At 43.0% G+C, this 142,445-nt stretch overlaps 5 protein-coding genes and 1 long non-coding RNA gene across 8 annotated transcripts in view; 4 read left to right on the forward strand and 2 right to left on the reverse strand.

Moving 5' to 3' along the window:
* Window positions 1–13,139: 13,139 nt before the first annotated feature.
* GHITM (growth hormone inducible transmembrane protein) lies at window positions 13,140–24,514 on the forward strand. 3 transcript variants are annotated; one of them, XM_033065991.2, is made up of 9 exons: window positions 13,140–13,164; window positions 15,998–16,157; window positions 17,700–17,799; window positions 18,030–18,141; window positions 19,383–19,524; window positions 20,536–20,644; window positions 21,740–21,928; window positions 22,240–22,411; window positions 23,296–24,514. In XM_033065991.2, exons 2-9 carry the CDS (start codon window positions 16,029–16,031, stop codon window positions 23,381–23,383), a joined length of 1,041 nt encoding a protein of 346 aa, XP_032921882.1. In that variant the 5' UTR covers window positions 13,140–13,164; window positions 15,998–16,028; the 3' UTR covers window positions 23,384–24,514. The 3 variants fall into 3 exon arrangements, with proteins under 3 accessions (XP_032921882.1, XP_032921880.1, XP_032921881.1); XM_033065989.2 differs by lacking the exon at window positions 13,140–13,164 and adding an exon at window positions 14,540–14,593; XM_033065990.2 differs by lacking the exon at window positions 13,140–13,164 and adding an exon at window positions 14,571–14,612.
* Window positions 24,515–32,604: 8,090 nt separating this feature from the next.
* LOC116999153 lies at window positions 32,605–40,099 on the forward strand. The gene is made up of 3 exons (XR_004418526.1): window positions 32,605–32,994; window positions 35,044–35,103; window positions 37,563–40,099. It is a non-coding gene; the product is annotated as an uncharacterized LOC116999153 (long non-coding RNA).
* Window positions 40,100–50,944: 10,845 nt separating this feature from the next.
* On the forward strand, window positions 50,945–96,620 carry CDHR1 (cadherin related family member 1). The gene is made up of 17 exons (XM_033066286.1): window positions 50,945–51,058; window positions 51,816–51,911; window positions 60,029–60,174; window positions 60,955–61,005; window positions 61,835–61,924; window positions 62,406–62,492; window positions 64,200–64,316; window positions 65,876–66,019; window positions 68,301–68,379; window positions 71,193–71,293; window positions 72,980–73,183; window positions 76,204–76,356; window positions 80,350–80,514; window positions 82,409–82,476; window positions 84,967–85,195; window positions 86,086–86,340; window positions 93,859–96,620. Exons 1-17 carry the CDS (start codon window positions 50,998–51,000, stop codon window positions 94,408–94,410), a joined length of 2,598 nt encoding a protein of 865 aa, XP_032922177.1. The 5' UTR covers window positions 50,945–50,997; the 3' UTR covers window positions 94,411–96,620.
* A 1,934-nt stretch (window positions 96,621–98,554) lies between these two features.
* LRIT2 (leucine rich repeat, Ig-like and transmembrane domains 2) lies at window positions 98,555–102,011 on the reverse strand. Its single transcript, XM_033066114.1, has 3 exons — window positions 101,944–102,011; window positions 100,779–101,560; window positions 98,555–99,357 (listed from the first exon to the last, which is right to left on the reverse strand). Exons 2-3 carry the CDS (start codon window positions 101,545–101,547, stop codon window positions 98,555–98,557), a joined length of 1,572 nt encoding a protein of 523 aa, XP_032922005.1. The 5' UTR covers window positions 101,548–101,560; window positions 101,944–102,011.
* A 6,324-nt stretch (window positions 102,012–108,335) lies between these two features.
* Window positions 108,336–119,968, reverse strand: LRIT1 (leucine rich repeat, Ig-like and transmembrane domains 1). Its single transcript, XM_033066293.1, has 4 exons — window positions 119,847–119,968; window positions 116,927–117,393; window positions 113,410–113,715; window positions 108,336–111,049 (listed from the first exon to the last, which is right to left on the reverse strand). The coding sequence occupies exons 1-4, from the start codon at window positions 119,966–119,968 to the stop codon at window positions 110,064–110,066; spliced, it is 1,881 nt and encodes a 626-aa protein (XP_032922184.1). The 3' UTR covers window positions 108,336–110,063.
* A 10,363-nt stretch (window positions 119,969–130,331) lies between these two features.
* The window catches only part of RGR (retinal G protein coupled receptor), a 13,012-nt gene continuing 898 nt past the window's right edge, over window positions 130,332–142,445 (forward strand). The window contains exons 1-6 of the mRNA XM_033066441.1: window positions 130,332–130,467; window positions 133,218–133,374; window positions 134,088–134,209; window positions 140,152–140,305; window positions 140,873–140,990; window positions 142,017–142,130. Of these exons, the coding sequence (XP_032922332.1) occupies window positions 130,389–130,467; window positions 133,218–133,374; window positions 134,088–134,209; window positions 140,152–140,305; window positions 140,873–140,990; window positions 142,017–142,130 (744 nt within the window). The 5' untranslated portion in view covers window positions 130,332–130,388. The remainder of the gene's footprint in view (window positions 130,468–133,217; window positions 133,375–134,087; window positions 134,210–140,151; window positions 140,306–140,872; window positions 140,991–142,016; window positions 142,131–142,445) is intronic.

The following is a 142,445-nucleotide window of genomic DNA, read 5'->3' on the forward strand; positions in this document are numbered from 1 at the left end:
CTTCACATGTTAATGACCTAGTTTTTCTTAATTTACCCTCTAGTATATCTGTGTGTATAAAACTGAAACTGTAAACTCTAGGAATTTTATCTGTGGGTTTCATGTGGCATATATCACTTTTGTGCTATGAACTTGGAGCACTTGCCATACATCTCAATGAAAACCAATAAAGTATCTTTTGTATCTAAGGTAGGAAAAAATTATCTATGTCTGTAGTGCAGTGAGCTCTTCCAGCAAAAGAATGCTGGGATAGTTTTGACTGCAACAATGAGATTGTAAAATATGTTCTGAAGTAAAAACTTCTTACTGCCACACACTGCATGTTAAGGGCCAGGAGTGAACTCTGCTGCAGAATTCTGTCTTTGTACTGCACTGCCATTGAAATGTATTCTCATTAGAGGCAAAGTGATTCACCCAAAGTAGGATGTCGACAACTTTGCTCTTTCCCACACACTTTCTTTGAACTAAGGGTTTTTTTATTGTCAAGGTCCCTCAGGATCATAGTTTATGAGACACTTCATGCAAGTTCAAAACCTACTTGAGTCTTTTCTTGGTGCTGTACTTAAACAAGGCAGGTTTCTTCAATTATTTAATTTCTATTTTCTACCAGCAATGACTTCATTTTTTTCTTCAGCTGTTTGGTTTCATTGCACCACTGAAACCCTGGTATTGCAGGGTTTTGGTTTGGGGTAGTTGTTTGGGGATTTTTTCCTGAGGGTCACATCAAGGATAGCTCAGCATATTGAAAAGCAATGTACTTAGCAGCTGGCCTTCCCCCTCAGACACTGAAAGAACAAAAATAAATCTAGAAAGACATTTAATTCTGACACCTAATGGCATGCCAGTACCAGACATGCCCTACATACTTGATAAAGCAACAGCCACAATCAGGTGAAGAGGATGAGTCTCAAAATGAAGGTTCTTTTAATGTTGTTGTTGCAGAACATCACAAAATATTGACAGGGACTAGTAAAGAAACTGTATCACTTCCATCAGGAAAATGAAAACCAAGTTCATTGCACAGTCACATGATTCCCATGAAGGGCTTAATAGAGATTCCCTTTACTGCTGGATCATGCTATAAATAAGCAGATGGTGCTGATTTTGGGTCCAGATTGTTGGATTTACATACAAAATGTCTTTGGATAGCAGGAAGAAGGCTGAATAGCTTTAAATTACACAATAAAAGCATACTGTATTTTAAAAAAAAGAAAGAAAAAAGATGGAAGCAAGAGCAACAATACTATCAGTACGAAAAGCTCAAAGCCTGCAGGTTTGGCAATGTTTTAAAGCTGAGTGACATAATACATAGTTAAGATTACTCAAATACAGTAAATTGAAAAATCAGTGGAGTCTTGCTGATTTATAGCAATAGAGTTTTGATCCCATGCTCTTACAATTTTATTTTCAAGTTAAGATTTCAAATACATTAATTTAAAAATATTTAATAAGCTCTAGCCATAAGCCTATTTTGGATGGTTCTGGTTACACAGCTTGCATCTGAAGCTTTCTATAATATTGGGTCTTAACCTGCTTTTCAATCAAGCTGAGGGAAACCTGCCTGCCTTGATTTACACCTTCAGAAGGATTTGTGCCATAAGATCACTCCTGTCTGCTGTTGTAACATGATCCTGCCCCAGCTCTTACAGCTCTAAAAGCACACACAAATGGAAAAACTCATGACAGTGTTGCCTACCTGACTGACTGCAGTCCTGAGCAGCAGTGTCTACAGACAAAGAGCTGTATGCCAAAGAAAAAACATGTTATATTGATGCCTTTTGTTTCTCTGGATCAATTGTGTCTAGTGTGGATGTCTCCTGGATTCTTTTACATCTAGATACTGATTGCAGTATTTTGTAGAAGTATTCAGTATGCAGTATTTGAGAGCAGCATGGGCAAAACCACACAGAGCATTTGCCCTGGAGCTCATGGACCCGTTCAGCTGCCCTTGAAGGACAAAGTGATGCTCCAAGAGGGACACATCTGAGACAGGATAACCCTGCCCAGCACCCCTCTTCAGCTCATGGCTAAATACCACATTTTGCTGTAGAGGAAGGTTGCTTGCAGCAGATTATGTTCTCATAGAGAGGATAAAACTACCTTGCCTGCTGAAAATGTCCTCCCAAGCATGAGCCTTGTGACCTCATGAGAAGGGACAGTGTTCCCTACAACTGCTGTTTTCATTTGGGTAGTTAAATTCCAAATGAATGTAAACTGCTGGAGGGGAGCAGAGAAGCTGGAGTTAGTCCAGGAAAATATTGGCATGTAATAATTGCAAGTGAGCTTGTGTTTGCTTCTCTGGGAACGGTTCACGAAATCCATGCGCAGGCTTTGCCTTGGCCACAGCTTAAATGCAGCTGTCTCGGGGGAAATATGGAGGTTATTTAATAGTGCCCAGCAATGACACAAAACAACTCAGGGCAGGAAGAGAAGGCCCCATATTAAATTAAAACTGCACAAAGCAAAATTTAGGGAGACAGAATGTAATTACCCAGCTTGGACCCTGGCCAAGACACTGATGCTAACACCTTTATTATTAAAAAAAAGGAAAAAATGCCATGAGAGCCAGGAAAATCAAAAAGAGAGAAGACCTTGCTTTCAGTCTCTTTTCTGGAAGATGGCACCTCAGGTAGCACAGTGCCCATTAGCACTGTGCCAGGGTATTGATTCAGTAGCTACTAAGAAAGAAGGCCACCCACTGAAGAGCATGCATAATTAAAGATTAAAAAATGAGCTGCTTTCTGTGTGAGATACAGAGTTCTCATGGCAGTATTTCCCCAGGAATACACCATCAGGGGAAAAAAAATAGTTCACACTTCACCTCCAAGGAATTTTGCAAAGGTCAAGCACTAGAGCCAGCTGGATGCATTATTTAGTGACTTGGCCATTTTATTACCGAATATTTCATTGGGTTTGTTTTTACAATCAACTATTTCTGTTCATGTTAAAAGGAGTTGTCACTAAATCCCGTAATATTTTTTTTTTTGTGGTAGACAGTGAGATAGAGGCAGCCAAAGGAAACAAATATAACCAGTTGTTCTTGATGTACAGCAGCTTCCAGTCCTTTGGGTTCCACAAGCAACTCCCACCTTCCAGTGATTTTCTGAGTGTTATTCTAGAAGATTGCAACTGAAATCAGGATCCTTGTTGCTGCCCAGCAGTGTTCCACAGAATTACTCCAATTACCCTGTGAGGTCCTGAAGATACATCATCAAGTATTTGTGAGGTTCCATGGGCACATAGGAATAGGGAAAGGGAGAAAATGAGCAGAAGGCAGAGGTGCTGTGGTGGGAGCACAGTTTTCTGTTCTCTGTGCAAACTAGAGACACAGAGGCTGGAAGCGACCCCTACTTCTACCACAGTTATGATTTCAGCCATGGACTTGGATTCAATCTGGCTGTAGCCATTTGCCCTTTACAGACTGGGTGTCTTCCTAAAGGAAAATCCAGAGATACCTTAATCAGAAGTTCCACAGCTGATTGTGAAATCATTCGAGATTTTAGGGTCTGTGCTGTACATAAGTCCTTTTCAGGCTGAAATTCAGTAAACCTGTGTAAGATGGTTACTTAGACATGCGTTTGACCTTCACCAGACCATTGTGGCATTTTGCTGAATGGGTAGATCTCCAGTTTTAGGAAAACAGATGCAGAAGGTTTAGATAGCTTATGTAAAAATTGCACATTGGCATTTATTTCATGTTCAAAAATATGGGGACTATTTATCTCAATTCCGTGCATGTTTGTTCAGTTTGGGTTGGGTTTTTTTTGGCTACTAGGATATTTCAGCTTTCTTGGGTGCATGCTAAATTATTTGTAGGATTGAAACTGCAGAGCAGAGTCTGCCTTTTATGAATAAATACTGTTAAACACATTATCTAGTTATGCTAAGTCTTCACGGGCAGCGGCTTCTACTGTATAGCTTTTCTATATAATATGCCCTTCAGAGCCTGTGCATTTGCCAACATGATTTTATGGGTATCTGTAGTAAGCTGGAACATTTTAGATTAATAAATTACATAGCAGCATTATTATGTGCAGGTTGTGTTGCTCCAGCAAGTTGTTACAGTTGAGAATGACTTTCCACTGTAAACCCAAAAACCACAGCTGCCTTTATATAATCAGAAAAGCTCAATCCACTTCAAGTAAAAAGTCATGGGGCACAGGACAGGAGAATAAGAGGCTCTGTATTCCTTGGGACTCATCTTAAATGCAGAAGTCTACACTGAGTTGAAAGAATTTCAGAATATAACAAATACAGCAAGAAAATACCACAATACCTAAGGAGAAAAATCTGAAGTTAAAAGTATTTTTTGCAAACAGATTTGCATGGGTCCTGCATAAGCAGGTCCTTAATACCATTAAGAACTCTTGTTTGAAAAACCACTGCATGTTTTCAATATTTATGATTTATCATGGATGAAAGGTGTTTCGCTCCACAAGACAATTTCTCGACTTTTGGTAGCTCTTATTTTGATCAGTGCTCAGCACTTTTCAGAATCCTTACCTGTGATGTCTGCATGAAAAGAAACATAAACTTTTAATCAACCTTCTTTACATACAGAGTCTTCCTTTGTTAATGAGTAGAAAAGGCTAGAATGCTTTTCTCTTAATCATATAGTAATTTCACTAATTCCAGCCTTCTTAGTGATCATACTACAAGCCACAAAAATATGTACTTTAAATTTCTTATGAGACAAAGAGAATACTGTATGTGGTCTTCATTAAGATCCCAGGCACTACCCATTTTGATGAAGGATCATTAAAAAATGAGTGAATATGTTTGTAACCTTCTTGGCCAGTAGCACACAATTACTGCATGTGCATAAAAAGAAAAATAATGATCTGATGCTGTAGCCAGAGATATGGATGCACACAGTGAGTCAAGATCCACTTTGCAAGTTGTCATTGCTCTGGTTGGAGCTTGGATGTGCAGGGGTCTCTGACAGCAGAGACAGAAAGGAAACATTGGTTCACAGCTCTGGATTGGGACAAGAAGGAGGAATGGAGGGATATTTGGAATGATGGTGTTTGTCTTCCCAAGTAACTGCTGTGTGTGATGGAGCCCTGCTTCCCAGGGGGATAGCTGGTTACCTGCTTGCCCATGGAAGTGTTAAACTAATTCTGTGGTTTTTCCTTCCTGGCTTGTGCGGCTTTTACTTTCCCTATTAAATTGCCTACATCTCAATCCAGGAGTTTTCCAACTTTTACCCATCTGCTTGTTTCCCCAGTCCTGCCATTGCAGAAGTGAGCGAGTGGCTGTGCAGGGCTTGGCTCCTGGCTGAGGTAAAACCAGGAAAAGGTTACTCCCTACCCAAAGAATAGCCCTGATTCAGCTAAAATTGTCACTCCCATAAAAGAGGAAAATACTAGCTTTTCCCTGAGTCTTGGGATTTTGTTATTACTATTGATTTAATAATCACCTTTTCAGATACTGTGATGACAAGAAAAAGATGACAAAGGGGGTAGATAACAGATAGTATCCAGTCCAAGATTTTATCTGATTTTTCTTCTTTCTGTTGTAGAGTGATGCAGCAAGATAATAGTACTGACTTTAGTGCAACCCACTATAATAGGGTGGAGAGCCAGAGCCAGAAACCTTCTCATGGTAGCTTTAGTTAAGTATTCCAGTATTCACTAAAAGAGGAAATTCCTCCTTTTCTTTCTGGTATTTTGTATCTTTTAGTTATGAGCAAAAATGTAAAGGGTTTGGTTGTCTTATTTTCCCAAAAGGAATGATTCTACAGAAAACATCCATTAGTGCTTACTCTTTAACTAGATGTTATTCCCAAGTGCTGTGTAATCATTAAGTGAGCTTTAATTTAACAAGTGTGCTGCTCTTCGCACATTTTCACTTATGTAGTAGTAAATTAAGTATAACAGATTGTAACTGTTCTCCATCATTTAGCAATAAGTAAATCTTCCCATAAATATCTTTAAAACTAAACCAAGGTATTTTTATGGCATTTGCTCACCACTCGTTCTTATTTCTCATCAAAGCTTAAACAATATCCATCTCAAAGGAAAGGTTATTTTTCCTGCTGAGGTTCAAAATTTCAGTTCATTTGCTTTCTGGTTACTGGGAAGGAAACTGCACCACCTGAGGTACGTCTCACTTGGCCACCTCTGGTAGATGTGCAATGCTTCAATACCAGGGATGGGAGCACTTCAGTGGCCTAAGTGAATTCGCTGGATCAATGAGGCATCGCTGCATTCCCACAATGATTTCCTTCAGTGTCTCATAGTTTCACACATTTATATCACAGATTTTGCTTTGGTAGTAATCAGCAGCAAGTTTCTGAATTACTATAATGCTAAGGGCCAAATCCCAAAAACACAGTAATCAAACTAGAGCCTGACATTTAGAGGAGCTCTCACCTTTTTATCTGCATCTTTCTGAGTTTGTATGTTAAGTCAAGCCTCTATGCTTGTAAAGGGGGAACTCCTTCTGAAAGACTGTCCTCATGTGACACTTCTCTCTGTCTGCTGCTATACAGACAGGGAATGACCATGATTAATTAGAATAGCTACTGAAGTAATTTCTTGAGAACAATAATGATATTTAACTTGAATGTTGTTTTCTCCAGGGCTTTGCAATGATCCTTTAGGACTGTGCACTTCAAAGGCAAAAAATGGATCTGGTAGTTACATTTATGCTAGGCTGACATTGTTGGTTTGCTGCCAGAGAAGCGTATCACAGAGGCACCAGCTGAGGGATCTCAGCCACTGAACCTTGGTGCTAGCCTTACAAGAAATCACTTCAATGCTGACATGGAATATCTCTGTCCATTTAGTCCTTCAAGTCACAGAAATGCCATCCCAAGTTAAACAGGATCACAGCTTTCTCATATAGGTACATGACCCTTCAGAATCAAACATGACACCAGCTTTTCTCACATTTCACAGCCTCAAGCAAAGTCTTGCAGATGAAAATTTTGCTTAGAAAAATCCTGCTGTAGCCTTACCCTCTTATTGTCCCCTGCATATCACAGACCTCTTCACAGGACATTACCCTTTCTGTGTAGTTTTGGTTTTTTAAGGACAAAAACAAACACAGTTTTACTAAAAATAACTGTTACTCTTCTGACCTCAGGGAAAAAAAATGGGTCTGCATTTTTTAAATAATTGAATTTTTATCTGAAAGCTGTTTAACCATAATGGCCTCTTGTCAGTATTCTCACTCAGAAATGTTCTCATTCTTTGACACCTCTCTCAGTTCATGGGGATTTCAGTCTCTAGTAGAAACCAGCTAAAAGAGGCTAGTGGAATTTGAGTTGCACAGGGGTGTTACATTAATTATTTTTCCAGTGAAACCGTATGTTCTTCTAAATATACAGAATGATAGCATTAGATGGGTAATAATCAGTGATTTCTCTCAGTAGTTTTAGCTGAATTGTGAGATAGAATTGTTCCCTGGAAGCTTATTTTCACTTGGCAAAAGGAAATACATTCATCTAGTCATGCAACTGCAAAAGCAAAACAGAACCGGAATTTACCCAGCATTTTCAGCACTTCCATTTTTTAACATACAGAAACTTTTCTTTTATATGCATCATCAAAACAAAATCTTGCTTTTGGAATGTGGGAATTTTTTTGAGGGAAGGTGTTTTGGAAGTGGTCCAATGTCACAAAAAAAATGCAATAAATAGTGCTGTACTGAGAACCTGGATTTCTGTCCAGGTAATTTGTATGTACAACAGTACTGTGTCCACTCTTCTTAAGGATCTAACTTTGATCAATACATGTTATTTAGATTTTTATTATTTCAGGGTTTATGCTATTCTGAAAATTGAGAGAAATATTTGTAGAGCGTAATATTTTTTCAAATGTAAACATTTTTCACTTGTAAACAGTATTCCTTAGAATCTGCAGAGGAAGGCACGTGTGAGCAAGTCTAATACAAGTTATTTGACTCCTGCATCTCCATAAGGTAAGCTTGTTCTCAGTTCATGTGATGCCTCTGTTTGTCTTGTCCCAGTGTAAACTATGTCAGCAGAGGTTTGATCTGTGTGTATTATGTTTATGTTGTGGCTCTGCTTAAAGTTATGATGGGGCAAGTTCTTTAGGACAAACTTCTCTCAGTAGTGGTGCTTGTTTTACAGTATTTTGGGAGTGTGTGTTCCCCTCTCAGTCCTTTCATTGACAGCTATATGTCAGGGAGCACTGTAAGCAGATAGCCCAGTCCCTACAGGTGTCCTGGTGATAAGCCAGTGTTATCACTCTGATTGTAAAAATATTTGAAATTTTCATCAGATATGTAATATTAACGTGTGCTGTATAAATTATGAAAAGAAAAATGGAAAATAGCTGAGTTGTTTAACACCTTAAATAAAAGGAGAAAAAATAGGTGGATCAAAGAAGCCTAAAAAGCAAGTCTGTTTGCTCTTTTTCCCTCAGATGTTACTTGGATCCCGAGGGGTTTCATTATCCAGATGCAGAGTACAGGGCTTGTTTATCAGAGTGCCAAGGCTTGCACTGAAATGACAGCCTGGTCTGCAATCCCCTCGGGATGGTGTGGGCAGAGCCACGGGCAGAGGTGAGCTCAGTGATGCCTCACCTTTGGCAGGGATCCTTGGAAACCCTGGCAGCACAAGTTCAAAACTTCACACTGTGTTTCCTCAGCCCTTCATTGAGAACAGGGCCTTTGCCAGCCTTTGATTTCCTGTCTGCACCATGTGGCTGCTATCAGTTTAAAAATAAAGAAAAATTAAAATTGGTTTATGAACTGTTGTTATTATAACAGAGTTCTGCTATTAGCTAGGTCTAAATGTTTTCATATATTCCACACCTCTGTTGCCCTTTGAGATATTTAACTGTTGTTTTCTTGTACATTAATAATTTCCTTGTATAATTGTTCCCAAGAGAATGAGCTGAAAGAATTATGAATTAATTTGCATCTCTTAATGTACTAATAAACTCTGCAAGTAGAAAATTTCACTCCATCCAGGTGGAAACCAATCACTTTAAATCAAAGCTTACTGAATTTCAAATAGGTTTTTTTTCAAGAAGTTGCAGAAGAACAGTGCTCTGCATGTTAAAAGTAATTAGAAAGCACAAACAGCAATTTCAGACAAAACCCTGGGTCATTTTTTTGCTGCAGCATAGAGTTCACAGGCACTTAGGAAAATGAGTATTTGTTGTATTTAAACAAAATGAATAGCAATTTCTTGGAGGTTGAGAGGTCTCAGGCTGTAAATGTAGATTTCACTCTTTCATTGAAAAGTATTTTTAAACTGTTTCAGTGTTTTTTATTGTCTGATGTTAATAAATAATTCATGGTATAGTCTCTAAAACAGGGTTCAAGAAAGAGAAATGTCCTTTTATGTACAATTTATTCAAATATAATCTTGAGTGCAAAAAATGTTCTACCTCCTGTATTTATTTATAACCAAACAATGTCAGGTCCTTGCTCACCAAAGCATTCATCTTCATTTATCTCTGAGCACTTGAGAAACCAAAGCTCTTCTCCCAAGTAACTAAAGAAAGAAGTTCTGAGCATCTACTCTAAGTTTAATGCGTGAGACTGTTACTCACACAGTTACTCACAGGCTTAGACTATTTACTGAACTGGTGATTTGACATCCAAGTTTATTTACCTTCATGTATTGTAGCCTTGGTAAATCTGGGAATAGAACTGCATTCTCTAGCCCCCATTCTCCAAATGAGTCACAAAATATGTAATGAATGCAGAAGACAGGTCTTGATATCAAGCTTCTGATTTTAGAAGTTTATTTTAGTATTAACATTTGACAGGGCAAAACCCATTTGTTTAAATGGCTACAAACTATAGATGTCAGAATGAATCCCAGCTGGTATGGGAAACAAGGGACGGTGCAGAAGGGGGAAGGGACTGATGAAGGACAGAAAGCAAGGATAAAACATGGCAGGTTTGGAAGGGGCAGAAGAGTGGTGGAATTGTGACCAAGGGGAGGCCAAGGGAATGTCACAAGAGGTGAGAAAAGGCCTGGTGGGCACATGCTGGGGAAAGACCCAGAGCAAGAGGAAATGGAGGTGCCAGACCAAACAAGGGGTACTGCAAATAAGGCAAAGGGAGCTGCTCCCTGAGGGAGCAGATGCAGATTAGAGGCACAACTTCATCAGGATTATTGATACAGCCATAGACAATCAAACCTACAAAAATGTTTACTACAACCTGGGTGATGTTACCTCTCAGAAAACAGAAAAACAAAGCAATTTCTAAAAATATGGCCTAAATATGAACGATCAAAAAACTGAATGCAGGAATTTTTCAGTAAACCTGGAGTTTAGACTTTTTATCCCCCTTAGAGCTTTGGTTTCTTTAGCATGCCCAAGGAAAACATGGTGTTGACTGAAGAAACCCCCAACAGAAGCTGTTTCTCCCACAAAGCCACCAGGCATGCAGGTTTTCACACATTCTACCTGAAAGAGTTTATCTGTTGTAACTCTGAAGTTTGCAGAGTGATTGCAAAGCGAACTTGTATGTGTGCTCAGAGCACTGTCACGAAAAGTACTGACAACAGCAGAACACCCTAGCAGTATGAAAATACACATTTAAAACAGTTGCCATGTTTATCCTTTGAGATGGGTTGTTTGATTTTCAGTCTGTTGCAGAGATTGCAAAGATATATTGTTTGTTTTCTATTCTTAAAGGATTTTTATACAAATGTATATACAAATTAATTTTTAAATGTCATGGTAATTAAATAATGCTTTTCCTGTGCTCAAAAACAGCATTTCTACACACAAAAACATCCAGCTATCCCTTAAACAGTCCAGAAGACACTATTTGACACCAGAAGTGTCTGCCATGATGGATTCATTTTATTTTAACAAGAGATAAAACGTGTGAAATTCTTTATAGCTGGCAACCTTTCTCCAATTCCAGACTGGAATTACTTTTGCTCAGTGTAAACATACATGAAAGTCCTCAAAATATACAAGCTGCAGTACAAATTTCAGTGCAATGCTTTTTAAAATGAGCAAGGTGAAAACTTCGTAACAGAAAGAAGGGAACACACCTCAGAGCCAGCACAGTTCGGTACCACTGAAATGAGGCTGCTGTCTATTTGAGGTGTTTTGAGATGTGGCCAAATAATCCAAGACCCTGAAAATTATCCCACCTGTAGAAAACACAGACACTGCTTCACTCCTGGCACTGCTCTTGCTCTTGCTGCACAAATTCCTGCATGGAAGGACTTGTTCTTCCATAGTAAACTAACACTGTACTTAAAGGCATTTTTTTCTTACCAGGCTTCAAGAAAGTCATCATTACTGTCTCCCCAAATTCCCTCCACACTGCAGTGGTTAATGATATCTCATCTAAAGTAAGAACATGGTGCCTAATGAATATGCATTTGTCACATGAATACCAGGAACAGATTAAGACCAAAAGTCCCCTGTAATCTGCTGGGAGAGATATGTGGAGTGCTGGAGTCAGCACAGCCAGAAAACCTTCAAAATATTTTTCTTCAGCTCTAATTCGAAAACTTCAATGGCAAAGTTTACCCTAAGGAGAAATGGTGCTAAGCACAGATTTATTTATTTCCTGCTGATGAACACAGCCCTGTGAACGACTGAGATGTTTTTTTCTTGCAGGAGGATGCCAAGGCTGCCGAGTTAAAAGCTTAAGCTTCAGAATTGACATTGACCCTATTTATTAGCACAGTGATGGGCTTGTTGTGGCTCCTGTGCCTTTCCAGGATTGCAGAGCGCTGTTTTTAAGCGTGGTTTTGCTGTCCCAATGCACGTGGCTGGCAAGGCAGGGTGCCTGGTTGAAAACACACTGCACGGTGTCTCCTGGAAGATGACTCATGATCCTCAGTCTCAGGGCAAGGCAGCAAAATCCCTTCAGAAACCATTTATCTCTAGGAACAGGCTGAATTCATTTTTTGAAAACACCTGATGTTTCTCCTACAGGACTTGGGGATGAGAGCTTGGATGAGTTCTTATGGAATCAGGCAGTCAGATCAGCTTTCCCTTGGGCATGGCAGTGTGAGACCACCCTCCCCTAAGCCCTGGCATCAGGCATTTATGGAAATGTCACTGCTGGGAACTAGCAGGGCTGGGAAGCAGCTGAAGAGGGGTTGCTCCTCACCTTGTTCCTGCCTGCAAGACACGCAAGGCTTGGAGCCTGACTTCACACTTTCCTCAGGATACTCAAGTCCCCTCATAATGGCATTTGCTGATCTTGTAGAATTTCTAATTGGAAGTTAACCCTCTAATATCAAACTGTATTTGACCTTCTCTAGAGAAATGTAAGATTTCCAACACATGCAAAACATGTGTTTTGAAAAACAAAATTTTAAGAAATTTTTATGTACAAGTAAAAATTTTCAGTACAAGTTTTCCTGTTCACACTTTTGAATACTGAGGATGTGTTCACCTATTTTCAAAAAACAGTATCTTCATGAGATTTCCTTTTTATTACTATTATTTTTGTTGCTTTGAAAATAACTTTTTTTTACAACTTGTTACTGTTTTCCAAACATGTCTTATTGGTGTATATCAGTCCTAAAAAAGCCAAAAGTGCTTCAGATCCTTCAGGAATCATCAATACTTTGTAGACTCACAGAATAGTTGAGGTTGGCAGGGACCTCTGGAGATGATCTAGGCCAACCCTCCTGCACAAGCAGGCTGCTCAGGGCTATGTCCAGTCAGCTTTTGAAAATCTCCATCGAAGGACAGTACAATGCTCTGAGCAACCTGTCCCACTGTTCAACTACTCTTACAGTAAAAAAGAAAAAAAACCACACTAAAAAATTCTTACTTAAAAAATTCTTACTGCAGGGTGGCCCATGTAGATTTGGGTTGCTTCTTACAAAATTATCTATTTAAGAAACAGTTTGGAGAAAAGCTGGGATGAGTATCTTATTTGAAAATTTCAGGAGAGTTCTTTACATGATTATATGCTGTAGTAAAAGAGGTAAGTTTGATTCCTTGCATAAATTATTACTATTAATAACTTAATTATAAATTTAAATACTAATTATTATAATGAATCCTTTAGTACCTAACAATTAAAGAGTGTTACAAACTCTGAAATAAGCACTACAAGTCTCTATATAAACAATGTATTCATGGCCTGAAACTGACTTTATTTCCCCCTTGTGTTGTAGGAGATCTCAATACAATAGACACCAAAGCTCTGGATTTTCACTTATCCAACAGAAAGCAAACAAGTGTCAGAGTAAGTAAGAATCAGATCCCAAACCCCAGTAGGTCTGGCCTCCTCTGATGCAATTTTCACCCATCACATATTCTTCTGTCTCACTCTTCTAAATTCAAATTCTTCCTCAAGATCTTACATGCTGGTGCACTTTCAGACCTCCTCCGTATCTGATCTCTCTCACCTTGACTTTCATTTTGTGAACTAGCAGGTCACTGTATTTCTTTCCTTATAGTTTAAACAAGGAGGCTCTGAGATACAGAAAGGCTGATCTCACAATTCTCAAAAGTGGATCCGTAACTCTCACTCTATTTCTGATTTAATTCTATATTCAACGTATCTTTTTTATCATATTTGTCTGTGATCATGTTCAAGACTCTTCAGTCTTTAATTGGCAATGAAGAACCATGGCCATACGTAGTGTTAAGGTTGAAAGAAACTACAGAGCTGTAGCTGGAGTGGAACTGGAAAGAGGCTCCCAAAGCAAAATTTGGTAGCAGTTTGAGGATTTGATAGTCCAGGAAAGTGCTACTCTGTCCTTCCTAAGGCTCAGTTAGGATTAGAGTAAAACTTGAAATACAATCTCAGACATTTGGAGTGAGGCTGGAAGGAAGCTGCCAGCTGAGAAACAGTTTAGCCCAAAGGGAATGTTCAGCCCTGGGAAGGGCTGTGGAGCATCCCTGCAAGGCTGGAATTACAGCTTGCAGCATCCACGTTTGTAATTTATATACACAACCCCAGTTCTTCTGCTCATGGGGCATGTGAGCACCGGCCTTAAAGCATGTATGTATCCACAGGGAAGACAGCTTACTCCGAAGAGATTACAGAGGGGGAGATTTACCTCCCGCTTCTGCAGTGCTGTGCTGTAAGGAGAGGAAGAGCAAAGGTCCTGAACTTTCTGACACGCTGGGAGGACAAGACTGAAATGCGGCGGGGGTGGCACAGGCCGTGTGCGGGGTGCAGGCACCGCAGCGGCGGCCACTGGAACGCTGTGTTTATCCCAGCGTGCCGATACTTTGCTGTATCCCGTCTCATTAATCCCCGCCTATCCTCGCAGCACTGTTACGCTGTGCTCCTGAACACTGCCTATCCTACGGCACCGACACTATGCTTTATCCCCCCTCACTAATCCCCGTCCACTGCCGCGGCACCGAGCGCGCGCAGCCCCGCCTCAGGGCCGGCCCCGCGCGCGCCCCCTGCCGGCGCGCCCTCCCGCGCGCTTCCAGAACCGTCGCTGCCCCGGCCAAAGATGGCGGCCACGCACGCGTCACCGCCGCGCCGGCCAATGGCGCCCGCGGGCCTGGCGGTCACGTGGGGGGAGCGAGCCGGTCACCGGGGGCGCGCGCGGCTGCTTGGCGTCACTTCCGCTGCCGGGGCCGGGCCTGCTGCTGCGGAGTGGGGCGGAGCGGGGCGCGCAGGAGGCGGCGGGGACCGCGCGGGGCCGGGGCAGGTGCGAGGCCGGGGCCAGGGTGAGGCCAGAGCCGGTGTTGGGGTGGGACCGGTGTTGGGGCTGGGGCTGGGGCTGGGGCCGAAAGCGGGATCGGGCCCGACCCAGCCCGGGCCGAGGCGGGCGCTGGCCATCGCCCTGCCGGGGCTGGTGGGGGTCTGTCGTGCTGCGGTGCGGCAGTGACTCCCCAGCCTACGTTACGCTGCTGCCAGTTAATGTGTGGAAATGTTCTGTTTTTAGCTCTCGGCCCTCTGCCTTCCTTGCTCTTGATAAAGCGCTAGAAGTTATCTCGCTCTAAAGGCCAGTTTCCAAAAGGGAAAGTAAAAATCACCGAGTTGGCCGTGTCAGTTCCTGCAGAGCGTGTCCCCGTGGGAGGGCTGCGTTTAGTGGCGCAGGCAGGATGTACCTCGTAAAGTGCTTCCCGTTACAAAAGCTGCATTTCGTAACTGCGTTGCCGAGCAAAGCGACATTCTGGCAGCAGGGTTATCGTGTTCTCTGTCACTCCCCTGTGATTAATGCGAGCTGTCCAGTGCTGTGCGTGCTTGCTTCTCTGCCTTGTTTAAACCTACCTTTCTTTAGAATGCTCTCGCTTATATTGATCGCTGCACACATGAGGTATGACTGGTCATGTGAAAAAAGGCACTGATGAGGTGTTCAGGGATATCAGGTGTTGTGTGCAATTGTAATTAAAGCACGTTAAAGTGACTCCAGGGCCTTGGGGGATTTTGTATGATGGGCACCATTTGTGGCGGTGAGCTGGCAGTTTTCATGCTACCAGTGGAACTCACAGGCTGGTTCTGCTGGTGCTGTCGATTTATCTGTGAGTGGTGTCACTGTTTTCTGGTCAGAATTGCCCCTGAACCTGTGTTCTGGGCTGTGACCTTGAGTGAATACCGTGCCCATAAAGCTCACGGATTTTTTAAAGGATGGTTTAAAATCTCTTGAGTATTTTTCCATCATACATTTTGTGCTGTTTGCTCATTTGGGTTTATACTTAAATGGAGTTTTAAGAAAATCAGGAGAGCATGCAGTCACACAGTGTTGTGTCTCAAAACACAGGTTAGTTGGCAAAGTAACTCGAACATAAATACATAAAGGGTCTTGATTTAATTTATGCATATGAAAAGTGGTATGTGCTCCTGGTTTTGAGTAAACTGTGAGAGAGAAGTCTCTGATGGAACTGGGAGACAAATGCAGGTAAAGCAAAATTAAACTGTATTTAAGAAGCTTTTAACTCCTATTACTGTACTTCAGTGATAATACTGTTTTTACTACAGATTTTCTTTGGTTGTTTGGTTTGGGATTTTTTTATTAGTTCTGTTGTAGTTGTGCATAAGTAGCAAGTGTGCTTTGTCTGAAAACCATGTAGCAAAACAGCAAAATACATTTTTTTTTGTGCTTTTGCAGGAACACAGTGTGTTAATTTATCTCAGCAACCATGCTGGCTGCCAGGCTGGTGTGCCTGAGGGCCCTACCATGCCAGACCATCCGCCCCATCATCACTCAGACTTCCCCAGCCTTGAGGGGCTCCAGTATCAAAGCATACAGGCTGTGGCAGCCTAGCCAGGTAAGCTGATTCTCTTTCTGGTGGCCCTGACTGCACATGTTTTAAAGGGTTGAGTGTATTGCCAAAAGAATCACTTTGCATGGAGTACCTGATGTGATGAGCCTTCTGCTTTTTTGAGGTCCCTGCTCTAATTTACTGAAGGAAGAATGTTGTTCAGTCAAAACACAGGGCGTTTGGAGCAGTTGAAGTGAAATCTCCTGTTTCAATGACTGGCTTGTGTCTTGAAGGGGCAGAAGAGCTCAAAAGAGGTACTTAGGGATGGACAGCTCTTATTAGGTAAGGTGGGAGGAAGAGAAATTGTTGTCCTGTCTCCTTGTTTCCAAGTTAGTCTTAAATATAACATTAAATTAAACACTTTATTTTCAATTATTTTAGTCCCAATTTGTGTTTAGAGCTGTAGTCTAGGTTAGAACAATCTCTGAGCTATGGCAGGACAGTCACAGATCTAACCAGCATTTTTAAAAACCAGACTGTTATTATCCTGAGACACTGCTCTTCATTGAGAGGATGTTGCAGACCTGCAGCTCAGAGCCATTAGGGGCTGTTGTTGCTCTTCTGTCATCTTGATGAAAGTGCTAGTGGCATATTCTTCTGATGCAACAATTACTTAGGGAAGTAAGTCAGATATTTTTGCTAGAGGCTTGTAGGAGACGTGTATCTAGCCCATTAATATCTCATTACGTTGTTACCTCCTTTGTATTTTCCTCTTAAGCATTCTGAGTTTGTAGGTACATGGTGGGTTTTTTACGTGTGTGAGTTTTCTAGCATTAGGCTGGATTTCATTAGCTGCCAAACTCGACCAAACTGGAGGTCTCTGATAAACCCCTTGAATTGTAGTGCTCTAATGCCTGATGAGAGTGGTGCTTGTAGGTTTTGTATTTTAGTGTTGGAACAAATTCACAGCTTGATGTGAGTCCTTGACTGCTCAGATGCAATTTTGATTTAAAAATTCCTGTAAAAATCGTCAGAAAACTTTACAAATTGGTTTTGAACTTAAATAGGAGTGTGTTCTGTGTTGCTCTTGCAACATACTAAGACTTTGAGCACCATACTATAATCACTTGGAGCTTGTTGACCTTAAAAATCTTGAATTTCTAGGCCTTCATTCAAAGCTTGTTCTACAAATCAAGGTTAGACTTGAAAGCAAAAAATTTGTGCTGCTTTTTCAGCTTTAGTGTCTGTAAAATTAGAAAGCAAAATACTTTTTTACAAAAAAGTAACAATAATGTTCTTATATTTAGCAAAGAGGCTTGTGGCAGTCTTTAGTGCAGTGGTACTAGAGCAGAAGAAATGCAGTCTGAAAATGCCAGCTGCTGGAATTCACTGCATTGGTTCTATACTTCTAGAATATGTGAATGTTTCTCACAAAGGTTCCTAAACTTTAATGTTCACTTGTTTTCCTTGAGCACTGTTGCTTTGTGTGTATGAAGGTAAGCACAGATTAATAGGAGATTAATTAACATTTTTAAGTGTAGCAAGTAAGTTGACTGTCTTCTATATTATTTCATTAAATATTTATTATGTTATTTCTGAATATTTCAGAGTTATGCCACCAGAGCAAGAGTGGGTGCAAGGCGTGGAAAACTTGGCCAGGAAGTGAAAGAAGCAGCATTTGAGCCATCTGCAGAAGCTGCACTTAAAGGTAGAGGAGCTCTGCTTTAAATACTGAGAATCTTTGAGCCTTAACTTCCTTGAAAGAATACATTTGTCACTGCTGAAACTGGTGGTGAACTGACTTGAAATGAAGTGAAGCTTTAAGGAGGAGGGGTAAAATGGAGCAGCTATGGCAGATACATCAAAATTCATATAAGGATGTTGTTAACTGTCCAAGAAAAAGCATTAATGAGAGAATGTGTTTATTTGTTTACACAGCCGATCGCGTGGGGAAATTCATTGTTGCTGGAGGAGCTGCTGTTGGCCTGGGAGCCCTCTGCTACTATGGAATGGGCATGTCCAGTGACATTGGAGCTATCGAAAAGGCTGCGTAAGTAAGATGGTTCACTTCTTTAATGAAGCAAATCTCCTCCATCTGTCTCTTCTTTAGCTGCTGTCACCTAGTGTACACTCAGCTTATGTTTTTCTAAACTCTGAAGAGTAAACCCCTGCCTATGTCTCTGCAGGCTTTTAAAGCAAAATTAGAATTATTCGGCCTTAAATGGATAGAAACCTGAGTGAGTTTGTTTTGCTGAATCTAATGTGAAGAGTATATGAACCTGTCTTATGAAGTGTGCGTCAGATTACTTAGGAAGTGTGGTCTTCTGAAAAGCATTGCTATGACCAGTTTCTCTGGTGTTCTTATGAGACTGTTCTTTAAACTTTAATACAGCTGTTAAAAAAGTCTCCATTAAACAACGTATCTTGGCAAAAGCTTTGATCTAATAAATATGTTCTTAAAACTTTGAGTTGCTTCTTGATCAAAAAAATCCCCTGGCTGATGGGAAAACTGTATAGTTAGACTTTAAAAGATGGGTAGTAATAAGCATGGACTTGGGAGAAACGTGTGTTTGGGACATTTTGATTTATTTTGCAGTTGTATTTGGAAGTGGCAGACTGCAGTTATACTGAATGTTGTGCTGTTTGTGTCTGTGAGAAGTTTGTAGTAGATAGAACTGTCTAATTTTCTTCTGCACGAACTTTAAGTAACAGGTCAAAAGAGTGAATTGGGTAAAAAATGTGTGCACTGTGTTGAAGTTTAGTGTTAGCAGGGCAAGTTTTCTGCAGAGGATATTGCAGAAAGTCACATATGTCTAAGTCTGTTGCTATTGTTAGAGCTCTCAAAATGACGTTTGTGTCCTGTGGTGTCAGATAACCATGTGCACTGTGACTCAGCAATTTGTGAGCTGCTTAGTGCCAGTACACATTCTGTAGATCTTTTACCTGAAACCAGTTTGATATATACACACACCATTCTCTTAGATTTTTCTGTAGTTAAAAGCATTAATTACTCTGTTTTCCATGTATGCTTCCTGCTTAGAATTGGATTGTAGTTATCATTATTTGTAATTTTCAGTGTTTCTACTGAGTTAACATTAGATTAAATTACAAGATTGATGTGTTCAGTCCCCATTGTAAACTCATGGCAGAAGTTGCTAGACCACATCACTATTATGAAACCTCCCTTATATCCATGACTGTGAATGCAGTTAACAGCTTGATTGTGTTTTTAACTGCTCTCCATTCTGAACCTGGTAACTGCACAGCTCTGTATGATTGCTTATTTTTCAGTGTTTGGCCACAGTATGTGAAGGACAGAATTCAGTCTACGTACATGTACTTTGCGGGCAGCATTGGCATGACAGCTCTGTCTGCTGCAGCAGTGAGCAGATCTCCTGCACTCATGAACCTCATGACAAAGGGCTCCTGGCTGGTAAGCTTTGTTATAAAAATAAAAGTATTTGCTGAGAAATGCCCCCAAATAATGGTTGATATAAAAACAACTCCAAGAAATGTAAGCTACTTGGTGGAAAGTAAGGCAAAACTTAACCTACCTTAGTGTCCTTATCCATAAAGACTGTTCAGGTATCCTGATGATACTTTGTGATGTAAGATTGGTCATTCTAGTCATGTTCTAACATGCTTTTTTTATACTACTTTGATGGTTTGTTAAAGACAAACTAGGTGAGCAAAAAAATGCTATGGTATCCTTACAACCTGTACATATGCAAGTAAGAACCTCTTAGAAATAGCTACCTAAAGCTAATGGCTCAGTTTCTGTTGCTGTCTGTAAATAAACTGAGGTCCCTGTGCATTCTTACTCCTCCCTGTGCTCTCCCATGTAGCACTTTGAAAGCTGTCTCCTGTTTGCCAAGGCTGAAACGATTGCTGGTAGGCTTAGTAGGTATTGTGTGTTGAGTGGAGCGGAACAGTAACAGTTAAATGCCAACACCTGTAGAACTTAGGGAGATTAATTTGGTGATAAAAGTTATATACATCTCACCAGTCTGGTAGATGTTGAATGATTCTGCTTGGAACTATGAGTAAGAAGAGGCACTGAGGTTAAAAAATCATTGGTAGCAAAAGCCTGTAAAGTAAGTGTTGGTTTTGGGTGAAGAAATGTACAAGAAAAGGCTGACACATTTCAGGTACCTTAGCGAGAGTGAGGGGCAGAACCACGGGTTTTCCTTTTCTTACTTTACACAACCAAGAGAGTTGCCAACTTAACAGTTGTTTGGATTTCTAGAAAGCTGAGAAAATATAAATGAAAATCACTGCAAGCTAAGATCTGCAGAGATTTGACTATAACCTTGCAGGAGTAAAGTGAACGAATACTCCAGTTGTGAATTAGGTTGCTGTTTTCAGAATCAGTGTTGACTGTTAAACTAGGAGGTTAGAACACAGACCATATGCTAACCTGAGCTCTGTAATGCTGTTTCTTCAGGCAATTGGTGCAACTTTTGCAGCCATGATTGGTGCTGGAATGTTGGTCAGGTCCATATCCTATGAACATAGTCCAGTAGCTAAACATGCAGCGTGGATGATGCATTCAGGTATGTGGTTTTAGTGTTTGTTGTGGAGATGTCTGTGCTTCAGTGTGACCAGATGCTTACTTTAACAAAACTCAGGCTTTAAAGTAAATTTTTACCTACTGCTGTAGGGAAGTTGGGATTTTTCAGAGATCAGCAAGAACATCTGAATATCAGGGAAAGGTGTCTTAAGTATCCTTAACAGAACTCTATAGTCTTCTATAAGTCATGCTCAAGTTAAACTTGGGGTATATGTACTCCGCATTGAATAGAACTAGATGGTTTAATGGCTGCTTTGGTTTTGTGACTGCTTTCTAACACTACCACTTCTGTATGTGCACTTGCCTACACTAACCATTCTTCAGCTGTGCAGGATAGGAGGTATTTGAAAGCCTGACTAGAAAAAAAAAAAAGAGATTTTTAGTATTAGTTTACTTTTGAGATGTGTGTCCATCAGGTATTTAAGCTGTTAGTACAGATCAATTTCTCACTAATGATGCCTACTTCAAATAACAATGGCTCTCATTTTTCAAAACTGTTTTGCCAGAAATATGTTGTAGTTCAGAAAAGACATGTGGATGTTGGGCACTGAAATCGTATATGCTTCTCCAGAGCTAACATGTCTGCCAAGAAGTGTTGCAGTTTATTGTAGTGATTGTTATTAAGTGAAACAACCTAATGAGATATTAATGGGCTAGATACACGTTTCCTACAAGCCTCTAGCAAAAATATCTGACTTACTTCCCTAAGTAATTGTTGTATCAGAAATCTGTCCTGCTTTTCAGTGTTGCATGTTCCTAGTGCTATTATGTAGTTGATTAGTCCGTGCTAAATATCTATTCTTACCAGCTCTGTTATGAACCAATCAATATGTTGACTTTTGTTAGTCTTTTTTTCCCCAAGATGAGTTCCCTGAAGTATTCTAGTGCTAAATAAAAGTACATTGTGAATTCAAGGTTGCTAATTTTTTGTGCTCCCTTCTAGTACAATCAAGTACATTGGTGTTTTGGCAGGTGTGGATTCATTTGAGCCATGCCATCTGACTGGAGATGAAAAAAATCAAGTGGATTTGGCATGTGGTGTTCAAGCCTTACATGTGCTCTGTTTTGCTTTGCCTAGGTGTCTTGGGTGCCGTGGTGGCTCCTCTGGCCTTCCTTGGTGGTCCTCTGCTGATCAGAGCTGCCTGGTATACTGCTGGAATCGTCGGGGGGCTCTCAACTGTGGCCATGTGTGCTCCCAGTGAAAAATTCCTGAACATGGGAGCTCCGCTTGGCATAGGCTTAGGCTTTGTTATTGCTTCTTCAATCGGTAAGATACTGTTTCAATACTGTCCTATAAAGTAGGTTATGAACTTAAGTTAATGATGTGCAACTCACAGTTATCTTCAGGCTGGTCTGCCCAGTGAAGATTTGCCTTCAATATAGCCCTTGCAACTCCAGCACAGCAGAAAATATTCTGTCATATTTGTTGTTGAAAACAAACGTGAAGTGATGGTTCTGGTGGATGTTAGTCTGACAAACAGCCAGTAGGGGTGCCTTATATTTTAGATACTGCCAGTGAGTGGGAATGCAGTAAATGTGGTTTAGTTACCTCTAACACTGTTGTACATTCCTCTCCAGGATCCATGTTCTTGCCTCCCACCTCTGCTTTTGGCGCCGGCCTGTATTCAGTAGCGGTCTATGGTGGCCTGGTGCTGTTTGGCATGTTCCTGCTCTATGACACACAGCTGGTGGTCAAACGGGCCGAGACTCTGCCCGTCTATGGAGTGGTTAAATACGACCCCATCAACGCGTGAGTGTTCTCTGCTAGCACAGCTGTCTCATTGGCTGGCTGCAGTCACTTCCTAACTGAGAGATTTTCCTCTTTACCTAAAAACCAAGCTTTGTTAAACCACAGCACTGGCTAAGAGTTTGCCTCAAGTTAGATTGCTTTAAAAATAACTTCTGTTTATTGTTAAATGTGAAGAATTACAGGGTTTGAAAACAATAGTGAGAAAATAGCTATTGAAGTTAAAACTCTCACAATCATCATGATAATTTCAAACAGAATTGAGCATGTGGTGTCACATGCCTCCTGCAATACATTCTAAAATGTATTTTTGTTTTCTAAAGCATTGCTGGCAGAACTTAGAGTTGCTTTCTGAAAATAATTGTCAGTATCCATTGACACAAAAAAAGTTAAACTTCCCACAGTCGTTTAATATTTATTAGTCTTTGTCACTAAATAAAAAATCTGCAATGGTGTGATAGATAGGGAAGGAAGTATTGACTCTCAGTAAACACCAAGTCTGACTAACAAGTTACTTCCTTGTAAATGTCTGTCTGATCCTGGGTTAATTCTTACCTCTTTGGTTCTGTTTTATTCTAATTAGAGTAATACTGATTTTCTTGAAAATTCCTGTGGAGAAACAGATCAAAATTGAGTATAAAAGCAGAGGCTCCTGTATGAGTAGTTATACTGTCTCAGGATTTTTACAAGTAGTTCTTGCTGGCAGGAGATGGTAGAACAAAATACAAAATGCAGGTGTTTTTTGACATACAAAGCGCTGAGGACAGTCATAGCTGAGTTTTGTAAAGACAGTGTGTGCAGGTTTATAAAATCAAGTATGATAGTGCAAAATACCAAATAATTGTATGTCTGTTCAGCAGTAGTAACTGTGATTTCTTGTGTCCTAGGTGCATGGGTATCTACACCGATACACTGAACATCTTCATCCGAGTGGCCACCATGCTTGCGGGTGGTGGAGGTGGCAGGAAAAAGTAAACGGAGACTGACCTTTGCAACTGTCTGACAGCCTACCTAGTGCACATATGAAATAAACATTCATGGTTTAAGCAGTAATGCTCACAGTGAGAATCTTAAAGCATTTCAGCATATTGGTTCAGTGCAATGTGATTCAGTCCTAGTTTTCCTTCAAACACTTTCCAGTTCTGTGTTTAAAATAGTCTGAAGTGCTTCTAATTGCACATTATTTTGGGAAAGTAAATTATTTTTAATATATGAATAAAATAGTCCTACCTGCTTTTTAAGGGGTTTGATGGCAGTTCAACTCTTACTTTCTTTTTTTTTTTTTACTGTTGCATAGTGAAGGAAGTAATTTTTGAACTGGTATCCTATAGGCAGATAGGGATACAAGCTATTTCATGAAATGCTGCATAGATGCATCAATTTTCAGTTAAGTTTCATAAATTTTATTTTAGTGACATCTTCAGAAGAACTGAATAAATTGCATATGGCCCTAAATGCAATCATGACTGTGACCTGGGCAGAAGTCTCAGAAAAGTTTAAGCAGGATTTGACAGGTTAGCTGACCAAAAAGTATGAAGGAGACAAGATGTGGGAACTATGCAGCATTTGTCCTGTATGAACTTCAGTCTCCTGGAGTACACATGAGAATTCCTTGCTTTAATGTTGACTGGCTATAATAACTAGCTTATTTTGATACTAGATTTATAAAACTGTTGAATAGCAATATAGCTGTGTCTTTCTTCTGGTGGCTGAACTCCTGTACTGCAGATGAAGGTCTGTTCAGAAGAGCTGCTAATGGTCACCTCTTGGAAACTTGTGCAATTGGCACAGAAACTGGCAATTGAGAATGGCATGCTGTAAACACCAGGATCATGAATTTGCCATAGTGATATGTGCTTTAGTCTGTTTAATTCTTCCCCAAATTGATATGTTACTTGGTCTAAAAGGAATGTTCCCTAACAATGAATTTGATTTAACAGTAAGAAATTTATTCTTTCCAAATTCTGTTGCTATATGTTGGAATGAAAGGGCAGTTCTTGGGCCATGGAAATTTTGACCTAATGTCAGTAGCTTGTATTTTCAGTTTCTGGCAAATATGTTACGTTTATGTATTGACCTATGAACAATAAAATTCTAGCCTCACAAGTTGGCTACTCTCACTTTTCCCCATGTTAACAGAAATATTTTAGTACCCCTGCACTAATATTTTTTTTGTTATGGTTACACTTTCCTTTGTGAGAGAGTACATTCCTTTGTAAAAAGATCTGCAACCATGATTCACAGTTTCACTGGCCAGCACGTTTTTTGGGGGTGTTTCCCACCTGGAAGATACTGGCTGCCCTTTAAGTGGTTCTCTTGGTGTCATCTGTTGGCCACTTAATGCAGCCACTGCTGCTTTTATGTCTGTCACACACTGTAGTATTTTTTGACTCTTTAAACAGAGGGAAGAAAGAGAGTGGATTGTGAAGAACCTTGTTGCAGCTCCTTTGTGCCCAAAGATTATAAGGCACAGTCTAGATCTTGGCACTATTTCAGCTGGAGGGACATGTGTATTTCTTAGAAGGAAGAAATTTTTTGGATCATGTCAGTTGTAAGTAGCCTGTTCAGAGTTTTATCTTTTTAAGCAATTTGATGCCCTTAATTACTTCTACTGTAACCAAACACAGCAGTACGCTTGTCCTCAAAATCTGAAATGTACAGGGAGTAGTCCTAAATTTCTGACATTTGTGCTTGTTACAAAAACTTTGTCTAGATTCTGAAGCTGAAGTTTTAGAGGAGGGGTGAACCAAGGGAGGGATTCCAGACTGTTTGGAATAGTGAGGTGTAGAAATCAACACGCTGGTTAAGGGAGGTGTTTGCATGGAAAGTGAGACCCACAGGAAATCTAATAACCTTTTCAGAAATGGTGCCTGAAGAAACATGAGCTTCACTTGTGCTCAATCTTGTGGAAAGGTGTGACTTGGCTTCTGTGGATGAGACCACAGCGCTAGCAGTATTTTCCTAGTGTTGGTCTCCAAAAAGAAAAACAAAAATGGAGTTGTTCCTTTACATTTGAAGTCCTAAGTCAAAAATCAATATATTACCTTAAAACAACTCTGATTTGATTGGAGATGAAAATCTAAAGCCAGCAATTCTGTCAGTGTCACCTGGCAGAGCTACTTACAATCATAAAACTCTGTGGGATTCTTTGCAGGTCCAGGCATGACTCATCATTTCGTAAATTGAATTTAGTTAAAAGTTCCCCACCTTCTGCAGTAGTTCTTTATTATGTGTGCCAAAGGACATTAAAGATATAAATACTGTGTTTAGTCCACAATTTAATTAAATTCTGATCTTTGCTACTGATTGCAGCTGGTTTCTACAGCTTTTCAGATGTTTCAAGTAATTCTCCTTTTGAATCATGATCTAAGTAAGCAGCTACATAATGTTTAATCATTTACTTCAGTTTTATCAAGAATATAAACCAATTATTTTCCTAAGAACGTGTTCTTCACCATCAGCTAGTATAATTAAGGCCAGACTCAACTGACACACATTTTAAGTTTGCATAGCAGAATGCAACATGAAACTTAGATTTCACCCAATAAAATTATTGACTGCAATTACTTTTGCAATTTTCTTCCAGCTTGCCCCACCTCAAATGCTGCTGAAAGCTGTCAGGTAGTATGCACTTATCTTCATAAAATCTTTATAATAGTTCACCTATAACACAGTAACAGGCTGTGCCTGGTGTCTTAATGTAACTTGAATTGGCCCCAAGATAAAGATTATTCCTTCCTATTCCTGCTGTCATTAAAGAATAGAACTTTTTTTTCACTCTTCAATATTTGAAAATAATTTAGGAATACAGCATAATTTTCCTTGAAATGTAGTTTATAGCCAACTTGGAATTTAGAAATTGTTGCCGTAAGTTCACTTCAAATTTTGAAATAGACCATCTGCAAATAAAGAAGGGGAATACATTTAAATAATCCTTCAACAGAGAGTTTAGGAACTAGATTTTTATGTCAGTATTCAACCATCTCTGTGCCCTTTAGTCATCATGAGGAAAGTGAGCTGGAGAAAGTGAGCTGAAGAAAGCGAGACGCGTGCTCTTGCAACACAGGAACCGATCCATCAGTCGGTGGCAGCCGAGGTGGGGGTGGCTGTTCAGACCTGTCACCTGGCGCTGCAGGGGCAGCTGCTGCAAAGGCATGTGGCCTCATGGCACAAGGTGTGACATTCAGGCACGAGCCCAAGCATTTACCCGCCCTGTTTTACCTAATACCACACAGAACTGACACTATTGAAACACAAACCCAACATGTCTGAGTGATGGCTTTCAGATCTCTAACCACCTCCTTTGCCAATGATGAATAGGAATACCAGCTTTGCTAATTCCTTTGCTCCGTTTTGACACCATTTGGTGTGTTCCTGCAGACATCATTAAGCTTCTGAACAAATCTTGGGTACTGCTGTAAGGCATTTTTTTAATGAACTTGTGCACAGGAGCTAAATCTTTTCTGCAATGTAGTGGTGTTTGCTTTTCCTTGTATGAATGAGCAACCTTGTACTACATTATGTATTACATAGTTACATTGTGTATTCTTGCTAGTGAAGAACACCAAAAAGAACTACAGAAACTAGTTTTTAATTATTACAGTTTCCTTTAAGGAAAAAGCATGCCATCATATTGTTTTAAGCTTGGTCAACAAAAATGAAGTGGGATAGGGAAGAAAACAAAAAGCTTCTACCTACTATCTGAGAAAAAATTAGTCTTAACGACAAAAAGCTAAGATTAAATATAACTCCCAAGAAAAATACTGACTTTACACTTTTATAAATTGCATGGTGGTCTGGGTAGCTGTGGAAGTACCAGACTTCTTCCTGGACACTAACTCAGCACCACTGCAATGGTGAGAGAGCAGAGGCATGGTAATGTATCAAGGCAGTTAGTAGGCCTTGGAGTTACAGATCTTCCTTTACTGTGTGCAAGGGTAAAATCACTGCATCATCCCACCTAGACTGGACACAAGATGTTGCACACCTACTGATCCTATCAACTCACCACCTTCTTCCTGACTGTAGCAATGCCGATTCAGAGACAAATCTCTTTTTTCCTGCCTAAGCAGTGCAATACATACTCACCAATCCTCATCTTTTCTAAGAAAAATGATGCCACAAGTTAAAAAAACCCCAACAAACTGCAAAACCAGACACAAATTGCATGTCTTGTAGCACTACATTCCTTAAGGACTTCTGAAGAACTTGTAAGAGCAAGAGCCACTGATCAGATTCCACCTCCTCCCCAAGATAATGTAAGAAAACAAAATTCCACATGTGCTTACAAATTATATTTGAGTCCCAAGGGGATGAAAACAGCTACCAGCTAAGCTGAAATGCAAAAACCTCACTCTTCTGTTGTTTATGTCTCATAGACAGATGGATTCATATAGAGCTTGGGCTCCTAAAAGCTTCAGCAGAGTTTTCCTGTCTGATCAAACTTTCACCTAAAAGTAAAGCCACTGCTGCTGAAGTCTTTCTTCTTTTACTCCTTCCTAGTCCCAATAAATACAACTGAGGTGACCATAAATGCTTTGGTGGACAGACCGTGTTCAGTGCATTGAAATGGTGCTCAGTAAACTGGATTATGGGATTTTAGCAAGCTGACAGTAAATCAACAATGGAGCGTTCTCCTCAAATGTCCCTCTGTAGGAGGTGACAGGGAGAAAAGTTGAAATTCATACCATTATAGAAATGGAAATCTTTAGCCTCTAAATTCTTTAGTTTAAGTTCTGGACTTTATTACCAACTAATTTTGTTTGTATGAAGTGATTAGCGTATCTACAATGTACAGAATAACCAGAAAGAGGTGACAGTGGCCAAGTAACAGCATCAGGACAAAAACACTATCAGATAGCAGAGACAGGGCTTATTCATGTTTTTAAGAAAGATGAATATGCAGAACAATCTCAAAATCTTTCAAAATGCCTAGGGGCTGACATCTGCGCAGTATTTTCTGTTCTGGGGGCCTGCCAGCTGAAGTAAACATCTTATCTATTCAGGAAAGAGTGAGATGCCTGCCCAGACATCTGTCATTGTACCTCTCCACTTACCAAGTTTTCTGAAACTAAGCACTGCGCAGCCAGACTAGTTACTTTGTACAGAAGACCAGATAGACTTCATATTCTTCTATTATCTTTCTGAAAAACAAAGCAAAGAAAGAACTGAGTGAAACAAGGGCGAATCCTTTAGAGCCATGGTGAGTGGCGAGAGAGATAACCTTCCCTGCTTAGGTGCCTGCTCTTTCCCAACTTGGAGGGAAGTAACGTGCACTGGGAACGGATTTGCCTCCATAATGAGAAGGCTACACTCCATCATGAAGTTACACAGCTTCTCTCATCACTCCATCATGGAACTGTGAGCTCTGGCAGATTAATTGTCAAAAATTAAATCACATCTTGCCTGAACTAGAAGACTGGGCTACCCCAAGAAAGAAATGTTTCCATCACACATACACACTGAACACTGCACCCAATGTAAATGTTTCTAGCCTGAACCCTTGCCTCATTTCATTATGCTGTTTAGAAGCCTACAGCAACCAGATAAACCACATCTAAGGCCTTGAAAAACTAGAGAGAGAACACATTAACTAAGCAGGGGAAAGGGAAAATATCTGGTTTTTCACATTTGCCACATTGCCTGCAGGAGGAAAGTTAAAACCAAGCAAAATGAAAACAGCTGGAAGTTCCATTTTAATAGAACTATCCAGAAGAGTGACCTGTGAAGAGAATGGGGTGAACACACAGAGCCTGGACGTGCTGAACAGAACACATGAGACTCACAGACACCAGCTCACAGCTCTGCAGAGGCTTTACTTGCAGGCACAATGAGAGGAGTGGCATGACACTCATTGAAAAAGCTGTGTCAAAAAAGCTTTAAATCTGTTCCAGAACAGTCTTCAAACTGTTTATCAGCTCACCATAAACTGCTAGGAGAAATTATGACCTCAGTCTTGCTCTTCATTCTCACCTTTCTTAGTTACTTTACCCCAGATGTTGTCGTTCTGCCTGTCATACAGTGACTGCTACTGCAGCCTTCAGTTTCTACACCATGTTCCCTCCTTCAAAAACAGACCAGCACATGCTTCTGGATAACTACATTGGTTCCATCATAACTTGTCTATCTTGAATTAAATTAACTTTGAATCCTGAAAGTTCTTAATGTTTCCTGCCTTCTCACAGTTCAAAAGTTAGTTTCATTTAGCTCTAAATTTAACAAGACCATTTGCTCCAACTGTGTTATTCTCCTTATGTCACAAACAGCTGCTTCAACCTGCTTAGAAGAAATTTTCATATACAAAATTCAGATTCTTCTTAGAATGGCATGACCTTTAGAAATATTAATTAATCTTATATTAGCATACCACCTCCAAAAATAATGACTCTATGAAGATTGCAAATTTAGGAGTTTTGGCAAGCACAGAAGGAGACTCTGGATCATGCCTCAATTTAATGTTAAGAAATCAAACTACTTCCTTTAGGATTTTGAGAGCCATCCTATGTGGCTTTTGAACACTAGGTATTAATGCAAATCTCAGGATGCATCCCTTATTTCCCTGGATGACTGAGAAATACCTCTGCACTCAATTTCTTTCACAGGAATTTTTTTTCAACAGGAAAATGTACAGCAGCTGCTGCTCATTTCATAAAATTAATGTCTTACAGAAGACTATCATACAGATGTCTCAAACTTCCAGCTGACAGGCTCTAATGACACAGATTAACAGCCTATTTAGTAATCTGTGCTTTTATTTCATCTCCTGTCCCCAGCCACTCCCTTGACACAGTTCTGTTTTATTATTTTGCATGTTCTCCAGCCTTATTTGGTAAAGATTTATATCTCAGGACAAGCCTAAAGATTATGCTAGGTCATTGCTTCTAGTCTTCCATTTTCAGTTTGCTTAACATTTCCTGTAACATTGGCATTTATAGAAGCATATGAAACAGGGCATTAAGAATTACAGGATATAACCACAGCAATGATCAGATTTCACAGCATGAAATTTAAGATATAAAGCACCGAAATTTCTTCTGAAAGTATTCAGTTTAGTGGAGGAAAAAACTCTTCCTCAGTTATGTTTGTTCTCAAAACCGCTAAGCAAGACAGTGCATGGACCCCAATACCTGCTCAGCAGAATCTCAGGGTTTACAACTGGATCTCTCAATTGGTGAAAATAAACAAATAAATTGCTTACAATAATAAATTGCTCACCCCAGTAAGTTCTATTGATAAATTCATGCAGTATTTTAGTTTTAAAAAATTTTCCATTTTTCTGTTTGCGTTCCAAGAGCAGCCTGACAGTAAGACTCCTCAAAGCTGCTGTCCTTAAGAAAATGGCTGCCTGTTCTTGTTCAAACCCCTCTCTGGGGATTTTTGGGTGTGCAGCTGTGGAGGTTTGCCTCATTTCCCATCACAGTAGCTGGAAGGCTTGGATTGTTGTAACAGAGGAGACCAAGTAGCAGCCTGCCTCTTCCATGCAAAAAACAAGTGGGACATTCAGGCAGCACATGCTGTTTTCTTGCTTGGGGTGATTGGTAAAGTTACAGTGCACTGACGTATATTGAGAAAAACAAGTCTTTGTAAATACTTCTGTTGCCAATATTATGTTGTAAATACTTCAGAAGAAAGATAGGGGCTTTTGAGGTAGGTGTTGACAGCAATTTTATTTAAATGAGCAGAGGTGGAGATGTCAGTAGCCATCATGTCATGAGGTTCTGCTTTGTTAGTCATCTCCCATCTTACCTGGTTACTTTTCTGTATTCATTTTTTATTTCTTCTCATGCACACAGAAAGAGAAGGTGATGCTTCTAGTTAAGGCTAAAAAGACATGAAAAATTATTTGGATATAGTTGTGGTTTAACCCCAGCTGGCAACTAAGCCCCACAAAGCCATCCACTCATTTCCCCCAGTACATGAGCTTGCCTAGAACTTTCTCACAAAGTGTAATGGAGATAAAATACGGTAGTCATCAAATGAAGTCTTTGCTTCCGTGCTACCACTCCTCAGATAGCCTGATTGAATGTTGCAGGAAAATTATTCTCCTACCAACCCTTTCATGTGCCTTATTGACATCTCAGACCTTCTGCCAACCTTTGTGCAATGCTCCATTTTACATGCTCAGTTTATGTTGGGATTTATGTTATTTGATTCAGTCTTAACCAGCAAAAGTGTTGACTTTAAAAGCACAAAATGAGGAGTCACATCCATATGTTTCAATATTCAAAAGAAGCCTGAGATCATAACAACAGCATTGCTGCTCTGTTGTCATTCATCTTTCTCTGCATTGACTGAACTGTAAAAGTCCCTCCTGACATGCCAGCAGGGATGTGAACTAATGGCCTTACTACAGGCTCAACAAGGTGTGCCAGCGCGAGGCAGGCCTTTCGTAAAGCACTTGGAAGATACGATCTTGTAGCAAGATTTGTCTGTGATTTGATTCTTGAACCTTGGTAACGCCGGCCTAGGCAAACAAAAAAGGCTGTCAATCATTAGCAATCTTCACCATGTATGGATATTGCTAGGTAGGACTGCAGAAATAAGCTTTTGGGGCTAAATTGGTAGATAAAGGAATGACCCAATTTGGAAGGCTGCTGATGCAGTGCAAGAAACAAGTTAAATCCCAAATCTGAAATAGGAAACCTTTGAAACTGGGGCTGGGGGCAATATATGTGCACCAGAGTGAAGCCTTCTAACCTGCTGTAATTCCAAGTCTGGGTGGCTTGCAGATATTGCTCCCACCTTTTAAGACTACTTAGCTTATAACATATTCTGTTGTTAGAGACCCAAATCTTACCAGATAAAGCAAGGAGAATTGATTGCTGCCAAACCTGAACTTTTTGCCCTTTTTATGAGACACAGCTCTATAGCTGGTCCCTCCTTGAAGGACATTTTTTTTTTTTTTACAAATTACATTTGTGAACCTTGATACTTAGTTGAATTGGATGACTTCTTAAGCTGAACTGTTATCTGGAATCTCCATAACTTAATTATTCAGATCCAACAGAAACTGAGAAGTTAATAATAAACTCAGAAATCCGCTGCTTAACGAGCTGTCTTGTTATGTAATTATGGTAACAACACACTGGCAATTGCTTTGATTAAAACAGCCTGGGTTTAGTTTGCCTTTTCAAGCCCTGATTACTGTCCATACAGGTTTAGTTCTGCTGTGCTCTCTGCCTTTTCAAACAGAGGAGCACACCAGGTGCTCTGGAAAGGCTGCTGTGAAGCACAGGACAAGGACTCTGCCTCACAGCATCCCTGTGTATTTTAATACTCCAAGCTCCTGTGAAACTGGTAGGGAGCTCTCTGTGCTGCCTGATTCTGAGTAAATTGCTTCTTGAACTAGGAAGTGCTGTTCCTTTAATCTGTTGAGGTGTGATACAAAGGCCAAATCTCCACCCATTCTGAACATAACGTTCCTTTGGCTCTATCTTATAAAAAGCTGAGGTTGTGCTGGAGGAGACCAAGGCACTCCTTCAGCTTCCTCGGGATCATCTCGTGACTAGTTGGAAGGATGAAGCTCCTGACACTTTGTGGCTTTTTGCTTGTCTGTCTTTTGTGCTTCAATGCCTTTGCTGCAGAAGGTACAGTATTATAGTTTTCTTAGCACAGCTTTCTCTTTTCCTGTTCTTTCCTTTTTTGATATAGAATGCTTATTTACTATGTTGATTTTAATTAAAGGAAACAAACAGAGCTTGACAATGAGAAGGAGGATTGAATTTAGAAGAATATGGTAGCATATCAGTGCTTTGGTTTGTACAGTAGTGTTTTCCTATGTTATTGCCTGTTGCACAGCATGATTAACTTCTACCTTAATCTGTGTTCTGAAATCTGCTTTTCTGAAAATACTTCCCATTGGATTTTCCCAGTAGATAACCAACCATCCACCAATGTAAAAATAGTATCATTTTCTCAGTAGTGGGAAATGTGTTAATGGAAAAAGTTTCTACCCTTATGAAAGAAGGGAACATGAATCAGTCAGGTTAACAGAGTATATGAGAAATCCTTTATAGAAGAGTGAGACAAGTGAGAGTAACTCTTCAGACCTTCAATCAATCTAAACTTTTTTTCTCTTTGTTTTTTTGTTGGTTGCTTGGGTTTTTTTACCACTGATATTCCACACTTCAGTTGCAGTACCTTGAGACACTTAGTTAACCATTTTGCAGTGTTCCAAATTCATAGAGCAGTTAAAATCTTGAAAACAGAGGATTTTCCATCTGTCTATAGCCACATCTCTGCAGATGTCTTTGTACATTTGCAGAAGGACAGTTCAGTAGAGTTTTTTAATTGAGAGGTGCAGTCTAGAGTTACCTGTGCAGATTTGAAGTTTGATATTGTAGAGACTCACCATGATTCTTCAAAATGCATATTTTATACAAGATGTAGAGAGTAAATGGGAAAGAAGGAAAAACAAATAAGCTAAGTGTCCAAAGATCAGGAAGAGCAGACTTGCCATGCTTGGTATTTTCTAGAAACCTTCTAAGAATTGCTTTATGTGCAAATATGAGCATGGAGAAGCATATGGAAGCTGTTTTTCTAATTGGTTAAGTCAGCTGCCCAGTTTCCTTATTTACTGGAGTCTGTGCTGAATGGTAGAGCTATTTGCCAGAGCAGTGGTACTTGAAGCCTTTCTGCTCCCTTTACCTTTTCTACTTCTTTTAAGTCAGGTTTTTCCATGACCCTTGAGGAAAACCTAAGGAACAGTGCAAAGAGACTTGGAGAATTTCTACATGTGTCTTCAGGAGCATAAAGGAAGCCTGTCCAGGAAGGACAGGAGATGGCCCTATCAATAAAATACAAATTAATACCTCTCAGTTCCCTTTCTGTTGATGTGCATGGTACTTCTATGAGTCAGAAGGTGGGGAGGAAACGTGCAAAGGACACTGTTCCTTATCTGTAAGCACCCACGTGAAAGTGCTGGGTGTGCAAGATAAATGTACTCTGCATGTTAAACCTGTAACATCAGAACTAAACTGTGGTGATAAGATAGCTCAGCCTCCATCGCCAGCCTTGGCTGCAAACTGCAACTCAGTGATTTCCCAAGACATTGACCATGTGTTAAATTTTGTTGATGAGAAATCCTCTGCCTCTGTCCTTTCTGCTCCTCCTCAGCTCCAGAGTAAACCTTCTTTTTCCCCTTTATTGTGGTGAGCACATACTATGTCAACTGCAGTCAAAAGCTCATTTATTTAGGTGTGGTGGGGAGGGAATATTTCAGTGGCTTTACCTGTCCAAAGCAATTTATTCTACACTCCTGAGCATCTGAACACAGAGATGCTCTCTTTTCCTGTTGATAATTTTTTATATTTTCTTAAAGTGGTGTAAGTATAACTGTATTGCCTGCCAGTGTGACATTTCAAAGGACAAAGAAATCTTCACAATGTGTATCTGATGAATCTCTGAATAATGATGGAAAAGAGCAAATAAGTTTCTGTTCCACACTAGGGACAAAGCTGTGCAGGGATCTAAAAATCAGTCATGATAATCCTTTTTTTTTACAGATCTCTCCATATAAGGATGTCAGTGGTAAATACAGTGAGCAAAATGTCTGTGGACTCTGACACATTTACTGTATATGTACAGTTATTTGTATTACCTGTCTCCACTGATAATGTATTATTTTTCACCCTTAGGTCAGAAGAACAGACTCTGCTGCTTAAAAGCACCCAAACTCAAGCTAAAAATGCGTAAAGGTAAACAGGTTTACAGTTTCATTAGATGAATTAGATAATCATATCATTGAGAACTTGTTCTCTTTTTCTTAGGAAATTTACTGAGTATTTGGATCGGGAAGAAATAAGATTAGAAGAGATTAGAATCCAATTCGTGCCCACAGTATAAAACAATAAAGAGAAGTATGATCAAGCCTGATTAAAGGAGTATCAGTGTTCCTCACTGATAAGAGCAGTTGCAAAAGTGAAATATTATCCTGGCTTTGCCCTGCTGTATTACATCACCGTTCATCTGTGGCTGCGTTCATTTTCATGTTTTGAGAAATCAACCAAAGTGTGATTCTGTAAATACCCAAAAATACAATTTTTGGATGTACAGCTCTAGTAGGAACAAGAATTAACTGAGATTGAATCTGTCCTAAATACAGTATAAAGACTGTGCAAGTAAAAGTACATAATAGTCCCTGTTTTCAGTGAGGCCCCAGTGGAAGAAAAGCTAAACCATGAACAAGTCTAGGCTAAAAGGATTAGTATGCTCTTTAGAATCCTAGCATCTTAAATCTTAATGTTTCTAAATTCAATAAAATATCTACCTGATAACTTTTGTTAAACTCTAAAGATAAAGAATTCAATCTAAAATAGTTTATTTCCTATTTCTAATCTTTTAATCATAAAATTACTAATTTGAAGTTCCAAGCAAATTCACTCTAGCTGATAAAATATCTTAAATGCCTTATTACTTTTTATATTTAGATAACTTAGGTGTAAGTCATTGTGTTACTCTAGAGTTTTCCTTTAACTGGAGCCTTTCCTTCCTGTCCAACTTCCCAGGGCTGAATCATGGGCTCTGTTTTATAGGCAGAGTCCCATTGGTACCAGGAGCAGTGAACAAATTGGAGAATTATTATGGGTCAGGGGTTTATAGCTGTCTGAGGCTGCTCATTCAATCAGCAGGTGTAGCAGCAACTGAGGACTTGAGCAATAGCAGGTTCCCAGCTGGCCCACCAGGCCTGGGGAGTGCAGTGCCAGAGGCACAGAGGAGGCTTCTGCCACTTCTGCCTGAGCTGGATCACACGGGCTACTGCCTGCCTGACCCTGTACCCTTCCCACATTACCGAGATTGCTACTGTTCAGTGTGAGTACTTTATGCTATCTGCCAAAATAGGGGGGGTTTCAGGCTTTTCTACATGCAACAGGCACAAAAACTCTCTGATAAAAGTGCTTGCAAAGACAGTGCTCCTTTGAAAGCAGACTGCTGTTTCCTGGGGATGAAGTTCAGTGATGCTTGTCTCACAGAGCAATGGAAGGTACTGTGCTCACAGGGGGAGAAAGGAGTACAAAGGAAGCATTCCATTAAAACCTGTAAATTCGCCACGGAAATCTCCTACAGAGGGAATCTGAAATGCTTTCCTTGCTACAAACACAGAAATACTTTATGATCTTTGCTTGTCCCATTACACTCTGCCCTGGTTCTCTGAGCATTCAATATGCTTACTGTAATCATCTCCTGTCCTTACCTGCAGCCAAACCTTTTTTAGGTCAGTGATTGTTGTTTATTTGCTTCCGTATGGGGTACATCTTTGTGCTGCAAATCACTTCCTCATATCTGCTTGTATCAAAGTGGTGATCTGAACTGATTTCTGCTCTTACTGAGAGGCAGCTGTAAAAGCTTGGGCCTAACACAGCAACTGCCCAAAGCTGAATTATTCTGTTTAATGTGTGGCTCTTGACTGGAATTGTGCAGTATTGGTTTTATTTTGTATTGTTGCTATGAGATTTCTGGGTGACTTGTGCTGTCTTTTTTAGGGGGATATTACTTGCTTTATAGTCTTCAGGCAAAGCACAGGGACTGTTTTTCAGCATTGCTGTGCAGTGTTCTTTGTGCTGGGCGTGTGCCATGGGCAAGCTGCAAAGCCACTGGGGGACCAGCTCAGAGTGGCCTGAGGAGAGGGTTTTGTATAATCATATAAAACCACACTGGCTACTTCTTCTGAAGCAAAACCACTTGTTTCCTGGAATGTTGTCATTCCATGAGAACCAATTGCTGAGAAGCAATTGCTTCAAGCTAACATCAGTCTATGGCTTCTGACCAGGAAATAGGGAGAATGTGATGACAGTTAGGAGAAGATACTGTTTAATGTGTCAGTTGCAGAATTCAAGCTCTGGAGAGGCAGTAGCACCATCCTGTGTCTATGAAGACCTTCACCTATGGACTATGGAAACTCCAGCAGCAGCAAACTTTCAGTGATTGAGTACCCTCACTAAAGGGAAAACAGGCTGCTGGGAGGCAGTGACCTCCAGCAACCTAATGAAAACAAAAAAATTTCCATCACATCCCTGTTTATTTTCAGATCACTGCTAATCTAAGCCTGCCCATACAAACATGGCTGAACTTCAGACATTAGAGTTTTGTGCCATTCTCCATACTCCCAATTAAACAAATCCCTCTGTTTTCTCTCTTTTTCATGTTTGTTTTACAGGTATAAGTTCTAAAATGACTCAACTGGAAAAAAGGAAATACTGCAAGCCTTGTTCTCAGCGAGTCCCTCCAGTGATTTCTGGACCACTTCCACAGCTAAAATGAGCAGACTGAGAGGAGGGTGAAAAGCATCTGCCTACATGCACAACTGACAGTGCTTCACTATCTTGAGGACCCTCCTTTCACATTGCTTTTTATTTGGGGAAAGGCTTCGGTATTGTTTGTGTATGCCTTCACTCAGGCATCTTTGTTAGTATTAACCTGGCAGAAAGAGTCAGGCGAAGTTGTCTGGCTGCCACCAGACTTTGTGTCAGTTGAATGTTCCTCTGCTCCAAGCAGGGATTTAGCTCCTTAAGAGAATGAGGAGAACTGGTTGAGAGGTAGCTGGATTGCATTGGTTTGTATTTCTAAATTACTTAAAAGGTGGTGAAGGGTTGATGCTTTTGTTTCTAGTTACCAGTATACTTGCAAATTTAATATTTTCTTTTAATTATTTATTTTTTATTAACAAAGGTGTTTGTATGATCATCAATCATTGATGATTTTTCCTGCAGCCCTTGTGCTCAGTGCTTGCAATCCACTTGGAAATAGATTTCTACAAATGATAAAAATCTCATCATTTAGAAAGGGCTGAGAAACTAGATAAGCTGGTTGTTAAAATAGTGGTGATGGGCCAGATGCAAGTAAGATTTTCAATATGTTTTCCAAGGGGGCTAAATCTGACTTTAAAATCAAAGTGGCCTGGTTTTAACTTCCTTAAGAGTGTCATCAGGTGGTTATTAAAGAGCACACTGAAAAGATATTAAACCTAATCAGATTTCATCTGTTCCTCTGAAGCCAGAAGGCAGCTTTTCTTTCAAGACAACAGAGTTGTGTGATCACCTCAATAAACAAAGCTTACTGGAGCATGAAATAAATGCTAAGAATAATACCAAAGGGCTGAATAACAGAGAAACTAAAGCACCTGCTGATACTTTAGTCATGTGTCTTCTGTTCTTTCCTGACTGTCCTCTGCATTGCTGCTATTTCTCTGCCTGGGGGAGAGTCCTTAAAACTGAATTACTTGGTTATTCATAAATTCACTTTTTCTTCTAGTGAATATGAGGAGGAGTAGGAACCTTTTCTGCTGCTGGGCAAATTGCAGATTGCAAATAGTAATTTTTCTGTCAGTACTCATAGTACTACTCTTAACATAATTGTCAGTATGATAGAAATGGTTTTGGTGCCCTTCACAATCTGGGGGAGTTGAATGGGAACAGTCAGAGGTCTGTTGTAACTCACACAGGCAAATGCAATTCCAAAAGGTCAAGTTTATGGGCACTTACTCAGGGTCCTGCTCTTACTGAGAATGTTTCTATTGTACTGAGCAATTGAACCTACTTCTGGGTCTTCTGTGTGCTTGCTATTACTTTATTTTCATACTGGTTTTGAGAGCAGGTAGATCTGACACTCAGCTTTCTATTTTTGAAGACCTGACCATGCATAGCATTTTTTATATCAAGGATAAAAGAACTTCCAGTCCTCCTTGCAAGACATCTGAATCAGGAGGTTGGTGGAAGAACTGTGTTTCATTGTTCAGTTCTGGTCAGGGGGCCAACAGATTTTATTTCTATTGTTTTGTGGAGCTCACAGAAAGAATCTGTAGAATATAAATGACAAGTAAATGTAAAAAGCGTTTTTGGTATTGTTTGATGCAGGGTTGTCCCTGTAAAATATGGCCATGTGTTTACTGCTCTGTATAAAGCATCACTAACAGGTTGAAAGATTCTGTTCTCTAATGTGAGTTTAAGCCCTTTTCTTTTATAAGAAAAATGCTCTATGATTTTCTCTTTGCCTTACACCCTCCAAACAGCATGCTCCACACTCTCCAACCCTCCTTCAGGCAAAATGCTCCCTCTGATAAGAAAAGCATAAGCCCCAGAGACCATTAGCACAATTCTTACAGAAATACTCTAGATCTCTGGAGAGATCTGAGGGCATAATTCAATGCACTTAAGTATTTTTACTTAGTTTCCCATGCTGGCCTCAATCCCTGGTTGGGGGCTATTCCAGTTAAAGATGCTACTTGTCTAAAGTCCCAGCCTTGGCTAAGCAGACTAAAGCAAGAACCTCCAAATTATTTCAGCATGGACTGTGACTGCTGCCCAAATGCTTTGTTGCATCTTTTAGAAGTATCAGAATACTGTGTGTCTTCTTGAATGCAATTCCTCAGCAGAGTTGGACTCTTATGTACCAGGCCATTTCCCCATGTGGTAGAACAGAGCTACCATCTGATCATGGTTTCACTTACAGGCATCTGTTCCTCCTTTTGTTTTCCTTTCACTTCTACATGTATTTGTCTGGCATTACTGGAAGAGAAACATATTTGCTCAGTGGCTTTTCAAAATACACAAACTGTATGCTTATATAAAGTAGTAAATTTATCTTGTCCAAGCTGACAAATGCATTTTTTGTATCTTGTGGTTTTGTATGCATTCTGCTGTCAAGCAAGAAAATTGCACAGCCCTTAAGTTGCAATAAAGATGTTTCTGAAGTGTCTCCATGCCTGACAGAACAGCTGTTGAATCCTGGTCTGACCCTGTCAATTAAGTGAGCCAGGTGGCTCCTCACTTTGTTTACAGCTTAATAGCACCAGCTAACACCAAATCAGTCTGTTTTATTTGGCACTATGACTGTGAATTGTCAGAAGCACAGGAGAAATGAGCCCTGCTGCCAGAGACTGTTCATGTAGAGGCAAGTTTTGGGATCTCTTTTTCTAAGTGGGTAGTAGTAGAAACAAAAATGTGTATTCTTTATACAAAATATTATCCAAAAAGGTGTAACAAGGACTCTTGATGATGGCTTTTCAGCTCTCTAGACTGGCTCACAACTGATGCAAGGGACTAGGTATCCTCAAGGAATTCAGAATTTTGGCTCTGGAGGAGTTCTGTTTATCTAAAGTGTGGACTACAGGATCTACTTCTTGTGATTCCCTTTAAGGAAAACTACAGTCCTCTGTGAACAATGTCATCTCAAACAATAAACTTTCCTGAAATATAAAAGCAGAAGGATAACTATTTCCTGTGTAGATACACAGCTAACTCTTGCCAAAATTGAGTAGATGACTCATGGTGGCTTCAGTATTCATTGGATCTAGTCTGAGGACCTTTTGCCTGACTCTGTTTTGTCCAAAGTTATACTGCTAGCTAGTTTTAGGAAAGTATTGTCAGATTGTGGAGGCAGGTCAGATGCATGAGCACTTTTTACCAAATTTTTTTTCTGAGAATTTGTCCAAAGCTTTTCTATTTTGTCCCTCCTGTAGACTGAGGGGAAAACCCACTTACAGTCTTTTTTTACCTCACTCAGCCAGTTGTTATTAGATGTAAGCAGTTCTCTTCATCACAGTTAATTGCTCTGCAGGACTCTCTTTTTTTTTTTTTTTAATTGCTGTTGGGGAGCAAAGAGAGCTCTGTAATGGCAGAAGCAAGGGTGTTGGTTCCAATCCATGTGTGCCTGTGGTTCCAGTAGCCTTCAGTATTGTAAGACTTACAGCAGACACTGGACAATCTACCTTGGTTTTGAACACACAACTTCCATCATGCTTTGGTTTCTGATCTATCAGCACAGAAGGAATTTTCAGAAATTACTTCTGTTTTCAGTGTCTCAGTGGTGGGATCTCTGCTAGAAAAGTTCAGTATCTGAATATGAATTTGTTCACGTTGTCATTCAACCTTTGTGCCAACATCTGTTTGTGTGTTTCAGATGTACTGACTGTGAATGTCTTTAAGTGTGAGGGATTTAATTTCACATTTTAAGGCTGATGTTCCACAAGGGAGCTAAGGGCAGATTTCCTATAGGATAAGCACCTTACAGTCACAATGCCATCTGGTCAGGCTCTGAACACGTTCTCAGAGAAATCAGGTCACTATGTGCCAGATGAACGTGACTGGTCTGGCTTCTGCAGCCACAACCTCAGCTCTCCCAAGAAGCTCTCACCAAGCCCAGGGCTGATGATTCACCCCTGGTCTAGGAGGCATTGGAACCTGAGCATTCAAAGGTTCACCACACAAAAATTTGTTTAACTGCCCCCCAGGCCCCTGTACAATAATTAAACTCCATGCTGTGCACCCAGTTTGTGATGTGTGGTGCAGCCACAGCAATGGAAGCATCCTGGCTAAAGGGACTCTGAGTGCAAAAATCAAACAGGAGCAGGGTATCTTTTCTCTCAAGCATGTGACAAGCAAGATGCTGCTTAGGTCCATGAAGGGGAGTGCTTTTCTGCTGGGTTTTGTCATGTTGTTTGGTCTTCAGCACTGATGCCACCCTCAGGGAGAAATATGACATATTCCTGAGGCACCCTTTGGTGCTTGCCTGGTCTCTAAAAATCAAATCTCTGTAGCATGTGTTTCAAATTCTCTCCCAAAACTGAAGTGCACTGGAAAATGCTGTCTTTGCTAGGTGGGTCCCCCACAAAGCTTGCTGTTTGCATTGTCCCAGTCAGTGCCAGCTGTGTGGCAATGCTAAAGCCAAGCAATGCTAAAATCTATTTGCATCCCAGATTTCTGCACCAGGGATCAATATGCCTGTATAGGAAGACGCTGTCATAGGAAATAAAAAGTGTGAAAAAGTCCATCTGTTTACAAATGCTATCAGAGAAACAGTGGGGTGGTTAAAAACAGGATTCTGTATGAGCTGAGATAATGCAGCAGTGTCATCAAGTCCCTCTTTAAAGCATTCTTTTTGACTCAGTGGCTTTCCAGTTGTTAACTTGCATCACTTGGGAAACAATAAATGATGGCAATTGTCACTGAGCTCTTATCTTGATGTTGTTTGAGTGTACCAAGGTTAAACAATTCAGCAATTTCCTTTTACTTAATAAAATACATACCAATACTGCTGCTTTATTCTGCACACATCTTCAGGAGTGTGGTTGATGAAAAGAGAGAAAGCACTATGTGTGTCTTGACCTCAGCCTCATAAGCTCCACCTTTGATCGTCTTTGAAAGGAGCTCCTCCTAAATTTTCATTAAAGTCAAGACTCAGCAGTTTTTAAAACAGATCCTTGAGTCTGAGCAGTAAAGTCAACCTGCTCTTCATAATTTTATTATAAAATGTGCTTTGCACAGAAGACTGTCTTTCTATTTGCTTCCTCAACATTCTGTCCATGCTTTTTTTTGTTCCTAAACATTTCTAGTCTTCCTCCTTGTCAGTTCTCATTGAATAGGAAATTAATATTTTGCCTCTTGGCATGATGGTCCCCCACCCTTTCTTTGTATATGTGGGATCTCAAAGAAATTCTGCTGTCTGAATTTCCTCAAGGGCTGAACAACATTAATTTGTCTCCATGAATTTCTGTCCATGAGATTGACTGGAGTGTATATTTTCAAAAAATATGTTTTAAAATGGTATTGCATTGCCTTTTTTGTTTTCTGACATTAATTTTGTACCAAGGACACTTATAGAATTTGAACATCTCTGTTTCAAGGCCCCATATAATCACCTTACAGCCACAGTATGAGAAGGGATTTTTCTGTTATTTAATTTGTATTTCAGCATTCACTACAATAACTTTAGACTGTGTAATCTTAGTTAGCAGACGTGGAAGTCTTGCCTCAGATGTTTTATTCATTTCTCCACTTAGCATCTATTGTTGACATTCTTGCTATATAGTTGTCTTGCTTTTTCTTATTGATAGATTGTAAAAAAACAAACTAACAAAGCCAAGTAAGTACAGCATTTAGAGATAAAGTACTAGAAATTGTGGGAGGGGATGGTGAGAGCACAGTGCTCATAGGTGGAGCTGTTAGACAATCTTTGGGCTCTCACCAGGTTACACTACTTGATTTGAGAACCATCATACCCACACTGATTGTAGAAATCTCTCCAGGCAAAGAGTAGATAGCTGATGAAAATGTAAGTGGGAATAGAGCAATAGTCCCATGTTTTTTTCAAAGCTAAGTATTTAATATTCTTGTAATAGAAAATCTGTTGGCACATATCTTGTTTTTTAGGTTAACAACAAGCACTGCTTTGGTATAAGGCTGCTGGATACTCAGGTTTCCTCTGGACACAGCAGTACCCTGGCAGGTTGGATCTCAGTCCTAACAAGGTGAGTGCCTCATCACCTAGTCCAGTGTGAGAGTTTCTGAGTTGTGGGGTTCCCTTTTGAGAATGGTTTAAGGCACACCCCTGCATTCCCAGAAGAGATCATAGGAAGAACCACCCGCAGTCACAGTGTCATACATTTACCTGAGTAAAATGCAGGATCTGCATCAGCCCCTGTGGCCAAAGCACTGGTGTGGTTCAGAGCTGATCTCTAGCAAGGGTTTGGTTCACCTGTAGTCTTTGCATTCATGCCATTCCTGTACTGAACAGCTGAGTTTGGTCAGACATGGCAGTGAAAGGAGCATGTTTCATTTTCACACATCCCCTGGTGCAACAAGTCATGATACAGTTGTGTGAGCAGGGCATCCACACAGGGATGTCCACGGCATGCACAGCAGCCAGGAGGTTTATGGGGAGAACATAAACAGAAAAGGTGTTTCTTTGCTCTGCCTAAACAAGTCTCGTTATTTTTCTCAACCACACTGAGTAAAGTATAAAAACTTTATTTATTCATTATTCACACCCCAACTCTGAATTATATGTATAATTTTTACAGGCAAAACAATGAACAATACTATTTCTTTCATAAATAACTTGGACTGCCTGTCTGCTGCTAAATGGCATCCTTCACACAGATCTGTGTCATGCTCCACAGCACCACATCCATCACAGATCATGCTGCTGAAGTGAATGTAGGCTATCTAAATATATCTGGATATTCTAGGGACTATTTGTTCATTTTCCATCCCTGTCGAAAGAAAACGAGCAGAGTGATTCGTAGCTCCAAAGCAGCAAAGTTACTGAATTGTAAATGGATTTTGCAGTGGTCTTTAAAAACCTCTAAGCTAATAAAATGGATAGCAGGAATTTTAATTACATAGCAGCTGCAGAAAATGTTCCCTTTTCCTCAGTTACCTGCAGAACCTTTTTTTGCAAATATAAAACACTTTTTGGCAGACTAAAACCAGGAGGAGCTGTATCTGAGATGAAGTTACTTCTTTTTTTCCAGGAGTTCCCCAAACCTCTGCTGCCACCCACAGTGAATGACAATAACTCATGGTAAATCATGCTCTGGGATTTTTAAATGTAGATTAGCATTTTTTCTGATGGGATGAAAGTACCATCTCTTTCCCTGTGTGGAAAAAATGGCCACCACATTTTGCTGGGACAGCACTTAGTTGTCTGTTTTAAAGCCACTGTGGAAATGTTAAAACTGATAGATATCTGGTGTCTGCTCTCCCTCTGTTTTCCTGACATTGTAATTTCTTAATTCCTTCGGAGATAACATAATAGCTGAGCATTTCTGTTCTTGCTATCCGAAATAGGGGAGGGTTCAAACCCAAGGGGCTCAAGTTGTTAAAATGATTGTAGTCACATCTCTAAATCTTGGTTTTCCTTTCCATGAATGAGGAATGTTTTCTTTCTTCTGCTCTGTGGGTGTATCTTCCTGAATCATTTGAGTTACAAAGTCTTTTTCATGCTATGTGTTTTATCAGACTAATTTTTTTCTGATGAGGGTGGTGAAATACTGTGACAAGGGCTGTAGATTCCCTGTCCCTGGAAACATTCAGGAGCAACCTGATCTAATTGAAGATGTCCTTGTTCATTGATGAGCTTTAAAAGTCCCTTCCAACACAAACCAGTCCATGATACTACCCAGGTTTCACCATTCTCCTGCACAACGCTGAGGTTTAGCATAGCTGCTCAGTGGAGCTGCAAAACAAAAAAGATGTGTAGACAGCTGAGTTACAACTCATATTGTTCATTAAATTCCTTAAACCAAACAATACAGTGTCACTTCCAGCCTGGAATTACTGAGCTAAGAGAGGTTTATAAATTTAGCAAAGATCACTCACGAACCCATCAGTATCTTTTGATTACTTTTATGTGAATTTAATGATCTTGGACTGTTTATTTATAGACTGTCTGCTCTAGATATGAAAACTGAACTTAAACCCCCATGTGTCAGAACTATAACAATGAGCCATTTTCCTTTTAGAATGTTAAATTAATTCAATTAATAGCAAGAAAATAACAGAGAAAGAAAGAGGTGTTTATTTGTTTGCATTTTAATGTGTCATGACTACCAAAAATTCCCTGTCATTTAACAAATTTGCATATCCTAAGTGATGAGAGTCGCAGTGGAGAGATGCATAAACTCATTTAGGAGGTGGCATATTTGTTCTGGCAACAGGGAGGATCAGAGTTTAGTGATAATGGCCAAGGACTCAAGAACATGTCTCTGATTTGATTTAACCACCAAAACAGGACTGATTCTCTTTTTGGTCACTTCCTACTGAGCAATGTTTGACCTATTGCAAGTCTGTTTCTCTCTCACAGCTGATAATTCACAATGTAAATGTGGGCATTGAAGACTTCTGAGGTACTTCAGTCTTTTCTCTCCTGCCAACAAACTGGCCCAGGTTCTTGCAGATTCCCCAGCTCCTATGGTTTCTCCCAGCAATCAGATAGAAAATTTGGTGCTGTGCTGCAAAAATGTAAAATCTGAGATTCTTCACCACCAAAACCAGTCATCTGCAATGTCATCAACAGCTTTCCTGGATTTCCAGCATCATCTGCATTCTGTATTAGTGGGAATTGGTGGAGACTGATATGTCCCAGTACAAGTCACCTCTCAGTCCTTTGCAGGGAGATTTTTAGGAGGAATGATGTAGTTTGGGCAGGCAAGAGTGTTTTGTTTGGTTTGTGGTGGGAGCTGTCTGTTTAACTGTACCTCAGCTCTGGAGAAACAAAGAGTGCTCTGACACCTCCCAGGTGCCAGCCAGGCAGCAACACCCAGGCAACAAGTGTGATGGTTATATTTACATCACCTCAGCATGTCCTGCTGCCCTCATGGTGTTTGGTTCTTGCTCACACCATGCTCTGGGACTTGCTGCTTGCCTTTTGGTGTGCAAGGGACAGCCCAGCTGGGGCCACGGCTGTTGGGGTGTCTGTCTTACCAATAGTTTATGTTCAGGCCCCTTCCTTTGTTTTCAAGCTAAAAAAGAACTTCCCAGTAACTTTCAAAGATGTAAGAATAGAGAGTTACAAGAAGATTTGACTGAGGCTCCACTTCTCTCCTTTGCAGAATTGCATGAGGAATTCTGAGTGAACTGTGCTGTGCATAATGCCTCCAGGTATCAATGGTAACTCCCACAGCCCCTTTTAGCATGTGATTTACAAAGAGAAGGGCACAGTGTGATTTGGTGTCTTTCTGCACATGCTGAGGTTTATATAAAGTGTGTCGTGCTTTTTATGTTGAATTTATTTACATGCACACAAAAAATGCTGAATACTCCTCTCCAGGGTAATGCCTAATGTCATATACGGCCCAAATTCAAGGACAAGCATATAAAAACAAGTAGCTTGAACTGTTGTTATATGAGTTTGAACTTTATTACTTATCAATACTTGTCCAGAGCCTAGAAGAGAGGAAAATGGAAACATAAAATCTGAAGACAGTACATAGTTATTAAAAAGCAAAGCAGGACAGTGGAAAATAATACCTGTTATTTCTTTAATTTTATTTTCCTCATGATTTTTAAATTGCAAATGCATGTAAGCATCCAAAAGCTGATGGAAGTGCAACTCATGCAGAGGTCCCATTTACAGCAGGCATTGCCCAGGTGGGTGTGAGTAACTCCTCTCTGTGCCAGCTCACTCGGTGCCCTGTGCTCAGCCTGCCAGCACGGGTGGCAGCAGGTGCCAGCTGGGATTCCAGCGGCACAGCAGGGCTCTCCCTTCCCCTGCTGTGAAGAGGCTCCCACCATCCCCACCCTGAGCTCCTGGTGGCATTGCTGTGTAGTGTGAGGGGCTCTACTCCTGGGGAAGTTTAGGTGCTGTTCTGTGTTGGCATCTGCTGCCAGTTGTGGTCTGGCCAACATTTTCGGCTGTGCTTTGGGACTGGGCTCAAGAGCAGCTGTCTTTGTGGGACCCATGATTCCCCCATTCAGGGTTGTGTAAACTGCAGAAAAGTGCAGCTCTTGGCACTGGTGAAAGCTGCTTTCTTGTCAGACATATTTGATTAAGGAGGGTTACAAGTCTTGGGCTTAAGGTTTAGGGCTGAAAAAAAAGAACATGGTGGGGCCCAGGATTTTCCAAGATTCTCAAAGGCTCAAATAGATGAGCAATAGCAGGGCAGGAGCTGGCCTTGTGTGTGGCTGATTTTGTGGCTGACCCCTGTGCCCAGCAATGATTTAGTTTCTTGTTTGGAAGTAGCTTTGTCTTGAGGGAAGAAAATTTTCCATGGCTCAGGGCATCCCAGGGGGCTTCTCAGCGCACAGTCCAGCAGTTTTACAACCATGCTGCACACCCAGTACACCCAGCTGAGGTCAGAGGTGGGGAAGTCAAAAATATTCATTGCATTATTGTAGCATCCTCCAACATTTAAACTTCTATTGTATAAAAATTCAGGTTTTCTAAGAAACTCCAGTAGCGATTGCTAATCAGTGACCCAAGCTTCTGTTCTGAAGATATTGAATCTTTCCTGGATCTTTTTCCTTCTGAATACTAAACAAAACCCTGGGAAACCAGTTGGTCCAGATCTGGGGGGTATATTTGAGATCAGATGGGTATATTTCATTCTTCTTTTATATTTCTTGCTACTCGATATGCTAAAAGTGTATGGAATAGAGAGGGGGATCCTTCCATTCTCAAAAATGTTGGGACAGAAGGTACTTCTTTCCTGAAACCCCCTCCTGCCTCTTTTCTTCCAAAAGTGAAAATTTATCAAAATAAGCCTGGATCCATGAGCTGTGTTGGTTTTGATCAAAGTTCATTTTCTGACAGAAAAAACGACTCTGTGTAATGTTGCTGTGTTAGGTATGGATCTGACTGTGCACAGACATATTAGCTAGGTTTTCAAACTGTGAGGGGATTAAGAGCTCAAACTCATTGAAATTCAGGAGGGAGGCATTTTGCTTCCTTGGAGATGCAGGCCCTAGAGATTCAGATCCCTAGGGGATGCAACCAGGGGAACAGATAGCTATTAACTTTGACAAGAGCTCTCCATCACTTGTTCTAGGAAAATACTCTGCAGAAAAAAAAAGTATGTTGTTAGTTCTGGGTTGAGGAGGCAGATGAGAAGACATTTGGGTGCTATTTATGTTTTCTTTTGGGTGCCATGCAGGTCTATTTCTGTGATTTTATCAGTGGTTTAATACTATTTTTGACAGAGGTGGGATGATTAAATCTGCAACAGGGACTAAATTTATATCCATCTTCTATATGTGTATCTGCTCCCACACAGTTTTCAGCTTTGGATCCCCACATCATGAATTTAAATGCACTAAAAATACATTTGTTTTTCATAGTTGCCTCCTGCAGGTTTCCCTGAGCTTTACAAGCCACTGTGCAGTTGCAGATTGATTCAAAATGGAGCTTTTGTAAATAGTGCTCTGCAAATATACAGATTCAGAACAAGGGTCTGGTCCCATAGGAGATGGTCAGAAAGAGATCAAGATGTCAAAAAGCCTTCCCCTGGTTTAACTTCCAAGCTTCTGGCAGGTGATAATGTAGTGCTGTACTGAACCAGGGTTTGCATCTGTGTCATCACATTTGTTAGTCATCAGTGAACCCAGCCTTCATTAATTTGTCTGATCCATTTGCAGCCTTCTTTAGTCTTTTGCTCTCTGTACCATTCTCCAACAAACTCCATTATGGGTGATGAGTTTTGTTAATATTGGCCCAAGAGTTTTACTTTTCTCCTTCTGGGAGCCTTACAGTTGATTTGTTCTGCAGGCAGAGGTGTCCTGGCAGCAGCACTGTAGATCCCAGGGGATCTGCAGGAGCCCTGTCCACAGCATGGGAGCAGCACAGCACTGCCTGCAGCAAAGACCTCTCCCATGGCCCCCTCCAGCATTTGTTCCCCCTGCCAGGGTCAGGGTAAGGCACACCATGAATATGTGACAGGATCTAACTGCCAGCTCCTTCTCTAGGAAAAATGCATAGGAGCTGCCCAGCCTGTCTGTCCCCTCCATGAGGATGAAAGTTATCCCTAGAGCACTGCCCATCTTCAGCTCTGCACCCCACAGGCCAGGGCTGGGAGGGGAGACTGTGGGGTTATGTCTGGGGAACAAGAACCTGCTCCCTTCTGGAACTTCAGCAGACAGTGATTAAACATGTGGATGACTGATGCCCTGTGTGAAGCTGCTTCCTGGCTCTGCAGCTGCTTTCAGTGCCCACCTCACCTGTGCCTCAGCAAGGGTCACTGCCAGGCAGCATGGGCAGCTCCTGCTGCTTTTTAAAGCACTGTGATGGGGAACTCTTTGACTGATTAATTTCTTAGACCTTTCTTCTACTCTGGCTGTTAATTAAATAACCCCGAAAACTCCATTAAGGCATCCTTAAAGGTCAAGTGCTTTGCTGCAGGTCAGGTTTAACCAGCTCAGCCCCAATGTAAACATCTCCATGCTTGGCAGCCAGGCACTGCAGAATCACAGTCACAGAATGGTCTGAGCTGCAGGGGACCACAAGGCTCATTGAGCCACCTCCTGCCACTGATAGAGCTCCTTTCAAACAGGTTTATCCTCAGTGAGGCTGATTTTTAGCCACATTGTATATTGGAATACATATATTTTTTAGGTAGTGCAAACACCTTCTATCTGTCAAAACAAGCAATTAAAAAAGCCACTCTGTAAACTTTTTGATGTGTTGATGGTTAAACATACTTTATTGTGGTTGAAAATTGCCCACTGAAAGTAAAAGATGCTTTCAGCAATTCATGCAGTTTAAGAATTAAATGATCAGGCCAACTCATAAAAAGAACATTTTGATTGCTGCAGTTTTAATATGCAATGTTGTGTATTTTTTTGCTATCATAAGTGTTTGCTTTAAAATGGTAACAATAATTTCTATTGTTTATCTAACATTAGATTTTCTTCTTTTGTAGTTTCTCAATATCACCAGAGGTAAAATAAAAATAAACTTATTATAGCTCTTAAAAACAGATAACTGACTTAGAGAATTAAAGATAGAGTTCAGAAAGAAAACAAATTTCTACTTTACCTTCTCCCTGACTTGTGTGTTTGGACAGCACAAATACAGTACTGACAGCAAAACATGAGAGTTACACTGATTCCTCCAAATCTTCTCTCAGAGACGAGTCCCACAGCTCCCTGCAAAGTAATTGGTCTAATTAGGTGCTAGGAAGGAGCTTCTTTAAATTCCTCAGAAATTAAGACGTGTCATCCGCTTAACATCTTAGCATCTGTTACTGCCTCTTCCACATTTCCCTGCTACATCAGTCTGAAGGGCACTTTCCTGGACTTTTCAGAGATTTTTTAAAAAATAATTTATAAAACCAACGAAAGCCAAGCCCTTACAACACAGAAGTTGGCTCTTTCTGCAGTGGGATGAAGCATGTAAGGCATTTCACCCCCTCCTTATTTCTCAGTTTGGTGCATGTTTGCCTGGGTGAGTACAATAATCACTTTGTTAAGTAAAATATAGGAGAGTACAAGCACAACCTTATATCCTGTAGTTATCCTTACTGATGTGCTAATGTTGTTCTGAAATATTTTCCTTGGCAACTGGTCCTTGTGCAAATGTTACCCTTTGTGTTTATATACTTGCAGTTTTGTTTCAAATGGGCTATTTTGAATCTCTCAGTAGAATGACAACTAATTTGTTGTTTTTTGTTTTGTTTTTTTTTAACTTTGCTGTTGTCTGGCAGCAAGTAAGTATTTAATTATGGTTAATTGCTCATAGTAGGCATAATTTTAAGGCAGGATGTACTTAGAACACTGGGTAAGAATACTGAGTAAGGTACCAAGGCACTGGGAAAGTTTCAGGCTTGTATGTGTAGAGTAGAGGAGAGGTGTTCCATCATTGCAAGCTGAAAAAGTTAATTTTTCATTGAAGTTGTCTGGAATTGGTTGAGATTATTTTAGGGAGAACCTGCTATTTGTTTTGTTTCTGTCAGTTTGGAGGTTTTTTTATATCCTCTATTTCCTGCTGTGTAAATACTGGCACAGTTGCATGTAGATGTAATTTTATTAAAAATATCTGTACAGATACAGTTCTAAAAATCCATTGCAGCAAATGAGTGTGTTATGCACTCCTAGTATTCCCAAAACAGCTCCTGTTTACTGAGAGTCAGGTAACTGAGCCAGCCAAAAAACTGCCGCCTACAAAATGCTTTTGTTTGGCTTCTGTTTTGTTTTAATTGCAGTTCAGGCAAATTATGCCCCCTATTTCTTTGATAATGGAGCCAGAAGCACAAACGGGAACATGGCACTTCTCAGCCTTTCAGAGGACACGCCTGTTGGTCAGTATTAAAATTTGTATGTTTAAACTGGAGTTGCTTGCTCTTATGATTAACATTTATGTTTTCTTGTAGGTTGTTGTTATATGCTGTGATCTTACATGTTTTTTGCTCAAGCTTTTAATTGGCCTCAATTTAAAATGACATGTTAGAATTGTAGCTATAAAACATGATTTTAAAACATGAATTCCAGCTCCCTCTTTTTTGGTGCACCAATCTGTTCACAGCTTCTGACCTCTGGGGTCAGAAATAAATTCATGGTGAGAGGCTTCTTACCAGTTCTCTGAATGCTTATGAGATGAAAGCCTAGTTTCTAGTAATTTTATCAGCCTTGATAAAAGCAAGCTGTACATTGAAAAGTAAGGGGTGTGATTTTTTCCAAACACATTTTTAATGTTTATATACAAATGGTAGAAAATGTTTCCACTTGCAGTGAAAATTGCTTTGCCTAAATAACTGATTTATTTTGAGTTTTGTTTTATTGAAAATTCAAAAATTATACAGTTTTCAGATTTCAGCACTCTGATGCAGGTCTATTTAAGCTTCTTTTAGCTGTAGTTGCACTAAGAAAAGTTAAATAAGAACAAAAGGTTATTTATAATCAATATTTTCGTGGGCGAAAAATTATCTCCTAACACCTAAATAATTACATAAAAATATATTAAGTGATGAACATCACCTTTACTTCAAACTTTGCACTGAGATTTTATTTAGGATTTTCTTCTGTTCATCTGTTGCTTTCACAGGCTAAATCAGAAAAATATTTAGTTAATGCAAACTGGGTATGGAAGCACCCTTTACTTTGGCTGCACATGGGGTGCACCCAAACACCTTAGGGGCTTAGGCAGCTGGGGGAGGCCAGGATGAGGGAGGGATCAGAGAGCACAGCCTGCTCTGAAAGCCTGACATTGCCACCCACGCCTTCTTAAACCAGACCAAGGTCACTCTCTGCACTGGGAAGCAGCTGCCTGGGTCTGCTCAAAGTCTCCATTTCTCCAGTGGTGTTAATGCCATCCAAGACCCCTGCTGGGCCTGCTAGAGAGTGGGGAGAGGGGTGTTTGGGAGCAACAAATTCTCCTTTACCTGCTCAGCTTGAGAAGAGGAGGGGGAGAAGGCAGCACATGATGTAGACACATCTTGACAATGAACTTAAAAGGAGCCTGCTTATGATGCAGCAGGAATTTGTTATAAGCTTGGTCAAGCTTAAGTGGAAACCTCAGCTTGAAGGCCAACAGTAATGTAGTGATGTAGTGGCACTTGCAGAAGCCAGAGGAAGACCAAGGAGCTGCAATTTTTGGCTGTACTTCTGCCTGGATTCTCATGGAAACCACACTTAGGTCAGCCTTGGCAATCCCTACGGTTCTGCTGATCGCTGGAGTTAGATTAGCCAGTGGAATCACTTGTCCAAGAGTAGATAAGGCTTGTAATGCCAGACAGCCACAAACTGGGACCCCAACTCAGTTTGTTTGGGGTGGTGCCAACTGCACCACTGACACCACAGGCAGCACAACTCACTTTCCTGGTGTGCTTGCACTCCTGGTGTGCTGCCAGCCTGGACAGTGGCATTCACAGGGCACCAGCCTCTCCACTGGGAGCCTCCAGGCACCTGCGTGGGCATGAGGAGTAAAGATGGCACAGAGCCACAACATGGGCAGGAGTGTCCCTCCTGTCAGGACTGCAGTGCTACGTGGTCTCTCAAACAGCAGCACTCCCTGCAGCAGTGAAGTACAGCAGTAATTTCCACTGCATCTGATCTGCTGCTCTAGCAGCCAAAAAAGGGCAGTGTGCCTCAACAGCAAGACAGCAGTGTGAGGGATCCTAGCCTGTGTTTGTGCTCTCCTAATCAGCCTGAGTAAGAATAATGAGATATATGTGATGGGCTTCTGTATGTGCTTTTGTAACATTGGCAACCAGGCTAGGGACAGAGAGGTCTCCAGAGAGTTTGTGCTTTGCTTGCAGCAGTGATAAAGCTCAGGCTGCTCTGAGAGTTGCTATGCCTCCTGCCTGCTAGCTTCATCCAGGATGTGATACATGTGTTTAAACTGGCTGGCTTGTCCCTCTGATTTGATGTATAAATGTGCTTTAAAAGACAAGAGAGAAGCATCTTCTCTCTGAAAGCTCCAAAAGACCTGTAGAAACCCTGGGGAAAGAGAAATAAGACCTTACTTTTGGGAAGACCAAACGTTTGCTTTGTCACACAGCTTCCAGTGCTCTTTGGGCTAATTCCCAGAATACCTTGACAAACAGCTGTAAGTACTGCAAGGTCCTCTCTTCTGAAAGCACTGTCAGAAGTTCCATTGGAACACAGTTCCTTGGGATTTGCTTAATGCAAACTGCTGCTGCCCATATCAACATAGCCACTCCTCAGGGAGGGTTTGGCAGACACAGCCACAGACAGGGGCACAAACAGCACTGACACTTCAGTGCTGCAGTGCTGGGTGTGCTTTCAGCTTTGTACAGGGCAAGAGGATCAGAGTTCACATCAGACCACAGCCAGATCCTTGTGCCAGAGCTCAGTGCTAAATGCTACCAGGCTGGCCCTTTTCTCTGGCACTGCAGAGGAGACTGTTGCTCTTCATCACTTGTCTGATCTCCTCCAGAAGCAGGAGAAGGAATCTGGTCTCCCATGTCCACGTGCAGTCCCAAGCATCCACACTCCTGCAGTCATCTCTCAGGTTGAGCAGGATGATCAGTGACAAAACAGGGGAACTAAAACTTCCTTATGTTTAATTCTGGATGGCTTCACTCAGGTGCTGCAAAAATGGAGAGGTTGCCATTAGGTCTTCCCTGTCCTTCCAAAAAGTTTGGAGTCATGGGCAGGATGCTTCGCTTGGCAGCAGCTGGTATCTATCTGTGCAATACCACAGAGAGAAGCTTTAATAAACCTCCAAAAATTTTACAGTCTTTGGCCCTGCTGAGATTGCAAGTGGTTGGCAAAGTAGTATGTGTTAGTTATATTCCCAGACATCTGTAGGCAAGGGACATGCAACATTTGGGAACACTGAAAGGACATGATGGATTCTCTGTGTGGCTGTAGAAAGAGAAATTGCAGTTCTGCAGCTGTGGGAACACATCAAGTTCATTACCATTCTCATATCCTCTTTAATTTGACCTTCTTTTCCCTTGTCCAGTTTTGCTTATTTACAGATTGTTGTAACTTGTGTACCAAGTTATCATAAAACCAGCAAGTACTATTTCTGCATGAATGCTTCAAAGGACCTGCAGATTCCCAGATCCTACTTACTGCTGCAGGGCATGAGACCCCCTCAGGGTAAGAGGGGCCAGAACAGAAGCCCCTTTCAGTGCCAGATTTAAGAAGAATGGGAGAAGTTATAAACTGAAATAGCAGTTGGTGTTTGTGGTTTGGCAGGGCAGGTGGGTAATTAGCTCTTTGCATGTGTACATACAAAATGTGCGTGTGCTCCTAATCAAGGTCTTAAGGCAGGAGTGAGATGCTATTTCAGGTTGTTTGTTTCATCTTACCTCTTAATCCCTGTAAGCTCATCGTGGGGACAGAGTGGGGCTGGGAGCAGCTGCAGAGCAGGGGATTGAAGCACACTGAGATGGCCTAAGTTCATTACTCTCTCAAAGCCCAAACATCATCAGCGCTCTCTAGGTCTCTGCACCATCTCCTTGCTTTTCCCCTTCTGTTTTTTCCCTTGCCCCCAAGAAGGCCCTCCTCCCATTCTGCAGTGGCAGATCTTTGATCAAAGCTACAGCTGTCAGCTACTCACCCCTGGGTGACTGATCTCCTCAGATCCCTCCATCCTTCAAGTCTGCCCTGTTCCTACACGCTCCTGGTCTCCTTTCTTCCCATCATTCACAGCTGACTGTGGATAGCCTTCTTGTCCCCTGTGGTACCCATCATTCCTTCCTTGTTTCTGTCACCCTGATCCACCTCTAGGAAAGCTGGGAGCTACCAGAACAGAAATGTTAAACACAGCCTTCTGCAGCCCTGTGGCAGTGCCAGAAGTGCACGGAGCAAAGCCCCCTGCAAAGCTGAGCACTGCACAGAGATGCTCTGAGGACTCACAGGTGTTACAACCTTCAATTTTGTTCTGATTCTTCTGACAGAAACTGCAGACACATCAGAAAATTGCACTCAGATGGCTTCTCCTTGGAGTTGGTTGCTGTGGGTGCTGCAGGGAGGTATTGCTGCTGTCCTTGGGGTGACAGTCTGGATCCTGTGCTGAGCACTTGCTGCCGTGTCCCATCTCTCCAGGACAGCACTGGCAGCTGCAGGGTGTGTTTCAGCTGCTGCTGTAGCAGTCGTGGCTTTTGGGCTGCTGTTCCTGCCATATCTCTGCTCTGCCAGCTGGCTGGGGCACCATGGTGAGGGAGGGAGCAGGGAGGGAGCAGGAGTCCCTGGGCATGGTCCAGAAGAGCAGTAGCAGGCAGTGAATGGGAAAGGAGCTGGCTTTGGGGTAGTCATTGTGTGTGCTCATTACCCCCAGGAGCCTGAGCACCCCCTGTGCTTGGGGTGAGACTGGTGTGCAAACAGCTGTCTGTGTGAAAAGCTGTCTGTAGCTTTGTGTTTGCTGTCCATCTCCTTTTCTGCTGGGGAAATGGGCCCTTGCTGACACAGGGGGAGAGCAGGATGTGACCCCAGGCAAGGTGGTGTTTGCTGTGACATCAGGAACAGAGGTGTCTTGTGCTGGGAGCATGGCCATGCAGGTCCCTCTCAGCATCTTGTTAACAGATGTCAGCTGTGGTGGCAAAGGACAACGGCCGGACTGAGCATGAACCCAAAAGGTGCTTGGCTTGTCTAAGTGACAGGGAAGGGATCTGACTGCTGAGTGCTGCACAGCAGAGAGGGAGAGCACGTCTTCAATGAGAAAGCAAAACCAGCCCCAGAGCCCAGGGCAGAGATTGTGATTAATTTTGAGTCCAAAATGAAGTAAAATGGAGCAATAGCGTTATGAGACAGCCATTTAGCCCAAGTGGCAGAACAGAGAGCAAATTCCTTTTAAGATGGAATAGGAAAACAGAGTGGAAAAGCCTGGCATGGCTCCTGGGAGGAAGCCACAACAGGAAGCAGCAAGGAGCTCCCCAAGACTCCCCTGTGCCAGCCTGCTGCACCATCCCCGGGAACTCAGAGTATCCAGCCCTTCTAACTGTGGCATTTGCCATATCCTCAAGTAAAGGCTCTTCTATTCCCACATTTTTATGACAGGGAGAGGCTGTTTACTTGGTATCCTCTGGTAAGATTTTAGCTGTCTTTTTCATTTATTTCCTTTTCAGCAAGTAGAGGCAGCACACTGAGAACAGATTTTTAATTGGCATTAACACTGTGCTGAGAAGTGTTCCTGGGGGTGTTAATGATATGGAGAGTACTGTGCAGTGAAATTACAATTTGGAAAAAATAAGGAATTATAATGAGTTAGAAAATAAATTTTGATCCACAATCTAATTTAAAAGTCATGTGAGTATTTTTTATTATGAAAAATGAAGTATCAACTTTAGCTAAAAAGTAAACAGTCCAGTGTAAAAATCAATGAAGTCCATCATTACTTGCTCAGAAACTCAGTAATCTCAGTCTGTACCAATATCAATGTTTCTTCTCACATTTAGCAGCAAAAAAGTTCCTCTCTTCCTCATAAGAAAATTCTAAGAAATGTAGGAAAGGAAACTGTGAGATGTAAAGAACAAGCCCAGGTTCAAATGCATTCACATAAACTTTGTCTGTTGTTCTCCAGCCCTGTGCCCCCTAAGGAGTGGTTTGCATTTGTGTACTGCTGGTATTGGTATTTCAGGGCAGCCACAGCCACAGCAGAGACCTTGTGCCTGGTGGTTGATCCCAGGCTCCAGGAGAGCCCAGATGGGGTGCCCATCCTGTTTCTCCAGGGTACAGAGAGCTCAGCAGCTGCTGCAGACATCCACACAAGCTAGAAACAAGCAGGACAGCCAGCATTGCGCCAAGTGCAAGGGACAGGAAAACGTAGTAAGAAGTACAGAAAACAACTGAGATGTAGAGACAACCAATGACAAAAAAAAGGCTGCAGAAAAGCACTATATTTATATTTTATATATTTATATTTATATTTATATTATCTCACTCATATCAGTGAGATGATGACAATTGACACCTTAAATCTCCAATTGTACCCAGCCATGAAATCAAGGCAAAGCTTTTGAAACACAAGAATAAATCATCTGTGCTGGTGCTGCAGATCCCTCCACAGTTTTCAGATTTCTGTCTTTTGTATAGATAGTTGTATGAGGAAGCAGGCATCCTTTCAGCATACTATTTTGTATCAGTCCCAGTTAATTCCTCTCCTTTCATTTCCTTGTGTTTAGAGAGTTGTTACAGTCAGCAGTGTCTCATCATACTGCTCATTGTCTTCCCCTAATAATTTTCAGGGATCACAGTTATAGATGTGCTGTTATTTTCCATTCTGTTTTGTGGGAAAAGTACAAGAAAAATGTGGAAAAATGTGTGATATTTTTGTGAACTATTTTGCAAATCTTATTTGTTGTCTGGCTGAACCAGCTCATAACAGGATGTATTTGTTAGTGCTCTTGTGAGTGCATTGGTTTTTGCAGTGTAACATTTCCCTGTACAAAGGTGCCCAAATATTGCCTGATAATTATCACAAGCGAGTTGACTCATAAGTGAGCACAGATTCCACATGGTTTGGTATAATCTTTTTTAAGACAAGAAGACAGCCATGCTTTCCAAATATCACTACTGATGGCTGGATGTCCCATGTCCCTTAAGTCCTCTGAGGAACTTCACAGTTTGCATGCCAAGGAGGAAGCAAATGAGGTTCAAAAGGTTGCCTTGCAAAACTGAGGAAACCTTCAAGAAGCTGACCTGTCAGTGGTGTGGCCAAAGCTCTAGAATTAAACACAAGCTTGCACATCTGGTCAGTGACCTAAGCTACTGAAGAGAGGAGATGAGAAAAAAATTGTCACTTTTGAGAACTGAATTAAACATCTCTCAAACTCAGGGCCATAGTAGTTCAAAGCTGGAAGTCTTAATGTTCTTCCTTAACTTTATGCTAACTTTCTTAGCAGGGATCCTGCCATCCCATATTTGGGTTGCATGCACGAGCCAAACTCACTAGCAAGCAGTGAGTATTCCCAGTGCAGAGGACTTGGTTAGATATAGAGCACAGTTTCTGTGCTTAACCTCTACCACCTGAATATCTCAGGTAACTTACCCAAGGCACAGCAGATTGGAAGGAAACAACAGCGGTTTATATTTCAGGCTCAGTTAACTGGTGTTGGTAAACTACTTGAAGTTATTTGGATGAAAGTGTTAAAGCACAGTAGAATAACGGACATGTAAGTTTAAAAAATAATACTAATAAACACTCTCATCATGTTTTGAAGATATGGGTGTTACAACGCCCCCAGGAATTATCATTTATAGTACACAAAGTCAGTTTAGTGGAAAAACTGACACCAAATTCTCAATTTTAAAAAACAGAAATAACAATCTTTCTCCAGCTTCTGAAGGAAATACATAGATGAGTTTGAAAAATTTATTAATTAATATGAGCATGAGTGGGTGTGTCAAGTAAAGAACTTAATGAGAGAGAGCTGATGAGTGGGAGTGAAGCAGGAAAGAAGACTTTTGTATCGATTAATTCTGAAAGTGGGAAAATACAAAAATGTCCTTGAACCTCCCAAGTTCCAGAACTCGGATCCAGGCCTGCAGGAGCTCTCCCTGAAGGGAGATTGCCAGATTCTCTGCATGCTAGTTTGCAGTTCTGTTGTTCCTACAGAGGGGAGGTCTGTGAGTGCCTTTGGTGCTGCTGAGATTGTCACCCAGCTGTACACCAGCATCACTTCTGGCTCACCTGGGCTGAGAGCTGGTGAAGAGCTTGTCACCTGTGTAAACCCTTGGATAGGAACAGTATTGACCTGGGTACAGCTCCACAGGAAAGGGCCTAAAGTGACAGAAACCAGCACTGATGAACTCAATTTAACCAGTTGGCTAAAAAGTTGGCATCAGGACTATTGAACTTTGTGCTGATCTGTATTTCCCAGTAAGTGGCTTTGATTGACAAAACCTTTTCCTGCTGCAGGATAGCCAAGTTCCTAAGGAACAGACCAGTGAACACTCACTGATGGAAATAACCACAGGGAAATGCTGTTGAATATCAATTTTTCAGGTACCCATGTGTACACTCTGAATGGAACTGATCCAGAAGGAGATCCTGTGACATATGACCTGACCTACGAAGCTGGATCGAGACGCTACTTTTCTGTTGACAGGAATCTTGGAAATGTTACTTTGATCGAGGAGCTTGACAGAGAGGTACAATCAAATGGCACCACTCCCAGTGTTTGTGGAATTTCTTTCAGTTTAATTTGATCTGAGGCTTTGGGGGACAAGGCCACTTTATTATCCCCTGAAGCATGTAATATACTTTGCAATTCTAAGACATTATACTTCCCCCATCATGTTGCATTCCAGTTGACTTGTGCTACTAACACTGCTATCAATTTTTTCACCTGCTGTCTGTCCAGCTTTTTTTGAAAGAGAAGTTTATTCTTTGTTTCTATCTTCCCACACCCCATCAAGAGCTTAGGGGCAGCTACAGTCATCAAATCCTCAGACATAAGGAAGTAGAGATTTGTGTAAACAGTGTTTCAGGACTGTCCTCTAGTACATCATAGCCCTGGTTAGAGATGCCTAAAGGCAGCCTTATTCTGGGAATAAGACATTGAACCCTTCCTATGTCCTCACTGAGAAGCTTACACAATATTTGGTAAACCCTTTACAAATCTGTACACTAAGACAGAAGAATTTTGAACTGAAGTGCCATTTTAGGGAACATTTCTTGAAAAAGGTGACGGATTTTTATGAGCACTTGAGGAAGCAACAGGGATTACCAGGGCAAACATCTCCTGACAGTAGGCACAGAAGGTTGGAGGACCTGGAGGTTCTGAGGGGTCTTCCTGGCCCCTGCTGGGATTGCTTTGTGGTATTAGTTGTTACTTTCATCTGCCTGCCTCGACAGGTTTAAATCTGCAGTCCCTTTTGCTATCAGGACAAACACCATCTCTCTAACAAAAGAATTTTCTTCATTTACAGAAGGAAGATGAGATTGAAGTTATTGTCAGTATTTCAGATGGCCTGAGTACAGTAAGTATTTAATTATGGTGTAGCTTTGTCAAACTTTCTGTCCTCACCTACCTACTCCTGTTAAATTACCTTAAAGGGACCATCTCATTTGATCAGAAATCATAATCTCATTAGAGTCTTACCTCCTGTTCCAAGAGCCACTGAACTCAGTTACTCAAGTCTCACTTCATCTCCTTGCTCAGCTATTTAAGGATAATTGCAATGTAGTGTGAGCTGAAATACTGACTTAGCAGCCTGCAGAATTACAGCAGCTTCCTATGGCGTTTCACTGCCAGCACAGTCGGATTCATGCCGAAGGTCTGGAGGCTTTTTGGAGAAATGTGTGACATTATAGGAACTAGTGCTGGGTGCCCAAGAGCTGCCTGTCCCTACCCCCACAGTGTTCCTCTAGCATGATGTTAAGAAGATTTGCTTAGGCTAAGGTGGTGGGGGCTTTCTTGTCTGCTGCTGGATAAAGCTCTGTTCACATCTAATCATTCAAGACTTATCTGAGGCACTGAGCATACAGTCCTACTTCCACTGATTTTCTTGGCATTTTCAATTTATGGGCTGGTGCTGTCACAGCCAGCAGAGCAGTCTGCCAGTAGGAGGAGGATGTGGGCTTCATCACTAGAGGTACCACAAAAGTGGGACCCTCTTCTTTTCCACAAGACTGGATAAATCTAGAACTCTTCCTCATCTCAAAGAAATTAACTGAGATTATTACAATAAATTTTTGGGACATTGCAGTGTCTGACAGGCACAACTGCCCTGGATACCTCTGTAAACAGGAAATAATGGGATTCACAAATAATGGGAGTCATAATATGCTCTTCATATTCTACTCCAGGTTTCTGAAAAAGTCAGGATCCTTGTAATGGATGCCAATGATGAGAGCCCAGAGTTCATCAATACACCTTACATAGTCCAAGTCCCAGAGGTTGGTGAAGTTCCTTTGCATACTGGAAATATACTTGTATAGGGTGTAAACAGGGGCTAATATGTTTTCAATAAAATAGCAATTTGTGCAGGACGGACTTGTATTCTTTGGTTTAGGGTTTGGGTAGTTATTTAATATTTACTGCAAGCTCAGGGAATAAGTCTTTAGGTACTTAGGGTGTGATATTTTTGAGGTAAGTTCCAAGAAGTGAGTCAATTTTTAGAATTTACTACAGTGGGAATAGGATGTACTCAGTCTCAACTAAAATAATATGATATTTTTATTTCACAAAGTGTTTATTTTTTTTTTCCAGTTTTAACCTCTTCCCTCTTTCCTTTCTGCTCTTTGGTTCCTTCAGTGCTTTTACATTCTTTCTACCATCACTCTCTTTTTCTGCCTCCCTGCATGCTCATTTTTCATTTCTTTTAATTCACCTGGTTTTCTGTTTCTGTGTGACTCTGCTAACTCTTTCTGGTCACAGAACACTCCCTCCAGCAGCAGTATCTTTAAGATTGAGGCAATAGACAAAGACACGGGTTCTGGAGGAAGTATCACCTACTTCTTGCAGGTAAAGTATTGTCTGCACCTTCACAAATCATCTCTCATTTACTGAGATTTCAGAAAGCAAATTTTAAAAGATTTTGGGGGCTGAGTGCAGTGCTTGTGCCTACAGGACCAGTTTTGTACCATGCATGAGAAAATAAGCATTGGCAAAAGGGATGTTGTCTGAATGCAAGCAGCCAAGGGTGGTCCAGCAGGCAGAAAGGGGAGCAGGAGTTGCCACTGACACTCTTGTGCTTGCCAGCAGGACCCCTCATGGCAGGGCTCTTACTGGCCCTTCCTTTGGAGTGACAGGGAGAACAAGATTAGCTGGTAATCTTCTATGCTTATGGGATTTCTAAAGCATGAAATAGCTTTCTTTAGGGAGAAAAACACACTGGAAACATAAATGTGCCCTTTGGTGTAGCAGGCTGGTGCATAATTGATACCTGGATCACAGTGTGAAATGAGAGGCACTAAATCTTCTCCCTGACAAAGCAGTGACTGCCTGAAACCGCCCTTTCAGTTGCTGCCCACTGGTGAAGAACTGAAAGGGCTCCAGATTTAAAGCTGAACTTCTGTATTACAGTTCTTCTGTATGCCACAAGGGCAGTTTTTTGCATTATGTCCTTCCAATTCCTTCTTCCTACAGGCAGTTTCATCCATGTTATCTGCAGTTCCCCTTATTCAAGAGGAAACATGAAAAAAGCAAACAAAAAAACCAAAGCAAATTTGTTGCAATATTTAATTTTGGATATGAATATGAAGACAAGTTAGAAGATGTTTACATAGCACTAAAGATAATCCTTTAAGAGCCTGGGCATACCATGAAAGAACACCTTGAGTGCCTTGTTGAAATTTAGCTTTGATATCACAAATTATGTTCCATGTGCAGGATTCAAATTTGCACAGGGCTTTTACCAGAGAGCAGATAGTCTATGAACCAAGGAACAGCAATTTCAAAATTCTAGGTCTAGTTTATAATATATTTGTGTGGCAAAAGGATAATAAATATGTGTATTTGTTGAAAAAATCTTGCCATGTCTTTGGGCACAGTCTCTGAGAATTCTCAAGTTGCACAGAGAAAAGCTCTCCACAAATATGATATAGGCAGGTGGTGATGTCTGCTGAAATGGCCAAAATGATCTGATAGTGGCCATTGTGCCTGAATATAGGAACATAGGTTTTTGTACAGATATCTCCAGTTCAGAAGAATGGAAGAAGGCATTTTTAGACCTCTGTTGAGAAGTCCTTTAGAGTTTGTTTGTACATCACAAAAATCACCAGACCACCACTTGTTTGACAATAATGTATACATGCAACCTTCCTGCTTTTTTTTTTTTTGAAACTAGTAGAACTTTGAAACACTTAGGGGTAACCCAGTTTCTTTTTTTCTCCCTTTTCCCTTCATCTTTTTTTCTGGTAAGTCTCCCTATTTCTTTCCATGCAATTAACTGAGTTAACCAAAGTTTAAATTTTCACAATGAAATACTAAAAGATTAAAAATATCTACATTACAAGTAACTGATTAATTCTGAATAATGAAAGACTTGCAGTGGGTTCATGAATTCTTCATAAACACACAGAGGTGAAATTCATCAAATACATTATTCACCCAAACCGTATCATTATTCTAGTCTTCTCCCTTAGCAGATGAAATAAAAGATGAATCCCTATGGCAATCCTATCTCCATATGTGTAATCTCTGGCTGTTTCTTCTTTTCTTTTCTTCTAGAACATCCATGCTAATAAGTTTACAATAGACCGTCACAGCGGTGTCCTGCGCATCAAGCCAGGGGTCACCCTGGACTACGAGAAATCAAGAACACATTTTGTTGTTGTTGTAGCCAAGGTAAAAGGCTTTTATGTGAGACCAGGGGAAAAGGGGTGTTGTGTTTGAGTGGGACCAATTAGTTTGAATACAGGTGGTGCTGAAACGTGAAGGCAGCAGAGTTACTCCTACTCTGGAGGCGTGGGGGGTAACGTGAGAAGGTGAGGGAGGAAAGGTAGCAGGTGTCTGCTGCTGAACATCTGGAGGGTTTGGGAAGGGGTGTCCCACATTTTGTTCATGTCACCTGTGTCATGAGACTCACCTAGAAGTGAGGGTTTGGTGCATCCAGCCCTGGCCTCAAGAAGAATCAGCCTCCTCCTGCTGCCCAGGGCACAGCCCTGCCAGCACAAGGACAAACCCCTCCCTGGCAGGCAGACAGGCCACAGTCACTACCCACAGTACCACACAGGGCACAGCTACACCCAGCACAGCACAGCTGATGGGTTTCTTCTCTGGAAATATCTGTGAATGTTTCTTTTTTTCACTTCTCTGCTGCCTCATGGCAGGAGCTTATTTAAATCCTGCAAATACTGCTGCACATCCCTTCTTCCCACTGTCTTTCCCAGCAGTACTGTGCCTGTGACTGCACATGCTAACAGGCATTTAAAGTTTATAGATTCTGAAGTCTCTCACAATCCTGTGGGGACCTGTCACACAGACAGACTCACATGGATGGAAAGAGGGCAATTTTGCTGTAACTTGTGGGGACTTCAAGTTGCTCATATTTTTGAAAAATGTATGCACCTTTTCATGTATTTTTTAGCCAGGGTTCATTCTAGAAGTAACAAAATTTCACTTAAATACTGCCTTTGGGGCAGTAAGGAAGAAAAAAAATTCAGTGTATCTTTTAAAAAAAATTGGAATTCTCAGAACTGATACTGCAGACCTGTTGAACAATTCTCACTCTTACACACCAGCATGATGACTACTGACCTACAGCTGGTGCTCTGAGACTGAGGGTGTTAAAAGCTCCTGAAATAGCGAGCTGTCTTCCTAATTGGCTCTGCTGTAGCAGTCGTGCAGAGCTGGTTGTACCAAGTCCCCAGAGACTGTTTACACAGTGTGGCTGTCTCGCAGGTTTTTGTTGCACAGCCCCTTCTGTGCTCACACTTTATCACATAGGAGTTCCTAGGAGACTTTGAGCATGTACACTGTTTATTTCCCTCTAGAGATGCACTACCTTGCTCCTGTGCACTGCCTTGTGCTCATGACAAGGCTCTATGTGGGATGAAGAGTTGCAGACCTTGGTCGCTAACTTTTTGCATCAGTTTCTAGCATTCTTTTTTCCTGAAAAAAACCTTGAATTCCCTGTCCTCTCTCTAAAGATCATTTATTACTGTATATATTGGGTCAATCTCTTTTAATATAAGAAATTACTTATGAGGCATTGCAAGCTGTCTTGCTAATCAGAGACAGAGCAGGACAAATGGAACAGAGAAGAGAATAGGGCAGCACAGATTAAATCGTGTGTTCAGAGACAGGAAGGATTCCTGGAACTGTGCTCTGAAGGCTCATGAGGTCCATGCACTGCCTCAGCTGGTGTGCAGGCATGAGGCATCTGACAATGATTTCTTTTCCAGGATGGTGGTGGGAAGCTCAGGGGAGACAACAAAGTGTTTTCAGCCACAACAACAGTCACCATCAATGTGGAGGATGTCCAGGACACTCCTCCCATGTTCATCGGGACTCCCTACTATGGATACGTCTATGAGGACACGCTCGCTGTAAGTTCTGGTTTTCATCTGGGGGAGAACAAGTGCAGCCTTTCCCATCTCAGTCAACATGGCTCTAAGGTTTCTAGCACAGGCTTTATGGGAAATGGGACCTAAACTCTGATTTGATTCCTAGGTGAAATAAGCTGAACAAATCTCAGACTTGTTCTTACTGCAAATTTGCCATGCAAGGCTTCCTGTTGTTTTCATAAAAGAAAAAGGATTCTGCCCATTTACATTGGTCTAAGCCCAGACAGTAAGAGCTCTTCTGCAGCTCAGACCCACAGAGGCATTTGGCTGAAGGCTTAAGCAGGCTGCCAGTCACCTCACCTGAACACATCATGGTTAAAAGCCTTTCTGTGTCTGCTTGCTGTGGTCTCACAGTCTTTTTATTTTCTAGCTCAGATCAGTCTGCTACCAACAGTTGGTTGTACAAGATGCAGACAGAATTTGCACCCAAATACTCCAGATTCTCTGTGTTGTCCTATGGACATCACCTGGGGAGAAGCAACCCTGACATGCCCGAAATGCAGGATGCTTTCTGCTCAGTGATGGCTGGTTAGGCAGGATGGGCCAGGAAGGCCTCCTAGCCTAGACTCAACCAGATTGTCAGCCAAGCAGGGACACAATTAGGAGAACCATTTTCAGCCACATATTCTTGAAGCTGCAAACCTAATGGGTTTTCTCTGTATATAATCATTGGCATGATTGTGTATGGATCATCTTTCATTCTGATACATAAGATTTAATTAAAATTTTCTTCCTATATAGGACAAGAAATGGCACCTACCCATGAAATTACCCAACATTAGGCTGTTGATCAGTTTAGCAGTGATTGCACTCTGTTCATCTGACCTTCCTTTGAGTTTCAGGAAAGACTGTGTCTTACCTTTCTGTCCAGAAATGTACAGTGCAGCCCATGCACAGCTGTAGACTGCAGTTCACTGCAGAGGCTGTTGCATTTCAGCAGGGCAGAGAAGTAATGCTCCTGTACTTTGCAGGTGTTTAGAATGAATGATACTATGGATATTGATTTATTCTGCATAGTTACATATAGATCTTGAAATAACTATCAGGTGCACACAGGAGTTAGTGTTTACTATGGAAATGAGAATCAATAAATGTTAATTACATCCAGCTTGAGCTCATAACTTACACCATTATGATATAATGATGGAAGCACGAATCAGTCCTTCACAGTGTGGGTTTTGCCATTAGAATGAACTCCACAGAGAAAGAGTCAATAGCTGATTTTAGTGATGTTTGGTGTTAATTTTGTAAACTTGCTTCTTTTCTCCTTGGTGGAGTTGTCAGGATTTACAAGTACTCTGTCACCCTCAAAGGGGCTGCACTGCATTTTGCCCAGTAGGCAGATTTTATTGCTGCTTCCAGCATAAATGATAATAAATACAGTTCTGTATTTCCAGTTGCTCTAACAGAGCCTTGCCCTTGTTTGAAAAATTCACTCAAGGGCTGTCATGAAAATGTTCCTTGTTGTCATTTGTGATTCACTGACAGTTACTTCAATGTCCCTGGTTCTGCAGCCTCAAACAGCAACACTGCAGTTTAGAGCCCTGAATTGCACAGCTCATTGCCACTTGGGTGAGCATTTTAATGTGACACTCATCATCCCTCTGAGCTGATAGGAGCAGCCACATGAGCAAATGGTCCCCAGTGCACAAATTCTGCACGTATGGCCCACGGCCACGTGACTTGTAAAGAAAGACAGACAGTGAAGCTTTAAGGGCAGTTAAATCACCATCATTTTCATCACAATTTTATGCCCTAGATGTTCTGTGGGCCAAGTTGCTCTGTGATCTCTGTTTGCTTCTACTGCCTGTGTGAACTTGATTAGGAAGGACCAAAGTGACCCAATGACTCCTTGGCAGCTGCCGGTGTCTCAGCACACTGTGTGGCCATGGGCCACAGGAGCCTACACAGAAGCAGCCAGAGGGAATCTTGGTAGTGCCCAAAACTAAACTCTGGGTTTCAGACTGGCTGCTGCGAATCCTCTCTGTCCATATCCACGGCTCCAGGCAGCTTCCAACCATTCCTGCGAGCAGCCAGCCCCCAGGGCTGAGGCAGCCCTGGCCACACAGGGTCTGCAGCCCTTTCACACCCAGAGAGTGGGCACTGGCCCTTTTTGTGTTCCCATATGGCACAAGCACAAATACCCACTCTGCCCCCAGCACTTCACTCAGAAAGACTTGAAGGAGTTCATTTTATTAATGTGCAGTTGCAATTCCACTGCTCTGATCTCAGCACAGACTGTGATTTCCCATTTCTCCCCCAGGGCTCTGAGGTCCTTACTGTTGTTGCTCTTGATGGGGACAGAGGAAAGCCTAACAGTATTCATTACTGCATCGTGAATGGTGAGTAGCCTTGTCTTATAGGAACTTTGAAGGGCACTCAAAACTACATCTGCCATTAAATTAGAACAGAATATGCTAAAATTTAATAAACCTGAGACAAAATCTCAGGAAATAATGTCAGGTACCTCAAACAACTTCAGGGCCCTGTCTAGCAGAGAATAGCCAAGATTCAATTCAGTGAGTTTTATATCTTCTTCACAGAACTGTGCTTGGAACTCTTAATGTTGCTGATTTGTTAGGCATCAGTAGCCTGCTTGTCATTTCAGAAAGTGTAAAGGGACATGTATTTACTCTTCTGAGCATCTCTATCATTTAATTTGGGAGATGAGATAATTCATTAGGAGACTCAGACATGACATTTGGAGGGATATTTTTTATTAATACAGCTATGAAAGTGGCTAAACAGTCAAACCTCTGATTTCTTGCAAGAAATTATATTTACTAGTGAAGAGACACTGGCAGTACACTGAAGTGGAAGATAACAGATGTTACCAGAAGATTAATGCTTTCCATCAGCTATTCTGAGAGTGTCTGTCACACATCTTATAATAGCATCAATGTGAAACTTAGCTGAATTGATGATTCATTAGGTGGTGAGGACAACAGTTTAGAGCAACTAAACTCCAGGCTAGAGCTTCGGGGGTTTTGGGTTTTATACTCTCCCTTCTAAAACAAGGCTTCCATAGCAACTGGGCACCCCAACTCACCAGTGTGAAAAATCCCAAAACTTCCTAAGAGAAATCTGAGGTGTAGTTTAAGAGCTATGGAGTGTGTGTTTCATTGTGTTAAGTGATCTAAACAGCCAGAACAGAGAGATACTCACATATGAGTTTTTGTGTTGGTGTGGGATGAGACCCGTGCTAAGGTTCCTTCTTAATATGAGGGAATAAATAGGTTAAAAAAAGGTAGAAACATTGAGGGAAAAAGAGTTGAAGAAGACAATAGATAGAAAATGAGGAGCAAGTAAGTGGGATGAAAATATGCTAAACAAGGGGGACGTTAAGTAAGGAGAACAAGTGAAGGCAGAAGAACCAGGGAAAATGTCAAAGGGAAATAAGATTAATGACGGAAGACACTGGATTTCCAAAGAAAATAGAGGACTAAAAGGGTTCTCTGGGACAAAACACAGGTAGGTGTTTAGGAAAGAGTGGGAAAGGAAGATGGAAGGGGATGACAGATAAGTAGAACAGAATATGACTTAATGGGGAGCAGGCTTTTCTCATGCCCATTAACACAGAGTTTTGTTTGTGTGAAATGGAAACGAGGGAAAGGGAATATGCTTTTAGTGCATCAAAAGTTGAAAAACAGAGAACAAAAAGATTGCAACAGGTTTCTGCCCCTGCACCTCAGACACTGGCACTGTTTCTGACAAGCCATTATTCCAGTAACTGCAGGCTGGGATGTCAAAGGACAAGAAAACACTAACAGCAGATAGAAATTGTTCTTAATAAGCATTTCTTATCCGGGGAGTGTGGGATAATGATAGGAAATGCTCCAATCTTCTGAACATGCTGTATGGAGGAACACAGATACTGCTACACATACTCCAAGTTACCAATTTCCCTGGGATAACTAGACAATAACATGAAGTATGGTGGTTTGAAACCACTATTGACTTAAGCTTCTTCTCAGTCAGAATATATTTTGCAGGCCAATGTATCTTAATAATTGGGTATTGTGAGTCAATATCTGTTCAATGTTGTGTCTAGAGTGCTTTAATGAAGTTGCAGTTATTGTGGGTATTAGCAAAAGAGGATACTATCAGATGGTTTAAAAATCAGCATTGGAAATGAGTTTGAGAAAAAGAAAAATGACTGAGCTTTCAGGTCATCATCCTTTATTTCTGAAGGTTTGATCTCCTACATTTATAGGGATTTCCTCTCTTTTCCTTTCAATGGTAGACTGCACAAAGCATAGGATACTGTACATGAGGCAGGATCAGGGCTGCCCTTGCTGGGCACCAGCCTGCCCTTGGCTGGGATGTGGGATGGCTCCTGACATCCTGGTGAGACACTGCTGCCTCTCTGCAAGCTGGCATTTGCTTCAGCACGAATATACCAATCTCAATAAACTGCTGCCTGGAACTGGTGTTCTCTCCAGATCAGTGGAAGTTGGCTAGCAGTAGCAAAATCAGCCTGCAGCCCTGTCCTGCCTCTGTCAGACTCTGCCTCAGCTCAGAACCCTTGGGGGTTTACCCCAGATACTCCAAAACACCTTTTTTGTTCAGGACAGCCTTGCAACAGGCTGAAAGTTGGGGGTTTTTTGACAACTCGTTGTTTAAGACCAGAAGATGTTCTCCAGAGATGCTGTCTGAGGGAAGTGACTGTATTTCTTTGAGGCAGATTGTCAGACTTCTCACCTTAGCTGGTATTAGTGAGAGAAATTTCTTGTTTCTCCGAGACTTAATTAAGCATTTGCTAATTATAATGGCAAATGTCTATTTTTGTCTAAACCAGCATATCAAAAAGACAGCATAATAAAAACTAATGCCAAATTTGCATGCCTAGATGCTGAGGCTTGAGGGGAGCGCAAGCAGGATGGGAAGAGAAAAATGCTGAGAGTTGCCCCTAAAGGAAGAACTCCACTGAACCATTCCTAAGGAAGAAAACCCTTTTCGGCCCTCATCTGTGTTTTTATCTCACTGTGACCAGTCATAGAAATGCTTCATTTTTGAAGAGTGGCTTCAGACCTACTGATAGATGTGGAAACACATATGAAGAAAGATGTTCCTAATGAAGTGTATAGTTGTTTTGCCCATGCTTGTTCAAAGAAAGAAAGTGTGGCATGTAACCAGCATCTTGGTTTCATTGCAGGAAGTGAAGGTTCATTTGAAATCAGCAACACAACCGGAGCCATTTCTGTAATAAAAAGCCCAAATCAGCTCAAGAAAGAAGTGTATGAACTAAAAGTTAAGGTAGGTACCATGGCCACATTAAGCCTATTGGTCTAAAATGCCATGAGTAGGCATGATTGGTCTAAAGTTGTTCAATTTATAGCTGACTTTGCCTGTTTCAGAAACTACCTCCTATATTTGAGCCAGATAGTATAAAGCAACTCTAATTGCTTTTGTTGGGATGTCAGGATATCATTGTTGGTGTATTTAGTATCTCAAATTACTTCTTTCAAGTGAAAACATTTTGTCCTAATTTTATCTCTGAGGCTAGAGAATCAATGTCCTTTAGAGTCCGTGGATACCTGTTCTCTGTGTTTCCAGATTTTATTGCTAAACTGGAAATTAATGTCTTGAAACCTCCATGTTATGAGATAGGAAACAGTCAAATCTATGATTAGTAATAGGGACAGATCATGCAGTGTCATGTCACCATCTACTCCTGAGGCACTCATCAGCCACGTACAAATACATGCTCACACCTCACGAGTACTCGTGACAGGTTGTGATATTTTAAGCAGTTTCTAAAGAAAAGGTGTTTGAAAATGTAGACTTAAATTGTGAAGACTGTATCAGTCTTCTTCAGCATGTTGGAGCTGCACACTGTTGTTGTGGTAAGAACAATACTGGCAGCTTTGAGGAATTGCACACTGCCAGAACCAGTGTGTAGCATCCCCAAGAGCACTTGCTCCTGGGTTCAAGCAGTGAGCTGTACCTGGGAGAACACAGAGTCCTCATGGGCTGAGTTTAACTCAGGCACCATTTCTGCCTCTATCAGCTCTGCTTCACTGCAGCCTGCTGCCACTCCCCAGATGCAGAATGGGTTAAAGCCTTGCAAGCTTTTCTGATCTCCTAATTATGCATGGGGTGACCCAGAGGTCATGCAGGCTGCAAAAGCTGCCAGAGGAACCAAAAAGGTGTTATATTATCCAGTGTACATAGTGGCAGGCACCTCAGTTGCCGGACTAGCGCCTTTGGTTTTGAGCCCTTTGAGCAAAAAGGCATGTTAGATATAGCTGCTGTGACAAAAATACCAGCCAGTTTCTGTTCTGGCAGAGGAAATGTCTCAGGTTCAACCCAGTGAATCAGGCTGCATGTTGCAGTTGTTGAAACCCAGATGGATTTAATCTCATGGTTCAGAAAAATACCAGCTAGGTTTGCCTGTCTGCCTAAACTATATCTGCTTTAAATTAAGCTCATCTAAACATCACAGCAGAATTTTGAATCAGAGACTAAATCTCAAAAAAAAAAAAATGCACTTTTTCAAATATTTACCTAAATGCCACAAGTACAATTTTTCTCACAGTATTAAAGGCTGCAGTCCTTGCAGCAATGAGACAATGAACTGCCTGTGGTACCACAGCAAATTCAAACATTGTCTTCCTTTTCTATTCTATCGACACTTTAGGCAAGCAATTACCTCACCTCTATTGGATTGTTTTTAGAGAACTGTTTTCACCTAGACTGAGTTACTAAGATCTTAGAATTAGAGACAGAATCAACTGGGGCTCTACTGGGACTGGTTTATTACCATAATCTTCTAATCATCATAAACTTCAGTGTAAAATGGACGGAGGTTTTAGCAAAATATAAGTCTATGAATCTTCTTACAAGTTAGAATGCTGTGTACAAGTAGAATAATACCTGAACATGAATCTGAAGAAGGAGAAAACATTTTCATCACTCTTTCCTTCCTCTTGCCTGCTGCAGGCATCAGAAGTCAGTCAGGAAGGTGCCATCTCCGAGCACACATTTGCCATGGTGACCATACGGGTGGTCGACCTCAACAACCATCCACCAACGTTCTACGGAGAAAATGGTCCCCAGAACAGGTTTGAACTGACCATGTACGAGCATCCCCCAGAGGGTGAGATCTTAAGGGGATTGAAGATTACTGTCAATGATTCAGATCAGGTAAATGGAAACTGCAGACTTTCAGTTTTCCTGTCTTATTTTCCCAAAAACTAGGAGCTGTCAGATGGGGAAATGTCATTTTAGAAACTCGACTGTTTCAACCTGCATTCCCTAAAAGCCTAGGACAGACAAAGTAGTTGTAGGGTCCAGTACCACAGAGAGCCTGGACCCAGGAGCTCAGTCTGTCATATACTGTTCTGCCAATGGGAAAGGTGGTCTTAAACCTGCAGGTCTTGTGGAAACTGAAGCTGAGCAATCCTTATGAACTTCCCTAATTACTGGTTGTGCTCAGTTGTTGCCAGTGTATTGTCTGAGGATATACTCCCTTTGAAAAAATTCTTGGAGGTTCCAAGCCCTTTAGTAACTTCAGGTGCAATTACTGTCTGCATCTTCTTTCTAGCCCTTATGTTACAGTCCGGGTCTGCATTGCATGGTTTGATCAGTCATTCCCACTGGAGTGATATTTCTAAGTAGTCTTAAAAATTATGCCCGAGCCAAACTAACTCTTGCCAGATAAAGGAAAAGGAAAGAACACTCCATCCATCTCAGCCTGCTGTCTAACTGACCTGTGATGCCTGTAGGTAGTATGGCAATCGTTGCTATAGGGACCCCTAAGCTAAATTCTGTATGAATGACATCCATCTGAGTTAGCCTCAGGTTAGGCAGTGACAAGAAAAAAGCTTAATGCATCTGAGAATTGTATTACTATTGGAAAGAGCTCTCTTCTGTAACTGTGCTCAGCATTGTGCTGGTTTGATGGTATTGTACTTTATCAAACCCACTGGCTTCTTCCCCCTCCCTCCTGCTGCTCTGCGGCGAGCAGATAAATGACTGCTTTCAAAGCACTGCTACGTCTATCCTGCTATTGTCACAGGGGATGGTGCTGCAGAAGGGGAGAAACAAAACCCATCTCTTCTCTTTAGAGACAAAATATATATCTAGGCTGACAAAATATTCAGGCTGCAAGTTAGGCTATAAAATAAGCAGAAAACACTGATAAATACACTGTATAGATTTCTCAAGAAGCTTCCTAGTACAGTGTAAGGCATTGCTCTAGGAGGGTGGGTTGCTTTTCTTCTAAGGCAGAGAATGCAATGTTTTCCCTCCCATCCAAGATGATTCCATAGAGAAGAAAATTGAACATGTGTCTGTCTCTGTCACAGCTACTATAGACTCTTTCTTTTGGTGGAGTGGATGACACAAGTGAGAAGGAGGAAGAAGCTGTGGTTTAGGCCTACAGTTTGATGGAAATGCCATGCTTGCTTGCAAAAAAATATACAGAAAAGTCTCTCCCTCTTCAACAGGGCTTAGGGCTCAGTGCTGCTGTTCCTCCAGTAATTCCAGCATTCCATGGCTGTCTGCTATTGGAGACATGCAGCAGTGTGGCTTACTCTGAGCAGGTCTGGGCTCACTGGACATCAGTGGCAGAAATCACTCAGCTGCTGGAGGGAGGCAGTTCTCTCCCTATCCCATGCCACACTTCTGGTTATGTACAGTCCCATGTGCCACACACTTTGTATGACTTTGTCTGACTTTGTATTGTCAGTCTGTCCACCCTTCCCATCAGCTCTATTTTCCATAGTCCAGCAGCTCTGGCTTTGTTTGGCTTCACCATCCAGCAGAAGAGAGCCCATTATCACCACGGTAGTTGGGGGGTGGGTTAGTGTAACCAAACAACACAGACCACTGAGTTTGGATCCAAGGTCATTCTGTTTCCCTTAAGGGACTACTGCTGAATGCTTTTTCTCTTGACATGAGCTAGGGCTGCTCAAGAACTGCTCATAACAAGCTCTCCAGGGATCCAGCTGAAAGTAAAGTTGTCCTGTTTGAAAGTTATTATTAGAAATTCATCATCTCGAGATACATGCTCCAGAGAGAATGTGGCACCAGGCAGGCAGTGAATCTGGCTCTTTGTCATATTGTAAACATGCCACTGAGAAACTGGTGAACCCAGAGAGTTTGGTGAGGCAGGCTCAGCTCATTTTCACATCTTCCCTGTAAGGCAGAAATATGAGAATTCCCCTTTCTTCTTTCTTCTTACATGCTCCATTTTGGTTTAAAAGCATTAGCCTGGCCAGCTGCCTCTGGCTCACTCTTCCCAACTTGCACACAAGTGGTGATAACCTTTTAGATACTGCAGCTTCCTATGTTCTTTCTGGCAAGAAAGTTTATCTATGTCATGGAATTTGCCTTCTCACTTCACCTGGAGCTGTCAAGTGTGTCGGATTTTGTTCTGCACAAGTGGAGCTACTCTCTTCCCAAAAGCTCCCCAACTTCCAAAAGGTTTGGTATTTGTATCTTTGGCCTAGCTAAATCTAATCAGTGCAAAATGTGGAGTACCACCTCTGTTTGGAAATTACCTATCTTTGTGATTCTGCCTCTTCATCATGCAGAATGCATGAAGAACAACCCACACAGAATGTGAGTCATTAAAACACAGGCTGGACAGTGGAAGTGCTCAAGGCCAAGCTGGATGGGGCTCTGAGCAACCTGGTCTAGTGGAAGGTGCTCCTGCCTGTGGCAGGGGGGTTGAACAGTGGTGATCTCAAATATCCCTTCCAACCCAAACGATTCTAAGAGACTGGGCTTGTGAGGGTTGTGTTGTCCTTCCTCGAGCAGCTCAGTTGCCTTTCTTTGGTAGGAAGCAGGGAGAGGCAGCCAAAATGAATGTGGTGTCATCTCTGTCTAGCTCCCGGTGCATGGCATGAAACCCAAGGCTGCTTGCCACAAGATTCCTCTCTCAGCCAGGCCTGCTCCAGGGTTTTTCCATTATGACTGAAAGAATAACCAAGCTTGTCAATCTATTTTAAGAAAAGCTGTGTCTGTCTTGTGACAAGGGCTGGAGGGATTATATAACTAAGCTTCTTAGTGGTATCCTGCCCAGGGGATGGAGAGCAGAGGGCTCTCAGCAGTAAGGCTCATTCTCATTTTATATAGTTTGAAGAAACAGAGCAATCCAGGCTGTAAGATATGCACCATTCACTGAAAACAATCAATGTTATATCTGCTTTTTTTCACAGGGAGCCAATGCTAAATTCAACCTCCGTCTTGTTGGACCTGGTGGTATCTTCCGAGTGGTTCCTCAAACTGTCCTGAACGAGGCTCAGGTTACAATAATAGTGGAAAATTCTGCTGCTATTGACTATGAAAGCTTCAAGGTGTTAACCTTCAAGGTACTTCTGCTTTCCAGGTCCTCTGGTTCAGTGTATGCAGTATGAGTATGATGGCTTTTGTATCTGATGTGATTTAGCTTCTTAATCCACCCGGAGCCGTCTGATGCATTATCACAGACATGATAGTCCATGTAAGGAAAAGTCATTTCTGCCTCTGGTTCACCACCTTCACAAGGTTTAATGGCTGCATCTGTGGACTGATTTAGTCCAGTCAGTGCAAAAAGTTGATTTTTATCTCTCTCTGGAAACTGTACGTGTTGGTGGCTCTGAATCATTCTAGACTGAACCCTGAGGGTGTTGTTTCTGTACTCTGAATGATACATTCACAGGATGAAATCCTAATTTCTCTGCAGCTAGAACTTTACCTGCTTAGTGCTAAGTAATTTGATTCATGATCATGCTTTTGGATGTTGGCAGCCTGAAGACCCCAGCTGACTGGAAGATAATTCCCCAAAATTGCTCACTGCCTTTGTCAGAGTCTATCTATCTATATGGCCATTTGCAGGCTGACCTGAGGCTCACCCATGCTCTAAGCCAGCCATGCAAGAAAACGTCTCATCCAAAAGCTGGAACCTTGCATTATCACCTTCCCTGATGGATTCTTTGGCTCATCAACAAGATAATTAAGTAGTCTGGTTTTCTGTCAGCTGCCTCTGAACATGAGTGTAGATGTTTCAGTTCTGACTGCAAAGAACAGCATAGAAATCCCTGTAATAATTTTTAAAAATTGCCAAAACAATCTAGCTGAGTATTAACATATACTAGTTTTGTAATGAGGGGGGCATTTTTTGCACAGTCCAAACCCCAAAATTTTGTTTTCCCCCTTGCTGTATGGTTAGCTTTGTGTCCCTAGCAAGTTTCACTTCAGTATGTTTCAGGCCTCTTCTTGTAATGTTCCTAAGCCATTTTGAGCTTTATAGGTTATATTATGCTACAAAAATATGAGGCATCATTACTGTATTAAAGTGGAGGAATCTGAAAGGGCCATAAAGTGCTACTGAAACTAATTATAACAAGCGCACATTTATTCAGGTTAAACTACCAAAAGACCAGTAAAGGAGTTGCACATGGCCTCCTCATGAATGCCAATAGAAATCAAAGTAGTTAACATGATTGCCATGAACACCGGAAGAATTAATTACCAGCAAAAAGGATATATATTTTTACAGTTTAAGCAGTTATTCACCTTTTTTATTTTTTAATTATTTCTACTGGAGAAAGACTTTCCAAAATTATTTCTACTGGAGACTATAAGACTTAGCTTAAAAAGTGCAGCCTTTGTCTGGATTCCAAATGGAGAAGGTGCAGATGGATGATATGGTAGCAATATATGGCAGCAAATGCTTGATAAAGACCTCATTGCTGGCTTCATTTTCCTGCAAAGTTCAAATCACTTCCCACCCAGTTTTAGTTGTCAATGTAGTCATTCTGGTTAGAATTTTGGATGAAATATATTTCTATTTAATGTGCATCTCACAACATTTTTGAGAGGTTATCTTCAGGGTTTGGGGGTTTTTTTCTATAAGCAATGATCCTTCTCTCATTTGTTTTTGAAGAGTAAAATGCCAGAGAGTAATTAAAGCTAATTTGTCTGGGAGATGCACTGAAAAACTTTCTGAAGCAAAGACTACTAGAGAAACCTATCTTCCATTTAGTGCTGGCTCTTAAATGCTGATGGTAGTCAGGAGTTCTTTGATTTTCAGCTGTCTAAGAGCTCGAATGTGTGTCCCAAAGTACAGCAGCTATGGTAATTCCCACATCTCTCAGTCCATCTGCCACAGAGGCCAGATATTGCTGTCCCACCTTGCTATGGGCTGCCATGCTTTGGGGGCAAACCTGCTGCCTCCATCTCCTTCAGCCCACATCGTGCCTTGACAGGAGCCTGGACATGCTGCAGACACTCACACCTACAGACTGGCACCAAGTGAGGCTGCAATTATCTTCAAATTATCTGCCAAAAATCAAACTCTACTTTAAAAATTCACCTACCACTTTTAGGATTGCATGTCGGTTTGCTCTTCTGGCACTTAAGTATTAATTGTTGATATGTAGTTCTGTGAAGTAGCAGTTTCATGCTATTTTTTTTCTCTCTGCATGAAACAAACAATGCAGGTCTGCATAAGACACTGCAGGCAAGTAAGTTGACACAATTTCCTCCCTGAAGGAAGACCTTGTCAGCATGATGACATAGCAGGACTGTGGCTGCTGAAAGGAGAGGGAATAAAAAATGAGTGCAGAAAACAAAGTAAAAATACTGAGCTTTCATAAGGTTTGCTAAGACGGGCTGACTGCAGCAGCAAAGATGATTTAACTGCAGATGTTATAATTTAGTTAGAGCTCCACGTGCACAATCGGCACTAAGATTTACCTCTCTACTGCTGTAGCTGCTGAAATTTCTCACGAGGAGGTTTTTGCTGATGTCTGTATGGCTGTCCCTTCAAAAATGTCTTTTGCTGTAACACTACTTGAGACTCCCAAAAACAAAAGTTAGCACAGCACGGTAGGGACTAGGCTTCCCTTTTAGAGCAGATGTGTCCTGCAGTAATTGCAAGCAATCCTTCGAGATTCATTTCTTCTCTTTGTTCCCAAACATGATAAATGTTTACACAGCAGGCACGGCTCTAGGAGATGACACAGATAGCCTTTTCCCTGCCTGCTTGAACAGCTCCCCACCCTCTGCTTTCACCTGGAGGTGATACAAATCTGGCAGAGCAGAGGCTTGAGCACAGTGTGTGTGCCCCAGGCAGCCGGCAGTGCCACTGCAGGTGAGCACCACTCACAGCCCTGTAGGGACCTGGGGAGCAGAGGATGCTGTGCCAGCTCACTTAGCCACTCTCCCTCTTTGTGGGAGCTCCTGGGACATGTCTCCTAGGAATTAAAACCCCTGCAGCCAGATTTTTCAGCTGAGCCTCTCAGATCTCAGTTCATGTCCTGCTCACTAGTCTATTAGTGGTGTGCTGTCTTCTTAGAGCCCTCCTGCTTTGTGTTAACTGTGTCTCTGCCCAAGCATGAAAACCAAACATTAGAGCATTGTTTTTGGTGTTAGCCATTTGGCTCAGCCCCCACAGAGCCCAAGGCTGATGGCCTAGTGCTGCTCCTGTGTGAAGCAGCCACACCTGGGGCAGACACTGTGAAGGTCCCAGTGTTTCTCAGTACCCGGTGTTGAAACTGCCCTTTCCTGCTCAGCCACAAACTACCTGAGCTTGCTGCTCTACCACCTGAGGCATCCAACTGATGCTCCTCAAATCCAGCAGATATTGCTCAGTAAGGAGCAGATAGATAGAGCAAATACTCAATTTGCTCCGTGACTGCCTGTCCTTTTAGATGAGCGGTTATAAGAATGTGTCATGTCAGAGAGCTCTGTTCTCCTCAGAGACAATTCAGAGGCAATTCTGATAAAGTCCTAATCAGCATGAGGCAACGAGGGTAGAAGTCCCATCAAGTTGCTAGTAGAAATCCTCACAATCTTTGGGAAATGGGATCCTGCTGTACATGCCTGACCATCCAGCATTTGGGGTGGAAGTAATGCTGCTTCAAAACAACTGGTTCCCTCAACTTTTTACTCTTTTTGGTGCATTTTATTGTTCCTGATTTCTTTCCTGATGAAGAACTCCCTCTACAAAAGATCATGATTAAATTTATGTGGTTATTCAAAATAATTCACTGCTTATGTTTCCCGAAGTTCTAGGAGCTGCCCAGGGATGATTGTTAGTCAGCTTCTGTTATGGCTTTTGGATATGTGTTGGTTATTTATGACCAGTCACATCTGTCACATGAATTTTAATATGGACACACAGGTTTGAAGGCCTCCCCACAGCTTGGTTGCCCATTGCAAACAAGCACACACAAACGGCCTGGCTCATCATCACCCTGGTTCTGAGCTGTCTGCTACAACCAGGCTAAAACACACCAATGTGCCATGGGTGGTGGAGAAAGCTCCTCTAAGAGGACTAATAGCTGCTTTGTAGTGATTTCTGGTTTTTCTCTTCTTAGCTTCTTGCAATAGAGGTGAACACACCGGAGAAGTTCAGCTCGACGGCTGACGTGGTGATTCGCTTGCTGGACACCAATGACAATGTGCCCAAGTTCTCCTCTGACTACTACATTGCCAGGATCCCTGAGAACTCCCCAGGGGGCTCAAATGTAGTTGCTGTTACAGTAAGTTTCATTCACCTCTTAAGAAACATTTTCTTTTCTGGGTGTCTGTGCAGACAGTTCAAGTACCTCAAAAACAGGGGACAGGGCAAGTAGCAAATCTTACTCACCAGCTGACTTCTGGACCAAACTCCAATTCCTTTCCAGACTCAACAAAAAAAAACCCACATTGGGGAAAAAAAGTCTTAGACAAATATTATTTAGAACAACATGGGTCATCTGCTTTTAAGACAAATCACATGGCCTTTGAGTATTAAGAAAGCCTCAGCCAAATCAGTGCCCAGTGGGAAGATTCAGTTACGGCTAAGTGGAATTGGATTTACTGGATTTGCCTGCTTAAGTGTGAGTAAAAAGAAAACAAGATGGCTGCTTAGTAGGTATTAGTCTCCTCCTCTTGGGAGGAACGTGGCTGCTAAAGCTGAACAGTAACTGAGGGCAAGAATATAAAATTTAAGTGCTTAGGACTGGGAAAAAAGGATCCCTATGTATGTATCTTCTCACAGCGGGAAAAATATGCCTATAGATTTTCCAGTATCTTGCATTTTCATACAAAGAAAGTCAGGGTATTGCATGGGCCCTGGGTGCTGGAGGAGTACAACTCTCTGTACAACTGCTGAGACTGGAAACAGCCCTCATGTCACAAAGCCAGGAAAGCTCCTGGTCACCTGGGCCTTGGTGATGCAAGTCACCTTGCAGAGGCCACACAGGTAAGAATGGTGCAGGCAGGTCGCCAGAGATCTCCAGCACAAGCTGACAACAAGTAAGAAAGACAAATAATCAGAATAATAAAGTGCTGACGGTAAATTTCAGCAATGGAGGAATTACAGAAGTGAAACATAAACAACAGAGAAAAGGTTATTGCATGAAACTAATAGGAAAGCTATTAGAGACTCTTAAGCATTACTATATTTGAGGTAATAGGAATAAAAAATTTTAGGACATGGACAGAAAAAAATATTTCAAAAATGTTTGCAGAAGCAACAGAACTTCTGAACCAAAGTGCACAGGAAGGTGTAGCTGAGAAGCCCATGTAAAATTTAATAATGTGCTGTCAACTCAGTACTTGACCCAGATTCACAACTCTATGTGAAAAACTAATATGTTTCAAGTACTCAGAATGGCAGTTCTGGAGGGAGTCCCAGGTATGCAAATGTTTTAAGTAAAGTTAGACAGTACTAAACTAGGCTGTGGTCAAAATTATGGGGTTGGAGAATCTCATGCCAAAGAACAAAACAAAATCTACCAGTAAGGCTGCAGGTGTGTTATGCTAATCATGCAGGAATCAAAGATATTGTTCCAGTTCTCAAATATTTAAACAGGAAGATTAATGAATCAACCAGTGCCACCATGAGTTTTGGTGGCCAGATACAACAGGCATTATTAAAAGTCACACAGGCACAAGAGTGATTAAAATATAAACAAAGCTGAAATACAATGTATAGATTGAAACATTTTTTATTCATTACTTTAAATTGAATCAATTGAACAAGCAGAACCTTAAAAATACTCTATATAAAGTAAATAATTTTGTCTAGGGAATATTCATTAATGTTTAGCTGATAATTAGGAAGGTTTGAGAGCTGGCAGTGTTCATGTCCCTGAGATTATCTCCGTCTCTGTCAAAGGAGGGTGAGGTAACTGTGGATGGATGGGGCCATCTAGCGTCACTCTCCCTGCCAGAGCCCCCGGGCACCAGGGACAGCTCCTGGGGCTGGCAGGGACATTTCCTGCTGGCAGCTTGTGCATTTTCTAGGTGCACATTTGCTCATGCGGTTTCCCACTAAAAATGTGACGGCAAAGAGGGTGAAAAGCATTTGGGCCTGTTGTTAAAAGGAAAATGAAAAGTTTCTTTTTGCATTTTAGTAAAGTAAAGCTCTCTTTTTTTTCTTGTCTTAAGGCTACAGATCCAGATTCAGGGCTTTGGGGAGAAATCAAGTACTCTATCTATGGAACAGGAGCAGATCTGTAAGTAACAAGTAAATAAATAAAACTACATAACCTCTAATCAGACTTCTAAAATAATTTTATAAGAAAGCTAGTGGGCTCCTTCTTGATCTGTTCATTTCCAAGGACATTTATGCCATGTTCTTTGTGAGTTCTGTGAACACAACCACAGTAAAGCCACTGTGATCATTAAACATCTGCTTCATGAACCCAAGGAATTCTACCCACAAACCCCCAAAGAGATATAAGGCAGCTGAAGCATCACTGCATAGGATTTGTTCAATCACCATTCCAAAAACACTTGTAAGAGAAAGAGAGGTGTTGGTCTAGTTGTGAAAAGTCAGTCCTACAGAAAAAGAATCCCTTGGTTTTTTCCCCTTCCCTTTCCATATGGTTTTACAAATGCTCTTGTCAAAATAAATCAAAGAAGACAAGATATTCAAGGATATAAACTTCAGCTTTGGAGGTCAGCTGCATTGGGTGTTAAAAGCCTTTCATATATTTAAACATAATAGTCCTGCATCAGGAAAAAGGGAACCTGATGGTTTCTTTATTTGGTAATAATGCCTTCCTCCCTCTCCCTGTCTTTGGGGACTGTGGTGGGGGTAGAATATCTTGAAACATTGGTTCTCTCACACCATGTCCACCCCAGCTCCCAAACAGGGATCACTGGCTGTCACAGATATTCCTGCTGGAACCTGCAGCTGCAGGGCAGGGCTGCAGGGCAGAACGCTGGAAATGAATGAGCTTTTCAGGCACTCATCCCAAGAATCTTTTTTGCTCTGTACATTATCCACCTGGAGCTAAAGCTGAACTCCTCTTGTTAAGGTGAAAGCCGTTTAGGAGGTACAATCAAAGTCCAAAATCCAAGATGTTAAAGGTGAACCTCTTCTGTAGCCAGAAGGATACACATATGGGAGCATTTCCACGATGGATTATTGTGAGCTCTTCACTAAGTCTTTAAGCTAGCTGCTAACTGCACAGAGAGAAGCAAGAAAAGGTCATGTCATGCAGGCAGACCTCTTAGGTTTAGAATGTAGCAGCTGGTGGAAAGAAGCATGAGAAGGTTGTTGACAAAGGATTTAGGGGGGAAAAAAACATAAGCACAACTTTATTCTGATTGGCATTATGGGGATGCTCAGATTCACTGTTCTTATGCTGTTGAATGAAGAAATGATGATGTGAACTTTTCTTTTCCTTCTTAAGCATTTTTGTTTGTTTTCCTAATGCCAGAATGGCATAGCTCTGCAAGACTGGGTTGATTCTCTAGCTCTGGCACCTCTAGATCTGCTGAACACACAGTTTGATGCAGATAGGAGAATTTCAACTAGAGGCACGATGTTTCTGTTTTGGATATTGTATCAGTGGGTATGCAGTTGTGTGGGCAGAAAGATGAGTTGCACTGGAGTAAGAGAATTAGTTTTAATTGTTGAAGGTGAAACCAGTCTGATGGTAATCCTACTTTGGTAATCCAAGCTGCCAGTGGGAGCACTTCTATTCCACTAAAATGGGAATGGTGAGAGTGCTGTCTGCATGGTTAGGCTGGGCTGGGTGCTGAGGAGACAGCACAGGCACTGTCTCCTACACAGCTATGCCCACCTTCAGATCTTGGATTTCACTAAAACTTGTATTTGTATTTAACAGTGTTATGAAAACAATTGAAGATGCTGGATTGCTAAATTCCCCTTTTATAATCATTCTCAATTGCATTCACAGTTGGAATGCAGAAAATATTTTGCTACCCTGTACATTGATCAAAGGATATATAAAAACTCTCATCTGCTAAAAGCTCTACTGCTTGGAGCCTACACTGGCAGTCCATTTTAAATAGACACTGTGTTGGTATCTTCTCTATAAATCCAAACTTTGGGCTGACACTTTTGACAGTGTCTCTGTAATTACAAATGTGTAAAATTGAACTTGCAACAGATAAATCTGAACACCCACTCCATCCCAGTGTCAGTCTATGGAAAAATGATTATTTTTAGAGAAGATAATTTGCCCTGTAGTTTGGGAGATTTAAGAGCAGATTGTTTTCCTACCCATTCTGAGAATTGAAGAGTTTGCATATGATATGCATCACACTTCTTTTAGCTATTTAGGTGATATAAATCAATCTTAATTTATGCAGGACATAATCTATTAGACTACTTTTAAACTGAAAAAAAAAGTAAAAATAGGTTTAATGTTGTTCCTTTTAATGTAAGGAAATCACTCTGGGAGCAGGCCATCACACCGAGCATGTACTGAGGACAAAGACTTTTAATGGAAAATGCAGCTGAAATGACACAAGAGAGAGAAAACAATGAGACACTGATAGTTCTCTGGTTTTCAAGTCTAAAGGAACTAGACAAAAACTAGGTAGAGTAGATTTGGAAACATCACCCGGAGAGGAACTAGGTGAAGAGTACCACTGTCTGGGCACACCATTGCAGTGTTTACACCCTGGAGCAAAGGTGGGCTCTGAACACACATTAAGTGACCAAAAGTCTTCTCTTGCTTCTTTTCCAGGTTCCTAATCCACCCATCAACAGGTATAATTTACACCCAGCCCTGGGCTGTACTAGATGCTGAAGTGAACTCCAAGTACAATTTCTATGTGAAAGCAGAGGACACGGATGGGAAATACAGCTTGGCTGAAGTGTTTATTACCGTGCTGGATGTCAATGACCACTCTCCAGAGTTCAATGAAAACATCCAGGAAAAGACGATGATCATTGGGTCACCGGTGAAGATAGAGGTGAGAGATGGCACCGTGTGGCACAAAGCAGAGTGCTTTGGAAAAGCCCTGGCTCTGCAGTTTGCTCTCAGGGGTCATGATGAGCGTCTGAAAGTTGCCTTTTCTTGCAGCTTTATTTTGCACATCCATTTGGATGTAACAAATGGATTAAAGTGTGGAATTATAGTATTTACTGACTGCTGAGAAGGAGAAATAAATTCTATAGGCAGAATATAAAGCCCTGTTACAGTATTTGAACAATCAGCTGGTGGACGATCCTGGATTATACAGTGATCACAAGAAGCCCAAATAAAACAAGTGAATGAAAGTACAGGGTTTTGAACACTTAACCTTCCTGACACCCCTTTGTGTTCAACCACACAACTTAGTTCCCTTCCTTTTGAAGAACCATATTCAATAATCCAGTGTGGAACAGAAGGTGAAAAAAATGCAATAACAATTCCCAGGCAAAGGTGCAGAACATCCTATGTTACACACATTTAAATGCTTATCATGAAGCCTGATCACACAACATCAAGTGTTAGTAGAAAAAATACCACAGCACAAAAATTAAGGCAGCTATAGTTTATGGCATGGAGCTAATCCCATTGATCTTTATCACCTCACATTTTGTCCCCCACACTGTGAGAAGCTCGCAGCTCAGGACCATTTGCATTCCACAGATAGTTTACAGTTCAGTTTCCTCTGATTTTATGTCATTTCAAATAGAAATCACTTATAAAGAAAGGAGCTTGGTCCTGCTGTCTTTCACTGGAAAATGTAGCCTAGCTTCCAAGATGAAATGAAAGCAGCCCAGTCATGGCACAGACACTATCAGGAGTGTCAGAAGCTTTTTGTCCTCAGGCAAATACAAACAGTAACACCTTTGTTTTTTACACTTCCCCTACCAGGCTATAGACCAAGATGCAGAAGAGCCCAACAACATTGTGGATTATTCCATCATGCAAGCAGATCCAGCCAATGTGTTTGACATTGACCAAAGCACTGGGGAAATCAAGCTGAAATCCTATATCCGATCTCTGGACATCATCCACAACATCACAAACAATAAAGACTGCATATGGTCATTGGTGGTCCAGGCCAAAGACCGAGGCTCCCCGTCCTTCAGCACCACTGCAGTTCTGAAGATTGATATCACAGAAGAGGTAAGCAAATGTTTTAGAAAAATCCTTGTGGGAGATGATCCCTGAAAGGCACCAAAGGGTAGACATTGCTTGCTCCATTTCTGAGACTCTCTTGCCAGCTCTGTTTTGTAGAGTGTTTCTAGCCTTGGGGTGAAGTTGGATTCTGCAGCCACAAATGTGATCAGAAATATTGCAGAGGTACAAAGGTAGGAGCATAATGCTAGATGTGAATTAAGGAATATAGACTTCTGAGAGTAAAGGTAAATCCCGACTGCTAAATTTCTGCTTTTTTATTTTCATCTAGGAGAAGGAAAAAAACCCTTTCTCCCTTACAAAAAGTGAGTGGAAAGCAGCTGGGGTCAGAGTGAAATAAATCAGATAAATCAACCTAAGAGACATAGGAAAAGTGAGAAAAAACATTACAGAAATGCTTTAAAGTACACAGAACTTTGATGGGAGGTTAATAATTGCAGTATTATTAGCAGATGAAACAAGAGGACTCTAAAAGTGTCTTGCACATGTAGGTTGAGATTTTCCTTAGTCCAGCTTTTACATCAGCTGCAGAACAAGCATCGATTTACGGTGTGTAGCGCATGCTTGCACAATTCTTATTTATTGTAACTGCCTTGCCATGCCTTTAACTAGGTACCAGCAGGGAGGAAATGGACTTCACAGTAGATGAGAAACACATCATTAGCCTGACAGCCTCTAGACCACACACACAAATTGGGCAAAGATGCAAATCTCATCCCACTGACAGCAGCTGGCCTTCTTTTTGTTTGGTCACAATTCTCCCACTGCTCTTAGGTCTGTTATAATCTTTCTCTTCTTTCTCCATCTCCTCTTATTCCACTGATACTCCTTATGAGGCACATTCATATGATGGTTTTTGTACACAGTTCAGAGCCTGCTGGACTGCCAGGGGACTTGGGTCTGCCCTACAGGGCAGTGCCTGGCATGGGGCTGCCTTTTGGGGCCAGCCAGCCCTGTGGGCATGGACTGTGCTTGCTGCTGCAAGGCTCTGCCATGTGGAGCCGGGGGACTCTGCATGCAGGGTGTCTGTGGTGAGTCTAGATATTTAGCTGTTCTTCCAGATACAAAGGAAATGCACTGCTCAACACTTGGATTTCTCATGGAAATGAAGTTTTGGTGGGTTTTATACAACAAAAAATAATTGCTGCCCCCAGCCAAGAATAGGAATACTTGCCCTCTATGCCTTGCTTCCAGGCTTCTCACAGGCTGCACGTTCCAGGATTGAGTGGCACTGTCCTCAGGCATGTCCCTGCTGGTGGCCACCAGCCTTCCCTTCCCTGCTGAGTGAGCTGGAAGCCTCTCTGTCAGCGTGTGGGGCTGATGGATGTGAGTGGAGGGACACCTCCCCTGCTGAGGGACATGTCCCTGAACCAGCTGATGAAGGACAACTGGAAGGAAAACAAAAGTAGCTGATACTTTGGGATAAGGAGTTTCCTGAATTTCCTTCTAGTGCTTGAAGCAATAGCAGTACCTGATGAAAGATAGTGTCTTGTATGAAGTCCCCTGCCTGCTTCCCTTTCTCCCCTTCCAGGATACATATTTGGCACATAAAGTGAGGGAGAGCCTTCCTTATAAAGTCTAAAGGGGAAGCAGAGAGCATATGATGACATGGATTTCCTCACACACACAGTTCTTTTCCTTCTTCCCATGCTCTTCTTGATGCCAAGTCCCAACAGAGAGTCTGAGATAGCAACAGCATCTTCTTTCTTCAAGTAGTTTTCTTCAGCAGGATCTGGGCTACTAACCTAGTGCCACATCCTCCATAACCTTTTGTACATCTCTATTACTTCTTCCACTGCTTGCAATGATTTGGGTTGGTTGGGTTTGGGGGATGTTTTTATCCCATAGCATCCCATCTTTTTTGCAGAAACACATTTCAGTTTGCAGGCACATGAGATGCAGTGCCAGTGTCCAAAATCCTTGGTCACTCCCTGTGTCCTAGGGACAGCACAGACACTGATAACACTTTGTGAAGAAAACAATCTCTTGGTGTAGGCATACTGCATACACACAGCCTTTCTCTGAGGCTGTTACAAATGTGCATTTCATCCCTCTGTGCTCCAGCTGTACACAGGCTCTTATTTCGCTGTTTGGTGGGCATTTATGTATTACTGATTCTGGATAAGGAGGATATATTTGAATGCATCCTCTAGAGGTTTCCTGCAGTGTTAATCACAGTAAGTACAGTAAATTCACGAATACAAGCCGCACTGACTATAAGCCGCATCTCTGGGTGTTGGCAAATATTTCGGTTTTTGTCCATAGATAAGCCGCACACGAATATAAGCCGCTCTGTCGTTCGCAGCGAGGACCCGCGTGCAATTAGTAACAGAACCGCGGGAGGGCGGGGTTTACTGGCTGAGCTAAGGCTGTGCAGGCTCGGCCCGCTAGGGGCCGCTGACGGGGCCAGGTGGGCCAGCACGGTGCTGCCGCTCGGGGCCGGCCGCCGCTGCCACTGGGCTCGGTCACCCCGGGTCGGCGCTGCCCTGCGGTGGCAGGCAGGGACGGAGCTTCCCCTGCTCCTACGGCGCCGGCGGCGGGCAGGGACGGAGTTTCCCCGCTCCTGCCGCGGCGGCGGCGGGCGGGGACAAAGCACCCCGTCGGCTCCCCGGGCCACAGCAATGGCGGCGCGCGCTTCCCCCCCCTCCCCGGGCCACAGCAATGGCGGCGCGCGCTTCCCCCCCCTCCCCGGGCCGCAGCAATGGCGGCGCCGGGCCCCCCCCGCTCCCCGGGCCGCGGTAGGGGCGGTCCGGGTCCCCCCTCTCCTCCCCGGGCCGCAGCAGGGGCGGCCCGGCTCTCCCCCCTCCTCCCCGGGCCGCGGCAATGGCGGCGTGGGCTTCCCCCACCCTCCCCGGGCCGCGGTAGGGGCGGCCCGGGTCCCCCCTCTCCTCCCCGGGCCGCGGCAATGGCGGCGCCGGGCCTCGCCCTGTCTCTCCCCTGGGCTGTGGCAGAGGAGGAAAGAGAGCTCTCCCGCCTCTCTCCCCGCCCCCTGTGCTGCCTACAGGGAGCCAGGCTCCACCCGCAGTGCAACAAAGTAGCGATTTGTAACAATCGCAAAATGCCGACTTTGTAGCTGCTCGGCTCAGCACTCTGGCAGGCACTTCTGAGGTTGTATTAGCCGCACCTGATTATTAGCCGCATTTCCGGTTTAGGAGCAAAATCTTAGTCAAATTGGTGCGGCTTGTATTCGTGAAATTACTGTAATTAAACAGGCATATTTTCTGATTAACATTTACCATTGCAATTAGCACAAGTCTGTGCCCTTCTAGATGGATGCCTTGTGGCTAAGTTCAGCAGTATTGCACATCAAAAAGACCTTCTTGTCTTGGAATAATACAGTGCTAAAATAATCCAAAGGCCTTTTAATTTAACTAAGTCTGATTTTATGGAAATTGGTATTGAGGGGCATCTGTTAATATTCTATCCTTTCACAATAAATAAAAAATATCCTTTCACAGAATAAAAAACATATGCTGGAAAAGCCAGTCTTTTTCCATCCATATGTCTCACTCAGAAATCTATTCCTGCTGCCTGATATTTTCAGAGAAGGTTGATTCCCACCCCTGTTCCTGAGGGTTGGCCTGATGGGGGCATCCTCAGCCTCTTGATGACTCCACTGAGGTTCTGCAAATGTAGAGGGGGCGTTTATTTACACCTCCTCAGAGACTGAGGCTTAAGTCCATATTTAGACAGCATAATCTGTAATTCTTAATAGCTTTGGCCACTCATTTAGACTTCTAAATATAGCTGGTGAGTCTCAGTTTTAGATTGTCCTAACTGAAAGGTTCAGCAAAAATCTTTGCAGTAACATGGAGATCGTCTCCCCTCTCATACTAACAGCAACCATGGGAGCTGTGGTTGACGGCACTGAACAGCCATTGCCACATTTTCAGAGTCTCTTCTTTCCACAGCTTCATGGACCTCAAAAAAATATTGGTTTGATTTGAGAAGTCATGCTGGTGTTTGTATTGCAAAGTGATCATACACAGTGATAGCACTGAGCTTTGGGATAAGCACTGCAGGGGCAGCTGGTGTTCTGCCTCGGATCAGGAGTCACTTCTGAAGCAAATCTCCTGATCATCCCCACATACTGTGGGATGGCCTGTGCCTCACAGCTCCAAGCACACAAGGTGGACTCCTTTGAGAGGAAATTGTGTTTTGGGAGCACACCTGGTGTGCCGGGGCACAGACAGGCAGTCCCTCCCTGCAAGCAGGTTAGAACAAAACCCCAGAATCACTGAATGTGTGGAAGTGGGCTCCTCAGAGCCAGCTGGCTCGTTGCACAGATTGTACTGATCCCCTTGCTGAACTCAACACAGCCTGAGTTGTCTGTAACACAATCATTGAACCAAACATTTAAGATCGAGTCCAACTAATCCAGCGCTTCCAAGTCCACCACAAAACCATGTCCCTTAATGCCACATCTACAAGTAATCTGCAATAGCTTGGGCTCTTAACAGGTTACTACTTACTTAGACTCCTAAATATAGCTGGTGAGCCTTAGCTGCTGTAGTGGTTGAAGAGCTCAACCACATTCCTTTTGGGTCCAGCTTCTGGATACTTGGCCCACATGCTCTGCTCACTGCAGCCCACACATTAGGAAAGGCTCTTGAGAAGCTGCCACAGCAAAAAAGAAAAAAAAAAAAGCACCAACAGAGCATTATCTTCTATGAGCAGCAGTATTTTAACTCCCTTGATGACTGTTAAGAAAGAGTGTTTCTTCCAGGTCCTGGCCCACAGAGACATGACAGCTTTCATTTAGTCATGTATCTGCTTTTATTTTATGTGTACCAGAAAACCAGTACCTTTCAAAATGCAGCATGCCTTTGAGGAAACAACAACAGCTTCAGCAATTGCAAAGTGGCATTATTTGTTGAGCTGGCTACATGGCAGTGCTGGTAACAAGGACTTGATGTTTTAAATGTGCACTTCCCATAAGTCTCTCTGCAGCCTGACTAAGATTATGACATTCCTGGCCTGTATTGCAAGTTATTCCTCCTATTTATCCTGCCAGGGCCATGCCCATGACAAACAGAAACTTTCCCACTCTATGTTTATATGCCTGATGTTTTTATGCAGAACAGTTGTTGTCCAAGGCTAATTCCAGGCAAAGCTTTGTACAGCACAGGTTAAGTAACTAGAATAGAGGCTGAACCAGCTAGCTGTTAATGGGTTTAGTTTTGGTATTAACCATCTCTTCATCACTGGAAGCTCTGAACAGATGCCAGACCTTCTGAGACCAGGGAACTGAACGAAGCCAAATGTCAAAACTTTCCATACAATTTTTATCTGTTGTTACCTCTGCAACTGTAGTACACAGGCAATGTGTACTTCTGTTTAATCTCATTTATTCAAGGTTTTCAAATACCTAGTCAAATACTCTTCAGCCATCAGTGCCTTCCTATAAAATAGATCTTGACAAAACTCATAACAGGTGGACTCAGGTCATGTACTACTTAGCAGGGTTTATCTGACACTTAATTCATCTGACTTTCACATGAAGTTAAGTAAGCCAGGGTAGAATTTCTGGCATCTGATGGGATTTAAGTACAAAAAAATCCATGTAATGCAGAACAGCAAAGCTGATGTGAGTCTAAGCTCCACCAAAGTCATGGGCTGCTTTGCTTTTGGTTTCCAGTTCAGGTCCATTCCTGATTAAATACTGGAAGAACTCTCTGCACAACAAATTGATGAAAATTTGTCCCTACCTGCCCAGTGACACAGTCTGTGAGTTTCACTAGCATTTCTTTGCCCCTTTCTTGTTGGCAATGGGAAACATCCAGGGTAGGAGAAGCGTGGGCTTGATAATGTGTTTGAGGTAGGTTGTGAAAACACAGAAATTAAGACAAGGATGTGTTTATTAGCTAATTTACATGTCCCAAGTTTACAGGTGTGACATTAATAACAAGAGGTACTCTGAAGCACACTCTGAGATACTCTTAGACATCTTCCCCCACAGATTGGGAAGGGCAAAGAAATGTGCATCCTAGATTAGAGTCACACAGGGAAATCCATCTGATCCACAAATCAGAGGTCCAAGTCCAAGCTACTCACAAGGTTCTCCTTACACTGCCTTTGATACCTATTTTAGCATATGGTGGTTACTGCTTCAGAGGGGTCCTTTTCTCCCCAGTGACCAAAAGCTGGGAGCTTAGATCTCTAACTAAGCGCAGATCACTACACATGCAAAGTTTGGGTGAGGATTCCTCATGGAGTCAAAGACGGGGATGGGGCACAGTGGGCAGCCATGTCTTTCTGCAGCCACACATCACTTTGGTTACTCTCAGTAACCAAACCTGCATGTGAATGTGCCATTTCTGAAGGATCTCCTGACCTTGCATAGCACTGCTGTCTGTTCAGATACCACCTGTACTCACAATGAACTTCTCTTGGAAATGCAGTCCAAGGATGGGCTACCATGCCCTGAATAAGGCTGATCCATGTGCCATGCCTCTACCCTTTATTCCCCAATCAGGCAGGTGTTTATATGTGCTTCCTAACTTCTTTTACTGTTTCTGGATTCAGTTCAGCATCATTGCAACTGCCTCCTCTCCTGTGCCTAGTTCAACACTTAGCTCCCTTTATTTTATAGGCTCTCTATCCTGTACACATTTCAACCTAGTTCCCCAGCTGTATTTATAATATATACTGGCCTCTTTCAAATATAACCATGTGAGGGTTGACCATTTCTCTTATTTTTGATATTTCCAGATCAAGTCCAGGGTAAAATCCTATATTTTAGGCCTCAAGAAGCGTCCATGGACAATATATGGAATATGCATGAGTGGCGTCCTTTCCACCATTTCTGTTACAATGGTGATCTCCACCATCATGTACTGGAAAAGTGTGAAAAGATCCAAGCTCCACCCACAGGGCAAAATCCGCAAAATTATACGGGGACCTCCAAGACGCACAGTGTGCTAAGCTGGAAAGTGAACTGGCCATTCATTTGTCCTTAATATGCCATATGTAGCTTATCTCATTGCTGATTTCTTTTCTTTCTATAAACAAAGCTCTTTAGCTCCACTTATCTCCCCTACCTCAAAGAGTTTTGTTATGTCTGTAAAAGAGTACTTGAAAACAGAATGCAGCATGTATCTGCTAACTACTCACTTGCATACTGACATTTTATAATCAGAAGTTTTCTCCTAATCCTTTTCAATGCCATGCTCAGCAATTGAGCCAATTAGTTTCTTGCTCCATTCTTGCAAGTTAAACACTATTGTGACATGCAGGAATCTGCCCTAATTTGGTGGCAACACTTCTGTAAGCTTTTGTGTTCAAGTCATCTACCTCACAGTACTATAATGTTTACCCAGTCTCCAGCCCAATCTAAAGTCTCCACCCTTGGACTGGACTGGCTGTGTGACTCTCATATTTTATTTTTTTTTTAGAGACAACTTCCATCATAACATATATATGTAACATATTTTGGACAAATGAAATTTCTGGGTCACTGTCTGTCCCCTAGAGTAAGTCATGTGTTTTCTTTGTACTCCTTTACAGACTCTTCACAAAGGGCCTATGGCCACCTTTTTGATGCAAACTAAAGATAACCCCATGAAAGCCTTAGGAGTGCTAGCTGGTGTCATGGGCATAATGGTGCTGATAACTATCATGATCTCTACTGCCATGTTCTGGCGCAACAAGCGGTCCAACAGAGTCATGCCGGTGAGAAGGATCATAAAAAAGAGACAGATGCCGCCATCCCGGACAATCAGGATGGAGTGGCTGAAGTTCAAGAGGCCCAGCAACGCTGCAGAGAAGTTTGTCGTTGAGGAGGACGTCAAGAGCCTACACAATGAGAACAGCAACAACAACGTCCAGGTTCTCCCTGTGCCGCCGGCAGCCCCCCTGCCCCCTCCACCCCCTGCCCCGGGTCCCCGGGGCGATGCCCCAGGGTGGCGGGTGCCAACCGTGTCCGGCTCCCTCACTCCCAAGCACATAATCAAACCACCGAAGAAGAAAGGTCACAGCAGCACCCACAACGCCCTCGTGTCAGAGCTCAAAATGAGGTTCGAGAAGAGGAACGCAGCTTTCGGGGAGCCGCATATCTAGGTGCTCTCAGCAGCCCCCAGAGACTGCAGACTGTGGCTGGGCATGGATGTTTTTATGTGCTGTCTCTTCCCTGTGAACCAGAGCAGCTTCTCGCTGTGATAGCCACCCCTCACCTTTCACAAGTACCACGTGCTACAGAGTCACCCCCCGCAGAAGCGCTGCCTCCGTGTCCAGTCGCGCCCGCGGTTCCTGTGGTCACGTCCCGTGGGCCCTCCCTGCAGCTGTGTCTGACCACGGTGCTGAGTGCGCCGGCCACAGTCTCCCCAAGTGAACAGGGACTCAGGCTGCCCCTGGCTTGGAGGTCTCTACCCAGAGCTTGGGTTCTCAAACAGGATTTTTGCAGCCAAGGCTCCGGTGGATGATGCTTCTGACCTTGTCTGGCAGGTGGGTTTGAGGTGTCTGTAAATCCATCATTTCAAATCCAGACCCATTTTTGAAGATGTTGGCCTGGCTGTGGCAGCAGCACTAAGTAGAGTGCAGACCTCCCATGGCAGTGACACTGCCCAGTCCCCAGAGCACAACGTGCTTTGCAACAGCTGGCGGAGCGATGTGCTCGTGGCCTGAGTACCTTCATTCCCGAAAGGTAAGCGGGCAGGCTTGGAGAAATCCTTCATTTTCCTGCAGCTAACGCTGGGTTTTGCCAGAGCACATTGACATGATGCTGCGCTTTGCTTCTGCCCTGGACTTGCCTGCTGAGGAGGGATGGGAAGGGCACCTCAGCCTTCCCTGGACCAGCAGGGGCAAGATTTGAGCACAGAAGTTCAATAGCAGCGCTCACTCAGCACTGCCTCCTTCTGACACTGCACCCCAAAAGAGTGGGAGCCCAGCAGGACAAGGACATGCATAAAAACACAGGGAAGACGAGGTAAAACTGAGAGGTAAATAAGTGGAAAACAGAGACAAGTGCTGGAAAGTTGCATATGTTGGTCAGGGAAGTGTCTGGAAAGATCGTGTGGTGTTGTACGCTGCTACCAGAAGGTGTCAAGGAATATATTTCATCACCTCTCCTGACTTGTTGCAGGGACTCGTGTGAAAAAGGAGGTTTCCACAAAATATTCAGGTTTTTCTTATCAGTATTTTTGAGTGAATTAAACAACAGTTAATGGGAGGGGACTGGCAGGACAGGTTTTTTTCCTGTTACATGATAGTAAAAGGGCGCACAGAGCAGAGCACTTTCTACCCCACGGACTCCCCCTCGGGTTTGTTTCTGAGGAGATGTTTTTCAGCTGGGCCTGGCTCTTTCCCATCCCCTGGGGAGAAAGCAGCACTGACTGAGCTGGCTGAGGAGCAGCACCTGTACCTTGTCTCTGAAACCCAGCCCTGCAGAGAAGCTGCGCTGTCATGGTACCAGGAACATCAAGATGGGGAGCAAACCTGACAGGACACACCGTGTTAATCCAAGGAGTTCATGAGAGTTCTCCAGCTGTCATTTCAGTGGAATCAGCAAACCTGGCCCTCAGGATCTCCTCTCACTCCAGTAGCTAAAATAATTCCCTTTTAGCTACTCCAGTAGCTAAAATAATTCCCTTTTTTGCACCAGGACTTCATCAGTTTAGGGAATAGCTGGTTGAATATGAAATTAACCACTTACAAGGAAAATCTTGTCTTTTTTAACTTCAGTTCAATCTGCCTAGAAGCCATAGTGCTCATGGCTCATGTCACCCATGAGCTGAGCCAGCAGCTGTAGCCAAGAGGTGCAGGAGAGTCCCAGCTGGGGGTCAGCCTGTCCTGTCACATCTCTCCTTTTCTCTACTGTTTTCTTGCTTATCCCTCCTCCTGGGGCACTGCGATGTGAGGCCCAGATTCTCACCTGTTCACTGACCCCGTCCTTGTCCCCCGGCCATAAGCTGGCCGGAGGGAGGGGATGTGCAGCCCCGACCCCACTCCTGTGCAAGCACCTGCCTTCTGCTGGCTGAGTGTCTGCAGGCTCTGCAATGTTCCCCAAAGTTCATGATTTATTCCCCATACCCCTATCTTCCCAGTGTTGTGTTATTGCCAGTATTCAGTGTTCATTCTCTAATGAGGAAAGCCTATAAAGACCATTCAATTAAGTCAGATTTAGCAGGAATTACAGGCTTATAGTCTTAGAGATTATATTTAAGAGGCAATAAAGATGTTCTATTACCATGTTGTGAGACTCTTTCCCGGTTACTCTGTATTTCAACTTCAAAGACTTTTTTTAATAAATTTTTTTTTTTAAATCTGCAAAAGGTGCTTCTGTGCGTGGTGTGCTTCTGCTGGCAACAATGCCTTGTTATCGCCTGTTACATGACCAGACAGCCACAGGCAGCCAGGCCACTCTTTAGGATGACCAAATGGACCCTTCTGCAGGCTGTGAGTCAGGAGAGGGGTTGTGTGGGTTTTGGACACCCCCAGGCTGGAAGGAGAGGAGGTGAGAAGCAGGATGCCATTGGCACAGGCCATGGGCAGGGTCACAGAGAGCCCTGGCCGAGCTCCTGTGGTACTACAGCCCACTGCAGCATGGCCCTGGGGGCAGGGAGACACCAGGCTCAGCCAGTGTCTGCCATGTGCTATGAACTTCCTCCGGGTCAGGGGATGTTTTGTCTTTCCCTGGCTGTTTCCTCTCAGTGATTCAGCAGCTCTCTCCAGTCTCTACAGTGTGCTGTTGTCCCTCCCTGCTGACTGTGCTGGAAGGCCAGTCGTTACTGATGGCGCTTTACTTACTCCCCGCACTCACAGACACATACTGGTCCTTCAACCAGCATCAGCTCATGCAGCTCTGTATTAGCTATGTCTGCGGGGGCTTTCCCAGGACAAGGTTTTCCTGTTGGCCAGCTGTTTCTGCCCCTCCCTCACCACTCCAGACCCCTGTGATTTGCACTGAAGCTGCCTGGCCTCTCCCATGCCTGCAGCCAAACTCCGGAGCTCCTTGGAATCCAGGTTTCTCTGCAATTTGTAACTGTAAAAGGACAGAGATGAAGCAGAGGACCTCTGTGTATTCTGAAAACCTGTTGTGTTTATTGTTTTGACACTAAAAGACTGACAAGATTAGGAAGTTCTGTGAAGTACTAACAGCAAGAGTCAGCAGTGACAAACAGAGCTCTGTTCAAAAGCTGTGCAGTACGGTACAGCAGAAGGAGGTGCTGGGGGAGGACTCAGAGGGCCTGAGGAGAGACAGCATGGAAAACACACACCAGAAAACAAAATACAATTAGAAAGCCAAGCTACCACAGCATGAAGCTCACAACAGCTGGGGTGTCTACTCTAGATTTTTCTTTTTGAGACGATCTATAATGCATATAACAAGAGCTGTGGGTCTATGTGCCACATGCTTTAGTTGTGCTGGAAAGCATGAGGTCAAAAAAAGAAAATAGTAAGTCACATGTCCTCAGACCCCTGAGAATCACAGCACTGAGCTGCTCCACAAGCAGGAGGATGTCACTTTTACATGCATCTTTGGACTTTTTTGCCTCTAGCAAAAAAGTTTCAAAGCAGCAGGATAGGCAGGCACCTGACTGTATTTAGGGAATGTGCCGGGCTTGCATCTTTAGACCCCAACCCCCTGCTCCACTATTTTCTCTGTCCCACCAAAGTGCTGGTTCAAGCACTTGCACTTTTCCTGTTTGTGGCACAACCAAAGCTGTGAATCTCTAAGGGCTGCGTAAACCTTAAGGAGGAGTAGGGGGGGAAAAAAAAAAAAAAAAAAAAAACCAACACCTGTGGTCAAAATAACTTTTTCTCCCACTACAACAAATCCCTTCATCATGTTGACCCAATCCCCATCATTTGTTGTTGCGGGGCTGGCACTGACAGAGCTGCGGACACATAAATAGTTAAAGACACACTTGTGTGGGTGACTGAGGGGACACCTCTGGCCTTCGGGCACAAGCATCACTATTGGTTCGGGGGTATTTTTTTTTTTTTATTAGTGCTGGTTTTCTTGGTGTGTCGGTGTGCGTTGCTCCACGGCAGGATGCAGGGGCAGCTCCACGCACACCTGTGGCCGGACAGCCTGGGCACCTCCCTTGCCAAGGCTCCCCCAGCCCACGGTGTGCCCGCCGTGTCCCTGTCCGAGTCCGTGCAGCAGAGCCGCCCTGGCGCTGTCCCTCAGCAAACAGCTGCGGCTGCGGCCCCAGGAGCCGTGCCGAGGTGCCGCAGGCAGCCCCAGGCGGGCAGGCCCGGCCTAGTAGAGGTCGGCGCTGTTCCTGTGGGGCGGCCGGGCCTTGCCGGGCTCCGGGCGGTCCCGGGCGCCGCGGCCGCCGTCGGGGCGGCAGAGCCCGTCCTCGCTGCCGGCGGGCAGGCTGTCCAGCGTGCTCTCCTTGCTGCCCGCGGCCTGCGCCGGGCTCCCGCGGCGGCGGCGCGGGCAGGCGCTGGGGCAGCGGGCCAGGCAGCCGGGCAGCGCCTCGGCCGTGCAGGCGTACATGCCGGCCGGCACGGCCAGCACCATGGCGCACACGATGACCACGATGTGGATGAGCTTCTCGCGCTGCTCCATCTGGCTGACGTCGCTGCCCGTGACGAAGACGACGCACTGGCCCTTGCGGGGAGCCTGGTTGCGCACGGCCACGCACACCTCGTACTTGGTGGCGGGCAGCAGGTCGGTCACCGAGTAGGTGTTGACCCCGGGCCCGATGTAGATGGTGTCCTTCTGGGCGGCGTCGTAGCGGCCCACCATGAGGGTGTACCAGGTCTCCCCCGGCTCGGCCGCCGCCGCCGCCGCCGCGAACCACTCGAGGGTGATGCCGTAGACCGTCTGCTTGGCGATGCGCACCTCCACGTGAGCGCCCGGCTCCGCGGCGGCCGCGGGCGCCCAGCCGCGGGGCGTGGTGGACGCCCACGGAGCCACCACGCGGAGGTTGATGGCCACCGAGGTGTTGCCCAAGAAGTTCGCGGCCGTGCAGGTGTAGTTGCCGGCGTCTGCTGGCCGTGCCGCCGGGATCAGCAGCTCCGAGCGGACGGTGTCCTCGCTGATGGGCTCCGTGGACACTGCGGGCAGAGGTGAGGGGGTCAGCACCCAGCCCTGGGGCAGCCACCAGGCCGGTGAGGGACGGGGCCCACGCAGGACCCGCCCTGCCCAGGAAGGAAGGAAGAGGGGCACGGGAACTGCCGAACCCCAGAGAGCTGACAGCCGAGTGTTGTCTGTCTGAAAGGCATTAAACGCACCCAGGCGTGGGAGACGTGGAGTGTGTCCCACCCCTGAGCCGGTACAAGCTGCTGTGGGCAGAGGCCGAGCTGCCCGTCTGCCATCAGCATTCTTAGGTCAGGGCAAGCCAGGAGAGGCTCTGAGGAGGCACACCTACATTTTGGACACATGCTCCATCCTCTGTTAGGATTAAAAATGTCAGTCTCGAGAGCCTCAGACTAAAATAGGTGTATGAAGCCAGAAAGTGTTGGGCTGGAAGTGAAATGCAGTTTTAAGAACAGTGTGAAACCCTGTCATCTACCCAAACAGAGGTGTGTGGCCTGTGGTTGAGAAGAAACTGTATGTAATTAATCAGCATGTGCTTGTGGAAAGACACACAAGTGCTGCTACAGCGCTGCAATTGAAGCAAATATCAGCCCAGGATTAAGGGCTAATGCTATCCTATTTAGTTTGCTGGCATATTAGGGACACACAACCTGTGTGCCTGCGTGTCTTATTACCTTACCTGATGGAAATAGCAACTTGTCCTATTGAAGGCTCTCAGTAAAAATAAACATGAGGGAGGAGGAATTGGGAGGAAACGGTCTCATATCACAACACCTTTGCAAAAGAATATAAATAAGCAAGACGTCAGGAAAACAACAGCTTCTGTTTCAGCTGGTAGAACATGAATGGACACATATAGGAAACAGGGCTCTACAGTTTTGTGGTTTGTGTGGTATTTCTTGAGGGAATAGATGGGAATAGTGTAGGAATATGTGAAACTGTATATGTGTGTACAAACACATCTACGTGCAAATATAATTATACAGAATATATGCATATATGCATGTACTTTATAAGATGTAGTAAAATATGTAGTATATAATATGTAGTAAATATACATACATATTTAGATAACTATGTTTTTATTAAATATGTTCAGCTAATATGAGATTAGTAGCTCCTACATCATGTATCATGGGGAAAGAGCTGTTTCTTAAAATCCACAAGTAAGATAATTGTATAAAAATGAGGCTATGCTCCTTTTATCTTTGACTGATATCCCACATGAAGCAGCTCTTCTTATGCTGGTCAGATGTGCTTATATGCACAGGATGATTAAGATCATTTGGATTACTGCCACCACAATAACTGTGGTGCTCTGAAGGGGCTGGGTTGCTGTGGTGACTGTGATGGCCTGCAGACCTATGTAAGTAGAATAGTACAGCATAAATTTTTAATGGAAAAAAAAAAAGGAAGAAGAAGAAAAAGCTCTGCTTACCATTAAATGCCCTTAAAAGTTTGAGTGCATAGGTCCACCAGACAACTGGGGAAGGGCTGCCTTGCACAAAGCAGGTCAGGGTGATGTTCAAGCCTGCTGGGACTGTCAGGTTGGTGTCAAGGGCTGAGGTCAGGGGCTTCGTGCAGCTGTTAAGCTCCACTTCATGAAAAAACTTCCCTGTCCTGAATTTTGGGGCTGAGCAAGTTAAATAGGAATTCATCAAAATAATAGGTGGGCCCACAGACTTGATAAACTGGACAAATCCCCGCAGGCGGCAGTCGCAAATCCAGGGGTTGTCATGGAGGGCCAGGACGGCATTGGAAATGGCTTCTAGCGGCCCCTCCGTCCTCTGGCTTCTCTGGTAGACAGGCCAGTTGTAGAAGACATCCCTGGATATGATGGTAAGCTGATTTGAGGATAGATCTAAGTAGGTCAGGTTGGGCAGATAGCGGAGTGCGTGTTCTGGAAGGACATCCAGCCGGTTGTGCTTCAGATCCAGGATTTTCAGAGTCGGGGTGTCTTGAAATGCTGTCCATGGCACCGAACTTAATTTGTTCCCTTGCAAGCGCAGCTCCTTCAGAGCTGGCAGATATTCCAGGCTCTTGATGTGCATCACTGTGATGTTGTTAAAATTGAGCCACAGATACTCCAAGGCACTAACATTCTCAAAAGAGCCACGAGGCAATTCTGTTAGGTGAGAATTTTCTATTCTAATTTTCCGTATGTCCTGAGGGATGTTTGCAGGGATCTGCCTCAGCAGTGCAGACATGCAGAGCAAACTCCTAGGGAGGAAACCAGAAAATTTTCCAGGTCACACACCACATTTGAGGTCAATAAACCAGTTCCCTATGCAGGTATACAGGCACTTGAATAATTATAAGGTATTGTATATGGGTCATGCACAAGCCACCCATCCATCCCTGGGGTTTACACCAATTTTGTCATAAAGAATACATCAAGTCATAAAAATGGTTATGTATGTAACTACATTTCTCAGGGAAATAAGAGAAATCTCATTCTATACTCAAGACAGCACAATTCAAGTATTAGAGGTAGCACTCTGTGCATCGGTCTGCTTGCTTCTGGTGCTCACATCATCAGCAAGTTTCTACTGAGGCTATCTGAACCACTTCTGGTGCTACAACAGGGCTAACAGTGCTCTTACCTTCCAAAGCTGTCCTGAGAACAAGAGCATCCTGTGATGCAAGATGAAACTGATGGTTTTATCTTGTGGAAGGCCAGAAGAAGAAGAAAAATATGACAGACAGGGTCCATATTCTCCTTTAAGAAAGCACTGTGCAGGGGTTTGCACCAAACACACCAACAGCCTCCAAGAAGCAAATCCTATTAGCTGTAATCTTCCTTGACGCAGAAATAAATCCTGCTGGGGATCCAACCCTAAGGAAGACATGTAGTGTGGTTCTCAGTCCGTGTCCAAGTGCTAAAAAGCACCCGCAGGACCACTCTTGGCATTTCTCCTCCAGCTGAGGGGATTCTGACAGACATATTTATTTGGTTGGGAATACGAAGATGGAGCCAAAACCACTTCTTTTGCCAAACCATTGCAAGTAATTAACCAGGCCAATTTTTTATTTCATGGGGTCTGTCTCTATCTCCTATATTTTAATGACTTTTATCAAGGCAGAAAGCCATGGTAGGGCCAGACTTCACAGCTGTAATTTGCCATGGTGCCCCATTGCACAGTCCATCCTCCCCCAAACCCTGCTGCAGCTCTGTGCAGGATGTGTTCTGCTCATGGTGGATGCAAAACCTGCTCCTCAAACTAGGATACTACAGCATGGATGCATAAGCAGAAAAAGTGGCACCTTTTTCCTGTGAAATGATTCCTCCTCCCCACAAATAGCTCAGTTCTTACACGTTGGTAGTGAAAATAGCAGCATAGCTGTGGCCAGTCCATGGGTTTCTCTGGCAAGAGTATCTTGGAAATCAATCTCTTTTGTATACAGTAATTTCACGACCATAAGGCGCACCGGACTATAAGGCGCACCCCCCGGGAGTCGGCAAAATTTGCAACTTTGTAGATCAGATAAGGCGCACCGGACTATAAGGCGCACTTTTTTTTTGCCGCAAAGATACGAGCCATGCGCAACAAAGTAACGAATTAGTAACGGAAACCCGAGATCGTGGAGTTTACTGGAAGGAGCACAACTTAGAAACATTTTTCACAGAGTGTAGGCTTTCAAAGGCAGCCCCAGGCGCCCTCCTCGTGCAGTGGGCCCTGGCACTCCCGCCTGCCCCTGGTGCCGGCAGGCGTGGCTTGGGGCAGCCGCGGGGCCGCCTCTTCCTCACGGCTCCGTGCTGCCGCGATGCTGTTTCCCCTCGCGGCTCTGCGGAGCCACTGTGCCGTTCCCTCGCTCGGCTCGGTGCTCCTGCCATGCCGTTCCTTCGCTTGGCTTGACGCTCCTGCTGTGCTGTTCCCCCTCGAGGCTCCGCGGAGCCACCCCCGCGCCTGTCCCCGCTCGGCAAGGCAGCGCAGCCGCCCCAGCGCCCGTCCCCGCTTGGCTCGGCGGCACAGCCTCCCTGGCGCCCGTCCTCTCGGGGCACGGTGGCGTGGGCGCCATGGCGTCTGTCCTCTCCGGGCACGGCAGTGCGGCCACCCCAGCGCCTGTCCCCACTTGGCAAGGCGGCGCGTCCACCCTTTCGCCCTTCCCCGCTCGGCTCGGCGGTGCAACCGCCCCAGCGCCCGTCCTCTCGGGGCACGGTGGCGTGGGCGCCATGGCGTCTGTCCTCTCCGGGCACGGCAGTGCGGCCGCCCCAGCGCCTGTCCCCTGCTCAGCACGGCGGTGCAGCCGCCCGGCCGCCTGTCCCTGCTCGGCAAGGTGGCGCAGCTGTCTCGGTGCCTGTCCCCGTTAGGCACAGCTGCGCGACCACCCCGGCGCCTGTCCCCATTCAGCAAGGCATCACAGCCGCCTCAGTGCCCGTCCCCGCTCGGCTCGGCGGCACAGCCTCCCTGGAGCCCGTCCTCTCGGGGCACGGTGGCGTGGGCGCCATGGCGTCTGTCTTCTCAGCGGCCGCGGGGGCTCCGGCGGCGCCGCTTCTCGGCGGCCGCTGGGGCTCCGGCGGCACCGCGATTCGGCGGCCGCAAGGGGCTTCCCCGCCGCCGCTTCTCGGCGGCCGCGGGGGCTCCGGCGGCGCCGCTTCTCGGCGGCCGCAGGGGCTCTGGCGGCACCGCGATTCGGCGGCCGCGGGGGCTCCGGCGGCGCCGCTTCTCTGTGGCCGCGGGGGCTCCGGCGGCGCCGCTTCTCGGCGGCCGCGGGGGCTTCCCCGCCGCCGCTTCTCGGCGGCCGCGGGGGCTCGGCCGCCGCTGCTTCTCGGCGGCCGCGGGGGCTCCAGCGGCGCCGCTTCTCGGCGGCCGCGGGGGGCTCGGCCGCCGCCGCTTCTCGGCGGCCGCGGGGGCTCCAGCGGCACCGTGATTCGGCGGCCGCGGGGGCTCCGGCGGCACCGCGATTCGGCGGCCGCAAGGGGCTTCCCCGCCGCTGCTTCTCGGCGGCCGCGGGGGCTCGGCCGCCGCCGCTTCTCGGCGGCCGCGGGGGCTCCGGCGGCGCCACGATTTGGCGACCGCGGGGGCTCCGGAGGCGCCGCGATTTGGCGACCGCGGGGGCTCCGGCGGCGCCGCGATTTGGCGACCGCGGGGGCTCCGGAGGCGCCGCGATTTGGCGACCGCGGGGGCTTCCCCGATGCCGCGATCCACCGGCCGCTGGGGCTTCGCCGCCGCCGCTTTATGGCGGCCGCAGCGGCTCGGCCGGCGTCGCCTTTTGGCGGCCGCAGGGGCTTCACTGCCGCTGCTCCGATGCCGCCGCCGGGCGGGCTCTGCTCAGGGCTGTTGCGGGCTCGCACTTCTGTTCCCTCCGCGCCCGGGCAGGGCCACCCGGGGTTCTCGTTTCCCCCTCGCCCCGGGCAGGGTTCTAAGTACAAAATTTCAGTGCTGTTCTCTGGCTTCCCTCAGAAGACACATGCCGACTACCTTTCAGTCGTCTTGAAAAACTAAGCCGTTCTGAGAAGGGATTTTGAGTAACCAAATTCATGGATCTCTTTTAATCCAAAACAGCAGGTTTCAGTTATGCTTTCCAAGGAGTTCTGCGTTCTCCTGGGGCCATCTAGTGTGGATGGGCTTCACTGCAGCCTGCACAGGAGCACGCCTGGGAAAAGGGCTGTGCCTCACTGCCCCTGTGTGTGACGCTGGGTCACCAAGCAAGATTAGCCTGAACCTGCTTAACCTCTAACCTATGGGACCAGGATAGAAAAATATTTAAAGCGTGGCAGCTTAGAGCTATATGTGGCTCTCAGGGTTGTGCTGGAGAACACACAGTCTTGATTTCACAGTGTTTAAATCAACAGGAGTCTTTATTTCATGGCAAATCAGCAACATGAACTGGTGGGGAAGCTTCTGGGGACAGATACAGCGCTCTGTTTCTGTTCCCCATGTCCAGGGAGCAAACACAAGGAGTGGGCCTGTGGGGGTGCTATTGCTGGCAGTGCCTCACATCTAACCACAAGCGTATGGGGTTGTTATGGTTTGGGATTTGCAGCTGAAATATTCCTTGTTTGTCCATGGTGCAGTATTTGATTTTTCAACAGCTGCCCTGTATGCAAACATGGCAGTGAGCTGGGAGGGAAGGGGAAATGCTGCTGGTCTATGCACAGCCCATGCAGCAGCTATAAATCCCCACTGGGAGGGTGGTGGCTGCTGGGGAGTTTCTTGGTGCAGCTGCTCCTGTTGCGGTGGGGGTGGCACCACTACAGCCCCTGTCACCTGAGGCACACGCTCCTTGTGCACTTTCCATGTGACCAGAGCAATAGAGGGGACACCCATCAGCAGGGCTGGCTGGTTAAACTGAGGATGTTGCAGAGTAAGAGTGACAGATGCCATGGGAAGGTGTGTCCTTTCCCGTCTTCCATCAGCCCCTGAAGCAGAGGGTAGGCGGGGCTAGGACATGAATATGTATTAGGCGTATTGTGTAATCCCAGACTTTTAGGGAATAAATAGAGCAGTCGTTTGAAGTTTTGGTGTGCATGCTTTGGGAAGAGCTATCCCCCATGCACCTCAGCGCTGAATAAATGCATACCTACTTTATAACTCTCATTTCTCACAAGTTATAGTCTCTTCCACGTATCAGGAGACCCATCAGTGCCTGGGATTTAAGGCAGGTGGGATAGAAAGCAGCACGCATGGCACCAGGGAGGCTCTGGGTTGGAATGCTTTGGCTGTGCCGATGGCACAGTTGGAGGGATTCACCACTTTTAAGGCCCAAAACCTCCTTTGCTTGAAAGGCCACCTTGCCCACCCCTCCTCCATGACCCATGGGAAGGGTCTTAAAGTATGTGGCAGCTAAGTCACATCTTCAAAAACTCTTTCCTGAAAAGTGAAGTATTATTTATTTACAGGTTTATAAACTACTGTGGTTTCCTTCCATGTACATCTTCAGGCACAGAACATCTGCACAATGTCCAATGTCCTGGGATGCAGGAAGCAAAATGATATCCAGGATTCTCTGTTAGAAATACCTTATTTTAAATAAATGAATTGCTTAACAGAAAAAACAATAAAAAATAATTGCAGGGTTTTTTTTTTTTCCTTTCCCTACATGAGAATTGCTGCCAGTCCCACCTATCTTCTCCAGGGCTGGAAAACAGCCTTTCAAAGAGTGGTGTTAGTCAGTACCATGGGCCAATGCTCTGGCTGTTTTCAGGCTGGTATTTATTTGCTGCTTGAGAGGCCATTTGTTTAAGTATATCCAAACTCCAAGTGTACTCAGAAGGTTCAGTATTAACCTGAGAGTCCAGTGGTGAAGCACTTTACCAAAGTCAGATGAATTAGGGTAGAGAGAAGGGGGAGGAGAAAGGGAGGAGGGGGAAGTAAGGGAAGTAAATCCCCCAGTGTTAGCCATAGTCATTATGCTTATGTTCCCTACTGGACTGGGATTTTGCTGCCTGCTTAATTCAGCCCAGTTTATGCCTGCTTGTAAATTTAATGGTCACTATTGTGACAGCAGATGTCCACTAAGTTCAGCTGCTCTTTAACATCATGTGGCATCCTGGCTGAAGCCAAAATGCAGAACAAGCTGTCTAAAACTCAAGCTGTCAAAATAAATCTGCACAGAGACAGTGTCTGCTAGTCTATGGGAAGTGGAGTTGAAGAGACTGCTCTGATTGCCAAAGCAAATGCCAAGAGATCACTGTGTGCTGCCAGCTATGGCTAGGGAGTCAAACTCCATCTTGAAATGACATTTCTTCTTGTAAGAAATCAAGCCTGGGCTGATACTTTTCAGTTAGTCCCTCTGCCACAGCTTTCAGTGTTAGAAATCACTGGAATCAAGGACACATGCACTGAAGGCTGCAGCTTGGTGTTTCAGACAATGCATGTATTAAAATGTTTTAAAAATTGACATAATATGGTTTCGTTGGCATGGTAATATCCAGCCCAAGCTTGTTAAAAAGGAGTGCAATAGCAGATGTTTGCTTTGGTTCTTACATCACATCTTGAGAATTGACTTGAATCAAGAAAGACATTGTTTGCTCCTTACCATGCTGAAACTAGCCCTTCCATGACAACGAAACAGAAAATCCAGTCAGGTATTAGTCTATATATGTCTGATACCACTGAAAATCTCACCCAGAGCCTTGAAGTCACATCAGCTTCTTTAATGGTTTGAAATTTCACTCATAATTTAGCAAGTACAGAGTTTCTCCACTGACCAATGCCAGACAAGACAGAGCTTGTGCAAGTTGGTGCCTGCTTCCTATTGTGTATGAGCCACCAGTGCAGAAGAGAAAGGCTTGTCTTGAACAGCAGCCGCTGAAATAAACTGCGATGCCTCAGCTGGGAGACATGAGAGTGGGCACAGGAGTGAGAGAAGTCACACATTCTATTTGGGATCACTATTTATTCAAAGTACAAAAAATATCCAATAAAGTCTGTAAAATTGAACACATCCACAGTGAATGTCCCAGGATGATCCCTTGATAAAGCACAAGCAAAGAGTGCCAGTGCTGGCCCAGCTGGTGCCTTCTCCACAGCCAGCTCACAGACCGAGGGTCGCAGCAGGTGAGAGCTGCTCCTTACAGGGGCTGGGTGCAGCAAATGGCCCAGCTCATGTCTCCAGTCAGCTGGAAAGTGAATACTTCTGGTTCCCAGTCAGCTCCTGCAGACCTGACTTACAGGAAAGTCCTTGGGCAGTAGGTGCACTCCATTCACCACAGGAAAACTTGAAGACAGCCTTGGTTCTTCAGGAGCTTACCCATGCAGGGCCATGGTAGGCTGAGTTCTGCACAGCCCAGTGCTCCTGCTGTGCATGTGGGCAGGACCCAGGCTTACTTACAGCAGTCCTTGCAATTCAGCACAAAAACTGCTACTGGAAAGACAGTTTTTTCCTGACTCTAATAATCAGGCTGGGACAAATGAACTTTATAAATAAGGAATAGGTCTATTACATACCAAGTTTCATCAGTTAATTTGTTGCATTAAAATATATAATTTTACAAAACTTTATTTGTAAACCTAAAAATCTACAAAGTCCAGTGACAGAAGTAGCATGAATTATTTTATACAGAGATTCACAAATTCTCCCAATACAAGAGAAGTTCCTTGTCATTCATGCAAGGAATACAGGAAGTCCTATCAGAAACTCTTGTGATATATCCTGTTGCTGGCATTTATGGTGAGATCAAATGGCTTGCTTTTTCCATCAGGCCAACTAATCTGACATAAGTGAAACCCTTCTGTATGAGGAGGACTTGGAAAACCCATACAGGGTTCCATTCCAACCAGTGAATTTTGTTAAGTCACACTGGACATACACATCCAGAATGTGAGTGGAAGTCCTTCCAATAAATTTACAAGTACATTTCAGAACAATTCAGCAAGCTTTATTCCATTAGCATTTCGACTTGGATGGATCTTTCCCATTCAACATTTGGCAGAACATGCATAATTTTCTTCATGAATAATATTTATTACAAAGAGAAAAATGTTATATACAGTATTACTACACGAGGGACTTGAGTGGAAAATTACACATCTGGGAATTACTTTGTGATAAGCACTCAGATTCAAATTTCAGTGAAGCCGCAGAACTTAAATGACTGATCAGTTCACCCTGACTATGAAAGTACATTTAGATTAATATTAGATAGGATTTCTTCAGAGTCCTCAAACTTGTGAAATGTTTGAGACCCAAAAGACTGCCCTGAGCCTCTGCCACCACTGAGACCATAATCAGGAATGGCTGATGTGTGCATGGCCACTAGTCTGACAGCACATCAGTTTCTCCTGCTCTGCACAGAGCAGCTTCTTTCCACGACCAAGTCACAAGTGCCTGGCTGATCATGTGGGCCTTTCCATCAGTTTTGCCAACAGCACAGGCAGCAGTGACAGCTGGTTTGGGAGATTTTTGCAAAACTGTCTAATGTAGGTTTTCCAGTATGGTAACAAAACATTACACCGCCACACACAATGTGAAAAGTAGGTTAGTGTATGATTTTTATCTAGCACAGCTGGTATAAAACATACTCTACTAATTACAATACAGATACAAAATGTCAGCTAGGACTGACACTGAAAGCCTTTGCTGTTGTTCTGTATCTTTAGAACAGAGTTTAGAACCAGCAAATGCTCTTTATTGTGCATTCTTAGGAGTGGGTTGGGTTTTGTCTCTTCATTTCTATCTCCTTTGCACCTTTCTCTGAATTCAGAGCATAGAGTTGTGATTATGTTGGACATATTAGAAAAGATTGCTGTACATCTGTATTTAGCAGTCTATTAAGCATCAAGTTGCATGTTTCATGCAAACATAGGGGATGTAAAAGGTGAGACTCTCAATCTTCACCTTCATAAGTACTTTTATTAAAATGTCTAAACACTCCCCTGGCTTGTCAGTCAAAAGAACATCAAAAGACCTGAGAATAAAATACCTAGCATATTGCAGAGCAGGTCCTAAGCAACACCAAGCAGAGCACACAGAAATGTTGCTTAATGTCCTCACACTTAGTGTGCACATTTCTTTTCCATTTCACAGGGAAAAAAAAAAATGGTCCAGGAGAATGAGGCTATCATCACATAAGCTTTTGACTGGGTACAAAGCAGCCAACCCCAAGTGGTGTGAGCAACATGTTTCTGTAAAGCTTGGGCACTGTCTGTCCTCTTGCATCCTCTTCCAGAACATGTCAGAGACAGAAGCATGGACAGAGTGGCCTGCAGTGCTGGAGCAGTCACAGATACAGGCACACACTTCCTGCTGGGTGAGCTGACAGTCAGCCCAGGTACTGTCAGCAGAAGTATTCGTTAGGCTGTCCCTCTATCTTTGGTATGGCTTCTGAGTCCACACTGGAGCGGGCAGACAGCAGCCTGTTGGACTCATCAGGGGTGTGCCTAGTCAGGTACTCTCCTTCCACACCTTTGGCCTTGGCCCCAGGAGAGAGGCTTTCAAAGGTGACGTAGGATTCCTGAACGTCCTTGGGTTTTCGCACAAAGCATTTTTTGCAGCGCCGTTTCAGTGCTCCACAGCAGACCACCAGTGTCAGAGGAACAGCAATGACACAGGCCACGCTGATGACAACCACATTGATGAGCTTCTGTGTCCCTCCTGCACTGACAACTTCATCTGTGGAAAATATGATGCACTGCTCCTTCCTGGGGATCAGCCCTTTGACACAGACACACACGATGTATTTGGTCTTTGGCAGCAGCCCATAAAGAGTGAGCTTGGTCTTCCCTGGCTCCGCATTGATCCGCCGCATGTCCCTCTCCCCAAAGACAGCATAAAGGACACTGAACACTGTGGTGTTCTTTGCCATAGGTGCCTTCCAGGCCAGGGTGATGCTCTGGTCGGTGTCCCCTATGACCCTGACAGACCTCACCATCCTCTCTGGCTCCTGCTGGCCCGTGGTGGGGCTCACCAGCAGGTTCTGGGGGTTGCTGTCTTGTGCCATGTCCGGGAGGAGGAGGCTGTCTCCAGTGCCTGCCCCAGCCCCCAGGGTGGGCACGGTGGAGGTGGTGATAACATACCTTGCCACCAGTTTGTCATTGTAGGCAGCTGCCTCCATCCCGCTCGCCTTGCCATTCCATGTGCCTTTGGCACTAGAGTTGGGGTCATCCGTGCTTTCTGAGTCTGTGATGATGAGCGAGATGAACGCCTCTGTTGCCCCCAGGAAATTCTTTGCTTTACAGATGTACTCTCCAGAATCAAGGTAAGAGACTACAGGGAGCCCCAGGATAGACCAGCTCATCCCATCACTGGAAATCTCTTGGTGAACTGCAAGGCAGGAAAAATGTTAAATAAATGGGCAATGATGAATGGAATTAATTCCATGTTTGTAAAATATTAAGACTCCATCACCAAATATCTGCTTGATAACGTGTATGATAAAGAATTTTAATTTCTGCTTGCCACCAAGAACATTACAAAATCAAAGTAAATCTAAGAAAAGGACTATAATTAGATTATGTCAGGATTTAAACTGCTTCAAAATGAATATACATGAAAAATTTGATGCTATTTCCTCCAAATTGATGTACAGCTTGAAAACATAATAGGAAAGGTTCTTACATTAAAAAAAAAATTGAAAATTTTTATGTAGGTACAATACTTAAAAGAGTGGAAGGAGCAGGCAGTAACATGATCTATTTGAGCATTAGATGCAGACCATGGAGGCAAAGAAAATACAAACAGTGGAGATTTTGTTGCAGTAAACACACACAGACTAGCCTAGAGTATATGGAAAAATAGTTGAAAAATAGTATCTCTTTTACTACTTAATTATTGCAGGTGTTTTTTATCCTTACACACTTACCACCAAATGATATGTACATAGCTGAGTGTTGATTTGCTCATGTGATTTACTTGCAGGCTAAAACTAGGTTTTTTTGCCTTTTTCTATTGGTGCAGAGAAAAAAAGAAAGAGTTGGGATCTTGTGGAAGGGTAAGGCACCCTCTTCATTATTTAACCAGCTTCCTTGGGATGGGCCCATGCTGTCTCTGCCCTTTCCTGCTGAAAGGTAAACCAGGGAGATGTCTGGAAGGCAAAGGTAGGAGGATGCAAAGTTCTCCTAAGCCCTCTTGGGGTCAGGATCCAGCTTTGGCAACCAGGGCCCCTTCCAGTGGCAGTGAAATACAAGGTAACAGAAGTTACTTTTCCAGTTTAATTATTTACTGAATGAGTATATTAAAAAACATAAAGCTATGGGTCTACCCATAAACCTATGGCAACTGCCTGTACATACAGACTGTGGACTGTTTCTCACTTCTTTCTGCTCAGAACACCAGCATTTCAAATAGTCACATTACAGCATTGGCACAAAAGCTGGCATTGCTGAGAAATAACCTATCTTTCCAGCCAACTTTTTATTGAAAGGTGCTAATATCTGATTTAATGCGGCACAAAATACATCCATCTCGGTTGTAGCTCAAAGTAAACTCAACACAGACTTTCAGGAAATCATCCTGGTTTATTTTTTGTGGTGGCTCTCTTTCAAGTGTAGGAGGGATGTTTGCAGTATGATGGGTACACATTATCATTATGAGGAGCAGCTCTGCTACATCCTGCACATCGTGCACAACAGAGCAATGACTTGTGCAGATCCCAGAAAATGATATTTATTGCAAATGGTTCTACTGCTGTGAAAGAAAATTGCTCTCTTCCCTGTTCTGTGCCCTGAGGAGCCCTGTAACTCTTTGAAGATTGGACCCAATACTTAGCAATTTATCTGCTGGGTTTAGATCCTCTGTGGAAGTCAGGGCAGGACTAGGATACAGGAGTATGCAGGGTGGGTTGGAAGCAAGAAGGTTCAGATCCTGACTGAAAACATGTAGACAAAAAGCTAAGGACAACTGTCTTCAGCAGAGCAGAGGTTTCTTCCCTAAATTCTCCACAAATTAAAGGACAAGTGTTGCAATTACGGCGCCAGACATTCTTGTGAATGGAAATGAAATCATGATCAGTCACAAAACCGGTGTCTGTTTGAAGGCTTTCCACAGAAGAGGGGTAAGCACAGAGGAGGTGCTCAGACCAGGTGGTCAGGATTTCTTTCACAGACATTTTTCCCCAAGACAGCTTGTCAGTCTATTAGAGGGAATGATTCCTTGGGGACATTCCCACTGAAGTCTTATATTCTTCAGCAGTTTAGTGGCTTTTTTTGTCTTTTAGTATATCAGTAATGCTGTATGTTTGCTACCTTTTCTTTCTTCTACAGCTGATCTGAATCCCAGTTGAATTCACATCAGATATCTCTCTGCCAGAGATGTTTGCTAATGGATTAGCAATAGAATAGATGAATAGAATATAGAATAATAGAATAATTCAGCGGGAAGCCTTTTCAGTGACTGAATAACTAACTAACTGAAAACAGCTTATTGCTACAGTTGGAAATATTTTATTTCTTTAGCTCCAACAGATTTGCAGAAAATCCCTCGACTTGTCTCACCACCACAATGGCTATGAAACAAAGCAAAACCCACTTCCTACACATGATAACACACATTTATCTGATAATATTTAGATCAACGTGTAAGTAATTATATAGTCTGTAGAAAATCACAATGCAAGAGTGGATTGCACATGGCACAGGTCTGCCTCACTCACTCCACGTGTGCAGAAAAGCTTAAACCAAACGCACCTGTGCCGTTGAGCTGAGCCCCATCAGCTCTCCTCCAGCTGAGCTCGGGGATGGGCACGCCCGTGGTGCCACAGCGCAGCAGCACCGTGCTGCCCAGGATGGTCTTCACCTTGGCCACAGATGTGTGCACCACGGGGCTCTGACACTTCCTCAGCTCCACCTGGCTGAAGAAGACTCCTGCAAGGCTCCGGGGGGTGAAGCATTTCAGCCTGGGCTCAATGAAGGCTATGTTAGGAGACTGGAAATTTAGGAAATGGACCATTTCATACAGACTGCAGTCACACACCCACGGATTGTCTTGCAAGCCTGTCAAAAAGAAATCGGGGCACTAAGTCACTCCAACAGCACCTTTTGTTTCTGCCACTTTTGTTTCTGTTTTTCAGCAGGAAAAAGTATGATAGGCTCCCCGTCTGCTGTACAGGAACTGTCTGTGCAGGAGGATGTGGGGTGGAGGGGTGTGTCCCCCCCAACTGCTGTTGGCTGACCCTGATGGATCCCATAGTTGCCAGAATGGAATAAATGTGGCTTGCTAAAGTATCTCTGGATAGGAAATTATATTCTTTAAGTTCAAACAGGATTATTCATATAATGAAAACTTTGTGATTCGTGCACACAAAAGAAGAATTTATTATAGACACATTTCATTCCAGGATGAAAAGAAACAAGTACTCATGGGAGAAGGGCTGTTGATTCTTTTGGCATGAGGAGACTATGAAGTCTCAGACATGCCATAAAATTCTTCTTACTGGACATTCTTAAAATATTAGCCAGATTGTCATGCCACTTTCCACACCTGCAACAGCTGTAGCTGATCCTAGTTTCCTGTCATAGTTCTCTTCCAGCCCTGTTATTTTTAGTCATTTTCATTATTTTGGTAATCAGTTGCTTTTCCTGAAATGCTAATTTATAAGATGAAAGAACTGGTTTTAGGATTAAATTTAAGGTTATGCCTGTTATGGTACATAAAAAACAGATAGACCATAACTATATTAAGGCTATACACACAGAAATAGATTTATTGAAAAACACACTCCTGATTCAGGATTGGAATGTTTCTCTTCTTTGTTCTGCTCTCCAGTATGCACCTATTGAATTCCACATTTTAATAATTATACATTATTAAAAATAGACCTGTGAAGATAGTACTGAAAAAGCAAATTTGGAACGAGAGCAGTGCATATCCATGAGCAGAAGTTGCTGTATTCTGATTAAATCTGTGTCACCCTACTTACAAATGTTCACATTCAACTGTGCTGGGGACAGGTTGTGGTCTCTAATGATTTTAGCTAGCAGAATTGGCACTAGGGATATTAATGCCATCTAACCCTAGGCACACATTTGAAGCCTAAGCCAGGAGCATGGCTCCCAGGCCTCCTGCCTGCCACAGGAGTGAGCTCTACTCCCTCCAAAGGGGTTGCACCTCCTCATTTCCATGCACAGCCCAAGGATGTGCCTGGGGCCTGGCACCTGTCTGAAAAGGAAGAGTACTAATATTCCCTCAAACTGTTTCAAAGATGCTGCTGAAAAAATTTTTCTGAGTGCATTCCATATCTTCTTCCCTGGGCTTAGGAGAGGATCTGGAAGTGATGGGTTTTGGCAGGAGGTCCGTTTTTGTAAATTAATATGTTAAAGTGAAGAGGACTAAGTAAATAATGAATATTCAGCTTGACTTTGTTGTTTTATGGCATTTTTGCTAGCAGTTTCTAGCAATTGTTATCTAGTTCATGCACTAGATAACAACTGGTCCCAGGTTCCCTGGCAGGTGCCCCAGCTCCAGCTGAAGCTGCAGCACCCACAAAGCCCGGTGAGACCTTTGCTGCCCTGCACAGCACAGTTCCATGGGCTCACATGGGCAGTCCTCATGTGGAAAAGCTTGCACCCTTGGCACAGAGTATTAGCCAGCAACTTAGCAGAGGAATTACTGCTTCTTGAAGGAGTCTGCAAGTGGCTGCTCTGGAGTCACAGTGATGCACTGCAGACAAGCAATGGATTGGGCTGACTCTTTTTATTATTCATGATTTTTTATGCCTCCATGAGAAACAGTCATGAGCAGAGTGAAACAGAAACGTGCAGCTGTGTTTTCCCAGCCTGCTCCTGTGAGGGACATGCATTTTTATCTACCTGGTTTCTATGGGTAGGAACATTCCTATGGTAGCAACAGGATAGGACTTAAAAGCTGGAGTGTCTGTACATTCCTGCATTAATTTTAGCATTGTACTCATATGGCTACATGAATTTTTTAGGATTCTGGTATAATCAACCTGTGCACAGCTGGATATTACTCAATTTGGCCACGTGCATCAAGGCACGATCTGTTCTTAATAAAAATCTCTCCTAATCTATATTGAATGGAATAACATTTTTACATGTAGCTTGACTCTAAAAATAAAAATGGAAAAGTATGATCTAGGCACTCTTGCCACGAATGAAATGGGCAATCCCAAACTGCCAGTTTTGGCTTAAAGAACTTGTTACTGCATCTGGCAAAATAGAATAATGAAACACCTGCTCCTCTCCTGATGCTAGTGAAACCTTTAGCAACATCTGCTAAGGACACTAAAAGCTTTGTAAGGGAGTATTTTGTATGTTTTTAAAGTCTTGTATCTCTTTCCACTGCAATTGGGTTTTAAAAACTTTACCTCCCTAAATTTATCAAGGGAACAAAGAGCAGCAGGTACTTGCCAGAGTGAGAGGAAACTTGCAGTGCCTCTGCTGGGATTATCAGCAGGTGCCTGAACTCACACCCCTTAAATGCAGATGGTAGCAACTCTGAGCCATCGTCAACCTGCCATGGATTTGAAAAGTGAACAATGGCTAAAAGACCATGTAATAATCCTGTGAATGAGGAAAGGTGCTCAAAACCTCACCCAGGCATCCTGCACCTGAGAGTCAGCTGTGAGATACCCTGACACAAAAATGGGTAATTGCTCTAGGGAGCCTAGGGCTGCCACCAAAAAGGGTATTCTGGGAGCTTCATGGCTGCCCTTCAAGGCAGCAATATCTTGGTGTGTTTGGGTTTAATTCTGTGTGAACAGATAAACAAGGCTCTGGGAAGAGACACATTGGCAGCTCTGACCCAGATTTTATGCTCTTTAATTTAGGCATAATAAATTATCAATCCCTTTATTTACTTCTGCTTAAAATAGGTCAATTCCAAACACAGTGCTATTAGAAAAGAGCACATATATGATGAAGAGCTGTAAACATATTTGTATTTCTATCCAAAATGGCAGTGGCAATAACTTAAAAAGGAAAACCTTGAGCAAGAGTCACCGATTTTGTGTTACAAAGATCCAAGCAAATAATCAAATTTATGGCATAATAAGATGGGTGTGATGAGCCTGAGGTAAGCTTGTTAATATGCAAATGAATTTGCACACATTATTTGGGGTATTAAATTGTATGCATATAATAGCAGTATATTTTCTGTGGTAATCACAGTGGGTGAAAATGCTGCAAGAAGATGAGGAACTCTTGACATTTGTGCCCCCTGCAAAATGGCAGGCACTTCTCTTACCTAGGATGATCTTGGAGTTATCATTGGGGAAGTAGGGAACAGCCTGGAGGTTGGCCCAGGTGGCAATGAGAGCCTGAGGAAGAGTCATCAGCTTGTTGCTAGACAGATCCAGGTATGTGATATTCTTGACATAACGAGCAGCCTCTGAAGGGATTGATGTAAGTTCGTTGTTGTGTAAATCCAGAAGCCTCAGCTGTGGCATGCCAGCCAGGCTTTCCCAGGGAAATGATATTAAGTTGTTCCCATCCAGCCTCAGCTCCTGCAGACGTCGAAGGCCCTTGAGGGTGATCCCACTGAGGCTGGCCAGAGAGTTGTAGGGCATCCAGAGGTACTCCAGGTTGTGAAGCAGGTGGAAAGCCTCTCCTGGCACCCTGCGGATGGCTGTCTTTTCTATCCGAAGCTTGGTTGTATCCACGGGGATATTCACAGGAGGGAGGGTCATCTCTGGGTCATTACACAGCACTGTCCTGGTAGGGAAAGACAAGGACAAGTGACTTTCTTTTATTTTGAAAAGATTTGAAAATTTATGCTAATGGAAGATTTTTGATCTGCCTTTCCTTTTTTACAAGGTTTCTTCTTGTAATTTCTTTCTTGCTGCTGGTCTCTGCATCATCACAGTAAATACAGGAACTTGCAGTAATTCATATGTGCCTTCTGACTGCAGAGATCACAGTGTTGTGCCTCTCCTGGAGTGGTGTGAGTCCGAATCTGGCCCATTTTGTGTTCCTGTTGGGTTTTGCTACCAGTTTTTTTAGAGTACTTATGATAGACAGAAGTGACAACATTCATGCACGACACAGGATTCTAGTGCAAGTTAAAACAACAGGATCTATAAACTGAACTGTAAAAGCCCTTCGAAAAGAAACCTTATTGGCATGTGGGGGGAGCAAGAAGTCTTATAGATTAAATATGAACAAAGGAACTCTGGTTTGAGACGTGAGGATAAGAAAGCCAGCTAACAACTCCTTGGAAATACTCTGCAGTAAGCTCTGCTTTACTATGGAAGGTGTGTAAACCAGTCACTGCACTGCAGGCACATATAGTCATGAGAGTAAAAGCACAGAAAATTAACTCTTTGGAAAATGCTATACTGAAAGTAAGGCAGATTTATGTGTTTTAATCATCCCTCCCCATTTCTAATCTCTAGAGGTCAAAGCACGAAAAGCCTGTGCTGCATTTTTGCAGTCTTCACACAAAAAATTGTGACTTGGGATTGTAGAGAGCCATGAGAAATGAAGGGAGGCACAACAGGTCTCTCAGACTGAATTTTAATTTTCCTATCAAGTAGGGGAAGGCAAGTTCTTTACAAAATACCAAGCCACCTGCAAAAGGTAACAGGTTAGATGGGCGTGTTCCACCCCACTTGCTGAACAAGACACCACAAGAAATGTAATGTGATCAGTCAAGTAACGTTTTCCTATCACACTACCTCTGTAAACAGAATATTACAAAGCTGTCAAAGCCAGACTGGTTTTGGCTGAAAGCAATTATTCCTCCACTATCAAGAAAAACATGTAGCATTGCTGAACTGCTCAGGCAGACTTCCCAGATTTAAATGCTATGTGAGCCTACAGTTAAATTGTTAATTTATAATGAAAACACAATACATTACTCTCACCCAACATTTTTATTGTGGCGTTAAATCCTGCCCACTCTCTGCTGAAAGTTGATATTTTGAGGAAGATAAAAATCTATCAAATAAGAAAAATCCAGAAATCCACTTTCAATAAAACATTTTTCTTTGTGTAGTTATGTCACAAAATGTTTACTAACAGAAAGACTATGGCAGTAAAGCAGAATGCTTCTCATGCTGTCCCTAAATTATGTCAGTGAGCACTAGACATTTAATCTATGGGATAATCTCCTTCTAGTGAGAAATATGAATCATAATGCAGAAAAAAAAGGTGGCATTATGCTCCTTAAGAGAATAATGATATTTGCTTTATTATGTATCTTACTAAAATGCGCAACAGCTTTTTCCAGTCACTGAGAGGAAGCTCCCCTGGGAACTGTGACATTTATGGAGCAATAATTGGCTGTCACACTGTTGCACTATCTTTTAACAATTGCAGACTACTTGTGTCTCTACCATGCTGCTTCTAACAGGGAAAGTTTCTAGTATTAAATCTGTAGCACCATAAAAGAGATAAGAAAGTTCCTAAAATACCTCATTTCAGTAATGAAAAAATATTTCAGTCTAGAAAATGTTTATTATAAAGGATTTTGCAAATGCTGTATCTCTGTCACAAAACCTCCTCTGCTGTGAACTACACCTTATGAAAATATGGCTTCTATTTTCTTTAAGTCAGATACATTGTGCTTGCCCTTCAGAAGGACTCTTTCATAACAGTCCTCCAGAGAAATGTATGTACAATGGCTTTGCGTTCAAAGATGGATGTCCTCGGGTCTTGTCTTCTTTTTTAACGGAAAGTTTCCAGTCTGAGAATGAACTTTTTATCTTTTTTTTTGTTACTGTCTGGTTTTTCAGTTCATTCTTGTCCAAAGTCTATTGCTATGCCTAAAATCTCCAGGTGAAGGATTTTTTAAGTAAATTGTTGGGTTGGGTGCCGCAACATGAGTCAAATCTAGTCACACTTTATCAAGAAACCAGTAGAGCAGAATAAAACCTTTTAGAACCAGAATTTTCAGCATAAAGGTAATATATATATATTATATTGTTACATTTTATTCCCTTTTTGCCATTACACCAGCAATAGTTATGTCACTTCTGTTCTCACAGAGGAGATGCCCAAACGCTTTCTCTGAAATCAGCTTACTGTGTTTTCAGCAGCTAATCCCGTGCAAATATAGCAATAGCGCAGAGCAACTGGAAAAATAATGGCCCCAAAGCGCAGCCACGCTATTTTCTCCTTCCAGAGGAGCAGAAAGACCCCCCGATCCCGCGGAGCGCCCGGCGTACCTGGCCTTGTTGCCCTCGGCGAGGCTGTGGAAGGCGCAGCTGCACTGCGAGGGGCAGGAGGCGGCTGCCCGGGGCAGCCCCGGCAGTGCCCAGCAGCACAGCAGGGTCACTGCCAGCCACATGGCACCGGGGCGTGCGGCGCACCTGGGCATGCAGCGCACCTGGGCATGCAGCGCACCTGGGCTGCGCGGCGTGCGGGGCTTCGCCTCCCACCTCATCCATCGGCCGCTCGCATCTTGCTAACTCCCTTTTGTTTTCAGCCACGCTGTGATCTTCCAGCCCTCGCTGAGTCCATCAGATAAAAAAGGATAGGCAGGGATTAAGGATGGGGACTTGAGTTATTTTCATGGAGGTGCTTATTGCTTCCTGGAACAGTACTAACGGCGTTTCTTCCTTCAGCAGCCCCTTCAAAACACCCTCCTCCGCCAGCCTGGGGCTCTCGTGCAAGAAAAAAAACAAATATATATTTTTGGGGACCTACATCACAGGCAAGATAACTGTTATCTGACCAGCAATTAGCAATAATTTACTCCTCACAGAGCAAGATTTAAAACAGATTTATTTTGCTAATGGAATGTAACCCTTCTATCTAAGAACACTAATATATATATATATAGTGATGATATTAAAAGACTTTATTTTCTTTTAAAGACTCCTAGTTTGATAAAGCAATTATTGAACTGTTGGCAACAAGCCTGATACTGATAAACAGTTAATAACCCAGTAAATATGTACATATTTCAGTTCCTACCAGGGCTAGCACTCACCTGCAGGACTGACACAGCTAACCTCAAATAAGGGACCCTTTTGGGGAGTGCCATCTGATGCAGGGCTGTGTGGCAGGAATTCAGGAGTGCTAAGAAAAGCTCAGCTCTGTCTTAAGGACAGGCAAAGACTCACCTCACTTTTCCATCTTTCCTCCCTGTTGTGAACGTGTTGATACTGCTTTTCCTTTTGAAATACATAATGAGAAGTTACCACTCAGAAGTGCACCAATATCACACCTATATACACCTATATACAAACTACCTGAAGGTTAATGACTATGCTTACATCAATGTTGTTCCTAAAAAGATTGCTCACTGGGATTTCTGGAGTGGAGCTCTTCTCATGTAGAGTTCACCCTGTGTTCTTCACAATGAAATTATGCTGGTAATTTTTCAATAATTTCAGTAATTCTAGGTAATGAAAAGTTTCAAGGTAATCTAGATGTGGTTTGGGGCTAACTATTAGACATTTCATGGTGCCATAGTTTCACACAAGCTTTTTTCACAGGACTTTGTTTCACAAGTTACTCCGATAATTAACTAAGGCTTGCAGAAATCATGTATTGAGAGGATGGCCCAAAGGATTGCTTTTCCCCCTGTTATTTTCACATTCTACGTTTACTGTTGTTCAAAGAAAAATCCAAGTATCTCGTTATTTCTGAAGAGATGAGAGCATAATGCAGTGCTGCTCATTAACTATCCATAGTTGTTCTCTCATTGGCTTCCATTAGGTCCCATTTCTAGATTTAATGATTTCTCCGTTCCCTTAATGCTCTCCAAGCTAAGACCAAGCTTATTGGTTTTTTTTTAGTGTACTCGTTGGTCAACTAGCCTTGCTGCCCAGACTTTGCCTCAGCTCAATACTCACAACATTGACTGAAACATCTGAAGTTAAATTCTACTTGAAAAGGCAATGCAATATAATTAACCTCTTGCATCTGGGTTTTTTTTTCAATGTATCTGATAAAGTAGTTTCCCTCCATTGGAGCTCTCTGATAATAAACTTGGAGAAAGCAGAACTGTATTGTAAGGTTTACTTTCATGAGCCTCAATTTTGCCTCACTAATGAAACATTTAAGTTACCACTAAATGTCAGGAGCAGGAGAAGTAAACTTAATTTGTAAAAATCAACAGCAATCAATAAAGCATGCCTTAGCAGCAGCTAATGCTCTGCACTTTGTCAAGAAAGTTGCTATTTACTTAACGTGGCAGAATAGCTTCTGAACAAGAAAAAGACCTAGAGGTAGGCTGTGAGATTGATAAAACCAGATAAATAAAAGAGGTAACATTAACAGATTTCACATCTTGGAGTATATTCACAAGTGTGTCTCTGGAAAGAGGAAAAGGGAGAGAAAATGACCAGACTAATAACCCAGTTATGTTTCATCACCACGTAGGTGTTGGAGTTTTCCCTCCCTGTTGACTGAATTATCCTATAATCCTCCATCGATATGTCACCACCAAATGATGCGAATGAAGGTTTAACCATCAGGGCACAGATACACCCATGTTAGGCTTGACCTAAATGGTCAAGAGAGTGGGTCTGTCCTCACCCTGCAGAAACTCGACAAGAGGTTCATCAGTAGGTGTGGAAACCAGTACAGGTTAGGCTTTGGACATAAGGAACTGGAGGAGAAAGCAGTGGACGAGGAAGGCCTTGGTGCACAGGCAGCAGATACATCCCCCTGGTTCACAGGCTTCACAGATCATAGAATCACACCATGGTTTGATTTGGTTTGGAAGGGACCTTAAAGATCACCTAGTTCCAAACTTGCTGCAGTAGGCAGGGACACTTCCAACTAGAACCAGTTCTTCAAAACCCCATCCAACTTGGCCTTGGTCACTTCCAGGGATGGGGCATCCACGCCTTCTCTGTCCGTTCTGTTCCAGTGCTTCTCTGCTTCATAAACAGTAAAGAATTTCTTCCTAATATATAATCTAAACCTGCCAGTTTGAAGTCATTCCCTCTTGTCACTACATGCCCTTGTGCAAAAAGTCTCTCCAGCTTTCTTATAGGCTCCCTTTAGGTACTGGAAGGATGTTCCAAGGCCTCCCCAGAACCTTCCATTCTCCAGGCTGAACAAGACCAATTCTCTCAACATTTCTTCATAGGAGAGATGCTCCAGCCTCTGATCATCTTCATGACTCTCTTCTGGATTGTTCCAGCAGGTCCAGGTCCTTTTGTTGGGTGGATGCAGTAGTTGAGGTGAAGTATCAGAAAGGAGCAAATAGAAGAGTACAGAGAGAAACAAAGACAGTGAAATGGGAGCCTTCAAACAAAGAGTGGATGCCAGTACCTGCACTTCAAGAACTGCATGAGGCAGTGTTGATGAGTGGGCTGCAAGAAGATGTTGCTTCTGCTTATGTTCATGCTGCCTCCTTAATTCAGGGAGATGGAAGAAGTAAAACTGGAAGCAGAATCTGATTGCTGTGTTCAACAGACTGTGAATTCACTTCTACACAAAATTCTGGTTTATCCTGAAGCACTGTTTGCAGTCCAACAGCTTTCTAGATTTCTGTGGTATTTTTAAGGCTTAAGTGTATTACCTCCTCCCAACTACCGAACAGTTACTCACTCATTATGCTATCTAATGTAAAATGAACACTCATTAGATAATTTCCCTGTAAGTGCAGATGATATTTATTTGAGACTTTAAAATCAATACCACATTTTGCAGTGCTGAGTAAAAACATTTCTTTTCATGACAGATAATTCCATTCCATAATGAAACTAGTGGGAGTTAGGCTCTTCACTTACAGTTTTGCACTCCAAATCATAAAAATTGTGCTCCTTGCTGTTTACTTAGGAAGTAAACAGTTTCTTGTCTGCACCAAACTAAAAATATCAGCTTTAGGCAAAAACATACAAAGAAGCAGTCAGAAAGTGTCATTCATTGGAAGTGTAAGAATTGGTTTTGCATTCTCTAAGAAGAACCAGATTTCCCATTTATAATTTTGGTGTAAATAAATGCAAAGCAAATAGGGTCAAAGTCTACTGTTAGCAAAGTTCAGCACTTGGCAATCTTTCTTATCTTTCTTTATCTAGGTGGGGTTATAATTCAGAGAAAATAATTTGCTTTGTGTTTAATGAGATTAATTATTTGACATCATAGTTTCCATTTTTTCCCAGAAAAGCCAGAAATGTATTATCAGGAGATTCTCCTCACAAACTCATTTTCAATACAGCAATTGGACAGAATTTATTTTTATTTCTTTTCTCCGTATACTTAGAAAAATATGGCATAAAGCAAAGCAAACAGCATTTATTAGCATAAATGAAAGCCATAAAATACCTTATTATCATGATTTTTGTATGAAATATTTTATTAGCAGGCAACACAGGCCAGATACTAAATCAATTTCATTAGGTAAATGCACCTCCAAAGAGCTTCTGGCAGGGCACTTGTAAAGTGGAAAATCCTTCCCACTGATACAAGTCCAGAGCACGTTAATGCATGACGTCATTCTAAATTGGATCTTGCACTTAATGCTGATGAAAGCAGCTCCTCCAGACCTATAGGACCAGGGTCATTAAGAGAGCTCTGGACATGCTGAAGAAATAAAACAAACCCACCCAACTTTTGGCATGGCACCTGCCAAGTCTATCAGTGGTAATGATATTATTACCACTGATATTCTATTATTATATGTTGACATATATCAATGGTTTCATGCATATTCACCTTTGTGGTTACAGCCAGTGCAGGAGAGCAGACACGAGGGCAGACTCTGGCCCAGGGGGAGATAAACCCACACACCTCCCTCCCAAATGCTGCACCTGACCCATTTCTGTCCCTGCAGCAGAAGCCACCCCACAAGGTCCCACTGTGGTCAGCAGTGCCCAGCAAGGCAAAGCCTGGCAGAGAATGGAGGGGTGCAAACCAAGGCAGAGGTGTGTCCCTGTCTGCTCCCTCTGGGCTCAGCACCTCGCCCTGCCTGAGGCCAGTGTGAAGTGCTGGGTGTCAGTGGCACTGCTGCAGAGCCTCCAGGTCCAGGGGAGAAGGAGCCCCTGAGCAGCTGTAAGATGAGCTGCACACAAACTCTTGCCTCACCTTCGGGGAGGAGTGGGCCAGCCATGGCCACAGCTCTTCTGCTCTTCTTCTACACAGGCCCCGCAGCTACAGGTAAATCCCAGCAGGATTGGACGTTCAGGATCCCAGAGTGAAATTCTCTGGGACAAACCCTTTGTGAACTCAGAGGGAAAGCAGCAGAGGAAACTGAATTTCAGGAAGTTACCAAAACATACACCAAGAACAGCATAAATGTCTGTCCAGCAGCATCATTCTCACGGAAAAAAAGTGAGATTCACTGAGATGCTTCAGCCACATACACTGCCACAATAGTCCAATTTAATGCCTGGACAGACCATGGTCATATCTGATGTATTTTAAATGAGTAAAGCTTTCTTAGGTTTATATTCCTGGCTCCATATCTCTATTGTACCTTTATTGCCTAAAATCCAGTATGGTTCCCTCAGTTCATCAAAACCAGCTAACTTTGGGGTTAGCATCCTCAGCTGCATGACAGAGGGGGTCATGCAGCAATATTGCTGACTGCAACCACCTTTTCTGATTTGGACCTTAATAGTATTAGTCTAAGCCCTGTAGAGTCACCTCTGCTTAGGAAACAGTGGCTGTTTTATTTTGCTTCTTCAGACATGCAAGAACTTCCAGCATTGTTTATCTGGCTCCTGAATGCAGATGGAACAGTGTTTTACACAGCAACCTCTTACTCTGCCCTCTTGCCAGTCCCATAATCGCCAGCTTTCCTACTCTGATTTACCTGAATACAGCCCTGAGATTTTGCACACTGAGTACATTCCTTTGTGGCAGTTCTAGTACACTTCTTGGAAGCTGCAAGTCCTACAGGGACCAAGAAAATTTTCAGGAAAACAAAACATATAACATAACATAACATAACATAACATAACATAACATAACATAACATAACATAACATAACATAACGTAAGTACAAAGAATGTGAAAAAGAAAGCTTTTACCTTGTGTATTTTTTAAAATGTTATTCTTCTCTGCCTATTCCATTCACTAATAGTAAACAAAGCCTAGCTTAGACTAGATAATTAACACATTTGGGTTTTATATAAGAAAAAATTTAGATGTGATGAATTCCTCTAAATTTAACACAGATCTTACACTGAAGCTGAGGAAAGCTGTGCAGAATTCAGGTTAAAGTAATGTTTGTGAGGGAAATATCAGCAGGAAGTTTGGGGAAATCCTGACACACAGACACTGGTAGAAGACTGCTGAGACAAACAAAATATACAATACCACAATGACAGGAAAAAGGATGTGCTTGTGTCATAAGTGATCTAGAAGTTCACCTACATGCATGGTCAGTAGCAGAGACTCATGAGGAATGTTTCAAGGAGAATCATGTTGTGTCTTTACGAGAGCAATCATAAACTGGAGAGCTGGTGTGCAAATTCTCTTATAACACAACTAAAGCCTCTCTTGAAAGCAGAGGGTTTTTTGATAACTGGGTACTGGCCTTTGAACTGTAATCCCTGGAGGAGTTACTCCTCTGCAGAGGGAAGGTCTCAACACCAAGGGGAAAATACTCTAACAGTGTTAGGTGCATCCTGCATGTAGGACTGCCTTCTCCTTCCAAGTCCTGAAACACATCACTATTCAGCATAGAGAGAGAGCATATTTCATTATATTTTAAATATGTATATGACTCTAAAACTACTAAGCTAACTGAAAGAAAAACACATTTTTAGATGTTTAAAATGCATTTTGAGGGATGGATAACAGATCAGGGCAATAACTCTACCTATTTGATAACAATCATGATTGGTACATCCAGCAAAGACTAAGAAGTCTAGGATGCAATAAATGTTCTAGTAACTTTATTAATTTTCTAGCCTGGGTGGATATACATATATTTATGAATTACATATTCAATTTATGGTGAATTAAGCTACCTGTCTCTGGAGAGGTAACTCGAACAGTAGAGGCAATGCTTCCCAGCTCTACAAGAGGTTCTGATTCTCTAAAGGCTGAGGTGCAGGAGCAGGCAGGAAAGCCAGTCCCAGCGCTGCCTGTTCCAGGCGTTGCATCCTCATGGAGCCAATCACAGGGCTAGTGTGTGATATTTGGGGAGCAGGTGATGGATCTGTGTCCTTTTTTGAACACTTTCACACAGCACTGCTCTGGCTCTGATTCTGAAGTTGCCCCTCCTGGCTTTCTTACTTCTCACCAAGTTTACAGCTCCTTCATTTTTGGTCAGTATGCCTAAGGAGCTTTCCCCAGATATCATCCCTGACCTTGATGCTCTCTCTGTTGCAAGTGAGCCCTTTCCTCTGCCTTTCACTGATGCACAGACAGCATCTCCCACCCCTGGTCCCCATCCTGCTCTGGGTGCCTTGCACCCTCCCCATCACACCTGGGGCTGCCACGCTCGTTCCCCAAAGCACAGCCACTGACTCCTGCTGCCCCCGGCTTCCTTGGCCTTGCCCAGGCCTTCCCCACTACATCTTCCTCCAACAGCTCTGAAACAACTGCAGAGAAAATCAGATTGTGCAGAGTGTTACACTGCCAGGCTGTTGAGGACAAGGGTTGTTGTGTGGTTGCAGGCATTTTCAAAGGGCTGATGCCTGCCCACACACTGGTGTGATGACTTTTTCCCTGCATCATCCCTCCTATGGCCAACACTGGGTACCTATTTACAATCTGGGTCATATTTCCTATCACTCCTACCAAACTGAAACAAATTTACACAACTGCAGCTAGGAGGTCTCCAGACAATACCCTTTCTGTTCCTCCCTTGGCAAGAAGCCTTTCCCATGAGGACCAAGATTACCACTCATTTCAGTGATACCAAACTGCAGTTCTGGGTGACTGCATTCCCAGCCCGCTTCTGCTGAAATGTTGCCATCATTTAAAGGCATATTTCAACACAGAAAGTCAAATTTGGCTAAACCTGAATCAAAAGAAAGGATTAGGAAGGCAGAGGAATAATAATACATCAATTTAGCAAAGTTCTTGCCATGAATATAAAATACTGTTTCAGTAATCTGCATTGATTGCTTGAAGAAAATGCAGAGTGCATGAGCACTTTGTTATCTTTGCATCGCACCTTTTTTCGTTGTGCTTGTACCAAGCATATTTTACAAAGATTAATATGCTCCCACCAGATCTATACAGTTCTATGAAATCCATAGGGACATCTGGCAAGAACTTATATATTTTTTCCATGTATTCCTTGCAAATAGATTAGTAACCAGTGAAATATTCATAAGTGAGAGGGTAAAAGGAAGTGGATCTGTTATTGATACAGAAAGGAGATCAGTGGAATTCAAAATATGAAGTTGTAGGATAATATCAGGAAGAGCAAAAGACTTCTCTGAACCCTCAATTTGGAAAGAACAGGTAGCTATTGAAAGAGTGCATAAAATAGAAAGGGATCACGAAAAGCTTCATCGCTAAGGAGTTAATTAGTGTCTTTGGCAAACCTGTTATCTTTTGCATGTTTTCCCTGACTTCACAGGAATACATGATGTGAGGTTATGTCTTACATAAAAAAGACAGAAAGCAAATGAATGCAGCTTTGTTTTACCAGCTGGAAAAAGAGCTATCTTTAGAAGATTCTATCAAAGTCAATAATTTATTCCTTATTTGCACCTCCTCTCTTCTTGAAGAAAACCATTTACAACCTGAACTTATAACTGAAATTAGCAGCCATACTGGGCCGTATATCATTCCATACTATCCCAAAGTACCCTTAGAAAGTCAGCTTAACACAGCATCAGCACAGGTGTTAAAGTTTCTGTCAACATGGATTTCGCTTGAGTCAGGTGCTGAACTGCCACTGGAAAGTTTGCCTATGATTGACTTGTGTAATTAGACACTGCACTGATAAATAAATGAGATTTAGACATGGAAATTGTCAAGATACTTAAAGAAAAACAGTCAACAAGTTAATGATAACCATTCTAATAAAAGTCTTAAGTCCAAGGGGACTGGGGCAGTAGCCTACTTTCACAGAAGAAATAGTATTGGAATGAGCAAAGTTTGCCCCACAGACTTCAATGCACTCCACAAAAACTACCAGCAGTGTAACACTTCTGGGAGATTTGCTTGGGAGTGAAGGTGAAGTATAATGGCAGGCAACCAAAAGTACCTGACAGCTCTCAGGGGGGCAATTCAAATAACACTGTCCTTTATCCCCAGCCTGGAAGAGCTGTGCAGCTTTATGTTGACAAGCATTACCATGAGCCATCCATTTTCAAAACTGTCACTCTAGGAAGATTTACAGCACATTTACAAGATCTAGCACTAATTTTTTGCAAGAACATACAATGGATCACTATTAAAACACAGGTTTAGATCATTCATTTGCCATGCTGGGAGGCAGGACTGTCACATTGTCATCAAGACGTGTAGGTGAGTGAAAGGCAAACATAACAATGGATTTATGTGGTGCAATGTAATTTTACTCTGCTTAAACCGAACATCTGTATGTTCTAACAGATATCATGCCCTCCTGAATTCTACTTCAAAATCTAAGAGCATATCCATCAAGGCAATTACCTACATCAAAAAGAGCTGTAAATTGAATACCAGAGATCAAAAAAACACAGCAAGATGGTTTCATAATCTTGCTTGTGAATCTTGCTCTTTCACAAACCTTGAAGCTCTAATCAGTTCTCCTGGGCATCCCAGCCTTTAAGCACAGATTTCAGGAAAACTGCAAAAAATCCACCACTATCTTCAACCAACACCCCAGCTGTAAATGCACCCCTGAAATATAAACTAAACCATGCAGTCAGGAGAATGAGCAAGCTCTGGTGGCCTCTGGAGTGAATCACTCTGCCTGACACCTCAACCAACTGGGAGCCAGGTCAGCACAGTGTGGGGTCTGAGCTGGAGGAAGCTCATATCCCCTGTGCTCATATCCCTTTTTGCTCCCATTTTGCAGTAGGATTATCAGGATGAAGAAAGTTATGTATCAAAGAAGCAACTATCATGCTAGTGGCACCTTGTTAAGGCAATGAGCTGTGCCATGCACGTACTCCAGAACCACTGTACACCCAGACTCCATTCCCCAAACATCTCCAAAAGGACAGTAAAGTGATTCCTGTGAGTGTTTACAACTGAACAATTTGGGTCCTTGTATGTTTAGTGCCCCAAATCAGTAATTTGTGTTTGTCTTTAATCAAGCTGTGCCAGTGTGCACATTAATTTAAGCCTCAGTTACAAAGAAGAAATATGTTACTATAGAGAAAAGTCATTGCCAGAAAAATACACTGACCAGTTTCTAAAAAAATGTGTGAGGTGAAGATCTACAAGCTGCAGAAATTATTGGTTCATACTTTTCCTCTAATTATCAACTCAATGAGTACCCCTTTGTTTTTCAGGTCACTCCCCAATTACATGTTTCCTTTCTTCCACAACGTTTAATTCTTTTCCAGTGTTGCAAAATTAACTGGACAGGTTTCTTAATCTTGTGTCTACAAAGAACTTGTTGTAATTGCAATGAATGCTTTAATTTTGCTGGTGTCTGAAATACGATTTGCAGGGGAAGGGGGAGTGTGGGTTGATGCTGGTTCCATCATTAATAACATTCCTGCAGGGATTGTAGTGGAGGGAGTAAAAACCCCAAAGCTTTTATATAATAACAGCATGTGTTTGCACGTGAGCTGCTCCTTTAAGAAGCCTTGGGCTACTGGAAGTAGAGAGATCCAGAGAAAAGGCAGCCCCATAGCTATAACAGAGGGCAGAGGTTAAATCTTTTGGCATATTTACCATAAGAATGGTCCCTGCACACCCTCTGCCTGAAGGCTTCACTGAAATAGAAGTGTTTGCCATTGGCACTGCCCTGCTGGTAGAAGGTAAGTTCAGTGTGGGACTGAATAAGCAGCAATAAGGTTTTTTCCTCCTATTATTTCTCGTAAGAGGAGGGAAGGAAAATTGAAGTGAGCAGCTGCATTTGTGGTACGCTGACCCTGGTTACTGTGGCTACATCACCAGTTCTTCTGGTGAGTAAATCAGGGTGAGCTGCAAGCTCTTTGCCATGAATATCTGTGCTCCATGCATAGTTGTGGCAGTGAAGTACTTGCAACTCATCTCTCTTCTCAGGAATTTGGGATGTAGTATTTTGTTGTTGACTTTTAAAGGCAATTTTATCTTCTCTGGGGAAAGAGGTTGAAATTACTGATAATCTCTCAATAAAATTGGACTGCTGGGTTAGTGGGTTGTGATGGCTGTCTTGCAATCAAAGATGATAGCTCCAAAAAAAACTGTAAACTGTTAGCACACATCCAGACTGCATTGGTAGCACTGCAGTTAATGGCTGCTGGGGAAAAGTAACAACCATATCAATTTAATTTAGCCAATGTGATCTTTTCTTAAGGCATATGCCACTTACTGAGAGACTGCAATGAAACTCTGAATTTATATCCACCTGGCAGCTGGCAAAGGCTCATAGCTGGGACTATGTTGGTGTCAGTCCCAGGGCCTGGGATCCCATTCCTGCATGGTGCTGCTCAGAAGGGGATGTGGGAATTGTGGGGCCCAACAGCAGTGGAGGAGAAGCTGTAAGCACCATCAGGGTGGGATAAATGTTCATTAGCTCAGCCCATGAACGTGGAGCATGGGTGCTCACCTTCACCTTGCACCCGAGTTCGTACCTGGCTGCAAAGTAAAGCTGGAAATGCTGTCAGACACTCTTCCTTGGAAGAGAGAGGAAAAAACTTCTACTTTTGCCCAGGGGCAGGCTGCTGCCTAAAACAAAGTGCAGGACTAAGCCTGGCCAACAATCCCTGAGCCACACAGCCTGCACAGCCTAGCAGGATCTGCACTCTGATCCTGGAGGGTGGGAAGCAGCAGGAGGACAGGGACAGTACTGGGGGCTGACAGAGCTGAGAGCTGGGTCCTGATGGGGACCTGCAGTTGTGGAAGTTCCAGCAAAGAACCTGTGGTAATCTTCAGTTAAAACAAGATGTAGTCTAATACATTTATGGTTTACTAAACACAAGTATTTTCCATGGGGTTTTAGGCAGAATGTGCCCAATATATTGGCAGTAAAGCTTTATTATTGTCATTTGGGTTAGAAGGCCAAGCTATATAATCAAGGATTAATTCACTTCCTGGAACAATGTGAGACAAAGGCAATGAAGACCTCTCCTTTTTTATGGCAGTTTCTAAGTGCAGTTTGCAAAAGATGTTGTGGTGCAATGAAGAGTTGCATTCTACTTTATTAAGTGGACACATATGCTAATCTAAAAATGAAAATTCAAAACTTTTTTTTTACAATTTAGTAAGTTCTCTATTTGTACACTCATGCTGACCTTCAAGAAAGCAAAATCTGGTAAAGCCTGAGGCTTCCAAAAACAAGGGAAATATAGAAAAAAAAGATATAGCAATAACTCTTCAGTTCTACTCTAAATATGCTCAGAACTCATCTCTCCTAAAGGCTTCTCTGCATTTGAAAGAGTTGACAGCAGTTTTACCCTGTGGGTGGGAGGTAATCTAGCAGGGAGGAAATAAAAACAGCAGATCTCAAATGGCTCCAAATATTTCTCCTGGAAATATTTTGTTATATGTTGTGTAATGATAGACACACATCAGCTGTTACTATGGTTATGCCATCAGCCATTAATGCAATTAAGGTAGAAGCAGGATTTCTGACTAGAAAAAAATCATCCATCTTATGTAACTGCAGAATTAAGACAATAAGTATAAATAACTACACTACTTTACAGAATTAGGGGATATGGATTTTTTCTGTGCTACATCATTTCTTTTTCCAAGAAGAACACAAAGACATAGTGCCTCTCGTCTAAGTGAAACTTAGAGACTGGATGTTGAGTCAGAGCCTCATCAGAGCTAAAATAATTCAGGTTGCCTTGAAAAGGGCATTAAAGGACAAAGCTTGAGTTTAAACCAGTGAAGGATGGGCTTCAGAGTGGCAGCTCTGTGCTGGGTGAATAGCTTGGGTTGCTTGGATCCCTCTCTAAGAACCAACACAAACTTATTTTTTTAAATCTATCAGTGACTGCTTTTCATAATTAGATTATTCCTTTCCATGTATAGTCTATTGACGAGGGGCAGTAATAAGATTGAGCTGGTGTGATTCAAGCACTGTGTACCCTGAGACAGAAGCCCTAAGCGGGGCAGGCTGACTGGAACATGGCTGAGGGATTTAGAATGTTATAATGCATATTAAATACAAACCATTTCTCTATCAAAGTCAGGCCTGGACATGTGTACACCAGCAGCATGTGCTGGCTGTCAGCTCTCCTGAAACCACCTCCTCTGCATCTCACTTGCTCTGAGCCATGTGTCCCTGCATGGAGCCTGACAATCCAGTTTCTCTATTATGACAAAAGGCAGAATTACAAATAAGATCAAACTGCTTCTGCTCCACATGACTGATGAAGCCTGAAGCCCAGGTTTGAGCTGTCACTTATGACTTCTCTTCTGAAAGCCTTTGTAACTGCGTGCAGACTGACCACTGCAGATACATTCCCTGTGCTAAGATTCCACTGTAATTGCTGTTCTCCCATCAAGGAAAACAGCAGTATCATTGTAGATATTTTCCGTTTCCAGTTGAATCACACAAAACAATTCTGTCTTTCAGCCCTGCTTGGCTTCTGTCTGAATGGCTTGACAATTATTTCTTTCCGAAAAATCAAAGAGCTCCGAACTCCCAGCAATCTGCTGGTTCTCAGCATTGCCCTGGCTGACTGTGGGATTTGCATCAACGCCTTCATCGCTGCCTTTTCCAGCTTCCTCAGGTCTGGCAGAAATGTTTTCCTACAGCATGCTCAGAAGAACCACATGAAAATTAACAGCTTAAGTTCTAAGAGGTCTCATAATTAAATAGCTCTTTCTACCATAAGTCGTGGCCAACCTTGTCATTCCCTCAATCTGAAACAGCAAAACAAAACCCTTTGTGGTTATACTGGGCAGGTAGAAAAGCAGATTTTACTGCATATAATCACTGACAGATTATAAGACTGCCAGAGAAGACATTTAGCCAGACAGCTTTACCAGTGGTTATGGAAGCTACTTGAATATCAAAATATCACTCACTACATTATCACCTCTAGATTGACACCAAATTTGTCTGCAAGCCTTTTTCTGTTTGTTGTGTTGCACTGACTTGCACATATTGACAAATTGGCTCCTCACAAAGGAGGCAAATCTTGAAGATCTGGATAGTTGGCTGAAATGTAGATTTCAAATTTAAAAGCCCCAGCTTTTCAATGCACAGATGCAGGGTTATATTTTCTTCTCAATATTAAGAGTACAAATAGCTGTTGTACTGTAAGAGATACCATAGCAAGAAAAACGCTGGAAAGAAAAGCAAGCACAGTAACACCTTTCACAGTGCTTCTCAGACAGACAGGACGAGCACAGGCTATCATTTTACCCTCTCTGTTAATGCAATTTCCAGACATGTCTTCACATTTATCATTTTCTTTGCATATGGCTGGTTTGTTGACAGATACTGGCCCTATGGCTCCGATGGCTGCCAGCTCCATGGATTCCATGGCTTCCTGACAGCCCTGGCCAGCATCAGCTCCAGTGCTGCCGTCGCCTGGGACCGATACCATCACTACTGCACAAGTAAGGGCTAAATGTGCCTCACAACCATACCCACATCCTGCCAAAGGGAGCTGACTTGGGTTTCTGAGAGTCAAAGCAAGCACATACTTATTATTTGTGCACCATATATAAGTTCGTTTTTCTTACACACTAGATAGAGCAAATATAAACAGTTTCTCCAAAGGACGTCTTCCCATACAGGGGGAAATTATCAACCACCTTCAGGAGATATTTCCTCATCCAGATCACATCTGAGTTGTGGTGCCCTGGCCGTGCTTTCTCTTAATCCCAAAAAATATCCATTTCCTCATTTTGAAGAAAAATATATTTATCTTGAGTTTTCATCCAACACCCTGCTGTGCACCAAACAGATCACCATGTCCATGCAGAGTTTACAAATAATAGATAAATTTGGTGCAAGCAGAGAGCTGCCTCTGCAGACAGTGGCTGGAACAGAGCCCATGCAGAGGCACGCTTGGGCAGACAGAGCTCAGCAACCCCTTTGTGCAACACACAGGAGTTTTGGGGTGCAAGAGATGTGTTTTTACCCACAGAGCCTTTTAGACACAGCCTCCTTGTGATTCCAGCAGCAAATGCCAAAACACACCCAAAGCACACAGGGAATATGGTCAGACTGATGATCCTGTTGAGGAAAGGCTGCCAACTTTTTTTGTTTGGCAATTTTTGCAGGAATTCCGCTCAGGCTCAAAGAAATGTATTTTTTCATGTCTAGACAAAGGCCCCAAATAATGCAGGCTGTGAGCTAAATCCATACTAACACCCCTTGGACACTGAAATGCATTTGGAGCTGGAAGAGGAGCGAGCCTGAAAATAAGCATGTCTGGGAAAGACATTTTATTCTCTGCCACACTGACTTTAATGCTTTTGTGTCATGCACTCCTCCAGTCAAGAACATACACTACATTAAGAGCACAGGCAGAAGGGCCCTCAGGGCACAAGCTTCTTTGCTTTGCTCAAATTGTTACTTACTGATGGCCAAACACGGCGCCTACAGGGAACATTTTGAACAACAAAACAAAACTAAAAACCCAGAAGGTGCTCAGGCCCTGTGGTTATTCCAGTAAAACCATCCCCTTCTGGTTCAATTCTTCACATGCTGATTGCAAGAAAGATTAAGTCATATTTCATAGATGTGCTACACCAAACCCACAGGCTATACTGTGTTCTCAATCCATACATTAAACTCCTGTTGACACTGGTTTGAGTTGCATGCCTGTACAGAAGGTACAAAATACCTTTACCTCAAATACAAGGCTATCAACCTTCCATCTTCATTCCCCATGATCTGGTACTCCTTCCAGACCCAATTACATCATCCCCAGGTTTTCTGCTATGGCCTAAGAGTTTCCCAAGAAAACCTTTGTTGTGGCATTCCTCAGCTTGGCATTTGATTATTCATTATCTGTATTTCTGGGAAGAATGAGCTGATGAGAACGTAAGAGATGATTATGATGATAGGATTACTTGGGACTTTACAACCATTCTGGAAGCCGATGTCACAGATTTGTTCGCCAACATTCTGAAAATTGGCCAGGTTTTTAGATTTGGAAGTCAGCCCAGCCCTAAATGGCAAAGCACTGCCTTTAGAGTGTATTGATAACTAGACAAGTCACTCACCTGAAATCAGGTTGATCTTGCTTGGCGTGTGGAAGAAAATAGTGTTATCACCCACCATGGCAGAGAAGGTCAGGATATTTTACTCTCACTTTCTTGGTTTTTCTTAGTTCCAGGCAACCACACTGGGCAACTCTTTTCATCCCCTAAGTGTGGCTCTGGGGTCTGTGAGATGCTACTTTCACAGCAAAGAGGAGAGAACTAGAGAAATAACCCAAGACTATGCAAGAAGAGAAATAACAGGCGAGTCTGAAGGGTATCAATGTCAATCTCAAGATGGGGAAAAAAGATTTTTGCATTTGATCATTAGGGGGAAAAGGAGAAAACAGAAGTAGTTATATGTTAGTGTCTGGCAGTGAAGAAGAAAAGGGCAGATTCTGAGGAAGCTGTCTCTCAGCAGCCAAGAATTCAGGACAGAAGGTGACAGTTTAGATCAAGGTACACATTGTCACTTCCTCTCTGCCTTCACACTCCATTCAACTGCCATTAGAAGTTTGTGAAGAGGGGAAGGATCCCGGTCAATTCATAAGCACAGCATAAAGTTACAGATTTAAAAGGAATTTTAAAAATATAGATTTTTAACTTGCATTTAAGAATTAGGGGAAAACAGAAAATCTGAAGCGATTTATATCAGTACTTCTCTCAATATTATAAAAGAGAAGACAAACAAAACCAGCAGGGATTTCACAGCAGCATTCGATTTCTAAAAGTGGAATTACAGTGACTTTTATCTAATCCTTAACAACCTGGTAACCTGGGTTGTTACATCAGTATTCAAAGATTACCAAACTACTATTTGCTAAAATTGCAGCTGTCAGCTCTGTCAGATTAGAAGTCCTAAATTCCTCTCACACTGACTGCAGCCACCCTGCCACATTCCCTTCATCTAGTTTTGTACCTGTATCAGTTTTCCCTGACAAAATTTCAGTGTTTATACAGAGTGTGTTTTTCACTGAAGCAGGAAGTAATCACCAAGTCAAAAATCACAGTGAACAACAGCAAAATAATATTTTTTTAAAAGGAGTTTAAAAATCCCTTAATTAGGCTATTTTAAAGAGCTTTTTACCATGATATGCACAAAAGAAGCTATTACACATTATAGCTTTCTTATTCCTACAAAAAATGAATATTTGTGAGCACCAGTGACTGGTGATTTTTGCACTGCAGATGAAGTAGGTGCTAACACCTATTTTATTTATGACTAATATATATTTTTCCTTATCAGATGTTCAGATATTTTTGTCTTTGGCAAACTTGGCTGATTTTAAATGATGCATGCCATTAAGTTTGGTACAAGCCATATACTGTCCTGGAAATATATTGTAACTTAATACTATACAGCTATTGTAATTTAACCATTTGCAAGAATGAGGAAAAGGGACTATTTTTCCCCTCCATCATAGAAAATCCTGTTGACCTTTTATTTCAGACACTCCTTTCAAACAGCGGACTGAAATCTAGCTGAAAGTGTCAGAGAGTGCCAGTGTCAGAGATGTATTTTTCAGTCTGTGAAAATCAGCTAAATGTTTGAATAAATCATAAATATTTTTAAAAATACATTCAAAATGTTTCCACAAACTAAACCCCGAGATACAGTTTATGATTATGTCACTAGAAACTGGCCTTCACAATCAAAAGGATTAAGGTTCCATGCTCTATCTAGCACTTGCTAAAAGTTCATCTTTTGGCATCACAATTTTAGCAATCTTTGAATGATGGGGGAGCAGTCTTTCTGTTCCAAAGCAATTTGAGAATTTTTTTTTAATTCCCTGTATTAATATTTCACTGTCTGGAAAAGAGAGGCTTCCCTTTTGCTTTTCAAAGAGAGAAAACCAGAGCATGAGAGTGATTAGACTTAATAGGACCAAACTGCCAGCCCTGGGCCCAAATTAGTAATTGAACCCCATACATATGCATTTAATTGAATTAGGACCTATATGGCTATTAAATTAAATTTTATGAGGCCAAGAAAAGGAATTTAAGGTAAAGCAATGGCCTGCTGTGCACAAAAACAACTGAACTGCTCTCAACTTGTGCTCTTGCTCTCACACTTTCCAGGGGAGGACATGTTTGCCGTGTGAACACAGCACAATTCTTTCACTGTTCTTGTACTTCAAGTGTTTTTTTCTGAGTAAAACTAAAATAATCTCAAGCTTGTTTAGTTTTATATTCATACATTTTTAGCTACTTCTGATGTGTGTGTAAATATTTTCTGATCGTTCAACCAGCAGCTGATTTCACCAGATCTACTTCACCATTAATCTCATTTTGCAAAAGGTCAAGGCCAAAAGGAAAAAATTTAATTTTGATAGTTCTGATTGTCTCCTCTTCAAGCATTCAAAGTGGGGCCCCTTAAGTGTGAGAGGAGAGAAAAGATGAGCTCAGCCCCAGAAATGAGCTTTCCAAAGACAAGCTGTTGAGACATGCCTGGTGCCAGACTGCATTATTGCATAGTCCTTTTAGTCCACATCTAATGAGAAAATGGCAACCCCTAACTCCCATGGAAAAGTAACTAAAATAAACTTTTCCCTGCAGTTTGTCATAGAAAAGGCACAAACACAAAAGTAATAAGATGCTTAGGCTACATTGCTGCTTTGGATTGGGAGTTTAAGAATAATTACAAATTACTGAAAAGTTGCACTTCTATTTCTAGTCCCCTAAATCAAAACCTTTTCGTCTATGTAATTCTAGAGTCATATCATGTGAGTACTACAAACCAGTATTTAAGCCTTTGCAGCCAAAATATGTCTTCCATGGAGTAATCATATGACAGATATCAGTCATTATTAACAATTCTTCATTAGTAATCATTATAAAATTATATTTTAAATTACTAAAAAATAAAAAAAAATTTTGCAAGTACCAAATATAAAACCTAGAATATTTCATACGGAGTATTTTCTTTAATTCTCCTTGGTATTTAAATTGCAATGTGTAGAACTGTCTTTTCCCATGATTAATTTTTGAACACCTGCACCAAACGAATATTCCAAGTTGATTTTTAATGCAATTCAAACTTTAATTTTTTTCCCTGAAGAATGTCTGGAAGATAAGAAAAAGGAGAGGAATGGAACCAGATCCCCTGTAAAAAGGCAGTTTCACCAACAGCCTCGATTTTCCTTTTTCAAAATATCCAAGAACAAACACAAAATAGCTACTGTAGAGTTTGTGGTTCTTCCTGGAGCTGCTGTCTTATGGGGCTCCCCAGCCTCTGTGGCCCCCAGCTGTCCTTCACCCACGAGCCAGCCACATCTGGCTCCATGGCAGGGACTCACCCCATGCACCTCATTCCCAGTCCTTCACCTCTCAGGGAAGGATCAGAGTCTTCCTGCCTGCTGTCAAGATGCTGCTGCCTAAGGGCAGACAAAAAGATTGCTTCTCAAGCTCAGTGAAAATTACATCATTGCTTGTCCCTAATGGGAGATTGGATTAGAAAGGAGTGCTGGGGGAAGTCACTGTTCTCCTCCTGGTGCTGCTGGCATCACGGGCTGGTCAGCGTGGGCATGATGACAGGCAATAACAAAATTATCCAGACCTTTCTGCGTGCAAACAGCAGGGTTAGCACAACATCCTGCAGCAGCAAGGAAGCCTGACTGCCCTCTGCATGAAGAAATACCTCCTGAGTCTTCTCAAGTTTCCAATCTTTCATTACATTCCTATGGTATTTGATGGAACCAGATGAGATAGACACAAGGGAACACTTTGTTATAAAATTAGAAAAAATTACTAATGCTGAGCTTCACATTTCCTGTTATAGGCTAAGTGATGATCTTAAGGGCACAATTACTTGTCCAGTAGAATTTTTAGAACAAGCTCTGTTGTCATATATTCACATATATTGATGGCCAGTAATTTTAGAACAGTGTGTATTAGATATCCACACATGTCAAGCGCTCCTGGCCAGGCAGGAGGGAAGAAGGCAGGGGCTGAGGAGTGTGTGCAGAGTCACATTTCTGATCTGACCCACACTCTGCAATGGGACTGTGTTTTTTCAAACCCTGTTTATTGCCTCACCCTGTTCATTCTACTCTCTGCCTCATCTGTGTCTTTAAGCACATTCCCAAAACACAAGAATATAATGTTTGTAACAGCAGCTGTATCTCCAACATGGTACAAAGCTGAGCATCAACATAACATTTGTCTAAGTGAAAGACACAAAAGGGAAGTGCAGTTTGCTGTTCCCTAAAAGCTTCCTTCGTATTTTATGGAAGATTGTTTCCTCCAGACTCAGGTCAGCTTCAGGATACAACAGCTTGTTGCTGCCTGGGGCCCAAGGGCCTGGCAGCTGTTTCCAGGGGTTTTGCTCATCCCCTTTCCTCTTGCCACAGGGAGCAGGCTGCAGTGGAGCACAGCTGCCTCCATGATGGTGTTTGCATGGCTGTTTGCTGCCTTCTGGGCTGTGATGCCCTTGCTGGGCTGGGGAGAATACGACTACGAGCCCCTCCGAACCTGCTGCACCCTGGACTACAGCAAAGGGGACAGGTGAGGGCCAGGGCCAGCTCCCACAGGAGCAGAGGGGAGCCTGCCATCCCTTGGGGTGGCCTTGGGGGCACACAAACCCCCAGCTGTGCCCACAGCTGTTCCTGGGGCAGATGTGTCTCCAGCAGCTGGGACAAGGCTGGCATTTCCCGAGGCTGGCTGCACTCACATGGTGGCACATGGAACAGCCAAAGTCATGTTCCTCTGGGGGACAGGCTGGTGCTCAGCTTCCTGCCACTCCCTCAATCATACATCTTTTCTGGATTTAGGGCTTGAAACCCTTTCAGAACGCTTCTGGCTTTATGCAGGCCAGCACAGATGTCTGAGTGTGATGTTTGGGTTCAGAATACAAACACCTGTTGTGATTTTCTACAATGCAATCCATCCCACACACAATAGCATGGCACAGCTTAACTGGCCTTCAGGAAATGCTGCACCTGAAGCACACTGACAAAAGTGGTTTTAGCAATTTTAAAATTAAAATTTGGAAAATACTTACAGCAAGTTTACAAAGATGCACTAGAGTTGAATTAACACCCTCTTTTTTTCTTCCCTCCTCACCTTTCCCAGAAACTATGTCACATTCCTTTTTGCTCTGTCCACTTTTAATTTCATGATCCCAGGCTTCATCATGCTGACAGCCTATCAGTCCATACACCAAAAGTTCAGGAAAACTGGGCACTTTAAGGTAAGAAAGCTCCCTGAACCCCTGCAATCACATTAACAAAATAGGGCTGCATTCAGTAGAGATGAAAAAAAATTATTGCTTTCACAAAGGCTTTGACTCAGCTCCTTCTGTCCCAACTCTCCAGTCCTACTTGAGCAGGAGGGTAGTGCAACACAGGATGTGCCATTCAGAAAGTTCATGGAAACACCATCCTTGGAAATGTCAGCATTTTACCAGACAGCCACATTTACCCCAACCTAGTGCTGTAAACCCACCCCCATAAAAGAGGGAGATGGAGCAGTGATCCTGAATATTTCCCTCTGTTAACAAACTCTCCTAAAAAAACTAACACAGAGCATACAGAATATTTTCCAATAGCATATCAGTGTTTATCCAGAGAAATTTATCTCAGGAAGGATTATTATTTCCTGCTGTGCTACAGGCCTTTGGCTTATGGCTGAGGAAGTCAGACAGAGCTACAGCTCTGCAAGGAAACGTGCAGGCACCCCATGGGGGCAGAATGGCCTTCCCATACACACTGTGTGAACACTTGGCTGAGGAAAATCAGAAATCTTTATGAGCTGGAAACAAAGGAATTGCTCTGGTGTGGCAGGTTTATGGGAATATAATGTGGTGATTATATGAGCTGTTTGCTGAGGTGCAGGCTGTACATTCTGGGGCACTATACATGGCTGGTGGGCACAGCCCAACCCCTGCACTCAGTGAAGACTGTCAGATCTCAAGAGGAATGTTTTATTGACAGAGACAGTCAGGCAGGCTTGTTTGTAGCTGACTGGAATAAATACATGTGCCCTCTATATATTTCTTGAACAAATCTGATCTACCACAAGGCGTGTTGCCACCTCTGCCACTCCCCACCCATGCCCAGGATCAGGGTCTGGTGCTGCTGTCCTTTTCTGTCCCATATCCTGTTGGCTGCTCCTCTCCTGCTGCTGAACACAGACCAGGGTCCCACTCCCCTCTCCCATCGTTTGGTGCAGTGTGTGACTGTGAAACACAAAGAAACCTATTGCTCTTGTTTTTCAGTTTAACACTGGTTTGCCGTTGAAGACGCTGGTCATTTGCTGGGGTCCCTATTGCCTCCTGTGCTCCTATGCAGCAGTGGAAAATGTGATGTTCATTCCCCCAAAATATCGCATGGTACGTCAGTGCCACCTCAGAACCCAAACAATGAGGTTCTCCTCACTCTCCTCTCTCTGTCTCTATGCAACAATGCCAATTTACTCACTACTGGGTTCACTTGTAAAAACATCTATTAAAAGTAGTCCTTCAGAGCATTCTGTTCATCTACTGTAAGTACAGTGATATAACAGGCATTGCATTACTGCTTTGATCAAGCAAAAACTTAGGAGGCCAGGGGTATCTTCCTTCAGCAGTTAGTTAGGAGTGTGTAACCTGTACTGTTCTGTGCCATGTAAGAGCTTTTTGTGTCCTGCCCAAAGTGAGCTCAGAATT

This window comes from Catharus ustulatus, chromosome 8 (assembly GCF_009819885.2).
Source record: "Catharus ustulatus isolate bCatUst1 chromosome 8, bCatUst1.pri.v2, whole genome shotgun sequence".
NCBI lineage: Eukaryota > Metazoa > Chordata > Aves > Passeriformes > Turdidae > Catharus > Catharus ustulatus.

What these genes read in the sequence shown, in the direction of transcription:
- GHITM (XM_033065991.2), top strand. Translation starts at nt 16,029, where the DNA reads ATGCTGGCTGCCAGGCTGGTGTGCCTGAGGGCCCTACCATGCCAGACC. An exon ending in GGCTGTGGCAGCCTAGCCAG is followed by an intron (nt 16,158 to 17,699) that starts GTAAGCTGATTC and finishes TGAATATTTCAG; the next exon opens with AGTTATGCCACCAGAGCAAG. An exon ending in GGAGCTATCGAAAAGGCTGC is followed by an intron (nt 18,142 to 19,382) that starts GTAAGTAAGATG and finishes CTTATTTTTCAG; the next exon opens with TGTTTGGCCACAGTATGTGA.
- CDHR1 (XM_033066286.1), top strand. Translation starts at nt 50,998, where the DNA reads ATGAAGCATGTAAGGCATTTCACCCCCTCCTTATTTCTCAGTTTGGTG. An exon ending in TCTATGAGGACACGCTCGCT is followed by an intron (nt 66,020 to 68,300) that starts GTAAGTTCTGGT and finishes TTTCTCCCCCAG; the next exon opens with GGCTCTGAGGTCCTTACTGT. An exon ending in GGTCACCGGTGAAGATAGAG is followed by an intron (nt 85,196 to 86,085) that starts GTGAGAGATGGC and finishes TTCCCCTACCAG; the next exon opens with GCTATAGACCAAGATGCAGA.
- LRIT2 (XM_033066114.1), bottom strand. Translation starts at nt 101,547, where the DNA reads ATGTCTGCACTGCTGAGGCAGATCCCTGCAAACATCCCTCAGGACATA. An exon ending in ACTTTTAAGGGCATTTAATG is followed by an intron (nt 99,358 to 100,778) that starts GTAAGCAGAGCT and finishes CTCTGCCCGCAG; the next exon opens with TGTCCACGGAGCCCATCAGC.
- LRIT1 (XM_033066293.1), bottom strand. Translation starts at nt 119,968, where the DNA reads ATGTGGCTGGCAGTGACCCTGCTGTGCTGCTGGGCACTGCCGGGGCTG. An exon ending in TAACTCCAAGATCATCCTAG is followed by an intron (nt 113,716 to 116,926) that starts GTAAGAGAAGTG and finishes TCTTTTTGACAG; the next exon opens with GCTTGCAAGACAATCCGTGG. An exon ending in GGCTCAGCTCAACGGCACAG is followed by an intron (nt 111,050 to 113,409) that starts GTGCGTTTGGTT and finishes CCTGCCTTGCAG; the next exon opens with TTCACCAAGAGATTTCCAGT.